This window comes from Eptesicus fuscus, chromosome 3, assembly GCF_027574615.1.
Source record: "Eptesicus fuscus isolate TK198812 chromosome 3, DD_ASM_mEF_20220401, whole genome shotgun sequence".
NCBI lineage: Eukaryota > Metazoa > Chordata > Mammalia > Chiroptera > Vespertilionidae > Eptesicus > Eptesicus fuscus.
In genome coordinates, this window is record NC_072475.1 from 6,391,960 (window position 1) to 6,494,715 (window position 102,756).

At 52.6% G+C, this 102,756-nt stretch overlaps 3 protein-coding genes across 6 annotated transcripts; all 3 read left to right on the plus strand.

Annotated features, from left to right (window-relative positions):
• Window positions 1-269: 269 nt before the first annotated feature.
• On the plus strand, window positions 270-28,057 carry FAM3B (FAM3 metabolism regulating signaling molecule B). Its single transcript, XM_054712835.1, has 8 exons — window positions 270-321; window positions 8,148-8,291; window positions 9,398-9,521; window positions 20,450-20,508; window positions 21,321-21,371; window positions 22,264-22,351; window positions 22,567-22,699; window positions 27,955-28,057. The coding sequence occupies exons 1-8, from the start codon at window positions 270-272 to the stop codon at window positions 28,042-28,044; spliced, it is 741 nt and encodes a 246-aa protein (XP_054568810.1). The 3' UTR covers window positions 28,045-28,057.
• A 6,599-nt stretch (window positions 28,058-34,656) lies between these two features.
• MX2 (MX dynamin like GTPase 2) lies at window positions 34,657-67,955 on the plus strand. 2 transcript variants are annotated; one of them, XM_054713557.1, is made up of 15 exons: window positions 34,657-34,747; window positions 35,263-35,367; window positions 39,154-39,457; window positions 39,932-40,124; window positions 41,408-41,548; window positions 47,157-47,311; window positions 48,956-49,094; window positions 51,746-51,944; window positions 56,990-57,068; window positions 59,176-59,298; window positions 59,563-59,704; window positions 61,509-61,667; window positions 62,079-62,155; window positions 63,472-63,726; window positions 65,694-67,955. In XM_054713557.1, exons 3-15 carry the CDS (start codon window positions 39,197-39,199, stop codon window positions 65,922-65,924), a joined length of 2,154 nt encoding a protein of 717 aa, XP_054569532.1. In that variant the 5' UTR covers window positions 34,657-34,747; window positions 35,263-35,367; window positions 39,154-39,196; the 3' UTR covers window positions 65,925-67,955. The 2 variants fall into 2 exon arrangements, with proteins under 2 accessions (XP_054569532.1, XP_008143916.2); XM_008145694.3 differs by having other exon boundaries at window positions 34,657-35,367.
• Window positions 67,956-75,119: 7,164 nt separating this feature from the next.
• On the plus strand, window positions 75,120-100,030 carry MX1 (MX dynamin like GTPase 1). 3 transcript variants are annotated; one of them, XM_054713559.1, is made up of 15 exons: window positions 75,120-75,184; window positions 76,963-77,042; window positions 77,987-78,097; window positions 82,798-82,990; window positions 84,733-84,873; window positions 85,611-85,765; window positions 86,372-86,510; window positions 87,188-87,386; window positions 89,331-89,409; window positions 91,059-91,181; window positions 91,549-91,690; window positions 93,106-93,264; window positions 95,093-95,169; window positions 96,182-96,433; window positions 99,383-100,030. In XM_054713559.1, exons 3-15 carry the CDS (start codon window positions 78,023-78,025, stop codon window positions 99,611-99,613), a joined length of 1,965 nt encoding a protein of 654 aa, XP_054569534.1. In that variant the 5' UTR covers window positions 75,120-75,184; window positions 76,963-77,042; window positions 77,987-78,022; the 3' UTR covers window positions 99,614-100,030. The 3 variants fall into 3 exon arrangements, with proteins under 3 accessions (XP_054569534.1, XP_054569533.1, XP_054569535.1); XM_054713558.1 differs by having other exon boundaries at window positions 76,963-77,038; XM_054713560.1 differs by lacking the exon at window positions 77,987-78,097 and having other exon boundaries at window positions 76,963-77,038.
• Window positions 100,031-102,756: the final 2,726 nt, after the last annotated feature.

The following is a 102,756-nucleotide window of genomic DNA, read 5'->3' on the forward strand; positions in this document are numbered from 1 at the left end:
AGCAGGAAGGCGGCGATGCACCCCAAGGGACCTGCGGGGTGTGGGGAGTGACAGGAGGGTAGTGATAGACCCCACTGGACACATTGGGGGGCGGGGGGCGAACACCCCACCGCCACAGTGGGGTCTGCGATGAGGGAGAGGCCTGTAAGGCGGCGGCTCCACCCGGGTCCCCCAGGGGCAAAGGGCGCGCAGGTCCCACGCGCCGCCCCGGAACCGCAGGCGGAACCGCAGGCGGCGGTGCGGGGCCGGCCACGCGGGGCCTGGGCGGGATGGCGCGGGCGCGGAGGCTCCTGGCGCGCAGAGACCGCAGGCGGAGGCTGGGTGAGCCGCTGTGCGCGGGGCGGCGGTGGAGGTCTGGGTCGGGTGGGGTCAGGGTCAGGGTCAGGGTCAGAGCTGTATGTGGGGCCGGGCGGGGGCCGTGGGGACGCAGGGCCGCCCCGCAGGCGGAGACCCGGGGCTGGAAGGGCCTGGCCGGCTCCCTGAAGGGTCCCCGGGCTCCCAGGGCCCCCAGACCACACCGTGAGAACTGCCGGCTGTGGTCTAAATTGAATGGTCACCGAGTGCAAAGTCCTGGGCGAAGTTATGAAAGAAATAAAAAATTTAAGTCTGATAATCTTGACCTTTAAAATGAGAACGTAAGTATGTTCGGTTCAGGAGGTGAAACTAAGGAAAGAAATGGAGACGTGAGTGCACAGAAGCTACAAAACAGTAAAAAACAAACAAAAATCCCTCTAGGCCTCAGTGTGTGTGTGTGCGGGTTGACGGACCTACTCAGCTATGACCCGCATCGCCCCCTGCCAGGGCTCTGGAGCCCACCCTCCCGGGGCGGACAGGCTGCTGGAGAGTTTGGGATGACCAGAGGCCTGTGGGCCCAGGGGGAGAGGGTGGCAGAGAGGAGGGGAGGCTTGGGGGGGGGGGACCTTGAAGGAAGGGCAGGATAGAGCTATTGGGGCAGTCCCTCCATGTGAGATGGGACCACAGGTTGTTCCCTCCAATGCCGCTGAAGAATGCTGGGACAGCTGGTAGAATGCGCCGCCCTCAGAGCTCCCAGCCGCCCCCGGCCAGGAATGGCACCTGGCGGGCAGCTTTCCGGTGCCGCACCGGCCAGGCTGAGCTCTAAATGTGCTTCCAGGGCCCGAGGCTTCCGAAGCTCCACACACCTGTTCCGCTCTATCATTTCAATGGATTTATTGATTTCTCTCTCTTTTTTTTATAACATTCTTTAATGAAGTATAATTTATATGCAGCAAAGTGCACAGTTCCTAAATGAAGATTGCTCTGCACTGTTTTGCATAGGGTTCTTGTGTCCTCACTGCCCGGTAGAGACAGACACGGAACTTTTCATCTCACCAGGAAGTCTCCCTTCTCCTTCTCTGAAGAGCTCCCCACCCCCACCCCCGTTCTATCCTCTGTTGCCATAGGTCACTTTTGTTGGTTCTTGAACTTCATCTACATGGACACTAAACATGCTACTAAACAATCCATGGGTCAAAGAAGAAATCAAACAAAAGATCAAAAGTCCCTTGAGACAAATGAAAATACAGCTTTCCAAAATGTATGGAATGCAGCAAAAGCAGTTCTAAGAGGGACGTTCATAGTTCTACATGCCTACCTTCAGAAACAAGAAAACTTCAAGTAAACTACCTAACTTGACACCTAAAGGAACTAGAAATAGAGCAAACCAAACCTAAAATAAGCAGAAGGAAAGAAATAACAAAGATCAGAGTGGAAATAAATGAAACAGAATTAAAAAGCAATAGAAAAGATCAATGAAACTAAGAGCTAGTTCTTTGAAAGAATAAATAAAATTGACAAATCTCTAGCCAGACTCATCACAATAAAAAGAGAGCACAAATAAATTAAATCAGAAAGAGGAAAGATTTCAACCAACAACACAGTAATACACATGATCATTGAAGAATACTATGGATGATTATATGCCAACAAATTGGACAACCTGGAAGAAGTGGATAAATCTCTAGAAACATACAACCTTCTGGGACTGAACCAGGAAGAAACAGAAAATCTGATCAGACTGATTACTAACAAATGAAATTAAGGCAGTAATAAAAAAAAATCTACCAACAGCCCTAGCTGGTTTGGCTCAGTGGACAGAGCATCGATCGGCCTTCAGACTGAAGGGTCCCAGTTTTGACTCCAGTCAAGGGCATGTACCTCAGTTACAAACTCAATCCCTGGCCCTGGTCAGGGCAACCAAATTAATGTGTGTCTCTCCCTCTCCCCATCTCCCCCTCCTCTCCCCCCCCTCTTCCCATCTCCCCCTCCTCTCCCCCCCCCCTCTTCCCCCCTCCCTCTCCCTCTCCCTCTCCCCCTCCTCTCCCCCCCCTCTTCCCCTCTCCCTCTCCCTCTCCTTCTCCCTCTCCCTCTCCCTCTCCCTCTCCCTCTCCCTCTCACTAAAAACCAATGGAGAAATATCCTTGGATGAGGAGTAACAACAACAAAATCTACCAACAAACAAAGCCCTGGACCAGATGGCTTCACAGGTGACTTTTACCAAAAAGTCAAAGCAGAATTAACACCCACCCTTCTCAAACTATGAAGAAAAGGAATGCTTTCTTCAAACACCTGCCTGCCCCCCTGTTCCCCCCCCCCCGGGCTCTGTATGAACAAGAGGACCTGCAGACCTGGCACTGACCGTGGGGCCTGGGGCATTGTCCTGGCCCCCTACTTTCTAATCACCCCCTCCTCACTCAGCCCCCCACCCGCTCCACATACTCATGGAGCTCCGTCTTGGGGTTTAAAAGGCTCACATGCTCACCTTTGCAGCCATTTCCCCCGTGAGACATTAAATCGGGGGCTGGATTAATTAGGGGAACAGAGTCCTCCCTCCAGAACAAACCTGCTCATTCCCTCCGGCCCCCAGGTGCTGGGCAGAGAGCAGGGTCCTCAGAGGCTGCTGGTTGGCTCTACCCAGCGCACCTGCCAGGCACCCGGCACTTCCCTGGTCCGCACCTGCCTGGCCCGGTGTCTGCTTTTGCCCGCCCTCCCCGCCACCTGTCCCAGGGCGTGCTGCCTGGTCCTCCGCCCTGGCCCTGGCCCTGGCGCTGGCTGGCGTGTGGCAAGTCCCCAGTCACCCGGCAGCCGCCTGAGGCCAGGAGGGTAGGAGCAGCACCTGGAAGATGAACCTGAAGGCTGCCGGTGAGTGCCATCCCGCCGCCAGAGGAGGAACGGGCCACTGGCGCGGGAAGAAGGGCCCCTCGCAGTCCCGGGGCCCGGCCCGCCCCGCGGAGCCAGAGGGTGGGGCCGTCCTTCCGCTCTCTGACCTGGGACCGGAATGCGGGAGTGAGTGCCCCAGAGGGAATAGGCTGGGGTTCGGAGCAGGCAGCCCTGAGGCTTTTCCTGGGCTCCCCCTGCCTGGCCCCACTGGCCCCACCGGGATTCCTGGCAGGGGGACCAGTGAGGGTGATGTTTGGGCTGGAAAGTAGGTTTGGGGGAGCGTGGGCAGAGCGGGACCCGAGGAGCTGGGGTGGGGGTCCTTCCGGGGGAGAGCAGGTGCCTGAGGGGTGCCCCCACCCCCGGGCCAGCAGGGGGCTGCCAGCTGGAGGTCAGAGGCACTCACCTTGGGCTCCTCCGCTGAGCCAGGAGTCTTCAGCCACGCGTCCGATGAGGGGACGGCGAGGTGGGTGAGAAGTGGGGTCCGGTGAGCAGGGAGCGCCCACTCTCCCTGGTTCTAACTGCCGGCAGCAGCTCTTTAGAGGCTGGTTTTATTTTTGCATTTATCCAGCTACCTGAGGCGGTGGGATGTTTGGGAAGAAGTAGGAAGAAGAAAGGAAAAAAGCAATTATTCCCGCGGTCATTTTCTCCCTGAAAGCCTGTCTTTCTGACGTGGCCTCTGCCCTCTGCCCGAGCCCGCCTGGGGGCGGTGGGAACCGCCCGCGGGGCCCCTCGCACACGGCCTGTACCTGCTTGTGCTGTTCTCTCTCTATTGCCAAGGAGTCCGGATTCTGCCTGAAGCAGGCAGCATATCTGTGCAGGAGTGGAAAGAATGGAAAGTTCCCTCGGCCTCTGTGAGGCACCCCCTTCCCCAGTCCTGTTTTCTACAAAGCCATGTATTTAAGAACGGTTGTAGGTTGTTGGGTTGTAGGATAAACAGGTGGAGATATGTATCTTTTGGGGGGAAGAAAACACCTCCCTCGGGGCGCTGAATTTCAGTAGTGCGATCTTGGAAGAATTTTTCATTCTCTCTCTGTCACATACTTAGAACATGGTTTTGCTGCTTAGTTAGGGGGAAATGCTGAATATGGTCCATGGCCTTTCCCACCCACAACTTTTTTGCCCCCACCCCACCCCCCCACCCCGCCGCCTCCTGATTCACTCTGAGCTGTGAGGTCCTTGCACAGCAAGCTTTGCTGCAACTCCCGGTGTCGGTGTGTTTGTCTGGGGTGGGGGCGGGGCGGGGGGAGTCACCTGCAGAAACTCAGAGCCCTGTCGCCGCTGAGTTCGTGAGCGAACTTTTGGCAAAGTTCCTGGGAGCAGCGTTTCGGTGGATCCAGTCCAGCGCCAGGTCTGGCCTGGGACACAGCTCACGGGCGGGACCGGCAGGGTCAATGGATGGAGTCCACGCCAGCGCCCTTCACCTGGGACTCACACCCTCCCAGCTCCTCGGGATTAGGGCCAGCGTGTGTGCCTTTGCAGGCGGTGGCCTTGCGCATCTGCGGTTGTTCCCGTGCGGCGTTCCTCAGCCCTTAGGACAGCGGCGACAGCAGAGCCCGGAGCCACAAAGCAGCCGAGTCCCAAGCACGGTCCATCCGCCCCTCAGCCCTCCCGGCCCCTCAAGGACAAGAGGTGTAGGTGGGGCCACCTCCAGGGTGAGGGCATGTGGCTTGTGCTGGCCGCACTGCGGGTGACAGCTTCCTGGCCCCACGTGTGTGCTCGGTTGAAGGAATCCCAGGGGCGGTGGTTTCAGAGGGGCTCTCATCGGGCCCTGGGACTGGAGGGGTGCGGCGGCCTGAGGTCCCCCCACCTGGAGTCGGTTTGAGGATTGCTTTCTTCCCCAGCCTAGTGTCCAGGGCCAGCCTGAGACCCCTGGGAACCTGCAGGTGGATGAGGGTGGGACGCGCACACAGGCATATGCGCACACACGTATGCACACGCAGGCATGCACACAGGCGCACATACTAATCGAGGGTCTCAAGGAGGAAGTTCCCCGACTTCCTGCCTGCGCTCAGGACTGGCCTTTGCTCTGAGGTGGAAGCACGTGGGAGGACACGTCTGATAGCCGGTGATGACTTTATTACCTACGGCAAAGGCTGGATCCTAGTCACGGAATCACCGAAGGTTCCTGGACTTTGTCTACTTCCTCCCCCTGCCCTGTCTCTGCAGCGGCTGGACCACTCCCACCAGGGCAGGCCCACTGGGACCAGAACCCCCCTTCGCCGACTCCCTGGGCTTCCACCTTTCCCAAGACCAAGCCTTACCTGAGCCGGCCCAGGGGCTACTGCTGACCAGTGTCCCGCCTGCTCTGCGATCACCTGCAGGGACTGAGCTCCTGGTGCAACTGTCCGGCCCATGGACAGGCTGGGCCCGGGCAGGCTGGGCCCCGGGCAGGCTGGGCCCCGGGCAGGCTGGGCCCCGGGCAGGCTGGGCCCCGGGCTGGCTGGGCCCCGGGCAGGCTGGGCCCCGGGCAGGCTGGGCCCCGGGCAGGCTGGGCCCCGGGCAGGCTGGGCCACAGGCAGCCTGGTCCATGGCTCTCCAGGTGCCTCTTGTCCTCACCTCCTGGCTCCTACGCCTGCCTCCATTTGGCGTCCTGGGTGCTCCCGTGACTGTGTTAGACTCGTGCCAGGGTTACAGACGGCTCACCACCAGCCAGTGCCCCATCCTCACTGCGGGACCTGCCCTCCCACATGGGGTGGCTCTGGCTCTAGGTCTTGGCTTCCCCCAGCCACCACAGGAAACCAGGCTGTCCCAGCCCTGAGGTCATCCTGGCACCCCTCCCCCAGCCCACAGACACCCACAGCCTTCCTAGGAGCCCCGGGAAGTGTGCAGGGAGGGGAGCTCACCACCTTGCAGGCGGCCAGCCCTGCTTTTAAGTTCCTCTGGTGAGGCCTGCGGGCTTTTTCTTCATTCTTCCTTTGCTCCCTGTCACTTGCATCTACTGTCCTTGTTCAGCCGGTGACAGAGCTGTGTCTTCCTTCCGTGCGGCTGTTCTTTGCACATCCGAGAGGTGGCATCAAGTTCCCTTTCAGCCTCTCCAAGCCAAACAGCAGCTCTTTGCTCGAAGACCTCGTGCGACCTCTGACTGGCCTGTGGCTGGCCAATCGCCTTCTTCAGATATGACACCTGGACGAAGTGGTCCAGCCGTGACTTCCTCAGCGGCTGTTTCCGCTGAACCTAACCGTTGAGGCTGACTCCGGGACTCCAGCAGTCACGTGTGGGCACAGTCCTGGAGGGAAGGGGCCCTTGGAGTGCCACAGCCACAAGGTGCGCGAGTGGCTGCCATGAGGGTGCCCGGGCAGGCCACAGGGCTGCCCCAGAGTGGGGGCTCATGGCAGGTTGGGAGAGCCTGGAAGAGGAGGAGCGGGAGGCGGGTCGATGGGTTGGGATCTGAGCGGAAGAGCGTCCTGAAGCAGAGGACAGAGGCCGACAAAGCTGTGCAGCAGGAGAGGGCCACACACGGCCGCAGCAGGCCGCCGCGCCTGCCACCGAGCCCACAGGATTCCAGGAAGGGACCGCCATCCCCAGGGCTCTCCTGTGCTCTCTGTGGCTGCTTTTTCCAGCGGCGAGATGCCCCGAAGCCCTAGAAACGGCAGTGGCCACACGGTCCAGGGAGTTCGCAGCAGGAGACCCTCCCTGCATAACGTTCTCACAATCTTGGGGGCTGCGTGGTTTGGAAAAGAGAGAAAAGTATTGATGCTGAAATGTGCACTTGGAAAAAGACCGAATCGTCGAGGGGAAGGAGAAGCGTCCAGTTCCACGAGCTTCGCTGCCTGAGCTAGTGAGCCCACGAGCGCCTACAGACTCAATCAAACGCAGCAGCGGGGGACCACCGCCGCGCTCACAGGAAGGGGAGACCCGCAGGCGCAGGAAACGGTGGAGCTGAGGTCCAGGGGCTGAGCTCGGGCAGAGTGACAGACGCAGGTTTGCGTGTCATCGCCGCCTGGAGAGGAGGGAGCCTGGGGTGATGTGCTGGCGGGTTGGAGGCCTGCTTCTGTCAATGGCTGTGAACTTGGAAAAGGGGGGCTGGGACAACTGCTCAGGGTGCTGGGTGGGGAGACACCAGCCCCCTAACAGCAACCGGGTGTCCCACAATTCAGTGCAGCTCTGACACTGACCACCAGCAGTTAGCGCAGCCCCTACCAGCCACCCTCTCTTCAGCCGCCAGCCACGAGCCTGGGGGCCGCCCGCACCTGTGACCTGGGGAGTTCCCACAACTCATCTAGGCTCCGTCATTCGCCGGAACGACTGGCAGAGCTGGCCGGTGGAATGCAGGCGGGACAGTACATGTGGAATGGAGGGCCAGCCCCTGAGAGCTGACGCCTGCCCCGATCCGTCCACTGAGCCGGGCAAGACGGGGCCCACGTCAGGCGGGATGGCTCCCCAGGCCACTTGAGAAATCGATGACGTTAGCCTTTGGGGAAGTTCTTAGACCCAAACCAGCAGTGAACGTAAAAGCATGGCCTTGAGCCAAAACCGGTTTGGCTCAGTGGATAGAGAGTCGGCCTTCGGACTGAAGGGTCCCAGGTTCGATTCCGGTCAAGGGCATGTACCTTGGATGCGGGCACATCCCCAGTGGGGGTGGGGGGGTGCAGGAGGCAGCTGATCGATGTTTCTCTCTCATTGATGTTTCTAGCTCTCTATCCCTCTCCCTTCCTCTCTGTAAAAAATCAATAAAATATGTTTTTTAAAAAATGCATGGCCTTGAAAGCATTCATATCTTGTCCGTGTTGTCTGTTTCTGTCTACCTCAAATGCCTGCCCCCACAAAGCCTACTAAGTCATCACGGCGTGTTGGCTCGTTAAAGCAGCCCTGGGCCCTCGTCTGCCCCCACCTCCCAGGAGCACCCTGCTGACACTCGTGGGGGGCTAGGAGAACGGGGGGCTGGGAGAACGGGGGTCTAGGAGAACGGGGGGCTAGGAGAACGGGCGGCCGCTGTCCTGAGCACCCACACCCTGCATGTCTGTCCGCAGGCACCCTGAGAGCCGTGCTCTTCATCTTCGCCTCCGTGTGCGCCTGGTACTCCGGGTACCTGCTGGCAGAGCTCATCCCAGACGCGCCCCTGTCCAGTGCCATCTACAGCATCCGGAGCATCGGGGAGAGGCCCATCCTCAAAGGTCAGTGCCTGGGTCACAGCCCACTAGTAGCTGCGGCCCGGCTCAGGGGTGCCCGTGGGTTCGGGCCATTGTACGTTGGTGACGATGACGAGGGGGAGGAGGTAACATCTCCTTCCGTTTCTGCTCTTTTCCAACCCCCCGTGAGAGGCTCCAAGGCCACTCACGCTGTGAGGGAGACAAACAGGAAAACTTGACGTGCAGCTGCGTTAAGTGAAAATGTGTTTGGAATACAACTCAAATCGGGAATGAGGTGAAATGACCAAACAGCCATTAGAAATGACATTTGGTGATGGGTGGACACGACTAAGTAATAACCTGTCCTCCTTCTCAAGATTTGTGAATAGATATGCTGGTATACTTTCAACACCCGAGCACATTATTCAGAATCAATTTGCACAAATATAGAGCACTGAGTAATGATAAACTATTTTTATAAAAGCCATTCCTTCTCAGATTGAATTACCTTTTATGGCTAAAAAAACAAAAACACTTTCTAGGACTCGACTGTGACAGGGTTATTTGTATTTGATAAGGTTTTCACAGTGAACTTGACCGGAATCAGTAGGCTGACTGCGTACAGCCTGGGGTGGGGCCCAGCTCCACGAAATTCATGGATTGAACAGAGCACGGGAGACGCCCTCAGAGGGCTCGCTCTCTCGTTTTCCCTATTTCCCCACAAAATCAGAAGTCTGTCCTGGACACAGCTTCCCCCTAGGAGCTGCCTCGGATGCCAGGCGTTTCAGGGGCTCGTTGCCATGGTTTCTATCTCCCTCCATCCCATGCCAAGGATGTCAGCTGGATGGCCAGCCATGGGCTGTGATTCCCAACTCTGAAACTTGTGACGCCTGCAAAAATCCCCTCCCTTTTGTATATTTGTGATTTTAAGACAAAAGCAAATTAAATTGACGTCGTGTGCTTCAGGGAATCTCTGAAGCTCCTATTGGTGGCCACCATTCCTATTGGTGACCCTTCCCCACTCCTGTTTCTGCCCACGACCTTGGCCATGGAGGTGTGATGTCCTGGCGCAGAGCAGCTGTGTTCATGGCCACGCGGTGGGCTCCTCCGGTAAATCCTCGCGCGACCTGTTATGTTCTTGTTCATTACAGCCCCAGCCCCCAAGAGGCAAAAATGCGACCTCAGGGCCCCCTGCCCCCCGAACACCTACGCTTACCGGTTGCTCAGCGGCAGGGGCACGGACAGCTACGCCAAAATCTGCTTTGAGGACGAGCTGTAAGTAGCAGCGTGAGGAAGGACAACATAGCCACCTGGTCCCTTCCCTTCTCTGAGGCTGACCAGGCAGCCGGTCTGCCCCCAGCAGGGAAGGGCACGTCCTTGACCCTGGGCAAAGGCGGGGAGCACCGGGGGAGCTGAGAATGCCAGCTGTGCTCCCCGGGAGGATGTGGATTGAGGCTGTGTCCCCGTGTTGAACTCTCATTTGGCAGCAGGTCAAACAAGCCTTCGTTCATACTCCGTAGCCTTCTTTGAATACGTGTCACGGCCCTTCAAAGTCATGGGAACGGAACGCAGGTTTTCTTCCATTTGGTTATATGATCCTCACAGATTAAAGCAGGTGTGGCCTCCCTTTCCAGCCCACACCTCCCCGTTGCAGGTCTGTGTGACCGCCTTGCCCGCAGAGAGCCTAAGGAAACGCTGGGCTTGGAGCCGTCCTAGCCCCGTGCACTCGCCCCTGGGGCGGGGCGGCCGCCACAAAGAGCACAGGCCAGGCCCAAACTACAGGAATGTGTTCTCTCCTGGTCTGCAGGCTGGAGTCCAAGATGGAGGAGTGGGCAGGGCTGGCTCCTTGTGAGGCCCAGGGCGCCCCTGCTCCAGGCCCCTGCCCTGGGCTGTACGTGGTGGTCTTTTCCCGTGTCTGCATCGTCTCCCTCTGTGTGTGTATCTGGGTCCAAATTCCCCCTTTTGAAAAGGACTCTGTTCGTACTGGTGCACTGATATGGGGCGATCTCTCTTACCCTGCAGGAGGCCAGGCTGCTCTCGAGGCTGGCGCCGCTGGCACCTGGCACCAGGCATCCCTCTCTACCATCATCCTGGGGTGCTCTTTGCCTCCCTCTCTGGAGTTGCAGCCCCTATTTCCAGGATGCAAACCTCACTTTCTCAGTTTCCTCCCTTGTTTTGCTGGAGCACATCCTCTATTAGCATCCTGAGAAAAGGGTAGAAGGAGAGGTAAAATTCTTAAAGATTCTTCGTGTTTAAAATATAGTCATTCCCCCGCACAAGGAAGTGATAGTTTGGCTGAGTATACATTTCTAAATTAGAAATGATCTCTACTTTGAATTTTGAGGTCATTGCCTGGAGCCATAGTTACCCTCCCACCAGCAACCGTGGGAATGCACTTCTCAGGTCTCCAGTGGCAGGGGGTTCATTGACCCACAGGCTGCATTCTGAAATTTATAGTATGTTTGCTTGAGGCCATGCTTTCATGGGCTGCTCTGGTGATTAAGCATTGCAGTTCATTGCCCAGTCAGGGCACATGCCCAGGTTGACGGCTCGGTCCCCAGTGGGTGGTGTGCAGGAGGCAGGCAATCGATGATTCTCTCTCATCATTGTTGTTTCTCTCTCTCTCTCCTCTCCCTTCCTCTCTCTGAAATTAATAAAAACATCCTATATAATAAAAGCCCAGCGACCCAATGGCAAAACGACCAGAACGACCGGTCGACCAGTTGCTATGACGCGGACTGACCACCAGGGGGCAGACGCTCAACGCAGGAGCTGCCCCCTTGTGGTCAGTGCGCTCCCACAGTGGGAATGCCGCTCGGTTGACCAGCATGAGCAGCGCCCACAGCAGCCGATCCTCGCAGGCCACACCCCCCACCAGTGCATGAATCCCGTGCACCAATCCTCTAGTATTTAAATAAAATATAATGTAAAAAGTATTCATGACACTTATTGATGATGCTAGGGCAGACTTTATTCAAGGTGGGCCAACTTTATTCAAGGTGGGCCATGGCACCCACTATAGGGACCTCTGCAGCGGGGTCTTGCAGTGGGAGAGAGAGATTGAACATAGTAAGTGGGAATCATTGCCAAGGAGCAGGGTGAGGTCAGTGGATAGGAATCACTAAGAGGAAAGAAGAATCTGGGATCAAGGGGATTGTGGCTAAACTAATCTAACAGGTTCCTTGCTGAAGGTGGGCTGGGGAGATCAGAAACCAGGGGAGGTGGGGAGTGGAGGATGAGGAACCCAATCAATAGGGAAGATGATCAGAAATCAAAGGCAGGGGGGTTCTAGTTAACCTGACTTAGCAGAATTCTTGCTAAAGCTGGACAATGCAGAGATAAATGCGATAGTCCGAAAGTTAGGCCTCGTTGAAAAAGAGCTCTGGGGAGCCTGGGTAGGGTTTGATGAAGGAGGGAGTCTGCCGGCACTGGGGGTCCCAGGTGGGCCCATTCCTGGGAGACAGGCTCCAGAGGGCCCTGGCTTTGCTGAGCCCTCGGAAGACTGCAGGGCAGCCTGGTCCACCCAAGCTGCTTCCCTCTTTCCTTCACTTCGGGTCGGACTTGCAATGTGGTCTGACCAGCTCTCCCCAGTTCCCTGGCCCCTCCCCATCTCCCCTCAGAGGCCTTTCCCCTAAGGAAGGCTCTTGTGCATTTAGTCCTGTTCTGCTCTCTGCTTCTCAGAGGACTCAGATCAGCCATGACGAGCGTGACTGTTTGCCTGCCGTCTGTCCAAACACAACATGTGGGCAAATACTTTGACGGTTGCCATTGTGTAAGACGTAACTCGGGTTTTGGGTCAGATTTTTACTTTGTTATTGCTCTTTCCATGAGTGAATTGAGGATCTCTTGATGCTACGTCTTTATATTTATTTTTTTATGAACTATCTTTTCATATCTCTTACCCATTTTTATTTCTGCCATTGGCCATTTTTATCCTATTTAATAAAAGAGTAATATGCAAATTAACCATCACTCTGCGACAAAATGGCGGCACCCAGTCCTCTTAGCCCTGAGCCCCCTAGCCGTGTGATCAGAGGCAAAGCGGAGGCGGCTTGGGGCCGGAGTCTCCGGCCGGCAGCGCCCCACCCCCATCTCAGGCCGGCAGGGCAGTGCACCCCCAATGCACGATTTTCAGGCCAGCGAAGGCAGCCTGGGCTGGAGCCACGCACCCCCACCAGGCTATCCCCAGCCAGGCTGAGGTGGCAGCCTGGTCTGGGGTCTCAGCCTGGCCAGGGCCCGAACCCCTTCCAGAGGTGGCAGCCTGGGGTCTCAACCATTGAGTCACACCAGCCAGGCAGATATGGAGGAATCTTAAATGTTTCTTTTTTTATAATATATATTTTATTGATTTTTTACAGAGAGGAAGGGAGAGGGATAGAGATTTAGAAACACCAATGAGAGAGAAACATCGATCAGCTGCCTCCTGCACACTCCCCACTGGATATGTGCTCCCAACCAAGGTACATGCCCTTGATCAGAATTGAATCTCGGACCCTTGATTCTGCAGGCCAATGCTTCATCCACTGAGCCAAACCAGTTAGGACTGTCCAATATGCTAAAGAAAAAACCCTATCTAATAAAGAGGGAATATGCAAGGGAGGACATTTGGGGGTGACCAGGGTGTCAGGGGAGGGCAGTTAGGCATCTATCAGGCTGGCAGGGGAGTGGTTAGGGGGTGATCAGGCTGGCAGGCAGAGTGGTTAGGGCAGTGATGGGCTCGGTGTGTCAAACTTCGCCAAAAACTGAGCATAACTCGGGTAGTGTGTCACTTTGAGGAAAAAACATTATTTCACAAATGTTTCATCCTCAGGAGCAGCAAATGTTTCATCCTTGGCATGCGGCCGCCTCAGCGGCCACGTGTCATCAAAAATGGCTACACGTGTCAGTGCTGACATGCGTGTCATAGGTTCACCATCACTGGGTTAGGGGCAATCAGGAAGGCAGGCAGGCGAGTAATTGGGAACCAGCAGTCCTAGATTGTGAAAGGGATGTCTGACTGCCTGTTTAGGCCCGATCGCATGGATTGAGCCTAACCAGGCAGTTGGACATCCCCCAAGGGGTCCCAGATTGGAGAGGGTGCAGGTTGGGCTGAGAGACACCCCTCCCCCCCATGCACGAATTTCATGCACCGGACCTCTAGTTGATTTATAAGATCCTTTATATATTTAGGTAGCTAGCCCTTTGGTGTTGTAAAAATTTTCTTTAGGTTTTGTCTTTTCATTTATTAAAAGGGCATTTTTAAACATGCCTATACCTTAGTTAATGTATGACCTTTAACAAGACAAAGAAACTGTAGCCATATAGTGAAAGAACAATTTTATTTTATTTTTTAAAATATATTTTATTGATTTTTTACAGAGAGCAAGGGAGAGGGAGAGAGAGTTAGAAACATCAATGAGAGAGAAATATCGATCAGCTGCCTCCTGCACACTCCCCACTGGGGATGTGCCTGCAACCAAGGTACATGCCCTTGACTGGAATCGAACCTGGGACACTTGAGTCCGCAGGCCGACCCTCTATCCACTGAGCCAAACTGGTTAGGGTGAAAGCACAATTTTAAAAAGCAACAAAAACAACAACCCAAGTTCTGCTATCGGTAAGGATTCATACATACAAGAGACTTGTGGTCACTGGGCAAACCTCCGCCCTGAAAACTAGAGAGACAGGCAGATTCATAAGTCACAGCTCACCTGAAGCAGAAACCACAGCTGGAGCCACCAGAGGGTAGAAAAATTATACTCCAAGCATCTTTCCTGTACCCTCCACTTGGTTCTCATTACCCACTGCTCCCATCCCCATTACTTTGCAATTTTTTAAAAATATTTTTTTATTGATTTCAGAGAGGAAGGGAGAGGGAAAGAGAGATAGAAACACCAATGATGAGAGAGGATCATTGATTGGCTGCTTCCTGCACGCCCCACACTGGGGATCAAGCCAGAAACCCAGGCATGTGCCCTGACCTCCAGGTTCATAGGTTGATGCTCAACCACAATGGCCAGGCTACTTTTTTTAGATTTTGATTTATCTTTCTAGTGTTTGATTTTATGTGAAAAATAAACAAACTGTATCTGTATAATTAGTATATCCCCATGTTTGTGTCTTAAATTTGTATATGTATGTGTATATATGTATACATATATACTCATGTGAATTTGTGTGTGTGTGTGTGTGTGTGTGTGTATGTAAAAGGTAGCAAAATCTATACACAGTTTTGCACTTTTTCACTTAACCGTGTAATAGAGATCACCCCATATCAGCCCACAGAGATCATCCTTATTCCTTTTCATGGGCACATAATATCCTACACATGGATGTATCCTAGCTCATTCAATCAGTTCTGCACTGATAGATGCTTTTAGTATTTGAAATCTTTTGGTATCCTGCCTAATAATAGACAAATATGCAAATTGACTGTACCTTCGCTATGCCCACGATTGGCCAGGAGGCGCGGGGGGGTGGGACTCGGGGTGGCTGGGGTGGCTGATTGGGCCGGCGGGACACTGAGCTCGCATCGCTAGCGGCAGCTCGAGCTCAGCGTCTGTGCCATGGCTGTGCTGCGGCACAGAAGGGGCATCTGGGGCAGCGAGCTCACGTCCCACCGCGGACCATCAAAAGCGTGGGAGCTGGGTGCCTGTCCGCTCAGGCACCAGGCCTTTCAGAAGCCTTCGCCGCGCCGGAGGCTTCGGAAAGGCCTGGTGCACCAGCGGACAGGCACCCAGCTCCCCCGTGATCGAAAGCGAAAGCGTGTAGGGGACCCTACACGTGCATGATTCAATCATGCACTGGGCCTCTAGTCTATATAATAAAAGCCTAAGCGACCATTTTGGTGGAACAACCAGAACGACCAGTCACGATGATGCGCACTGACCACCAGGGGGCAGACGCTCAATGTAGGAGCTGCCCCCTGCTGGTCAGTGCACTCCTACAGAGGGAGCGCCGCTCAGCCAGAAGCCGGACTCATGGCTGGTGAGCACAGTGGTGGTGACGGGAGCCTCTCCCGCCTCCACGGCAGTGCTAAGGAGCAGCACGCAGGTGGGCAGTAAGGAGCAACGAAAGGGCATAGGCCTGGCTGCGGGACCCCACCCCCTCCAGTGCACGAATTTCATGCACCAGGCCTCTAATTATAAATAATACTGCAATTAATTACTTTGTGAACATGTTGTTGTGTAACAAATTACGATAAAGTGAATACTTGTGTGATCACCATCCAGGCTAAGAAATGGACTATCACCAGCATACCATGAGCCCTCTGTACCCCTTCCCAAGTGCAGCCCCCTTTTACTTACTGCTCATGGTAACCTCTACTCTGTCTTTTATGGTGACCATTTCCTTGCTTTTCTTTCTTTTTTTTTTTTCCTTGCTTTTCTTGATAGTTTTATAGCCTAAGCATACACTGTAAAATATTATTGTTTCATTTTTAGCTATTTTGAACTTTATATAAATGTAACCATAAACCACAGACTTTTATGTCTTACTTCTTTGCTCAAAATTATATTTGTGAGAATTATCCTTGATGTTGGGTAAAGCTATTATTCATTGATTGGCATTACTGTGTAATATTGCATTGTATGAATATACTACAGTTCATTTATCCATTCTGTTGAATGGCATTTGGGTCATTTCTGGTTTGGAGCTGTTATAAGTAATGGTGCTATGAATAGCCCTGTTCGTGTCTCTTGGTGCACACGTGCATGTATTTTGGTTGGGAATTGGTGGGGGTTTTTTGGGGGGCACAGGGTCCCACAACCACCCTTAGTTTCAGCGATACTCCAGAAGTACTCGTAAGACTCAAGGACAGCTAATATTTATGGATAAGGTTTATTACAGCAGAAGATGCAGAACCAAAGCTGTGTATGGTCTTCTGGTGGTGAATTATCTCAGTTTATGTTCCTCTGAAATATCTTTATTTCATCTTTATTGGTGGTAGATGTTTGCTTATTATTTCCTTACAACCCATTCCAGAAATAATTCCTGGTGTCCTGGCTTCCATTGCTTTTCTTAGTAAGTCAGCTGACAGTTTAATTGTTGATATTGTGAAAGTAACTGCCTTTTCTCCCTCTCTGATTGCCCCTGAGAATTTTTGCTTATCTTTGGTCTTCACCACGTGTACCCTGCTGTGTCTATTGTTGTTGCTTCATCTTACTTGGGTTTATTGAGCTTCTTTAAAACAAAAACCTCTTAGTATTTTTTTAATTGATTTTTAGAGAGAGAGGAAGGGGAGAGGAAAGTAGAGAGAGAAATATCGATGTGAGAGAGAAACGTCTATTGGTTGCCTCTCCTACTTACTCTGACCTGGGATTGAACTTGAAACCTGGGCACATGCTCTGACCAGGAGGTGAACTGGTAAACTTTTGGTGCACAAGATGATGCTCCAACCAACTGAGCCACACTGGCCAGGGCTGAGCTTCTTAAATATATATGTACTAGTAGCCCATTTGCAGGAAGAATCCTACAAGTGGCCGCTGCGGCCTCGTGCGCTGCCGCTGCTGCCGCCATTACGGCCGCCGCGCCTGCACCTGCACACCGCTGCCACCGGCCTGGCTCCGCCCCGCTCTGCTCCGCCCTGCCCTTCCCTCTGGCAGCCACCTTGCTTTCCACTTTTCCTCCCTCTTCCTTCTAAGTTGTCTTCAGTCTTCACTCCTCCCTCCCTCAGCGTATGCAAATTAACCGCCATCTTTGTTGGGTAATTTGCATACTCGCCCTGATTGGCTGGTGGGTGTGGCTTGGGCTGGTGGGCGTGGCTTGGGCATAGCGAAGGTGCGGTCAATTTGCATATTCCTATTTTATTAGGTGGGATTAGTCTTTCATCACATTTAACAAATTCTCTGTCACTGCATTTTCTGCCCCATTTATTCTTTCCTCTCCTAAGACACTTGGTGAAACATTAGACTTTATTATTATAATGAGGAACCCAGTTCCCCGGCCCCTCCCCATGGTATTTTGTATTTTCCATTTTGTATCTCTTTCTGTCATTCATGTGAACAGAGCTGGTTTCCTCTGAACGGCTTTCCGGTTTACTAATTCTTTCTGCTGTTAAGCCCTTCCATTAGCTACTGATTTTAGTTATTATGTTATTTTCGTTTTAAAGCCTCATTTGGGTTCTTTTCATAATCTTCACATCACTTTTTGTAGTTTCCAGTTCTGAAATTTTCAGCTTTATTAATCATCGTCTTGGCCATATTAAGTTTAGTTACTTGAAAGTCTGTTGGATAATCCTGGCATTTGGAGCCCTGTGAGTCTGTCTCTATTATCTACTAGAGGCCCAGTGCACGAAATTCGTGCACGGAGGGGGGTTCAACCTCAGCCCAGCCTGTACCCTCTCCAATATGAGACCCCTTGAGGGATGTCCGACTGCCCGTTTAGGCCCGATCCCAGTGGGATCGGGCCTAAACGGGCAGTCGGACATCCCTCTCACAATCCAGGACTGCTGGCTCCCAACTGCTTGCCTGCCTGCCTTCCTGATTGGCCCTAACCGCTTCTGCCTGCCAGCCTGATCACCCCCTAACCACTCCGCTGCCAGCCTGATTGATGCCTAACAGCTCCCCTGCCAGCCTGTTTGCCCCCAACTTCACTCCTCTGCCGGCCTGGTCACTCCTAACTGCCCTCTCCTGGAGGGTTGATCACCTCCAACTGCCCTTTCTTGCAGGCCTGGTCCCTCTCAACTGCCCTCCCTTGCAGGGCTGATCCCTCACAACTGCCCTCCCTTGCAGGTCGGGTGCCTCCCAACTGCCCTCTCCTGCTGGCCATCTTGTGGTGGCCATCTTGTGTCCACATGGGGGCAGGATCTTTGACCACATGGGGGCAGCTATATTGTGTGTTGCAGTGATGATCAATCTGCATAGTACTCTTTTATTAGATAGGATAGAGGCCTGGTACAGGGGTGGGGGCCAGCTGGTTTGCCCTGAAGGGTGTCCCGGATCAGGTGGGGTTTCCCTTGGGCCATGGGGTGGCCTGATCGAGGGGCCTGTGGTGGTTTGCAGGCGGGCCACGCCCCCTGGTAACCCAAGCGGAGCCCCTGGTATCTGGAATTTATTTTCCTTCTACAATTGAAACTTTGTAGCCTGGAGCGGAGCCAAGCCAAGCCTGGGGCTCCCTCCGAGGCTGCAGCCATTGTGTTGGGGTTATAATTGAAACTTTGTTGCCTTAAGCAGGTGAGCCCGGCCAGGGTGTGTGGAAAGCTTTGCTTCCCCTGTTGCCGGCGGCAACCCTGGCCTGCTCTCTCAAGCTCCATTCTGCCGCCATTTGTTTGAATTTGTTTACCTTCTATAATTGAAACTTTGTAGCTTGAGTGGAGGCTTAGGCCTGGAAATGGCAGGCGGAAAGCTTGGCCTCCTCTGTTACCTAGGAAACCTTGCTCTCTGTGGCTGTAGCCATCTTGGTTTGGGTTAATTTGCATACTCGCTCTGATTGGATGGTGGGCGTGGCTTGTGGGCGTGGCTTGTGGGTGTGTCGGAGGTATGGTCAATTTGCATATTTGTCTATTATTAGATTAGATTGTGTTCTGCTGGTTCCACCGGCTCTTGTTTCTGACGGCCGCCCTCCTCCTGTGCCAGGTCCTATTTGAGAGTGTGCCAGGCAGAGCGTTGGAGGGTGCTTTTTAACTGAGGCAGCAGATGATGATATCTTCTTCTAAGAATTTTTGTTTACTTCTGTCCGGGACTGGAAGCATTAGCGGAATAGAATAACGTGAATAAGTGTTAAGGATTGAGATGTTTTGGGCCACCTAGTGGTCTGCAGTTATACACGTTCTGATTTATTCCTGGTTCACGCTCACTGTCAGGACTGAACCCTTTTTCACTCCAACCCAAATAAGAAAGGCGGGGGGGGTGGTTAATATGGCCTTTCCTTTGATGGGCCCTGGTTCCCAGCCTTTGTCCCCAAGCTTCACGTGGTTATCACAAGTGCTCCTCGCCTACTTAGGCACTTTTTCCGGAATCGGCAAATGCTCCTGGGGTGTAAGTAGCTTTACAGGCCGGGCTCGGCACCTTGGAATTCAGTCTCCCAAATCTTGGCCAGAGAAATTTTTATTATATAATATATTCAAGCAGGTCTTTTTTTAAGCCCCCCCCCCCCATTTTTTTGTTTTGTTTTGTTTTGTTTTTCTTAATGGGAGAGTAGTTCAGATGTCCTAACTTTCTATTATCATAAATGGAAGTTTCTTTTTGAGTCTTTTCCAATTCTTACAGAATATTCTCTGAAACTGTCTAAGAGCTACTCCTCCCAAAAGGACTTAGCCTAGAAGGCTTCCGCGGGAGTTTAGCTAAACACGTCAAAGGCAGAATCTTCCAAACATGGAAAAGGATGGCAGCTTCCACATTGCTGTAGGAAACGAATATACCATTTATTCTAAAACTTGACAGAGGATGTGCGCATACCTGCATGAAATCCCAAAGATCTACCATCTCCAGGAAAGCAGAGATTCCCAGCCAGCCTGGCTCAGTGGTTGAGTGTCACCCTATGAACCAGGAAGTCACGGTTCCATTCCTGGTCAGGGCACATGCCCATGTTGCGGGCACGATCCCCAGTGTGGGGTGTGCAGGAGACAGCCGATCCATGATTCTCTCTCATCACTGATGTTCCTATCTCTCTTTCCTTCTCCCTTCCTCTCTGAAATCAATACAAATATATTTTTTAAATAAATAGGTAAAAGCAAACGTTAAGTGAAGCAATATAGGGGCTTATTGAAGGAGGTTACTGGGGGTCAGATACAAGGACCACAAGAGTCGAGGAGACTCTCCGTCATCACACTAAGGGGGGAGGATATGTATAAATTGATACCAGACTTGGGTTAGAGCCATCTCTTATGGCCCACCCCTTCTACTTCATGTGGATAAAGCAGAACAATGACTGCTCATGAGGTGGTTGAGGACTCAGTGGGGGAGGGGGGGGAGAATTTGTAAAGAGCCTGTGCTAAACAAATCTGAAATTGTCCTCTCCTTGGCCATTTGTCTAAATTATAAGATTCCGTGCAGCTCCCAGGCTCCCTGAGGGACTGAGCCTATAGGAACTTGGGGAGTGTGGAGGAGGGTGGGGGTGACTGTCAGTGCATGTCAGCGAGGAGGGAGCGGTAGGTGACAATGGGAGTGGCAGCGCCTGCCAGGAGAAGACCTTGCAGAGGATGGGGTTGGGGAAGTGGGGGGAGGGGGGGCTCCCCTGGCTTGGTAAGAAAGGAGTCCTTTGACTAATGTTTATTTACATTTCAGGCTCATAGGAAAAAAGATTGGAAATGTTGGGAGAGGAATCAATATTGCCATTGTCGATTGTAAGTTGTTAAATATTTTCTTTGAAACTTTTCTAAAGGCTCTGTGATGGGATTTTTCCCCCAGATACCTTGGGTTCTCGATGGTTTCTGCACTCAGTCTAGTCTAGGTTAACATTTGAATGCATTTTTAAAGTTACGTATTTAACTATTTTTACAACGCCTCACTTTCCAGATTATTTGTAGTTCCAAAGAAAACACAATGAAACCAAATACAGATTTTTCAAACAAAACGAGGAGGACTGGCAGAGGCGGGGTGAGGCCCGAGGAGCAGACCTGGGCCTCCCTTTTGCTCTCAGATTCCCGGTGGCCCAGCAGAAGGTGACACAGCCGCCGGTTCCTGAGGGACAAGGGCCTCAGGGAAGCCAATCCTGGCCTCCCCTAGGGCCTGGGAAAGACAGTCGCCACTGGGGACCCCGACGATAGCAGGTGTGGGGTGTCCCTGGAAGCCAGCTGAGCACATGGCCCAGTGACAGTGGGGCTGCAGGAACCCAAGACAGAACGTGCCCAGCGTGATGGTGGGAGGGGAGCCTGCAGCTCGCAGCGGAAAGCCCTGAGGCGGCAACGCTGGGGTCTCTGTGGGAAGAGGAAGGTGCGACAGGAGAGTGTAGGATGGAATCTCCTGGGAACCAGCCTGGAAGGAAGCCCCAGGGCAGCGGAGGAGCCCCGTCTCTGACCCAGGCCAGGCAGCAGCCGCTCTTTGGGCTCCAGGAAAGAGATGGGGAAGGAACAGGCCACGCCGAGAACCCTGGTGCCCCGGATGCACCCTGAGTCCCCACGAGCTTCCTGTGAAAAGCTGTTCCTTTTCTCTTCAGATGTGACCGGGAAAGCGATAGCAGCGCGGTATTTTGATATGTACGAAGGAGGTAAGAAAACTCTTTTCCTGTTCAAATTTAAACGAGTTCTAAACATAAATCAAGATTTTACCAGTAAGAAACACAAGCAAAATGCCCAACATTCTTAGTTGTCTCCGAAGAAAACTGCCAGACCTTCATGCTGAGGATTCTAGAACAGTCGTCCCTCCATAAGTGCTCTTACTTAGTCTCTGGGTTCATATAATTCAGTGTGAAGGCATTCTCTAGAAAATTCCTTTCCTCTGGTCACACTTGTCCTGAATCTTCTCCCTCCCTTCCCTCATTGGATAACGGGAAAAGACATTTTCAAACCAAATCCATGTAAAGGAACGCAATCAGCATCCAGCCTGAATATCATCAGGATTTCTGTCCTGGGCCTGGTGCCCACTGGGCCTGCCATGCTCCTTCCCCGGGCCCGCGACCCCCACCTCCTTCAGCGTCTCTCCACCTGGGCACTGGGTCCTGGACATGGTGCCTGTCAGCATATGCCAGCCCTGAGGGCTGTGAACAGGTCTCTGTCAGATGACGGAGAGTCATGAGACATGCCGGTGCCTCTCGTGGGAGTTGTGCATGTTTACTCGGCAGCTAACTTACGCACAACCACCAGCACCGAGCCCCGGGGGTCAAGAGTAGGGTCAGAGGTCCGCCTTCCTTTTATCCTGAAAGACGCAGGCAGCCCCCTTAGCAAAGACTTCCCCAGGCAAGGCCAGGCCTGCATCCCTGTCTCTGTCCTGCCATCCCGCCTGAGCCGCTCCGATCTGGGATGCTCACGCACGGTCCAGAGAGGAGCTCCAGGAACCAGGATGCGCAGTGGCTACGGACGCCGAGGGCAGGGAGGGGCAGCACGTAGGGCAAGAGCCTCAGCTAACGGCGCTCCTAAAACTGGTTTGCGTTGACCCGACAGATAACTCCGGACCCATGACCCAGTTCATTCAGGGCGCACCTGCGAAGTCCCTGCTCTTCATGGTGACCCACGATGACGGCAGCACCCAGTGAGCACGCGTGGCATTGCCCAGCCGTGACTAGAAACCTGACACACGCAGCCAGCACGAGTGCCCTGTCCTCCTGCTTACCCGCCTCCCCGCCCCAATCCCCCGCCCCGGCCCAGGAGATGAGTGGCTTTGGAGACCTCTGTGCTGGGACAAACACAGTGGGACACACAGGAGTCCCCACGGGAGACATTCAGTCGCTCTCCTCTGTCCCCTAGGCTGCAGGAGGACGCCAAGGAGACCATAGAAGCTCTTGGAAGCAAAGAAATCAGGAACATGCGGTTCAGGTCCACCTGGGTCTTTCTTACAGCGAAGGGCTTTGAACTTCCTGCAGGACTTCAGAGAGAGAAGGTGAGTGTCTGTCATTGTTTTTTTAAAGTACAGTTAGTTATATACGATATTACATTAGTTTCAGGTGTATAATACAGGGATGTAGCATTTATACACCGAACAGTGTGCTCACCACACCAAGTCTAGTGGCCATCTGTCACCATGCCAACGTACCACAGGGTGAGTGGTTTTGACATGTCCCTTCCCACGGGGGGTCAGGATAGCAGGATCTGTGATTTGAAAGGTTGCCAGTCGGTTACAACTCCCGGTCTCTAACTACATCCCTGCGTAGAGTGCGTGGGCCAGGGCCATGCGGGGGTGGGCACCTGGGCTGAGCGCTCGTCTCCCCGCTCCGGGTTCCTCGTTCCTCCATCTGGGAAAATCCCACCTTCCGCTCAGTAGGTGCTGGGTGTGTCATGGGTGAAACCGTCCATGCTGAGAACGGAACCCTTTCCCCTTAGATCAGCATTAGATCGGCATTGAAGTTTCAATTCTTAAAGCTCTTTAAAAGTAGGAAATTCTCACGCTAGCCAGTTTGGCTCAGTGGACAGAACGTTGGCCTGCAGACCAAAGAGTCTCGGGTTCAATACCAGTCAAGGGCACGGACCTTGGTTGCAGGCTCCTCCCCTGGTCAGGGCAGGTGCAGGAGACAACCAATGGATGTGTTTCTCTCACATCGATGTTTCGCTCTGTCTTTCCCTCTCTCCCACTCTCCCTAAAAACCAATGGAAAAATATCCTCCAGTGCGGATTAACAGAACAAAAAAGTAGGAAATTCCCAGTGGGCTGTTGAGACTGATTTTGCATCATGCTGGGGCCAACACAGGCCTCTCTCTGCTTTGCCGCCGTGTGGGGAAAGGGACAGTGCTTACTGCTAATGGGGCTCAGAGACCACCGCGCATGTGCGCCGAAGCATTTAAAGCAGTTGGGCACCAGCTCTAGCTGGTTTGGCTCACTGGATAGAGTGTCTGCCCTTGGACTGAATGGTCCTGGGTTCGATTCGAGTACCTCGGTTTCAGGCTCGATCCCCAGCCTGGTTGGGGCTTATGCTGGAGGCAACCAATTGATGTGTCTCTGTCACATCATTGTTTCTCTCTCTCTCCCGCTCCTTTTCACTTTCTAAAAATCAATGGATTAACAAAATAAAATAAATAAAATAAAATAAAATAAAATAAAATAAAATAAAATAAGGGCAGGCACCAAACACTGGATAAATGTAGCTTTCGTTGTAACTTGTTCATGATTGACTTGAAGTCCTGTTATTTATCGAAGAAAAGTAAACAGCAAACGGATGGCATTCTCATGCATGAACTCCACGGCCTGTGAAAATCGCAGCTGAGGCCTGGGGACATGTCATGGGATTTATGAGCTGACGCCTCTGGGGACGATGGCACAGCCTCTTTCAGACGGTGCTGCTCTCCGGAACCGGGGCCAAGACACCGGGGCTTCAGAAACGGGGAGCTGGCTGCCTGCCAAGGGGGGAGACCTCCGAGAGAGGCAGAGATTTGCGTGTCCACAGGTTGCTTCTGACATCAGGCAAGGACACCTGGCCCCAGGCCCCTGCTTGCTCTGTCTGCATGGTGACGGGTCTGGGAAGGAAGACAGAAGCAGGTGGACCCAGCTGGCGTGGCTCCGTGGTTGAGCATTGACCTATGAACCAGGAGGTCAGGGTTCAATTCCAGGTCAGAGCACATGCCCGGGTTGCGGGCTCCATCCCCAATAGGGGGCGTGCAGGAGGCAGCCGATTAATGATGCTTCTCTCCGTCTCTTCCTCTCCCTCTTCCTTCCTCTCTGAAATCAATGAAAATATTTTTAGAAAAAACAGAAGCAGATGGGCCGCGGGGCCCCTCCGCTACTGGCAGGACCGCCGAGGTGGGGGAGAAGGGGGTTGGATGGGTGTGACCTCAGGGCAGCCACACAAACAGGTGACTCGTGACAGACGCCCAGGAGGAGCCCTAGAGCCCCCCTGACGCCCTGCAGTCGCCCTCCGAAGCTCAGAATCCCTGGGGATTTTAGCAGGCACCTAAAGGGCATGTTTTCTCCTGTAACTCCCTGTCCCTCCTCACCCGGGCAGCCAGTCCTCCAGAACACGTCAGGAGCGTCTACCCGGGGCCCCTGCCCAGACCACGCATTGCTAGTGATCGGGTCCCGACACCCAGTGTGCTTGAGGCTCACCGGCTTGTCCTAACGAGTGAGCATTGCCTGGGCTCTGTGTGGTGGCTCTCCCCGGGCCCCACTGCCTGGACCTGCAGCGGGTGAGGGGAGCCAGGTGCGGCTGGGGGAGGGGCTTGGTGTCCAGGTTTGGGGTCAGGTTTGCGGGGGGCCACAGGTGATGCCGAACAAGCTGCTTCGCCTCTCTGGGCTTGCGTTTTCTGATCTGTGTAACGAAATGAAAGCTGGGAGATCCCTCAGCTGTGATGTGGGCATGGGCTCCACTTGCCCTTGGCCTTCCTCAGGCTGCCTCTGTGGAGCGATACAGGGCCACCTTCTCCTCCACCCCTGGCGTGATCAGTACCGACCTGGCATCTTACGGACCTCCAGGCTTTATCTACCAGCTGTGTGGTCTTAGGCAAGTTACTTAACCTCTCTGTGCCTCAGGACCATTCCCTGTGGGGAAGGGGTAAGGACAGCCCCTATCATATGAGAGTCAATGAGGATGAAGTGAGAGCAACATGTGGGGCTCAGCAAGGAACTGAACAGAGGGCCCAGTACCTCAGAGCAATCGGGCCTTTCCAAGTTTCCCGGCACCTTCCAACTGGCCCGCCCCACCTGCCCTTCCCCACCTAAGCCTCCTTACACAACACCGGTGCCCAGGCCTCCTGAACTGGAACCCCAGAGGTGGGGCCTGGCAGGGGGATTCTGATGTACAAGGAGGGTGGACCCATTGCACTGATTTTCCTGAGAAAATGGAGGCCCTGTTTCCTGGACACATTCACATTCCCCCTTCAGAGCCCAGCCGACTTAGAAGTTGACAAGTGGATCCTGAAATTCACATGGAAATTCAGGAGATCCAGATAGCCAGAACAATCCTGAGAAAGAAGAACTACGCTGAGGACTCACACTGCCCAATGTCAGAACTCACTACAAAGCCGCAGGAATCAAGGCGGCATGGTGCTGGCACACAGCACACAGACGGACCCAGGGAATAGAACCCGGCGTCCGGAAATGAAACCTCACTGTTTTGGTCAATGATTTTCGACAAGGGTGCCGACACCACTGCACGGGGAATGATGATGAGACAACTGGACACTCCCATGCAAAAAAAAAAAAATGAATCTGGAGTCCTACCTCACACCATATGTGGAAATTAGGTCAAAATGGGTCAAATGACTAAATGTAGGAACTAGAGCCATTAAACTTGTAGAAGAAAACGTAGCCATAAATCTTTATGACCTTGAATTAGGCAATAGTTTCTTAGCTACAACACCAAAAGCATGAATAACAACAACAACAAAATAAATTGCATTTCATTAAAACTTTGGTGCATCAACAGACACCACACACACACACAAAAAGTGAAAAGGACGAAAAAAATTGCAAATAAAGGACCTATACCCACAATGTAAAAAGAACTCTTATGGCTCAATAATAAAAAGACAAATAACCCAATTTTAAAGTGGGCAGAGATCTGAATGAACTTATCTTCATGGGCCAATAAACACACAAGAAGATGCTTGCATTCGGCCACCAGGAAAATGCAAACGAAAGCCTCAATGAGATACCACCTCACCCTCACTAAGAGGGCTGCGTTTTTTTAAAACAAAATCATAAAAAGTGTTAACAAGGATGTGGAGAATTTAGAACCTTCAGACACTCTAGAAAAGAAACCTAATAATACGGCTGCTTTGGGAAATATTCTGGCTGTTCCTCAGAAAATTAAGCATATAGTTACCATGTGACCTAACAATCCCACTCCTAGATATACTGTATACCCAAGAGGGTGAAAACATGTTCACACAAAAGCTTGTACATGAATGTGCATAGCAGCCTTATTCGTAAAAAACAAAAAAGTAGAAACAACCCACGTGTCTTATTAATATATAAAAATACATTTTTTTAAATGGGGTATAGCCATACCTGGAATATTATTCAGCCGTGTAAAGAAATGAAGTACTGATGCATGCTACAACATGGATGGATCTTGAAAACATGCTAAGCAAAGAAAACCAAACACAAAAGACCACATCCTGCTCATTTCATTAATATGAAATTTCTGGAATACACAAAACCCATAGAGACAGAAAGTAGACTAGTGAGCGCCTAGGGCTGTGGGGGACGGGAAATGACTGCATATGGGTCCTTTTTCAAATGAGGAAAATACTCCAAAATTGCCTACAATGGTTGCATATCTGTGAATATACTAAAAACCATTCATGCGAACACTTGGGGTGTATTTTATAGTATGTAAATTATATGTCAAAGATGTTAAGTAAAAAAAAAGATAGATAATTAGAATTCCAACATTTAGAATACATATTCTTCCTTTTAAGCATTAAGTTAAGGCACTCCATTATCTGCGGAAGAATCCTATATAATAAAAGCATAGTATGCAAATTGTCTCCTTGACCAGGAGTTGTCCTGGAGTTAGACCAGGGGGCAAGGCCAGCAGGGGGAAGGGAGGGAGGCCCCAGCTGGCAGCCGGCAGCCAGCAGCCTCTAGGGACCTACCAATGCATGAATTCTGTGCACTAGGCCTCGAGGAGAAGACATAAAGGACTAACACCGCATCAACAGGAACACACATGTGCTGAGCTAGGAATTCTGTAGTAACATATAGTCCTATCCCCCCAAAATGAAAACTAAATGTTAGAGCTATGCTGTTCAATACAGCAGCTGCGAACCAAATTTGCATTTCACTTATTACATTTATTACATTTATTAAATTTGCATCACATTTATTAAAATTAAATAGAACTTAAAATTCGGTTCCTCACTCACCCTGGGCACATATCAAGTACTTGATAGCCAAGCATGGCTAGTGGAGACTCTATTGGACAGTGTTGATCACAGAACATTTACATCACTGCAGAAAGTTCTGGAGCTTCATTAACACCTGGGTCACATTGTATTGGGAAGCACGTTGAGAGAAAAATCAAGTACCCAGATGTTATAGTAATAGTGATAAGAATAACACCAGAGTGGGTTGGGGCAAAATCCACTCTAGGAAGTGACTAATCCTAGAATGGACTTTTTCAGTTATAGGACTTTGCTCATAGAGGACACATTAAATACTTGTGGATTAGCAACTAAACACAATTCTTTTCTTTCGTCTGCACAGATCAACCACTCTGATGATGCAAAGGACAGTGGCTCGGGCTGGCCTGCAGAAGTACAGATAGAAGGCTGTGTACCGAAGGAGTCAAGCTAACCTTGTGCAGACTTAATAAATGTGTGTGTGTTTTTTATAGACAAATGAATCAGGGAATGGCCCATGAATCTTATCCAACAGTCAATATTTGATTTTATGGGTTTTGTTGTCAACCAACCAATATTTGCTAGTTGCATGAAATCTTGGCACACAGTATTTTCATGCCAATATTTATACAGTGCAAATATTAATGAGCAGGAAGACTGAGATGAATGGAAGTTGTTTAATGAAGGGGTTTAACGTGGAACGGACAGCGCTGGGGGAAGTGACCCCTGCTTGTGAGTGTGTGGAGTTATTTTATGCTCAGATCTAAGCTTGACCCTGTAGTCAGCTCTGCAGAGAGAAGGCCTTGGTCCCATGACCATCGAGCACACCCTCTTATGGGACAGTCATCTCTTCGGGGAAGGAGCGATGGTCCGAGGGCCTGGCAAAGCTGCCCTGGTCAGCGCGGGTTGAGCCCTTGAACTCTTCCTGTGGGTCCATGAGCTTACCATTTCATTATTAAACCTGGGCGCCTCCTACCTTCGGCCACTGGGGGTGCAGGGACACAGCCTTGGCCCTCCTGCGGGGGTGTCACTGCCAGAGCTGCGAGGGCATGGAGGGTCTGGTCTCAGGAGGACAACTGTCCACGCTGGGCCTTCCAGAAGGCGCATCGAGAGCCACATATCCGAGATACGCACGCTCTGAGAAGCGAGTCCGATGACGCATCTGATTTGGGATTCAGACAATCGGGTCATGGCCAAGCGCCCATTCTAACCGTCTTTCCAAGCCTGGCTGCCCGCAAAGCGAGGGGACTTGGGTGCCAGGCTAATGTCGCTTCTCTGAGCCTCTAGTTTCTCATGTGTAAGATGGAAGAATTAGGGTAGAAGAATGAGTCCAAGCATTTTTATCAGCAGAAATCCTTTTAAAAACATGGCAGCACATGGCACCCTGGATTTCAGCATCCTGGCCATATCAAACCACCCCATCTCAATGGCTTACAACGGCACTGATTTCCCCCTCGAGTAGCTACACCTGGGTCACGGGGCAGCTGCGGCTGGGCCCTGAGCACTCCGCCAGGCCAGAGGCGGGTCCTGTCGGGCACAGAAGCCAGAGTGCAGAACGCACATGCCCAGAGCTCTTGCCAGGGCTCCGTGCGAGCCCCACCTCCTCACACCTGGTGCCCAGGCCCAGCCCAGGGCGTGCCCACAGTGTGGCAGTGGGTGCGGTAAATATCTGATGCAGGAATACAATGACTGTGGGGCGTTTTACTTTCCTTAGCATTCATTGGATGCTGAATTTACTCCCAGGTCATAATTTTTGTTTCTTCGACTTCTCCTGGGGCATCTTTTTCTGCTCTGCAACCTCCTCTGCTAGACCAGGAACCACCTGCTCTTTCTCAGTGGGATCCTCTCGGGGGGGCAGGGAGAGCTCGTGTGGGTTCATCCGCCCATGAGCTCTGGAAGGTGGGAGCTTTGTTCACCTGGATGTGCTCAATGACATCTAAACCCGCAGGTCCAGCATTGCTCTCCGCATTGTTAAGCTCGTGCAGCAAACTTTCAGCTCCCTTTCTGCGCCACCGACACTGTCCCGCCCCCCTGTTTGGCCTGGGCACACCCACCAGCTCCTCCATTGTCACGACAGAATGGCACCCATTGCTTCTGAAAAGTGACATCCTTCAGAGACTTGGTGGCTCGGATATGCATACCCTGATGGCCTGGCCAGCTTCACCGGGGTTCTCACAATGAACGTGAAGATTTGAACCTCTGGATCTGCAGGGGTTTGTGGGGTTTTCTGGGTCAAGCGAAGAGTGAACCATTTGTAGAGGTCTCCTCTGGCCATTCGGGAAGAGCAGGAATACAAGGCCGAGGAAGAGGCTGCTGGCTGCCTGGCCTGGGCAGTGGGCCCTCAGGAGCTGGGGCCCCTCCCCGCAGAGCAGTCTGCAGACCAACACCTGAGACCTTGGCTCAGGCTCCAGGTGAATTACATTTTGTCGCCCCAAAATTCTAACCCCCAGCACCTCCAAATGTGACCTTATTCAGAAATAAGGTCATTGCATTGGAAAGAGTGAGAGTAGGGTGGCCCCTGGGCCAATATAATTAGTGTCCTCCTTGTTAAAGGGGAAATTCGGACACACATACAGGGACAAGGCCACGTGAAGATGAAGGCAGAGATGGGGTGATGCTTCGACAGCCAGGGAACCCAAAGATGGCCAGCAGCCAGCAGGCGCTGGGGGAGGGTGGACCGGAGTCTCCCTGGAGCCTTCAGAGGGAGCTCGGCCCTGCGCACGCCTGCGTCTTAGACCTCCGGCCTTAAAAAGCGAGAGGATAAATGTCCACTGGCTGTCTCCGCCGCTCAGCTTCTGGGGCTTTTACAGCAGCCAGGACACTAGATCGTTTTCTTTATGTTGTAATCTCTTAAGTGCACAAAGGATTCCTGTATTTAAAATAAAAAAGGGGGGGGGGTTGGGGGTGGGTGCGGCTGGATCTTTTTATTTTCTCCGGCTGAAATGACCACACTTTCACGGCAGTGTTGTCTTCATTCAGTGGTCGGCAAACTCATCAGTCCACAGAGCCAAATATCAACAGTACAACGATTGAAATTTCTTTTGAGAGCCCAATGTTTTAAACCTAAACTTCTTCTAATGCCACTTCTTCAAAATAGACTCGCCCAGGCCGTGGTATTTTGTGGAAGAGCCACACTCAAGGGGCCAAAGAGCTGCATGTGGCTCTCGAGCCGCAGTTTGCCGACTTAATTCACTGTGAAGCTGCCGTGGGAAGAATTAGGGTAGAAGAAAGGGTGCTGAATGTTTGCGGCACTCCCAGCCAGATTCCTGCCTGGGCTGGGCCCTCCTGTGACACCCGGCCCCATCCTGCGACTCCGCCTCCACTGCCACTGCCCCTCTCCCTGGTGCGACCCCTAGAACCTTGGCCCCTATGTGGGCACGGGACTCAGTTGCCCTGCCCTGTTTCCCACCTACCTGGGCGCTGGACGCTGAGACTGTCATTCCTGGGCCCGGCACTGGGGGGAGCTCTGCATGAGGCCACCTGCTGCTCAGGGGAAGCCTGGAACACAGCCTTCTTTTCCAGGTTTGCGCCTTCTACCTAAATGTTCCTTGTATCCCGTTAAACACACGTGATCAGGAGGATGGCCTCCACAACATGACGGGGTTTGAGAGTTCTCGGCTGCGTTGCTGGCGTGTGGTTCAGACGCTGTTCCCGCTACTTCTTATATTCTTTTTTTTTAAATATATTATATTGATTTTTCACAGAGAGGAAGGGAAAGGGATCGAGAGTTAGAAACATCGATGAGAGAGAAACATCGATCAGCTGCCTCCTGCACACCTCCCACTGGGGATGTGCCCGCAGCCAAGGCACGTGCCCTTGACCAGAATCGAACCCGGGACCCTTCAGTCCACAGACAGACGCTCTATCCACTGAACCAAACCGGTTTCGGCTCCCGCTACTTCATTCAGCAGGTGGCCTCTGACATTCCTGAACACTGCCATGTGACATCTGCATCACCCCTGCTGGGGCCTCTGCCTTCAGAGCCTGGGGATCACTGATGGGGTGAGGGTGTTCCCCCAGCTCCGCTCTGGGCCTGCCCCTTACTGGCAAGCCCTTTGGGCAGGAGTCAGGGTGGGAAGCAATCTCCTTTCTGGGCTCCCGGACCCCTGAGCGACCCACTGGATGGACAGCCTGAAGCCCTGGGAGGCTGGAGCTGCACAGAGCAGGAGTGGGGGCTGGGCGGAGGGGACAGGAAGCAACAGCGACCTTCAGGGCAGTGAAACTACTCCAGATGATGCTGTGACGGTAGCCACATGTTTTTACTTTTAAAAAAAATAGATGTTGACTAATTTTTAGAGAGAGAGAAAGGGGGAGGGATAGAGAGATAGAGCAATGATGAGAAACACCGATCGGCTGCCTCCCGCACGCCCCGTCCTGGGAATTGAGCCTGCCACCCCGGCATGTGCCCTGACGGGGAATCGAACCGGTGATGTCTTGCCACATGGGTCGACACTCAACCACTGAGTCACACCAGCCAGGCAGTGGCCACATGTTTTTGCAAACTGGGGGGACTCTGGGCAATGGTGATGAGTCACTGAGGGCCGTGGAATGTGGCAAGCGCCCTGCCCCGGGGCTGCTGACAGGGAGGCTGTGGTGTGGGAGGGCAGGGGCTGTGCAGGGAAATCTCAGTGCCTTCTGCTCAGTTTTGCAGTGAACCGAAACTGAGCTGAAAAATAAAGTCTGTTATCAGAGGAAACGTGCTGCCAGGAGAACGAGACTTAGATGGGCGGCAAGCCCAGAGTCCCCCACCCCAGGGCAGGCAGAGCTGGTGAGGTCCTCCCTCTCCCCCCCCCCCCCCCCCCCAGAGGGCTGCAGACCCCCTCCCCGTGCGGGTTCGAGGGAGAGCACGGGGCGGGGCTGGGAGCACCTGCCTCCACAGAGGGAGGGGCCAGGGCCTGGGAAGACAGTCATCTCCCGACCCCTCTCCGTGCTTTTGTCACCAAGATTCCTGGACGTTGGACACCACAACATTGACAGCAGAGCTTGTTCTTGACCGAGGAAAGGGTGCCACCAGCTGAGACACCCCCACCCCTGAGTGGGCCCTTGTCTCACTGCAGCCAAAGGCATGGGCACTGCCAGCCCCAAGCCAGTCTCCGGGGGGCACCATTCAGGAGGGCCGACAAGACCTTGCCAGCCTGTGATGGCCACGGTGACCCCCAGTGGAGCAGGTGGGCACAGAGGGCGAGGGGTCAGTGAGCGTGGACCCCGACGTGCCCTCTCTGCTACTGAGCCCCTCTCTGCCACTGAGCCCGGCTGGAGCAAACACCCACCGCTGAGATCTCTCGCCCGCCCACAGGACTCGGGGTCCCCTCCGCCTCGTTCATCGTTTGCCGGGTCGCCTTGGTGCGCTGAGAGCGCAGACTGGGAAGGAGGGGCCCTTTGAGGGGCTGCGCTGTGGCTCAGGTGGCCGGGGCTTGTGACCACATGGGGCAGACCGCCCTGCACGCCGATGCTGCGTGTGGTGTGGTGTTCCTTCCCGGGCTTGTCACCCGCATCAGCAAGGCCCCCGCGTGCCGTGTGAGTGTGCAGGGACTTGTCCCTCCTGCAGAGGCCGCCGGGCGAGGGAAGTGCCTGGGGGGGACGACTGTTTGGGGGGGCAGGGAGGGTCCCCAGGTGTGCTTGTGAAGCTGGCATCACTCTGTCCAGCTTCCCAGGCGCCCTCTGTTAGAAAAAGAAACAACAGGCCCCAGGGGGTCACTAGCGCTCAGCCCACGGCACCAAACGGAGCCTTCGCACCCAATCTGACCGCAGTTCTGGGGTGTCCTGGGCAGCAGTGAGGGCATCTGCCTGAGACCCCTGCAGCCCCCCAAAGACAGACGCGGCGATCCCCACGCCCTTCTCCCTCCCCTTCTGTCTGCAGAGCCGTCCATCCTGTGCAGCCGCCGGGAGCTCCTTTCTGCCCGCGAGGTGGCTGCCGCCCATGCACGAACCCTTAGGTGAAGCCCACTTGACGTTCCCGTTCCCTCAGTTGGGTTTGGGGTTTGGACACTGTCTTTCCTGGAGCCGTCCTGTCTGCCCCTGGACTCTGGTCCCTCCCGGGGAGGCCAGGACAGCACTGGATCCTGCAGGCCAGACCGCGACGACTCCCCGTGGCTCCTGAGCCAGGGCTTTGGCCGTTTGTAAGCCCCTGAGTGCCTTCTCTCAAGAAGTAAGTGCGTGAGCAAAGAGGTGCTGGATATGACCTTTTCTTAATTCACAAAGTTTCCGAAAGAATGATGGGAGTGGACACGGACGGAGGCGCCTGCTTCCTCCCGCCTGCGCCAAGGGCTCTAGTGGGGGGGAGCCCGGGTCTCCCCACGCCCCGCACTCCCCCACCCCCCACAGAAGGGAGAGCCCAGGTCTCCCCACCCCCCGCACCCCCCACTCCCCACAGAGGGGACAGCCCGGGTCTCCCCACTCCCCGCACCCCCCCACCCCCCACAGAAGGGAGAGCCCAGGTCTCCCCACCCCCCACAGAGGGGAGAGCCCAGGTCTCCCCACCCCCCGCACTCCCCACCCCCACAGAGGGGAGAGCCCGGGTCTCCCCACCCCCCGCACCCCCCACTCCCCACAGAGGGGACAGCCCGGGTCTCCCCACTCCCCGCACCCCCCCACTCCCCACAGAAGGGAGAGCCCAGGTCTCCCCACCCCCCACAGAGGGGAGAGCCCGGGTCTCCCCACTCCCCGTACCCCCACCCCCCACAGAAGGGAGAGCCCAGGTCTCCCCACCCCCCGCACTCCCCACCCCCCACAGAGGGGAGAGCCCGGGTCTCCCCACTCCCCGTACAGAGGGGACAGCCCGGGTCTCCCCACTCCCCTCACCCCCCCCCCCCCCACAGAGGGGAGAGTCCAGGTCTCCCCACTCCCTGCACAGAGGGAAGCGTTTGGGACGAGGGGGCGGGACCCCCTGACTTTTGGCCGATGAAGTAACTGGAGACGAGCCGGCTGGCAGGCTCCGGGCAGATTTAGGGTTAGGGTTGGGGTTGGAGTTCCTGGCCTGGAGCCCGGGTCAGGCCTGGGCCCCGCCCTTTCCCGGTCCAACCGCAGGAGCCCGAACTCTCGAACTCTCTCGGGAACCGTCCCTAAAGGGGAAGCCAGCGAGGCGCGCGGGGCTGTGCTGCCGATCTGCGCACTTCCCTGTGAGGGTTCGGAGCCCTTACCCCCACCACCCGGAGAAGGTGGCCGAGGGGGGCCTCTGTCTGGTGGGCTCAGGCATGACGCCAGCAGGACGGCTCAGAGCTGTCAGAGCATATACTTGAGTGAACGTCCCGTCCCGCGAGGTCCCGAATGGAGCCCACATCCAGGGGCTTTTAAATTCACTAGAAGAAACCAGTCAAACGCAGTTCCTCGGCGGCCTGGCCGCAAGCAGGTGCTCCGTGACCTCCGAACAGGGGATTTCCACCTTCGCGGAAAGTGTCTTGGACGTCCCAGCTCTAGGTCCCGGGGGCAGCCTCCTCCGAAAACTTGTTAGCAATGCAGATGATGGACCCTGCCCTGGAGCCCAGCATCCGGCTGGTGGGGGGCAGGGGGGCGGGGGGCTGGGACCGGGCCCTCTCAGTTCACCGGCTCCCCGCTTCCGGGGGGATTCATCAGAGGCCCCCCCCACCCCTCCCGGAACCCATCCACTCTTCAGTTTCGTTTCTGTGGCCGTCAGCGTCATTTCTGAGGTTTCGTTTCTCTGGCTGTTGTGAAGGAAAAGCTCGGGGGAGGAGTGGCTCACCCACCAAATAAAAGGAAGCGTTGGAAGAGAGAGGGCTGATCTGAGGAGTCTCCGTCCTGCCGTCGTGAAGGCTCACAGGTGAGGGCCGCCGCGGGAGGGCTGCCTTAGCTTGTGGAAGGATTTCCTGGAAACCGGGCTGGTGCCCCAGGCAGGAGGCAAACAGATAAGCTTCTGAGGCTGCCCTGTGTCGCTCACTGAGACCCGTGTTGACATGTTGACGCTGGGAAGGAGTGGCTGCTGGGGGAGCCCCTGGGGGCCGCCCTTCCAGAATCTGGCTCAAGGCGCTGTGGCCAGGAAGGGGTGGCTTTGGGGTGGGGCTTTGTGCAGTTGTGCGGGCGATCCTGTGATTTATGATAAGAAAGAATCACCAGGCTGCCCGCTTCATCCCCACAGTTAAGGATCCCGGACTGAGGACTTGAACGTTGCTAAGAGAAGATCTTACAAGTCCTCTTTTTTCACAAGAAAAAAGCAGAGGTTGTGACCGTGTATGGGATGGAGGTTAGCTGGACTTACTGGTACTGTGGTCACCTGTCGGAAGCCGCCCTTGTCTTCACTAGCAGAGAGGTGTGGACGAGGGACCCGGAAGGCTGGGGACCTTGAGCTCGGACAGGTCAGAGCTCTGCCCCCACTGTCTAGTCGAGACAATGGGAGCTGAAGCAACTTCCACCTTTTAGTCTTACGTAAATCCTTGCCGATGGGCTATCTTCGAGCTGTTACTGGAAATTGCCTGCCAAAGGGCTATAGGTGGATCCCAAACCTGAATAAAAGGGTCCGCAAGGCCAGAGCAAAGCAGAGTCCTTCCTCTTGAGCTGCCCTCCGGCCTGGCCCCCAAGATTCCCAAATTAATATTTTCTAGTCTCTTTCATTTGCCTGCGGCCTCCTCCAGAACCCGAACCCTGAACCACGCGGGACGTGGGGGGGATCACATTCACAACTGGCAGCCCAGCGTGGGGGGGGGGGGGCACACTACAGTGACCATTTCACAATAGATACAAATATTGGGGGGGTAGGGGGGGAAGAAATACAGTCTATGTTTTGGTCTTTGTTTCTGTTCCTGATGAGGTTCTGTCTGGGCTGCACCGGGCTGGTCGCCTGGGAACAAGCCCTGTGACTGGGCAGTTGGAACTTTTAGCTCCACCCCCAACCTCCAGGCCAGGGAGCTCATTCACCGATGGTGGATGGTCGATGATTGCACCAATCGCGCCTCTGCGTCGAAGCCTCCGTAAAACCCCCAAAGGACAGGGTTCGGGGTTCGGAGAGCTCCCTGGTTGGTGAACTTGTGGAAGTCTGGGGAGGGCAGCGAATCTGGAGAGGACGTGGCAGGCCGGTGCCTCCCCCACGCCGGGCCCGGTGTGGCTTTCCGTGCGCTGTTCCTGAGTTACATCCTTCTATGATAAGCCAGTGATCTGTAAGTACCGTGTTTCTCTGGGTTCTGTGAGCCCCTGTAGCAAGTTGTTCAGAACCAAGGATGGGGTCCTCGGACCTCTGATCCAGAGCCAGTTGGTCAGAAACACTGGTGACAACCTGGCCCTGCCCTTGGCGTCAGAAGTGGATTGGGGGGAGGGAGGGATGGGCAGGAACAGTCTCGTGGGATCCAGTGCTGTCTCCAGGCAGAGAGCATTAATGCCATGGGGGGGTAGGGTGCAAGGAGGGGGGACACACGTGGGTGTTGGTGTCAGATCGGAGCCCCGTGGCCTGGTCTCCGGGTTCAGGCGCTCTCCGCTGTGGTAGCTGGAGGCACAGCCACCTCAGAGATGGGCTGGAAAACTCGCTGTCCTGAGGAACGAGGCACTGATTTCTGTGTCCAATGATTACGCCTTCGGGTTTTTACTTAGAGACACTGATGCCAGGTCTCCCCAGCAAACAGTGGCATTTGCGGGGAGCAGGTTAGGTCTAAACCCTGGAAGGTTAGTGTCCTGGGACTCCTGTGCCATGGCTCAGCGGCTTACACAATGGAAACCTGCTGTCTGTCTCCCAGCTCTGCAGGCTGGACGTGGGAGACCGAGGTGCGGGTGGGCTGCCTCCTGCGACGCCCTAGAGTCCTCCCTGTCTCTTCCAGCGGCCGGCCTTTGCCAAGTCCTGGGCGCTATTTAGGGAACTTTCTCCAGGTGCGGGCCACTCGGTCACCCATGACACCCGATTTGGGCAGATCTTATGGGAGCATGGCCGTTAGCTGCTCCCTGCCCTTCCCAGAGGAGCACGGGTCAGGCCAGTGGTCGGCAAACTCCTTAGTCAGCAGAGCCAAATACCAACAGTACAACGATGGAAATTTCTTTGGAGAGCCAAATTCTTTAAACTTAAACTTCTTCTAACGCCACTTCTTCAAAATAGACTCGCCCAGGCCGTGGTATTTTGAGGAAGAGCCACACTCAAGGGGCCAAAGAGCCGCATGTGGCTCGAGAGCCGCAGTTTGCCGACCACGGAGTTAGGCAGTCACATCTTCCTTCCTCTCCCTGGAAACGAGGATGACAACTCAGCAGCCGGGTTTTGTTGTTATTCTGCCGGGAGGGGAAACGAATCCCTATTGGTAGGAAAGGAGACACACTGTTCCCACAGGCCTGCCCGAGAGGTCGAGGTCGAGGTCGAGGTCGTACAGCTTCCACAGGGACGCCCCGCCCCGTCAGGGGAGGGAATGTTGTTAATTCAGGGCAGTTCTCTCTGCTTAGCAGCGAACTGGGTGGGGGCCCTCAGCCGACCTGGGCCGGGCATGTCTGGAGGCCAGACAGGCCTGGGAGTGCATGCGGGGTGCCGGGATTCAGGCCTCTCAGACCCACCAAGACTCCTCAGGGACCAGTGAGGCCTGTGGGAAGCTCAAAACACAAAATAGTAAAAAAAAAATAAAAATAATAAATAAATAAAAAATCCAAAGGCAGAGGCCCGGGAGGAGGGCGGTGTTCCAGACGGCATTTCTGACCGCATCCCAGTAGCCTGACTTGTCTGACCTCCCTGCGCATCTCATATGAAACCCGGGCCGGTGTGACTGAGGGAGCGGAGCGAGCACCTGTCTGGGCCCTCGAGGAGCATAAGGAGCGCTAAGCATGCCCGGCTGCTGGGACTCCGCCTGACCCCTCCTGGAGGCAGTACACAGGCCCCCCGCCTGCAGCCCAGGGCAGCGGCCTGAGCAGGGGCACCCTCGGCCTCACAGGGAGCCAGCCCTGCCACACCTCCATCTTGGTCTCCAGCCTCCAGACCGGGTGGGAACACACCCTGTTGTTGGGCCCGGTCTGTGCTCTTTGTGGCGGCGGCCCCGACGGACGGTGCGCGAGGCTGGGGCAGCACCAAGTGCAGGACACTCAGGCTCTCTCTCGTGGGCTGGGGGAAGGGCTCTTGTCGAGAGTGGGCGGGGGTCTGAGTCCTGACATAACCAGTTCAGGCCCTTCCTGCCTTCCGTTTCTTGACGTGGGACATGCAGAAAAGCAGCCACCACAAGGAGTGTCTTGTCTCGGAGCGGCCCTCCGGCACCAGCTGTTCTGGCAGGGCTGCCTGGACCTGACCGCAGGCCGCAGCACCCCTCCCGGCTCCCCTGGGTCTGACCGGGCCTGGGTGACCATCAGTGGCGGGAGGGCAGGTGCTGGCTCCCAGGGGCCTGGGGGATGCTGCCTCCCATCTCCCCACACCTAACGGTCCCCTGTTTGCTCCTGAGCCACAGGTGTCTCCACGTGGCAGGGGACATTCACTCTTCCAGGATAACGTGGAGCCCCCTGCCTCTCATCCCCAAGCCCTGGGGGCCCATGGAAACCCCACTCTCTATGTGGGGATCCTGGTCTCCCCGAGTCTGTGTGTAGAGGGAAGCGGGGGGGCTGTGCTGGGGCTGGCGAGGTGCAGCCTGGGCAACTTGGGGCCACCCTGTCTGTGTCTCTGCAGAGCTCGCCAAGAAGCACCTGCCGGCTCCTCTGGCCATCAGCTGATGCCGAAAAGCCACAAGTCTGGGCAGCAGCCGAGGCACAACCTGCCCCCCTCCCCGCCCTCTCCAAAGGCAGAAATGAGTTTCTTCCCACAGCAGCCATCGCCATTCGGCGCCCCAGCGGGACAAATGAGGTTTCCCCCCAACTTTATGGGTTCTCCCCAACTGGGAGAGAAGAACCCAGCCTTCCTCACCAAGAACTTCAACTTGATGACATTGAACCCTCAGGTGCCGGGAGAAACCAGGGGCCCTCAGACGACAAAGGTGAGTGGGAGGGAGAACGTTCTGGAAGGGCGCGTTCTAGCCACTAGCGGAGGAAGGACGGGGCTGTAGGGGAGACCTCCACCACCACGTCACAGCTGTGTCCCCAGCTCTGCAGACACAGCCCGCGAACACTAGGGACGTTCCAGTCTCTGGGGCCGCGGGGACCTTCCTCGGCGTGCATCGGGGCTTCTGTTCCATGCTGTTCCATGTCTTGGGATCCCCTTCCGGGAGCTTTTCCTCCCGCTCCTCCTGCTACCGTCACGATTGCGGACCCTCCCCCAGGGCCCAGGGCCCAGGGCCCAGCTCCCCTCCTGCCCTGCCTGGGCACCTTCTCTCTGCTCCGTCAGGCCCCTCCAGCCTCAGCTAAATACCCCCGCTTCTGCAGAAGCAAAGCCTCCGTAGGAACAGAACCCAGGGGCCTCCTGATGGCCAAATTCGAGGCCAGGGGTGTGAACTCTGCTCTGCCCCTCCCAGGGGCTGGAGAACAACCTGTACAGCCAGTACGAGGAGAAGGTGCGCCCCTGCATCGACCTCATCGACTCCCTGCGGGCCCTGGGCGTGGAGCAGGACCTGGCCCTGCCCGCCATCGCCGTCATCGGGGACCAGAGCTCGGGCAAGAGCTCCGTGCTGGAGGCGCTGTCGGGCGTCGCCCTTCCCAGAGGCAGCGGTAAGCGCAGAGGGGCCACAAAGCATCTCTGGGTACCAGTGGTGTCAGGCCACTGGGAGGGCAGCGCCTGCAGGCCCTGGATGGCTTAGGTCTGGAGTGCACAGCCTGGGCGGGGGAGGGGGGGCGGACAGGGACCACACCAGCTGCCCCTAGGTCTCCAAGTCCACGGTCACGTGGCGATGGCTGTCGCTGGCCCTGTCAGTCCAGGTCCCGGGCCCTGCTGTTTCTCCCTTGCGGTCCAGGGAATGTAGAGCATTTCTTCTTAGATCAGGTTGAATTTGTACGTTTCGGGCGACATGCGAAGTCCTTTTGAGGAATTTACTCAATGTTTGCAGAAGCGATTAGCCAGGATCATGTGTGTTCCTTGAAAAAACATAAAAAGAAGCTGTTGTACAATTTAGTAAAATAATTGCAAATGGGGAAAGCAGGAGAGACAGTATCCTCAAAGTGGGTAGATGGAGGCCCCTCCTGGCCTCTCCCTGGCTCCTGGCTCCCACCAGCACTGCCATCGCCAGACCCCAGCAGACCCAGGGGCTAGGAGGCACCAATGTCACCCCACTGGGGCTGCCCGCCCCCCACCCCCGGCACAGCCCCCAATAGTAGTCTGCACGCCAGGCGCCTGGGGGTCAGGGGGTCCTCTGAGGTCCCCATTAGCCAGCACCTGATGCCTGAGAGTAAGAGTCTGGGACACACGCCGCTGCCCTGGGCTCAGCGTTCTGGGGAGAGGGGTGCCAGTGTGGGAGCCTGCATGCCAGTGGCAGGCATGTGGCCCAGGGCAACCCCAGGCGGGTGAGGAGATGGCCCTCCCTCAGGAGACAGGCTCACTCACCACCTGCAGACACTCTGGCCTCAGCCCGCAGGTTCAGGGCAGTCCAGCCTTTGGCTCCAGCTGCGTCGGGGGGTCCGCCCTCGCCACCAGGGACCTCGAAAACCAGCCCTGGATGCCCCTTGGACCCTCCTTCGGGGTGTCCAGCTCCCCCCAGGCTCTCGCTGCCTTCTCCCGCATCCCGGGAGGATTGGGTGCCCCTCTCGGGTGGATCGCTGCTTCCATCTCTCCCTGCCCTGAGCTGCCACCTGGACGCACGCGGTCCAGAGGCCAGTGCCAGGGTCCGAGGTGATTTTAGGGCCGGGTGGTGAGTGGGGGCCTGGATCGGGCCCTACACAGGGACAGACACTTCAGGCGAGGCCTCTGGGGACACGGGCAGCTCCTGAGCGGTGAGAGGGAAGGGCGCCTGGGACACAGCTTCTAAAGGAAACCGGGGTGTTGGGAACCTCTCTCTCAGGAATCGTAACCAGATGTCCGCTGGTGCTAAAGCTGAAGAAGCAGCTGGCAGGAGACGCCCAGTGGACGGGGAAGATCAGCTACCGGAGCACCGAGCTCCAGCTGCAGGACCCCTCCCAGGTGGAGAGGGAAATACATAAAGGTGAGGCGGTGGGGAGGGGGTGGGGGTGGGGGCTATGGTTGCTGCTGGGGCTGCTCCCCTCACTGTCCCGCCTCCTCCAGCTCCTCCTGGGCCTTAGGGCTTCTTAAGCTCCTCAAGGCAGCGCCCTCCCCTCCTCCCAGGGAGCACCCTCTCCTCCTCCCAGGGAACGCCCTCTCCTCCTCCCAGGGAGCGCCCTCTCCTCCTCCCAGGGAACGCCCTCTCCTCCTCCCTGGGAACGCCCTCTCCTCCTCCCAGGGAGCACCCTCTCCTCCTCCCAGGGAGCACCCTCTCCTCCTCCCAGGGAGCACCCTCTCCTCCTCCCAGGGAGCATTCTCTCCTCCATCCAGGGAACGCCCTCTCCTCCTTTCAGGTAGCACCCTCTCCTTCTCCATCCAGGGAGCACCCTCTCCTCCTCCCAGGGAGCACCCTCTCCTTCTCCATCCAGGGAGCACCCTCCCCTCCTCCCAGGGAGCACCCTCTCCTCCTCCCAGGGAGCATTCTCTCCTCCATCCAGGGAGCGCCCTCTCCTCCATCCAGGGAGCGCCCTCTCCTCCTCCCAGGGAGCACCCTCTCCTCCTCCCAGGGAGCGCCCTCTCCTCCTCCCAGGGGACGCCCTCTCCTCCTCCCAGGGGACGCCCTCTCCTCCTCCCAGGGAGCGCCCTCTCCTCCTCCCAGGGAGCGCCCTCTCCTCCTCCCAGGGAGCACCCTCCCCTCCTCCCAGGCAGCACCCTCTCCTCCTCCCAGGGAGCGCCCTCTCCTCCTCCCAGGGAGCGCCCTCTCCTCCTCCCAGGGAGCGCCCTCTCCTCCTCCCAGGGAGCATCCTCTCCTCCCAGGGAGCGCCCTCTCCTCCTCCCAGGGAGCGCCCTCTCCTCCTCCCAGGGAGCGCCCTCCCCTCCTCCCAGGGAGCACCCTCTCCTCCTCCCAGGGAGCGCCCTCTCCTCCTCCCAGGGAGCATCCTCTCCTCCCAGGGAGCACCCTCTCCTCCTCCCAGGCAGCACCCTCTCCTCCTCCCAGGGAGCGCCCTCTCCTCCTCCCAGGGGACGCCCTCTCCTCCTCCCAGGGAGCACCCTCTCCTCCTCCCAGGGAGCGCCCTCTCCTCCTCTCAGGCAGCACCCTCTCCTCCTCCCAGGGAGCACCCTCCCCTCCTCCCAGGGAGCGCCCTCCCCTTCTCCCAGGGAGCACCCTCCCCTCCTCCCAGGGAGCACCCTCTCTTCTTCCCATGCACTTCCTCCTATTGGTGCCCCTGCCTCTCATACTGTCCCTTCCACCTACTTCCTATTCTTTCTTTGCTTCTCAGTTAACTCCCCCACCCTGGAAAGTGTCCCCACAGGACCCCACCCTACCCCCCAGCTGTCCTGGTCACCCGTGTCTTAGGTCGCTGCTCTAAACTAACCCCAGCAGCCACTTGGTGGCCACGTCTCCATGCAGCTTCCCCAACACAGATCCCAGCCACCCGTCATTTCTGGAGGCACAGCCATCACCGGGCCTTTGAACACAGTTTACCAAAGCCCGCGATTGCTGTTAGGTAACGACGGAGCGATAAAAAGGCTCCTGAGCCCACTCCACACCCTGAGAGGGCCCCTGGCAGTCACTGCCGCCCACGACACCAGCCCTGCCGTCCCCCCGGTGGCTTCTCCCCTGCCTGCTCTCACTCCAGTGTCAGCCGGGCAGAAACAGGGACCTGATGGTAATAAGAATCTCTGCAGGGACCACCTCAGTCCCAGGAGGACAGGCTCTGTGTATTAGCAAACGAAGAACTCGGCATTCCAGGGGGAGGCCCTCACAGGACATTCTGGGCTCACCTCCCGAGAACCCCGCACCTGAGGTTCACCGGAGGCATCCTTTCCACATGGAGAGGTCCGGGCCCCAATTCTGGTGCTCGCCCCCAATACAGAAGCTGCTCGAGACCCTCCATTGGCAGGTTTCCTAGCTTGAAATTACACCAGCTCTGGACTGCCTGGTGCCCTCGCGTCCCGCAGTGCTCGCTGACACTGTCCTGAGCTCCGTGGGTGCGCACACACACAGAGAGGTGCTTGGTGCACGCTGGGGAACGGTGCTGGGTGAGGGCGTGTGAGAAGCAAGCTCTCGAGGCCGAGGCATCTGCAGAAGAGCCTCTGGACCGCCGTCTGCTGCTGGTGGGATGTAAGTTGGTGCGGCCACTGTGAAGACTGGCAATATCTGCCCAGGCTGGAGGCGTGCACCCTGGACTCTCGCCCCGGGCACCCCCCAGCCAGACGGGCCCCGAGCGCCAGGTTCTAGGATGTCCGTGGCAGCTCACTGGGGACGCCCAGATCCCTCAGCAGTGGGCCTGACCCAAGCGCGGGGTCCCTCAGCTACAGGCACCGATATGGGTGACTCTCACCAACGTAATGTTGAGTGAAAGCAGCTGGACGTGAGGGAGCACTTAGGATTCCATTTACGGGGCCACGTGAAACTCTTGTTCTTGTATCGAAAATGCCGTATTATCAGCAAATCCAGTTGCTCAACCACATATGAAGTTCGAACGTGGGCAAAAGGAGGGAATGCAGGTTGTGGCCAGGAGAGTGGTCACTCTTGGTGGGGGCTAAGGACTGGCCGGAGCAGGAGGGCCTTCGGAGGGCTGCCAGGTTCTGTCCTCCACCCGGGTGTTGGTTACGCCTGTGTGTTCTCCGGGTGTTGGTCACGCCTGTGTGTTCTCCGGGTGTTGGTCACGCCTGTTCAGCCGGGATACCCATCAAGCCGCACACTTAGATAAGGAGTGATTTTCTGTACAGATGTTACACTGGATTACATCCTCCATGAAAGGATGACTAAAGCAGGAAGTGTTTCCGAAGGCGTAGCCCTGGTTTTTCACACGCTCCTGGTTCTATCCCTAAGCCTTAGGGCCAAAGGGATCAGGCAATTAACTGGAGCTGTGGCTTCCCTGCTTCCCTGTTGCTCAGATCAGGGCCGTCCCCGATGCAGGTGAAATGTGTGATTGCCCACAGATTTCATTGCCGAGCTGCCCCAGAAAGGGGCCGGCGTTTCTCTCCTCATCTCCACCCCTGGAGAACCCCCTCAGTGCCCCTGGGGCGGCACTGTCCTAGCCCCTTGGCGGTCACAACCGCCCAGCCTTCCCAGGGGGCCTTTACCTAAAACTTTGGAGTCCATCCAAAATGGACCTTCTCCCCGGGCCCAAGGCTGTTGCCAGGCAGAATGGGTCACATAAGAATCGCCTGGTCCGGTGAGTTTCCTGTTGCCAGTGTGGACGCAGTGACCGCCAGGCGAGGCTGCTGGAGGGAGAAGGGTCTCCCAGGACTCACTCTCTGTCCCAGGGGGGATGCAAAGGCACATTCTGAGGGGGGAAGGAAGGTGGAGGGTGGAGGACACAGGTACCCTCCAGGAGAAGGTGAGGGACTGTAGCATCCCCTTAGGCCTTCATGCTTCCCCTGAGCTGGTGACCAATGACCTCTGTGTCCTTGGCACAGGAATTCTACGTGCCTGCCCCTCACCTAGACCACCCTGGCTTTGACTCATTTCAAGAAGCTTACAGGTCTGCTAATATCCTGGCTTCTCAGCGTGGTTCCTGGTCTGCAGCAGCGCCGCCACCTGGGGCTATTGGGAACTGCAGAATCTCAGGCCACAGCCCAGACCTGCTGAGTCAGAATCTGGGTGCTAACCGGACCCCTGACGGGTCACGTGCACTTACATTTTGAGAAACCCTGAGCAGAGCAGGACCAGCTACGTGTTTAAAGGGATCAGTGTAAAATAATCATAAATTACTGTGTATTATGCATGCATAGTTTGGGGTATATGTTAAGTATATAATAAGTTGTATATAGTTCTCAAAAAGAGATCTTTTAAGTGTTCTATAGAGATTATATAGGAAATAATCCATTTTCAGATAGGATATAAGAAATTATTTTTTCTCCCTTCTACTTCCCAGGAATAGTTCCTTCTTTTCCTCATCCCTTACCACAACACCTCTTACCCCCAAGGGCCAGCACCATAGGGTAGCTGCGAAGTAGTCTATGACCAAAGATAAACAACACGTACGTTATTGATGTGCCGCATTTGCTCACATGATCTTGTTTAGCCAGGGGCCCTGCCCCCGGGGGCTTCTCTGCGGTCCCTGCAGTGGAGCCTGGGTGGCTAGCAGTTGAGGATCCCCCTTCTCGGGGGTCTGCTTAGCTCCAGACTGACCACAGGCCTTCAGGTTAGCCCTGGTTTCCAACGGACAGAAGGAGGCAGAGGGGCTTTGTGTTAGGTGTCCTGGATTGGCATGTGTCAACCCTGCCATGAACACACCTAGCAGTGGAATTTCATTGTGGTATTTTGTCACATGTTTATGTGTTAGTGTGTATGTGTTAGTGTGTGCATTTACACGTGTTAGTGTATGTTTGTGTATATGTATGTGTGTGTTAAAGAGTCAGATAGATATAAAGAGACAGAAGACACTGTAATATTGCCCTGGAACACACACACTTATATTTGTATTAGAGGCCTGGTGCACAAAAATCGTGCGGGGGGGAGGGGCCTCAGCCCAGCCTGCATCCTCTCCAATTCAGGATCCCTCTCACAATCCGGGACCACTGGCTCCTAACCACTCACCTGCCTGATTGCCTGATCACCCCTAACTGCTCTCCCCTGCTGGCCTGATCACTCCTAACCACCTCTGCCTCGGCCCCCGCCACCGTGGCTTTGTCCGGAAGGACGTCTGGAAGGATGTCCGGAAGACATCTGGTCTAATTAGCATATTACCCTTTTATTAGTATAGATTTGTGTGTGTGTGTGTATATATATGTATTTTCTGGTTATGGAAGTAATACATACCTCTAATTAATTCTCTATTACCACATAACAAATTACTCCAAAATTTAGCAGATTAAAACACAAACAGATATTCTCTCACACAGTGTGTGAGGGTCAGGAATTGGACACATCAATGGGTAGTTCTGACTCAGGGTTTTCAGTGAGGCTGAAGCCAGATGTTGGCTAGGGCTGAATTATATCTGAAGACTCGACTGGGGTTGGTGAACTCTCCCTCACATGGCCATTAACAGGAGGCCACACTTTCTTGCTGGCTGCTGGCAAAGGTGCCAGGTCCCACCCTGTTGTGGACCCCTCCATTGCTGCTCTCCATGGTGGCCTTATGATGGGGCCGCTAGCCTTCCCCAGAGTGAACCATCCAAGAGAAAGTAGGAGCAAATCATGATGCCTTTAATGACCTCGTCGCACTGTCGCTTCGACCTTATCTATTCTCAAGATATAAGTCCCTCTGTGTGCCCCACTCAAGGCTCCATCTTTCGGTGAGAGGGATGTTGAAGGATTTGTGGATATAACCATCACCACACCCAGTGAATACCCAATGAAAAATATTTAAAAACATAAAGAGAACAGAACCCATCCACAATTCCAATGGGAATAAATCGGATGTTTTCCTCTAGGATTTCTGGGAGTGTATGTACATGCTACCCCTGAATACTGGTACACGGACGGCCACCTCCTTGGCCTCAGATCACTGCAGGATTCTGTGACTCTCTGAAGCTCCTATACTCTGAATACCAACCGTCGCCTTCAAGAACAACTGCTTTCCCTCAGGTGGGTCGTTAATTTGAACTCTGGGTTTCTCTTTTCTTGATCTCCATAGCCCAGAACATCATCGCCGGGAATGGAGTTGGCATCAGCCACGAGCTCATCAGTCTGGAGATCACCTCCCCGGAGGTTCCGGATCTGACCCTCATTGATCTTCCCGGCATCGCCAGGGTGGCCGTGGGAAATCAGCCCCAGGACATCGGACTACAGGTGAGCCTTTCTGGAACTTGGGAATGGGCCAAGCTGAAGTTGGGGAGACTTTGAGGCCTCTGCCGGTCACCCCAAGGGCTGTGGTGTGCCTCCCCAGCCCTCACTCTGAGTGACTGGGGAGGAGACTGAAATAAGACCTCCTGGGCATGGGGCTTACACTGAGGATCTGACTAGAGCCTGGCAGGTCATAGAAACAAGAGAAATTGAATTGGTGGGACTGGGGGTGCATGGGACAGCTCCCATCCTGCCTAAAATAAAGAATGTGGGCCCAGTGTTACCAGCTGTCTTGAGATAGTCAACAAAAGCCAGAAATTTGGATTTTCACATGAAATCTGCCAATTTTAGCAACAATTAAAAAGAATAACTCTATGTAAACTAATCAGAATATGGTCTGTGATCTCTGGTCAGGAACTAGAAGGCAGTGCAATGGGAGGGATGACAGCCAAGGACATCAATGACCAGTACAAACCAAGAGCCGCTGAGCCTGTTGCTTCTTTCCCAAAGACCATCCCACTTAAGGCTGCCTGAGCACACAGTCTTACTGGGATGCTTGAGGCACGCTTGATCTTTGGGCAAGGCCTGTACCCAAGCCAGCTCTGTCAAGCTTTGCTAACCCAGCTCACATGGAACCCGAGGAGATAGGATGGTCTCAGGTGCAAGGGTAGGGTTCAGGGTATGGGGGGATAGAGTTTGTGAGGGGGAGAAGATGAGACCTTTCTATCCTAGGAACTAGGGTCACTTGCCTGCCCTTTTCCCCTTTTATGGGGGATACTGCCAGTGTGGGGAACCCAACCATAGCCAAACTCGGGGTGTGGCAGGCATCTCCTAAGGGGGGTCTCTGCTAGCTCTGCTGCTCTGGAAAAAATCTTGGGGAGTGAAATGTTGGTTTCTTCCTCAACATCCAAATCACCGTGCTCTGTCTCCAGGAGCAGTGTAATTTGCTCATTTTCCTTACTGAGTTAGTGACTAATTCCACACTTCTCACCCGCCAGGAGGGTGCTGGTTCATCCATCCAATGGGTGGACTTTCCTAGTACCTCTGAGCTTCTGGGGAAGGTACAACACATAAAAAATCATGCTGATCTATATATATAAAAGCCAAGTGACCAGAATGACGGAACAACCAGAACGACCTGTCACTATGATGTGCACTGCGGTGGCCAACTGGCCCGATTGCCTCCCCCCCAAACCCTATCCAGGGTGGGGCCAGCCAGACAACTGCCTGTGTCCCCCTCCCCATTGCTGGCCCGGCCCTGATTGGCCCCCTTTGGGATGAGCTGGCCAGACCCCACCCGTGCACGAATTCGTACACCAGGCCTCTGGTTGAGTGATGATAATCTCAGAAGGCTTCCAGGAGAGATCTGGAGAGGAAGGAGAGGTTTCCTCCGGCCATAAGAATTGAGTCTTCAGGAGAGAAGCTACACCAGTGATGGGCTCTGAGAAATAAGTAGAACATCAACAGAAACTCTGTAAGGGCCGGTGGGGTGGGCATTCCAAAGGAAGGGGACAGGGCAAGCGAGGGCTCGGAAGTGTGAAAACTGGGTCACACGCTGGGACGACTGGTTTTTACAATGATGGGGGAGTCTCACTGTGCTGCTGAGTCATCAGAGACCTGCTCTTCCTTTGTGTGATCCTGTGGCATCAGATCAAGGCCCTCATCAAGAAGTACATTCAGAGGCAGCAGACCATCAACTTGGTGGTGGTCCCCTGTAACGTGGACATCGCCACCACAGAGGCGCTGAGCATGGCTCACGAGGTGGACCCCGAAGGAGACAGGACCATAGGTAAGAAGGGACAATCAGGCTTCCAGGAGATGGGAAGGGAGGGGAGAACCTCACACACGTGGAAGGCCCTGGAGTTAGGTCCACTGTGAGAGACGCCCACATCCTGCGCTAGATCCAAGCGCTGCTCCAGCCCAAGCTCCATGGGCTCAGGGTCCATCCCTGCTGGTCATCTTACTCACAGTCAGGGTTAGATGAGCCGCCAGGATGCGCTTCTTCTCCCTCCTCATCGCTCCATTGCCTTCAGGAGCCATTCGGGATGGGGACAAGACCTGCTTTATCCGCTCTCCCCACGGTGGCCCAGAAAGGAGAAAGTGACCGGCCCATCAGTTCTGCCATAACACAGGGAAGGTCTGGGACCCCTGGGTACAGGGAAGAGACCGTCACAGACCCCAGCGAACACACTTCCAGGCTCATGTTGGAGCGTAAGCATCTGCAGGATTTCAATTCAAGCAGAACGCTTTGTGGGAAACTGTGTTACCTTCAATGTCCTTTTCAAAATGTGACCCTCCGCGGCATAGAGGGACTTGGTTTAGGAGCACGACTGCATGGTTTGGGTGCTCATTTCCTGGCTCCATACCCTTGGGCAGTGCATTTAACCGCTCCTCGCCTCACTTCCTCCTCTGTACATGGTGCTAACGGTCACAACCTCCTGCGAGGACTGTTGGGGGGGTTACATGAAGAGTTACTGGGTGCCCAGTTTCTCCCTGGGTTCCCCGCTCCTTCACTGGCCAGCTGCAGGTCACATTCCTAGTCACCGTGGCTGGTTGCCTCTTCAGCTCTCTGACCTCTAAACATGGGAAACCAGAACTTGGTTCTGAGCTCTCCCTCTATCAGCACACTCTCTTGACGTGACCTTATCTGTCCGTGTTTTTGAATTCGTTCTACATGCCAATGACTCCCAAATCTATATCTGTAACGTTTACCTTCCCCTAGACTTGATGTCTCCACTTGGATGTCCATTAAATTGTCTCCGAGGTACTGTGGCCAAAGCACTAATCTTGATACTATTCTCCCACACCGCAATTCTCCTCCTCCCCAAGGCTTCCCCACCTCTTCACGGCCCCACATCCACCTGCCCAGGTCTAAAGCCACATCGAAGAGTCACTCTTGATTCCTCCTCCTCCTTGCTTCTGTGTCTAATTCATCTGAAGTCCCGGCAACCCTGCTTCCAGAACTAGTACCAAGTCTGTCTGCCCCTCTCCATCCCCACAGTCACTACCTAGACCCAGCCTCCATCGTCGCCGGCCTGGGCTACGCAGACATGCTCTGGTCTCCTGGCATTCATCTTGCCCACAACAATCCACCCTCCCCTGGCCTTAGACCTGCAAATCAGGCCATGCCCCTCCTCTGCTTTTACTCTCCAATGCTTCGGTCTCACATGTTCAAACCCAGACCACTTTGCCGGGACCACAATGCCATCTGGGACCTGGCTTCTGCATGCCTCTGGGACCACGGCTCCCATCACTCCCCACCTTGTCCGCTACTGTCCAGTGCAGCTCAGCCATCCAGCTCCCTCTCCACCCACAGGGCTGGCTCCTTCCTCTCATTCCGGCCACAGCCCAAACGTTGCCTGCTCTGAGGCCCTCGTTGTCCAGCCAGCCTAAACGTGTACAGCCACCCAGCCTGTAGTCATTTCTTTGCCTTTCTTTTCATTCCCGGCATGGCATCTATCAATATTAGATTTTTTTGTTTATTTCTTATATATTGCTAGGATCGTTTGTCTGGATTTTCCCCACTAGAAGGTGGAGGGATAGTCGTGAAATCAGGAACTAGGCAGTCTTACTCATTCCTCAATACCTGCAGCAGTGTGCTTAATAAGCATTTGTTAATTTAACGTGTATGTGGAATGCATTCAGGAATAAACACACTTCAAAAGAGAAAAAAAAAAATGAAAGCATCTAAAAATTGCTGAGAGTGCCCTTCTCTGTGGCCCGACAGTTGGGTCATTAAATGATGCTTCTGAGCTGATTCTGCGGCTGGAGGCATGTGTTTCAAACTGAGGCGCCGTAGAAGGCCCTGTCTCCCCTGCCGGGGGGCATTCTAATGGCAAGCTTCCGTTTTCATGATCTTACTCCCTTTTCTCAGAATAGAGGACAGTGACCCAGGCTTCCCTGAAGGAGTGCTGGTTCCGGGAAAGGGCATTCCCGGCTGCTATCTCCCCTCCCTAGGGGAGGCCCTCTCCCTCACCCATGGAAGGTGCAGACGCAGATTCAGACATGCCTTGGCTGTTAGTCCCCCGAAGGTCTGCTCACACAAACCTTGTAGTGAGTCTAAGGATGCGCTCTGAAAGAACACCTTCTGGTAATGGAACAGACAGAGAAATGAAGCTGCTTAAGCGCCAGGGAAGCTTCTTAGGAACGTGGTGATGGAGCCGCTCACCGGTGACAGCGCTGCGGCCCAGTGCTGGCAACAGCAGGCACCCAGCGAACATGTGTTAAGCCAATGGCGCAAGGCAGTTGGTGAACTGAGGGAGTGGGGGGAGCAAATCTGAGGGGGAACGCTGAAATGAAGGAATGACTGGCAGGCATTGGGCAAGCAAGGCTGCAGAAGGCTCTGTTGGTCCTGGCCAAGAAAGGATCCCATAGCCCCGCAGGGGTCAAGTGTATTTGAGAAGAAAACGGACTTCCATGCCCTTCTTTATCATCTTGCAGGGATCCTGACCAAACCGGACCTGGTGGACAAGGGCGCCGAGAAAAATGTGGTGAGCGTGGCGCAGAACCTCACGTACCACCTCAAGAAGGGCTACATGATAGTCAAGTGCCGGGGCCAGCAGGAGATCACCAACAAGCTGAGCCTGGCGGAGGCCACCAAGAAAGAAATGATGTTCTTCCAGACGCATCCGTATTTCAGGTGAGTGCCTGCAGGACCCTGGAGCTGGACTCCGTGGGAGCCGCTCCCGCCCTCGCCCCCACCAGGACGGGCCAGCATGATAACCAAATTGCATGTAAAATTATACAGTGTAGCGGAACCTAAACTTGACTTTATTTTCAGTGTTAAATTCGTTGGCTTATTGAGACAAATCATTTTGTCGCGGGCTCTGATGATGGTGCTGATTAAAGATTGTAATTCGGTGTTCCACGGGGCATAGGGCGCTTGGGTTTTCCAAAGCTTGGCCTTCTTATGTGCATCCCATCAAATCTTAGGAGGTGCACATCGCAAGTGAGGGTCTTCCCACTTCTACAGACAAGGATGATGAGGTCAAAGCAATAGTGAAGGAAACAGGACCGGAAACAGATCTCCGAGCCTCCAGAAACCCATGCTGACCATCGTAAATGCTGCACCTTAAAACTTGCTTTGGGGCTCCCTCCGCTGTGTTAGAGCCTGCAAAGGAGTTGGGTTTTGTGAGGTCTGATCACATAATTGAATGGACACCCCCTCCCCTGGGAATGGACCTTTAGGCCACTGCACAATGGACATTCTCTTTCGCTTTAAGACCACATCCCACGTGCTAAGACCACATCCCACGTGCTAAGACCACATCCCACGTGCTAAGACCACATCCACATGCTAAGACCACATTCCACGTGCTAAGACCATTATCTCTCCCCTCCGGACCTTCCCAGGATGCAGACCGCTCAGAGACTTCTCGGCCCAGAAAAAGCCTGCCACAGTCCTTTAAACCTCTGACTCCCCATCCCCGGGGGCTGGCGCCATTTTGGGGCTCAGCCCACCTGGTTTTCCAGGTGACCTAATGAATTCATAATTCTGCACCTCTTTTGGCCTCGTGCCTTCCTCCTGCGGCGACCCTAACAGTTTTATTAAATATACATGACCCCGCAGGACGCTGGGGCTTCTCCCGCTGGACTGGGCCCTTAGCCCTCCCATGCTGTGCAGGATCTTGATGGTCCCGAGCAGGTGGGAGCCACACAGCGAGCCCCAGCGCCACGCCTGCTCCAAGGAGAGATGGGGGCGCAGACCAGGTTGCTACTCGCCACGTGCCCTTGGGCAGCGGCTCCGCCTTTCTCCGCAGCTCAGGGAGCGCCACACAACTGCCCCACAGGAGTGTGTTCCGGGTAAATGATAGGACCCACGTCAAAGTCCCGGTTCCTTCTTTCTTCCCCTCTGCGCCACCTTGGAGGGGAGAAACAGACCGTTTTTGTTGTTGCTGTTGTTTGTTTTTTTTTTGTTGTTGTTTTTAAATAGATTTTTATTGATTTCAGGGAGTAAGGGAGAGAGAGAGAGAAAAATATCAGTGATGAGAGAGAATCATTGATCAGCTGCCTCCTGCACACCCCACCTTGGGGATTGAACCCCCAACCCAGGCATGTGCCCTGACTGGGAATCGAACCTTAAACTCCCGGTTTATAGGCTGAGGCTCAACCACTGAGCCACGCCAGAAACAGACCGTTTTCAATAGCGTTGGGGGCCTGCAAGGCGAGGGAACTGCTCTCTGGGTGGGGAGAAGATTCTGTGATGATCCCGCGCCCGGTTCTCAGTCCTGAGCAGCAAAGCCTCCTGGTTGTGTCCTGCTCCAAGGTTTCTGAGTCTGGGGTGGCGCAAGTTTCCAGTTGAGGCTGATAGTGCTGGGCCAGGGGCCACACTTGGCAAACCACTGCTCACGGGTTTGGGGAACAAACTGCGGGCCCCAGGTTGTTCTACGGTCTCTGGAACTCACTCACCTGCATCCCAGAAATTGGATGTCCATTATCAGCTCCCCAGTTCCCCATCCCCTAACCCTGGCGCCCACCATCCCACTCTCGGGTGGTGTGAGTTTTGGCTGTTTTTGATTTCTTACGTAGGTGGAATCAGGCAGTGTGTGTCCTTCTGTGACTGGCTTCTGTCATCTTAGCATTATGTCCTCGAGGTTCATTCTTGTGGTCACATGTGACAGAATATCCTCCTTTTTAAAGGCTGGCTCAGATCCCATCGCATTGTTAAAGCAAACACGAACGGGGGCCAGACTTGGAAGTCCCCTGAGCAGACATCAGCAGATCAGTCACCCAGGCAATGCCTAACTCCGCTCATTTCACAAGACAAGCCGGTGCCCACACGCGTGCTCTTCTTGCTTCTGAAAATCATAAACGAAACTTAAGCTGTTCCCCCAACTTGACACGAGGCAACCTCTAACCAATTTCCTTAGCTTTAGGGAAACTCTAGTCTGAGAGCCGATCACCACGCGGAACGAGCTGCCCCTGCTTCCCCACTCCGCGCTGCTTTGAGACGCGTCCCTGAGCCTCACTCCGTGTCTGGGTCTGAGCGCTCCTGGGTGGCAAGCTGCCTCTTTGCTGTGTGCACTGTACGCTTTCACCGGTTACTGCTCGGCGAGCCGCCGGTTGTGCTTCTGTTTTCTTTCTGAACGTCTGGCAGCATGTACATAGCGCATTTTCTTCACCCACTCGTCTGCCATGGACGTATCGGTTATTCCCACATCCTGGCTATTGTGACTGGTGCTGCTGTGAACAGAGAAAGGCTACCATCCCTTTGAGATGTTGATTTTAATGCTTTTGGATAAATGTGTATAAGTGGGAGTGCTGGATCATATGGTGGTTCTATTTTTAATTTATTTTTAAAAAATATATATTTTATTGACTTTTACAGAGAGGAAGGGAGAGGGATAGAGAGTTAGAAACACCAATGAGAGAGAAACATCCATCAGCTGCCTCCTGCACACCCCCTATTGGGGATGTGCCCGCAACCAAGGTACATGCCCTTGACCGGAATCGAACCTGGGACTCTTCAGTCCGCAGGCCGACGCTCTATCCACTGAGCCAAACCGGTTAGGTCTATTTTTAATTTCTTGAGAAGCTTCTATACTGCTTTTCCTAGTGGCTGCACCATTTTGCATTCACACCAACATTGTACAAGGCTTTCAGTTGCTCCACATCCTGGCCATCACCTGCCTTGGTTTTTTTTATTGATATATATATATATAATGCATCCTAACAGATTGAGGTCCCATTGTGGTTTTGACTTGCATTTTCCTGATGATTAGTGATGTTGAGCATCTTTTCCATATACCTGTTGACCATTTACGTGTCTTCTTGGAAGAAATCGCTATCCAACTCTAGCCCATTTTTCACTTGGATTACTAGGTTTGTGTGTGTGTGGGGGGGTGCTATTGATTATAGGAGTTACTTACATTTTTTAAAAATTAACCCCTTATCAGATATATTGTTTGCAAAGATTTTCTCCCATTTTGTAGGTTCTCTGTTGATTGTTTCTTTGCTCTGTGGAAGGTTTTCAGTTTGATGTAGTCCCACTTTTAGTCTATTTTTGCTTTTCTTCTCAGTGCTTTTGGTGAAATCATTTTCCCCTATGGTTTGTTTTTTTTTTTTCTTTTTTTAAAATTATTTTTATTGATTTCAGAGAAGAAGAGAGAGGAAGAGAGAGAGATAGAAACATCAATAATGAGAGAGACTCATAGATCAGCTGCCTCCTGCATGCCACCCACTGGGGAATCAAGCCCACAACCCAGGCATGTGCCCTGACCGGGAATCGAACTGTGACCTCCTGGTTCATAGATGGATGCTTAACCACTGAGCCACACCGGCTGGGCTCCCCTGTGTTTTTTGTGGGGTTTTGTTCTAGGAGCTTTACATTTCATGTTTTATGTTTAAGCCTTCAGTACATTTTCAGTTGACTTTTGTGTACGGTATGAGATAAGGATCCAATTTCATTTTTCTGCATGCAGACATATAGATTTCCCGATATCCTCTGTTGAAGGGATTATCCTTTCTACATTGTGCATCTTGGCACCGTTATTAAAACTGAGTTGACCGTATATGCACGGATTTGTTTCTGGGTGCTCTATTCCGTACATGTCTGTCTTTGTGCTAGCACTTTTAATAACAAACTGTAGCTTTGTAATATGTTTTGAAATCAGGAAATGTGGTGCCTCCCACTTTTTATTTTTAATATATTTGTATTGATTTCAGAGAAGAAGGGGGCGGGCAAGAGAGATAGAAACATCAATGATGAGAGGAAATCATTGATCGACTGCCTCCTGCACGCCCCCTATTGGAGATCGAGCTTACAACCCGGGCATGTGCCCTTGACCAGAACGGAACCTGGGACCCTTCATTCCGCAGGCCAGCTAGGGCTGGTCCCTCCCACTTTATTCTTAGTCCTCAAGATTGATTTGGCTACTCAGGGATGAATATTTGTTACCAAAAATAAAGTACGAGTTTGGACAAGTCACTACACTGCTACGAAGTTAGGTTGTTTTTGTTTTCCTGTGGACAAAAAGATCCCTTACTTCAGTGGTCGGCAAACTGCGGCTCGCGAGCCACATGCGGCTCTTTGGCCCCTTGAGTTGTTAGCAAAGGCCGGCTTAGGAGTACCCTAATTAAGTTAATAACACTGTACCTACCTATATAGTTTAAGTTTAAAAAATGTGGCTCGCCAAAGAAATTCCAGTCGTTGTACTGCTGATACTTGGCTCTGTTGACTAATTAGTTTGCCGACCACTGCCTTACTTCATCCGTTTGTTGGGATGATAAAAAGAGAAGGCAAGCCAAAACCGGTTTGGCTCAGTGGATAGAGCGTCGGTCTGCGGAGTGGAAGGTCCCAGGTTCGATTCCGGTCAAGGGCATGTACATTGGTTGCGGGCACATCTCCTGGTGGGGGATGTGCAGGAGGCAGCTGGTCGATGTCTCTCTCTCATTGATGTTTCTGGCTCTCTATCCCTCTCCCTTCCTCTCTGTGAAAAATCAGTAAAATATATTTAAAAAAAAAAAGAGAGAGAGAAGGCAAATGTCACCTTCCTAGCACCGTGCTTGCCTCGGTTAGGCTCGTCCCGTAATTAGCAATTGTCTTTCCCTCTTGCTCCCAGGCTTCTCTGACACCATGCGGCCCCCCGGGGGCTGAGTGCGCTCACTCACCCACTGCCAAAGCCCAGGACTGGGCAAAGGACCGCCCGGGTCCTTCCCGAACTCACATGCACCGTCTTGTTTCAGAGTCCTCCTGGAGGAAGGCAAGGCCACGGTGCCCCGTCTGGCAGAGAGACTCACCACCGAGCTCATCTGGCACATCAACGTGAGTCATGGGTTGGCTGCAAGTTATAAAAACTGCAGCCTGCGTAAATCACTCTCTGTCACGCAAGGGCTCAAACACTGCATTGAACTCTCCAAATACGCAAACAAGCCCATTCTGAAAACCAAATAAACCAAATGGCCCCTGGCCAGAGGCTCCCAGGCGAGCAACTGAAACAGGGGAGGAGCAGGGCATGATCTGGAGACAAAAAGGGGAACCGGTCAGCGTGGGGGAAGCAGAAAGGACCCGCGGTACCAGCTCAGCGTGGTAAAAAGCAATGAACGCCAAGGTAGCAGATTTCTCTCTTTTCAGTGGTCCCTAACACTTCACAGGACATAAAACATTGTCCCAGCCTCACACTTGTAAGGAATACGTGTTTGGTTTCCATGGATTCTCAAAAATGGGCAACTGCAGACAAACTTCATGATGTTGTTTAAAGATGGTACAAGCGTGGCTTAGTGCTTCTTGAGACCTAGTAATGGAGCTTGCCTGAACCTTTGTACATGAGGCTGGACCACAGGGCAGGACTGAAGGTTAACCTCAGAGCAGAGATAACCCCCGGGCCTGGGTTTCGTCCATGCTAAACTGCTCAACCGTGAGTCAGACCAAGACAAGGAATGCTTTTGAGCCAGAAAACACACACTCAAAACATATTTGGTGGGCCCTGGCTGGGTGGCTCAGTTTGTTTGGCGAGTCATCCCATACACCAAAAGGTTTCGGGTTCGATCCCCGATCAGAGCGTGTACGGGAAGCAACCGATCAATGTTTCTCACATCAGTGTTTCTTTCTCTCTCTCTTCCCCTTTCCCCTCTCTAAAAAATCAACTAAGAAAAAAAAGACATATTTGGTGAGAAGGAGGCAGTGGGCCTGAAATGGTAGTGCACACAAGAATCCCCTTGAAATTTGGTTAAAGCTCACATCCCTGGGCCCCAGACCCAGAGTTTCTGAGTTAGCAGGTCTAGGTTGGGGCCCCGAATTTGCACTTGTAAGTCCCCAGGTGATCTAGGGAACGCACTTTGAGAAAGACTGATTCTGATGGAATCCCCTCAGTTTGCAGAAGGAGGCACCAAAGATCTAACCCTGTCTAATTGACAAAACAAACAGATGTTTCTGCAAAGAGATGTTGCATTTTGATAACATTTTTGATAACACATCTCTCAACATTTAAATTTTTACGTTAAAACTTAAATTTGTAGTACTTTAAATTAATTTTTAATGTATATCAAGATTCAATTATGGTAATTATAACTTGAAATATACATATATATGTTTTGTTTTAAAGAGCCCACGAGACCTTATTAACTTCTTGGTGTCCCCCACCTTTATCGCCATTTTGTGTAGCCTTGACAAGCTGCCTCTAAGTCCCAATGAACGCCTCCTGCCGGGCTGGCTGCAGCGACCTCTGGCACCGAAGCAGGACTGGGAGCGCTGCTCGCTCAGGTGTCTTTACCTGCAGGGTCCACCTGCGTGCGCTTTGGAGGTGGTGAGCAGGGTGCAAACTGGAACTCTGCCACTTACTAGCTCAGCAATGACGTCCAGCTGTTGGCCTCTCTGAGCCTCAGGCTCCTGTCTTGGAAAAAGGCAATGAAGCCGGTGCTTTCCTGCACCGAGAGGCGTCACTGAGACACAGTGCGTGGGCCAAAGGCAGCCCTCCGGGTGCGCCCTAGGGCCTCTGTTCTCCTCACCTGCATCGTGATTGGTTAGGACTGTACCCAGCCTGACGCCAACCCCCACGACATAGCTTCTACCAAAGTGCCCCTTCGCAGTCTATGACCTTCAGATGCTCACCAAGGCGAAAGCTGACACTGTGTTCAGGTGTCATTGATCTGGAGATACAAGACTCTTACCTAAACCAAACAAAACCAAAACCGGTCCCTCCCCGTGTTCCTCGCTGTAGAACAGAACCACGGATTCTGCAGGCCTTGGGCTGCGCCCTGGCTGCCTGCAGAGCCTCCTCGGGCTCCTCCATGGGCCTTCACCTCAACGCCTCACACAGCGACAGAAACCTCCCCGCCCTTGACTTCCCAGCGGGATTCTGCCCCTGTGCCCAAGAGACGTGTCAGCTCGCTTCAAACTGTGGCGTTTCACTGTTTGCTATTATTTTGTTCAGAAATCACTCCCGCTGTTAGAAAATCAGATCCGGGAGAGCCACCTGAGCGCCACGGAGGAGCTGCGCCAGTGCGGGGAGCACATCCCCAACACCGACGCCGACAAAATGTTCTTTCTGGTCGAGGTGAGGACTCGTGGGGCTCCACGTGACACTCGGGCACAGAATCTGGCCTCTCCCTGCGGCGGCCACACCCTCCCAGGTGGCCCAGCGCATCTCCGGGGGCCTCTGTGCTTCCCTGCCTGGGTCCTGCGGGTCCCTGTCCTCCCTCCAGTGTCACCTGGGAGAGGAGGGGTGGGTGGGTGATGTACTGCCAGCCCCCACGCCACCCTGTGCCCCGGCCCGGCTCCTCAACCACAGCACAGTTGAATGACGTTACTTCTTTTTCAGAAAATTAAAGTGTTTAATCGGAACATTGAAAGGTTAGTAGATGGAGAAGAAGTCGTGAAGGAAAAAGAGACCCGCCTATACAACAAACTCAGGGAGGAGTTTAAACAATGGGTCCTCGTACTTGCAGCCAATTCCCAAAAGGGTAAGTCTTGGGACAGGGCTGCCCCAACAGCAGTGTCTTAGTTACCAAGGCCAGGCTACTCCCAGCACAGAAAGTGTGGGGAGCTGACTGCCCACCCCAGAGACCCTGGCCTGCGGCATGCAGGCCTGCATGACTGAGCGGGAGCCTGCCCTCACCCACTCTGCAGAAAGCAGCTCTGCATCCCGGACTTTCTTCTCTCTCGCATCTTTGTTGTGAGGCTAGACAATCCCACTTCCCCCATTTCTCCCTTCCAGTAACCCCTCAGCCAAAACCAGAGGTGAAGGCTTTGATAAGAGTCTCCTGGATCTGTCTGGCATGCTTCCAACTTCCATTCTGCTCCAGCCAGGATGGAAGTAGGCTGTATGCGTGTGTGTGTGTGTGTGTGTGTGTGTGTGTGTGTGTGTGTGTGTGTGTATTGCATCTTTGTCCATTTTGGCACTTGATAAAAACAGCACTGTTGCCTAGCCGGCGTGACTCAGTGGTTGAGTGTTGACCTATGAACCAGGAGGTCATGGTTCAATTCCTGGTCAAGGCACATGCCTGGGTTTCGGGCTCAATCTCCAGTGGGTGGCATGCAAGAGGCAGCCATCAATGATTCTCTCTCATCATTGATGTTACTATCTCCCTCTCCCTTCTTCTCTGAAAGCAATAAAAACATATTTTTTTAAATGTCTGCCTCTTTAAAAACAGAACAAAACAAAACAAAACAAAACAGCAGTAACAAAAAACAGCACTACTCATTTCCACGGTAGAATTCCTCCAACCCTAGTTTAGCTGAATTTTTGAGAGACTTGTAAGTGAAACAACATGTAACTTTTTATTTTCATTGAACTCATCCTCATCCTTTCTATCAACTATACACACTCAACTTCTCTCTCGGGGTGATGACTCTCAGTTGAAATACATTTTTTTAGAGTCAGATTTTGTTCCTGAAGAGTCACTGTCAGACCTTGTATTTTTTTCACTATGAAAAGGACTCCATTTATGCCGGGGTTCTTTTTCCAGCATTACGAAGGGTTCAGCTATGTGGAGAAAGGAGCTGCACATCGATTCAAGAAGAAGTCCAAGGACGAAAGATAATTTTGAAAGGCACTGGGGGGTCAGAGGAGCTTCAGCTAAAGAAGCTAAAGACTCTCTCCTTGTCTAGGACCCTTGTTTTTTATTAACACAATTTGTTCTAAGGCAAGGTGGAGATAATACACTTCAAAGGGTAGGATTTACAGAAGCATTGTCAGGTTGGGGAATAGCCTACAGCTGTTCAGGTGTTTGGCCAACAGGAGGCAATAACATGCAGATTAAGATGCCCTGAGCTGCCTGGCAGCAAACAATCCTATTGGGGGAGATGCTTTTTAGCCGTTCCCACAGGTAATGTGGCTCAGCCGTTGTTGAGCCCCCCAAGCTTCATCAACCTTTTGATGAAACTCTTGTAATTATGACATGCTGGAATTGGTTCCTGGCACATTTAGAAGCATTGCCTTAGGGTACATCCAGTTGGTGAGCAAGACTTTTAAAATGCCTTTATCTTTAAAATGTCTGTGGTTTGCTGAGACCGGTTTGGCTCAGTGGATAGAGCGTCGGCCTGCGGACTGAAGGGTCCCAGGTTCGATTCCGGTCAAGGGCATGTACCTTGGTTGCGGGCACATCCCCAGTTGGGGTTGTGCAGGAGGCAGCTGATCGATGTTTCTCTGTCATCGATGTTTCTGACTCTCTCTCTCTCTCTCTTCCTCTCTGTAAAAAGTCAATAAAATATATTTAAAAAAAAATAAAATAAAATAAAATGTCTGTGGTTTGTTTTACATTGCAGTTAAAAATATTATTCATGAAGAAGTCTCAAAATATGAAAACCAGTATCGGGGCAAAGAACTTCTTGGGTTTGTCAACTACAAGACGTTCGAGACCATCGTGCAGCAGTACATCCAGCAGCTGGTGGGGCCCGCCCTGAGCATGCTCCAGAAGGCCGTGGGTGAGGAGCTCTCCCAGTACCGCCCAGGGTCTCCATGCCTTGAGGGAGAGACTGGGATGGAATGACCAACCACAGCCTTCAGATCTCCTTTGCCCATTTGGGGGAGAAGGGCGCCAGTGCATGTGGCTTCACCTAGTCAGACCTACCCTCCACGCAGCTGTGTGAGGAAGAGCCGGATGCTCACCCGGGGAGGATCACACACGCCAGGAAGGACAGGAAATTGAGGGCACCTGCTCAGGGTGGGTGGTGACCATGGATCTTGTGTCTCCCCAGGAGTGTGTAGCATCCCTTCCTTCTCTCACGGTCTGTAGATCTGGATAGGGGCCCCTGCCATGATTTCTCCGCCCTGTGCCATTAAGCCATTTGATTCCTGCTTGCATTTCACTGATGTTTGGTTTTTCCTTTGGTCAGAAACCGTCCGGCAAACGTTCATTGACGCAGCCAAAATACATTTTGGCGAATTTTCCAACCTTAATCAAACAGCCCGGGTAAGTACCCCCAGTTTGCCTGCTGGGCACCTGTGCACATTTATTAGGGTCTAGCCTTCGAAAGAAGGCGCATGTGTACTGCCATTTAGACATGCGAGGCTGGGGATAGCATTGTATGCGTCCTGGGCAGGCGACGCGAGCAGCAGCGCTGTTTTGCTTCTGCCCGGGTTTTGGGGGGCTTTTCCTGGGAGACGTGAAACCCAGCACTGACCTTGTTCTGTGTCCCCTGCGACCTGGCAGGACGTAACCGAATGTGTGACTGTCCCTAGTGACTGGCGGTTACGTTGGGCCTTTTTCCTACATGAAGGACAGCATTGTCTACGCGTCCTTGTCCAACATTTTTATTAGTTTGACTTAAAAATATTGCCACTGCTGTGTGGTGCCAGGGTTCTTGTCCCAGCATTACGAAGGGTTCAGCAATCTGGAGAAAGGCTGTGCGTAGATTAAGTAAGAGTCCAGAGATGAGAGCTAATTTTGAAAGGCATTGGGGGCCAGAGGAGCTTCAGCTAAAGGAGCTAAAGGTTCTCCTTGTCTCAGAACCCTTGCTTTTTATTCATACAGTTTGTGCTAAGGCGAGGTGGAGAAAATATACTTCAAAGGGTAGGGTTTACAGAAGCATTGTCAGGTTGGGGAATAGCCTACAGCTGTTCAGGTGTTTGGCCAACCGGAGGCAATAACTTGTAGATTGAGATGCCCTAGCTGTCTGGCAGCAAACAGTCATCCTATTCAGGTTTGGGGGAAGTGCCCTCTAGCCACTCCAACAGGTAATTACAGATGTGACTCAGCCCTTGTTGAGCCCCCAAGTTTCATCAACATTTTGATAAAACTCTTGTAATTATGATATGCTGGAATTGGCTTCTGACAGTGTGGGTTTCCACTTAGCAACTTAACCACCCTGCCTGAATGCCAGTCGCCATACATGGAAGAGAGCGGCTCTAGATAAAACTCTTTCCGGCCTCGGCTGTGGCCAGAAGCTCATTCCTCACCATTTAAAGCCTCAGGCCTCCTTTGCCCTTAAATTATTTTTTAAATATGTTTTTATTGATTCAGAGAGAGGAAGGGAGAGGGAGAGAGTGATAGAAACATCAAAGATGAGAGAGAATCATTGATCGGCTGCCTCCCGCACGCTCCCTACTAGGGATCGAGCTCTCAACCTGGGCGACAGGGAATCGAACCATGAGCTCCTGGTTCTGGGGTCGACTGAGACACCTTAAATTTGTTTTTAATTCTGTGTTCAACATCACAGAACTTCCTGAGCTGTTTAAACAATGAGGGGGCACCAAAACAGCAGTGACGTGCTTCTCTTTCTTACACAGAACAAGATTGAAGACATAAAAGCAAAGCAAGCAGAAACAGCAGCAAATATGATCCACCTGCAGTTCAGGATGGAGCAGCTGGTTTATTGTCAAGACCAGATTTACAGTGAGATTCTGCAAAAAATTCGGGAACAGACTTTTAACACGGACGGAAGCGTTTCACAGGCTCCTCCCCTGAGACTGTCTTCTTCAAATACTTCGTCTTCTGTTTCCTCCATCACTGAGATCGGGATGCACCTGAACGCCTACTTCCTGGTGAGTGTGGGTGCACGTGGCCCGTGCTGGGGCGTGCTGACTGAGAGGTGCTTACCTGGGCGAAGCAGGGAGGGTCCCTTTCTGCTCTGCAAAACAACTCATCTATTCTCTATCATCTAACAGGAACCCTGTCAGACACTTCTAGTGAATTTGCCCCCAATCAGGTTCTTCATGTGGCAGAGCATGTACTCAAAAGTAACTCCAGCCGAAACCGGTTTGGCTCAGTGGATAGAGCGTCGGCCTGCGGACCAAAGGGTCCCGGGTTCGATTCCGGTCAAGGGCATGTTCCTTGGGTGCGGGCACATCCCCAGTAGGGGGTGTGCAGGAAGCAGCTGATCGATGTTTCTCTCTCATCGATGTTTCTGACTCTCTGTCTCTCTCTCTTCCTCTCTGTAAAAAAATCAATAAAATATATTAAAAAAAAAAAAAAAAAGGTAACTCCAACCCCAAAGTGCTTTATATTCTATGCTCCACATGAAATACAAAGTTACGGCTCTCAGAGTGCAGCAAAATGCGACTCACCTTGCTGGTCATGTTTGGCTCTCCTTGATGTTTAGAAGGCGTTTCAGCTCCTGGCGTGCTTGACACTCACCAGCTGCACAAAACGGGAATGAAATTCCTTTCCCGAGATTATGTGGCCTCATCAGCTTCATGGTTTCTAACCCGCCCCCCCAAGCCCCACTCGTGGACTAAAGCAGCAATTTTCAACTGGCGTGCCACAAAAATATTTTAACATGCATTTTTTTCTTTATTTCAGAGAGAGAAAGGGAGAGGGAGAGATAGAAACATCAGTGAGGCCCTAGCTAGTTTGGCTCAGTGGATAGAGCATCAGCCTGCGGACAGAAGCGTCCTGGGTTGGATTCCAGTCAAGGGCACCCCCAGGTGTCCAGGTTCAATCCCCAGTGGAGGGGGCGGGGATGCAGGAGGCAGCTGATCAATGATTCTCTCTCATCATTGATGTTTCTATCTCTCTCTCCCTCTCCCTTCCTCTCTGAAATCAATATATATATATATATATATATATATATATATATATATATATATATAAAAATCAGTGATGAGAGAGAATCATTGACCGGTGCCTCCTGCACTGGGGATTGAGCCCGCGACTCGGGCGTGTACCCTGACCAGGAATCAAACAGCAACTCCTGGTTCATAGGTCAATGCTCAACCACTGAGCCATGCTGGCCGTACGTGGCACAAGAATTTTTAAAACAGGCAGTACCTGACTAGTTAGAAGCACTGACCTCTTTCCCTTAGATTGTCAACTTCAAAAAAAAAAAAATGACAACAGCCAACACAACAATAGCTGTCCTGTGTGAATGAATCCAAATTATACCTATTTTTTTTGTCAGATCAGCAGAAAACATAATGCATGTTTTGGTGTGCCACAGAATTTTAGTAATTAGTTTATGTGTGTCACGAGAGGAGAAAGGTTGAAATCACCGGACTAAAGTATTAGGGCACACAGAATGGAAGGTAGCTTTTCAACTGCAAAGAAGCCCAACTACTGAAGCCTTTTCATAATCAGAATAAAAAGCTGAGTTACCCAGATGTGGAGTCTAGCTGCCAGGCAAGCTGGACATGCCCATGGAGAGAGGGCGCAAGGGGAGGACTGAAGCAGGTCCTGATCCGACCCCAGACGGGCCAGGAGGAGGTCTCTGCCGAGAGGTGGAGTGGGGCCGGGGGAGGGGCTCCTGGGGAGGCGGGGATGCGCACCAGGGGCTTGGGGTTTGCTGGCCTCCCCGATGGGTTCTTAGTGCCCAGGGAATGCCTAGGTAGGAAAACTGGGCATCCCAGACAGACGATCCTCGTGGTTTGATACTGAACACTGGAGTGAGGTGGACGGGACCACCAGGACTTAGCAAGGCGACCATACGTGCATCCAGAACCCCAAGGCTTCTCTCGGCAACCACAGGCCTTGGGGCCAGACCCCTCCAGCTGACCCTTCTTATCCCCTCTTCCAGGAGACCAGCAAGCGGCTCGCCAACCAGATCCCATTCATAATTCAGTATTTCATGCTCCAAGAGAATGGCGATTACTTGCAGAAAGCCATGATGCAGATACTACAGGAAAAGGACCAGTATTCCTGGCTGCTTCAGGAGCAGAACGAGACCGCCCTCAAGAGGAAATTCCTCAAGGAGAAGATCTACCGGCTCACCCAGGCGCGGCGCGCTCTCTATAAATTCTCCTCTTAAAGGGGCAGATAGGTGGAAGGGCGACAGTACTTGGGAGTTTTATCTTAGGTGGGTTCGTTGTAAGGGGATGTGGTGCAGGGAGTGGCTTCTGGTTCGGGCCAGCCTTTCCCGTTGCTGTCTGTCCGTCTTCGCCGAACTGCCCCAGAGTTAGATCTCAAGCCTACACTTGCTTAGAGCTGTCACCTGCACCTGCATGAACAGATGTCTCTCCAGTCCTTGACCCCATTGCCTCCAGTTACAGCTTTCTTAACTACTGCTGTCACTCCTTGTTCATTTGTCTCTCCCCACCCATCAGATTAGGAGACCCCCGGAGAGGAAAAGTAAGTATTATAGTCTTCTTCCGTATTTCCAGAATTCTCCGTGGCACCTGGCACATAGTAGCCGCTCAATAAATGCTATCTCAGTGAACAAATGAATGATGGAGATTACCTGAGGCCATGGCTGGAATCAGACTTTGCTTATTGGGGATGGTGTCCCTTAGCTGGTCACTTTCAGATGAATTGGGTCATGCCACCTGCTGTGATCACATTTCCCAGCTCCCCTGGGAGAGAAGGACCTGAACAATACTATTATTAATTATGGTAGAGGCCCAGTGCACGAAATTCGTGCACTGGGTGGGGGGGGTGTCCCCACCTGCTTGCTGCTTCTTACCACTCGGCTCACTGCTCCTTAGCGCTGCCTCTGAGGCGGCTCCTGCCACCACAACTGCGCTCACCAGTCATGAGCCTGGCTTCTGGCTGAGCGGCGCTTCCCCTGTGGGAGATCACTGACCACCTGGGGGAAGCTCTGCATTGAGCATCTGCCCCCTGGTGGTCAGTGCACATCACAGTGACAGGTCATTTTGCCGTTCATTAGATTTGCATATTAGCTTTTTATTATATAGGATTGTTTCCCTAGTTACAACAAGCTCCTGTTGCTATGTGTTATTTTTTTACTTTTTTAATTGAATTTATTGGGATTACATCTTTTATATATTAAATCTTAAAGGGAAATTTAGTAATTAAAAAACTTTAAAGAAAAATTATAGAGCTTCACACCAGTGGTCATCTCTAGATTGGAGGAGTGTAGCTAATTTTATTTTCTTCTTCGAGTTAAGCGATCCCCACCTCACAGGAATTTTAGGGGAGTTAACTGAAACCATTTCTACAAACTACCTGTCCCAGGAGCTTGTGTTAAGAAATGCCAGCAATTCTTCCCTCCAGCAAAGACCTCTCTTTTTCTTTTTTTCTATGTTCATAGAGCAGCCCTCACTACTGAAGCTCTTCCGCCTGCTCTTATGTTTAGTTCTCTGATACTTTTTGAGCCAATTGTTGTAGATAACAGTCCAATTTCATTCTTGTGCATGTGGATGTTTAGTTTTCCCAGCCCCAGTGGTTGAAAAAAACTGTCCTTCCCTCCTTGGCATGGCACCCTTGTCAAAAATAATCTGACCATATGTACGAAGGCTTATTTCTGGGCTCTGTGTTCTATTCCATTGGTCTATATGTCTGTCTGTATGCCAGTACACAGTTGTCATAACTGTAGCTTTGTGGTACGTTTTGAAATTAGGAAATGTGAATTTTTCAGCTTTGTTCATCGTTTTCAGCATTGTTTTGGCTATTTGTAGTCCCTTAGGATTCCATGTGAATTTTAGGATGGGTTATTTTTTATCTCTGCAAAAAAATGTCATTGATATTTTATAGGCATTGCATTAAATCCGCAGGTCACTTTGGATAGTATTTGCATATTAACAATATTAAGTCTTCCATTCCATAAACACAGAATGTCTTTCCACTCATTTATATCTATTTCAATTTCTTTAAGCAGTGTTTTGTAGTTTTCATTGTACAAGTCTTTCACTTCCTTGGTTAAGGTAGTTCCTAAGTTTTTTATTCCTTTTGATGGTATTGTAAATATAACTGTTTTCTTAATTTTTCTTTCTAATTATTCATTATTAGTCTACAAAAATGCAACTGATTTTTATGTGCCCAATTTGTGCCTTTTTACTTTGTTAGATTCATTTATTAGTTATAACAGTTTTTTGTTTTTTTTGTTTTTGTTTTGTGGAATCTTTATGGCTTTCTACCTATAACTTCATATCATCTGAATTTTATCTTTTTACCTTGCCTAAAAGCTCAGGCTAGAACGTTCAACATTATGTGGAATGAAAGTGCCAAAAGTGGGGATCTTTGTCTTGTAAAGCTATTCTGGTTATAAAGAACTTTTGTCATATTGAAGCTAAAGATAAAGAGAATTTAAAAGACAAAACATTAGTTTAGGTATTCTTTGCATTTTTAAAAAATTTGGCTTCTCCCCCTTATTGTATGAGTTAGTCAGTACAGAGAGTCAGTGGCAGAGCTGAAGAGAAGAATCAAATCTCCTCAAATTATAAATACAGTTGTGAAAATAATCTGAGAAAAATAAAGTCTGGTACTTAATATTTGTTCCATAAATTGTATATTCAATCTTTCCCTACATGTTCAATATGTTTCACACATATGTATACACACTCTCACACACACACACACACACACACACACAAGCTAACTGCTACAAAGCCACTTTAAGATCTCTGTGGCTTGCCTGGTCAGCATGACTCAGTGGTTGAGCATCAACCTATGAACTAGGAGGTCACAGTTCAATTCTGGGTCAGGGCACATGCCAGGGTTGGGGGCTCAACCCCCAGTAGGGGGTGTGCAGGAGGCTGCCAATAAATGATTCTCTCTTATCATCTCATCGTTGTGTTGTTTTTCTCCCTCTCATTTCCTAAAAAAAAAAAAAAAAAAAAAATCTCCACAGCATAACACAGTGTTCCCCACTCACATCATGCAGTATATGGTGGGTTGGCAGGGTCCTGAGCCACTCAGGCCCTCAGGCACCAGCCTCCCTCCATCTAGTGGCCCCACCATTGTGGGGGCCTTGGAGCCTCCACCAGACCCTCTGTATCAGGCACGAGAGTGGAGGATTGCAAGGGAGGTTTCTAGGAGCCAGGCCTGAGAGCTGGGTACATTACTTCCACATTCTATGGGCAGAACTGGGGCCTGTGGCCACACCTAACTGCAAGGCAGGCTGGGAAATGTGGTCCAGCTAGCCAGACGGGAGAAAGAGGGGACGGGGTTTGCACATTGCCACACCTGTCCCTCTAACACAGATGTGTTTCCTGCTCTTCCTTCTTATCCCAGGCTTGCTCGCTCACACACTCCCCTCCCCACACACAGCTGATTCCTCCTCCAGTGTTACTGTGGAACTGGGGTTTTGTACCCAACAAGTCTGGAAATAAAGGAAGACCACCGGATGTGAACAAGCAACGTTATTTATTCACAGCTGACTAGCAAGGAGTCAGCTCCCATCACGTGTGCCCTGTGTGATTGGCTAGGGTGCATATTGACCTTTCTCTGGTTGGTCCTAAGTTGAAAGTGGGGACAAAAATTAGAGAAGCTATCAGTTACGAATCAAGCCCGGTATTCTTTGGGCCAGTTGTTATGGGGTCATCATTTGGCTTCTGAACTGGTTACTAGAGATAGCAGTCTGACTTCCTGCATGTCTGACTTACAGCAGTTGGCTGCCTGGGCTGGTGACTGCAGATAACGGGCTGGTTTCCTGGGCAGGTGGCTGCAGGCTCGGAGTTCTGTTTTTATATGTGGTTTGGCCATTGTCCGTGTGTACTATATATTCAGGCTCTCACCGCTGACCTTTACCCTGTGGGACCTTCCTCTCACCTCTGCCCTGGGCACGGCAGACCTGGTCTTGCAAGTATATCTGCTTGGATCAATGTCTGGCAGTCTGCCTCTGCACATGATCCATGCCCCTCCCCCCTTCATTAGGCTACCCTGAGATTCCTCACAGGGCTGGAAGTTGTTATTTTGGGGTAAGCGTTTGGGGGGAAGGTGTGTGTTCTCTAATCAATGGTGTAGCGATACAACCGCAGAGTATCCATGAAAAGATAGCAACAGATGGGGTAAACAAGTTTGAATCTCCTATCGTGTCCTGTGGGAAACCACGGCTTGCCAATACTGCCATGAGCGTGCACCAAGGAACGCTGGAGGCGGATGGACCTTGAGCGTTAGCAGGGCTGACGCTAAGCACCCATTGTTCATGTTGAGATAGCGGTGGCTCGAAGCAATTTCCTGACCTGATAGCCTCCAAGTAAATGTTTACTGGACTTTACTGATCTTTACTGCCCTTTGAGACTGTCTGTCTGCTCCCTGTTTGCTGTGCTTTCCTGAGGGCAGGATGTGTATCTAACACTGAATAAAAAGCGGACTAGGCCCTCATGAAAGTGTGCCTCTTCAGAAAAGAGGCTCCACCTGGCCCCCCAATGCCTTCTAAATTCACATTTCTTGTACTAGAGGCCCGGTGCACAAATTCGTGCACCAGTGGTATATCCCTTGGCCTGGCCTGCAGGATTGGGCTGAAACTGGCTCTCCGACATCCTCCGAGGGGTTCCAGATTGTGAGAGGGCACAGGCCAGGCTGAGGGACCCCACTGGTGCACTATCGGGGCGAGGAAGAGACCTGGGAGGTTGGCCAGCTAGGGAGGGACCGAGGGAGGGCTCCAGGGCATGTCTGGCCCATCTCGCTCAGTCCTGATCAGCCAGACCCCAGCAGCAAGCTAACCTACTGGTCCAAGCGTCTGCCCCCTGGTGGTCAATGTATGTCATAGTGAGCAGTTGAGTGACCTAAGCATATCATTAGAATATTACACTTCGGTTGAACGGCCAACCAGACGACTGGACACTTAGCATATTAGGCTTTTATTATATAGGATCGCATTTTCATTTGTGCATCGGCCCCTCCTTCAGATCCTGAACCTCGCTGCGAAGGCTGTGGCAGTGTCCCTATCCCTTGAAACCCTAAAATGCCCCTTTTGTCATGCATGGTGGCAGGGTGTGCTGGTTACCTATTGTTACATAACAAATTACCCCCCGGGAATTTCTTATCTGACGGCAGGTTGGGGGCGTAACTTACAGCCAAGTCCTTTTCCCTGGAACCTGTGAATGTCACCTTATATGGAGAGCCAGTCTTTGCAGATCTGATCAAGTTAAAAATTCTAACATGGGGAGATGATCCTGGATTATCCAGATGGGTCGGGTCCTACATGGAATCACATGTTCTCATAAGAGAGAGGCAGAGGGAATTCTAACTACAGAGGAGAAGTCAGCATAAAGATGGAACAGAGAGGGAGATTTGAAGACACTAAGCTGCTGGCTGTGAGGAAGAAAAAAGAGGCCACGAGCCACGAAATGCAGGAAAAGCAGATCCAGACGCTGGAAAAGGCAAGGAAAGGCACTGTGGCCGAGCGCCAGAGCGGGTGCAGCCCTGTCACCACCAGGTCTTGGCCCCGTGAAACCCATCTCGGACTTCCGGCCTCCAGAACCTCAAGAGAATAAATTGCAGCTGTTTTAAGCCACCGAGTTTGCGGTCATTTGTTACAGCTCATGCCTCCTCGGCCTCCATGCTCACTCATCCGGCTGTTGACAGGCCTCAGGCCGTCATGGCTGGGGGCAGACATCAGATCCCTATCATCAGGCCACGGACTGGGACGTGGCCACAACCCTGCAGCCCAAATGAAAGGTCTACAGAATTATCGGGATGGCATTTTGTAAATGAATTTTATTTCATTTTTCTTAAAGCTGCCCAAGTGATTGTGTGACTGGCAGGTGCGGCAATGGCTCTTCAACGCAAAAGAAGTGGGCTCCTGGGACGGTACAGGGCCCGCAGCAGACGCGGTAGACATCTTTTTGGGGAGCAATGAGTGATGGCTGGCAGGGAACAGGAGAACAGGCCCGCAGGAAAGTGTGAAAAGGGCTGTGAAGATCCATAAACAGAAACCCCTGGGTATCACCAGGTGAATGCCAGGGGAGCCGCTGGCCCTCTCTCCTCGCTGCCAAGCCGCGTCTGCAATTAGACCAGATGCATAGCAGCAGCCTTGCAGGCGCCAGCCTTCTCGCGCTTGAATTGCAAACGAAAACACCCGAGGATCCCCTTAAAATGAGGACTGATTCTATGGTGGGGGACGGGGGGCGGGGCGCGGGGGGGTGCAGATCCTGAAGCCAATACTGCTGGTTCGAGAAGCTCTGGTCTAGGTCGCAAACAGAGGAGAAAACGAAACGGGGCAAATGACAACTGACCCAGGACAGAGGGGGCTGTGGGCGGGGCGCGCTGCTCTGACGGTAGCCCGAGGCCTCCGACGTGGGCGCGTTATTCCGGCGCTGAAGGGCTGCCCCGCAGACCCGCATCGCCCTCTCCGCACCGCACCACCGGCAGAACCGCGTCCCGGCTCCTCCGGAAGTCTGAGCCAGGGCGTGAGCAGACCACTCCCCGGCCCCGCCCCCTCCCCGGCCCCGCCCCCTCCTCCAGGCCCCGCCCCTTCCCGGCACCAACCCCTCTGCCTCCTCCCCAGCACCAGGTTTTAGGAATCCTAGGAAGAGAGGGGAAACTGAAACTGGAATCCAAGAAGAGGGAAAACTGAAACAGAATCTGAGATCATCGGGATACGCCAGACGGTGGAGGAGGGGCCGGCAGGAGACTAGGAAGGAATCGGAGAGGCTTAGGAAAACTCCCTTCTGCGGGACCGGAGGCAGCCCTCCCATTCATTCATTCATTCATTCATTCTAGAACATTTATTGAATCCCTATGCCAGGAACTACACTGGATTCCAAGTGCCACCGCCTGGTGGCAGAATGGACGTCCACAGAGTCACCGAGGCCAAGGCTGTGTGATGGGGCCTTGCTTCCTGGGCTGGGGATGGGGAGGGAGCCGGGGGCTCCGTGGAGAAGGGTGGAGAGGGGCTGCGTTCTGCACAGGAGCCAGTGTGCAGGGCGAGGAGCAGACCTGGCCACAGCAGAGCAGGGCCGAGAGCCGGAGCCACGTCACCCCAGGCCCCCTCAGGCCCGCTGTCCCACAGCAGTGCTGCTTCACACCGAGCTGTGACCACGGGGAGCCGCTCCACCGCTGTTCTGCTCGCACGGAATCAAGTTTCCTCCTTCACCACACCCCGAACTGGGAACTTCCTGGTGGCATTGAATTGGCACCAACATTCATTGGCCGACACCTATTCCTGTATTATTGCAGAATCACACCCGGCACGCCCCCTGCGCTCTTGAGGCTGCCATGGAATGGGCATGTCAGAAACAATGAGGTGCCTGGAGGCACAGACTTTAGGAGGCATTTGCACCTACGAGAGTGAGTGGCTTCTTACATTTGGTGCCTCGGGCACCTCACTCACCTTCTCCCAGCCCTCACTCTGGGCTGGCTGTGGCTCCCTCTGAACTCATTCCCTGCCGGGAGGCCGTGGGGAGAGCCTCCTGCAGTTTGAAGACACAGTGTCATTCCTCAGAGTGAAGCCCTCAGTCCACGCCTGCCTTGGTCCCGCTTAACCTTGCATTTCAGCAGCACTGTCACCCCCTCAGGAGCCCCAGGGCCTCCTGCTCCAGCCACCCCCCCCCAAATGCTGTCACTCTTCTTTGTCACTAGGTGTGAAGGGGACCAATGCGTTGCCACTCTGGTGCTGCCTTTTGGGATGTTGCTTGTAAGCTGGTCATTAAAAAAACAAAAAGCTCAGAAAGAACCTTTGACCTTCCCCCTTCCTCCCTAACAGATTCAGCTGGAAGGCCACCTCCCGGAAGGGAATCTTAGGACGTTCTGTTCACCGGTGTCTGATGTGCATTAGCTAGGCACCTTGTGCCCCGTGGTTTCTGGGGTTCCCGGCAAGAATCTGCCTTGCCATGCGTGTCCTGCTCTCCCGCAACCACCCGTAAACCCCCCATTTTCACTTCTGAAATCGAAGACGCTATTCCACCCCTTTTGTCCTTTTCCCAAAATGCCATATATTACCCAATTTTGCCTGGCTGCCTAGCATTTTCCTGCTTATGTGAATTCAGCATGCCCATGTATTAGAATTCAATTTTTCTCTTGTTAATCCGTCTTAGCCAGACTAGAACATAAAAGGTGGGAGGGAATGTATTGCTTTTTTCAGCCCCCCCCCCCCCCCCAGGTGAGTGGTCCAACAAAGGCTTCTGGTTAACTACTGGGAGAGCATGTGTCCCCCCAACAAGCCACCCTGGGTGGCACTGCCCAGACCGAGCAATGACCTCTAAGGAGCAAGGCAGACCTCAGGCTGCACTGTGGGGCCTCTCCCAGACTCTCTAGGGTGGCCATATTGAATCTGGTTCCATCCAGGCTTTTCCTGACCCCAAGACTTGGACTTTGTGCCTTTGAGTGAGGTGGGGGCAACCCTTACTAATCACAGGAGTATTTGGGTGTGTGTGTGTGGGGGGTTGGGGTGGGGGTGGGGGAGGGCGGTCTTGTTGTCCAGGACTCTGAGCTCAGCTAAGGAGAATGGAGGTAGAGGATGCCCTTTGCAGAGAATGTTGCTCCTTACTCCCAGAGGATGGCGTGGGGGCAGGGGGGGGCAGTCTTGGCTTGACCTCAGTCTCCACTTTCCACCCATTTCTGCCCCAGAGAAACCAGACGTGCCAGGGAGGCTTGAGGTGGACCCGGAGAAGTGGGGGAGGGGGAAGCTGATGTGGGTCTGCAGGGGTGGGGGAGATGGGGAAGCTGGCATTGCCCTAAAAATGCTTAAGAAGCCCTGCTGATGCTGAAGGACCCCCGAGACCCTCCAGCAGGAAGACCCCAATTATTGCCAGTGCCTCTGTTCAGAGACCAGGCCTTAAGGGACCCTCTAGGTTCAAGGCTAGTTCAGCTGTGCAGGACTCGGGGCTTTGTTTGTTTGTTTGTTTGGGACTCAGGCTTTTAGGGCAGCAGTTCTCAAACAGCGCCCCAGAAACACCTGAGTGCCTGATGCAACTCAGGATGTGCCCTGGCCCGCGCTGCTCCTTGGCTGAGCATCCTCCCGCGCACCCAAAGGTCGCCGGTTGGATTCCCGGTCAGGGCGCAAACCCAAGTTGAGGGTTCCATCCCCAGTCGGGGTGCGTGCGTGCGGGAGGCAAACCATCCTTGTTTCTCTCTCCTCCTCCTCCCTTCCCCTCTCAAAAAAAATTAAAAATCAATACAAACTTTCTGGGCCCAGCCGGCGTTTACGCACTCGGAGAGCCTGGGAGGCTGCAGCGGGGCGCAGGGGAGGCGCATCGGTTTCGTTTCTGGGCTCTCCGGCTCGCCGGCCCTTCCCGGCCCGGAGTTTCGTTTCTCCAGGACAACGGGAGGGGAGGCGGAGAGGAGGGCGGGGAGGCGGAGAGGGCGGGGAGCGAGAGGCGGAGCACGGGCTGCATAAAGCGGAGGAGCCGCTCGGCAGGACGCACACACGTCGCGGCGAGGAGGCAGGTGAGTGTCGCGCTCCGGGGTCGGTGGCCCTCCGGCCAGCCGGGCTCGGAGCGGGGCGTGCGGGCGGCGGGCGGCCCCGGCGCCCCGGGGTGGGGCACTGGGGCGGCGGGCGGCGGGCGGCCGGCGCCCCGGGGTGTGGCACTGCGGGGCTGGAAAGAACGAGAAGAGTCGTCATGGCAATGACGTTGTCCGCTGGGCCCAGAGCACCCTTGGTTCTCCTTCAGGCTGCTGGGGCTCCTGGGAGACCGATCCGAAACAGCCCCGCCAGCCGGCGGCTTTTCTGCAGAAACTTTGCACAACAGAGTTTCTATTTCTTGCCCTGGCGTGTTTGCGCTGTGTGGCCATGGCTGGCAGTGAGACACTCCTCGCCCAGCCCGCGGGGCTCAGTGGTGGCGCGTGGACCTAGGAACCAGGAGGCCACGGGTTCGATGCCCGGTCAGAGCACACGCCCGCCCGGGTTGCATTGTGTGGCTTGCAGGAGGCAGCCAATCAATGATCCTTTCTCAGCATTGCTGTTTCTACCTCTCTTTCCTCTCTTCTCTGAAATAAAAACAGGTGGAGAGAGAGAGGAGAGAGAGACAGACAGACGCCTTGAGGGGAGGGACTGTGCTGCCTTTGATGCATGGGTGCAGAATTCATTGAGCCCCTCTCCCGGGCCGGCCCTATCCGCTGTGAGCCGGCGATGCTGAGAAGAAGACACAAAAGTCACAGTGTGGGTGAGAAACAGGAGGCCACTGGGCAGGTCTCTGGAGTTCAGGGCTGTGGGTCCTCAGCGGGGAAACAGCCCCTGGGGAAGAGAAACCAAGGAAACACCACAAAGCCGGGGAAAGGGAATTGCGTGGGAGGCAGGAAGTAACTCTGACCCGCCATGGCTGGGGCTCTTTCACTGATTGGGAATTTTTAAAAAATATATATATGTTTTTATTGATTTCAGAGAGAAAGGGAGAGGGAGAGAGAAACATCAGTGATGAGAGAGAATCACTGATAGGCTGCCTCCTGCGCGCTCCCTGTAGGGATTGAGCCTGCAACCCAGGCATGTGCCCTTGACTGGAATTGAACCCGGGACCCTTCAGTCCGCAGGCTGATACTCTAGCCACTGAGCCAAACCAGCTGGGGCGAATTTTTTTTTTAATTGTAACACCTTCAGGCATCTCTAACGCTACAAATAAATGTAGTTGTGGTTCCTGAAGTGAACAATTGTCCATAGAGGACCTTAGCACCCAGACAAGACATACATAGCCAGAAAGAATCATGACAAGAAACAAACAAACAACCATGAAGGGAATGTATTTATAAATACAATTCCTGAGACCCTCCTGAGCACAAAGTCTCTCCAAAGGCATGGGGTTAGGGGGTACACTTACAGATTGCAAAAGCCTAAAATTGATCACCTTTCCCCCAGTTTTCCATAAAAGGAATGCATCCCAGTCTCCCTTTTGTGTGTGTGTTTTTTAACCTTCCCTTTCAACTGTACCAATATTGAGAAAGACTGCATAGCTCTTGGGAGATCAGACAAAAAGCACAGAGAGTATCAGAAAAAGATTTTGATTCAGGCAGTAGATTTACAGCAAGGTTCTGTGCCTTATCTGTCTGTCTCAGAATTAAAACATTCAGGATTTACAAGAAAGGTTCCGGGAACCATGAATTGGCCTCAAGTGGGTCCCTCTGTCCCCTCCCCTGTGTTTGCACCATGGGCAGCTATGCGAAAGGACCTAGATGAGTTCTCTCACTTATTTGCCAGGGTTTTGTCTAATTTGAATGTTTCCCATGATTTGAAGGCCGTGTACAACAGCTTTGCATTTCTGTCTAACTCGTCAACTTTACATCGTCAAGGAAAAGGAAGTTACATTGGGCGTAAGTAGGTGCTTTATATTTTTTATAACATTTATTTTAAATCAAAGGAGAATATTTTATTTACTTTTATCCAAGGCTATTGGATATGTAAAATTTAATGTTTGGAGACTTGTGGTCTCAGAACATTTTTCAAATGAATTTCAAATATATGCATATAAATTTCCTGTGTGCAGGCAAGTATAAATAAAGTGGTCAATTAAATACTTTCAGAAATAAAATGAATAACATTGAGATACACTTCTGTGGAAGAAATGGGATGAAAATATGAAATCAAGGATCGAGAATAAATGACTTGGAGTTATATTTTTTTAAACGATAGGTTTGGGTATCAAATTACCATAGATTCCTTCAGCTGCATTAGAGTGAGTTCTATTTTTTTTTTTTTAGAACGAGTTCTACAATAATTTTATTTTTAAATGTAAACTTAAAAAATACATCATAAATTTCATTCTCTGCCACTATCTAAATTTATGGTGAGAAAAAAAATTTTTAATATGTTTTTATTAAATTTTAGAGAGAGGAGTAAAGGAGAGGGAGAGAGAGAACCATCAATGCTGAGAATCATTGAGCGGCTGCCTCCTGCACACGCCCCCTGTTGGGGATTGAGCCAGAACCCTGGGATGTGCCCTGACTGGGAATCAAACCTATGACCTCTGGTGCATAGGTCAACACTCAACCAGTGAGCCACACCAGCCGGGCATGGTGAAAACAATGTTTGATGTTCAACCTAAAATGATGACAGGAAATATCTGGTTTAAAACCATCTTTTGGGGTCTGGAAGCACATTCTGTAGACCCCTGAGCTGGGGTGCAGCCTTGGTCACGGGACATTTGCTTCCGGGGCCCCTCCTGTCGTTCCTTTCTCCGTCAGTAGAGAGGTGGGCTTGGCTCCACGAGGGAGTGCACCCAGCCCCTGACTTGCGTCCGTCCTGCTCTGCTTGGCTTTCAGCTGAACCGATAGCGGGAGAAGACCGTTCGTTCTGACATGGAAACGGCAACTCCCGACTCCACCTCCGCGTCCGGCCAGCCCTTACCCAATGGAGATGCTGTTGGGCCAGAGGTAAATCCGGAGGCAGTCAGTCGCTGCCTGAGAATCACTCTCCGCGTGGGTGTGAGCCGTGTCCGGTTCAGGGCTGCCCGTGCGTGGCGATGCCGCTGTGGCCGGAGAGGCTCGCTCCCTCACGTCTCTCGGAGCAGAGCAGGGATGCGGATCCTGCGGCCTGAGCCCTTCTTGCCACTGAATGTCGACTTTCTGCCGTAGCTGATGCTGGTTAGGGTGCCCTTTGGGCCTGGGCCCTGGGCGTGGGAAGCCTGTGTTACCAGTTGCTCCTGTCCTCATTCAGTCTCAAGCTGCAACCCTCTGAGGTGTCCTCATGACGTTCCCTCACAGGGCAGCCATGTGGGGTCTGTTTTCCCCAGAATCAAGACATGTTTTTGTTGGGAACCAAATGTAGCTTCTGGAATCAGTCGGCCTACGTTTGATCCCAACACCGACACTTCCAGCTGCATGATCTTGGGGTGACTCCTCCCTCTGTGTGCCTGCTTTTCCATCTTTAAAGGGCGTAAACATAGTCTTTACTTCAGGTGGCTGTTGAGAGGAGGGAATGTAGGGAGTTTGGGCACTTAGAAAAAAGCTCCTTTTCTTGCTAGTACATGTTTTCAAGCCACGGATCAGCTCCTTTCAAGCTGACTCCATTTTCATGACCAATGTTATCAGTATCTTAAACAATATTAAAAACCATGCTGAAGGACATAGGAAAATAGAAAGATCCACCCATCTTTCCACCCTAATACAGGCAGTCCTCGGGTTACGTCGGACTCCACCTACGTTGCTTCGTGGTTACGTCGCCATCTCCCATTTGTTTATTTTTTAAAAAGTTCCGTCATTTCTATGTATGTACATATGTGCTTTATGTTTTTTATTATTTATTTACCACAAGTAAAGGTCAGAAATTTTTATCTTTTAAATTTTTAATTTAAAAATTTTTTAATTTCTTAAAATTTTTTTTTTTACTGTTTCACTTCAGTACTGCTGTGTATGTGCTCCATGTGAGTGACACTTATGTAGGTGGGTTCCGACTTAGGGTTGCACCGTAGGAACGGACCTCCAATGTAACCCGAGGACCTACTGTGTCACTGTCCCTGGCCTGGCTGTCACTGGCAGTGTGTGGAGCAGTAAGAATTCGCACAGCTCACACCCACATGCTTGGAAGTAGCCTGACCGCTTCCAGGCAAGCTGAACAGTGTGCCTTATGATCTGGCAATTCTACTTCTAGGCATAGATCTTGGTACTCAAAGTGTGGTCCCCAAATCAGTGATATCCACATCGCCTGGGATGCTACTATGCAGATGACATTTGAAATGCAAATGATCACGCCCCCACACACTCTCCCCCCCCCCCCCGCTGGACCTAGAGAACTAAAACTCCAGCAGGGAGCCTTTAACAAGCCCTCCAGATGATTCTACTTCAGGTTTAAGTTTGAAAACCGCTATGCAAATGCTTGCCCATTCCCCCTGGGAGCTGTGCTTCTGACAGCATTGTTTATAAATAGCAAAACCCAGAACCAACACACGTGCCCATGTGTGATTGTGGTATGCATGTGCAGCAGAGTTCTGTATAGCGGGGAAAATGAATGAACTAGGTTTCCAGGCATCCAGATAGCTGAGTCTAAAAAACAGTGGTGAGCCAAAGAATCAAGTCATAGAAGAAATGTAGTGTGATCTCATTTATGAAAAGTTCCCAAACCAGCAACAATAAGCAATGTATTGTTCAGGGAAAGATGGTTAGGTGGTACAACTATGAAGAGCAAATATGTGGTTATCACAAGCCTCAGGGTAGAAGGACCTTCTGAGTGAGTGGTGAAGGGGCATTAGGAGGCAGGTGATTGGGGAGGGGTGTATGGAGTGTCTTAAGTACTGAGAATATGTGTTTTTTTTTTTTTTTTTTTTTAAATATATTTTATTGATTTTTTTTACAGAGAGGAAGAGAGAGGGATAGAGTTAGAAACATCGATGAGAGAGAAACATCAATCAGCTGCCTCCTGCACACCCCCCACTGGGGATGTGCCCGCAACCAAGGCACATGCCCCTGACCGGAATCGAACCTGGGACCTTTGAGTCCGCAGACCGACGCTCTATCCACTGAGCCAAACCGGTTTCGGCAGAATATGTGTTTTCTTAACCCAGCTGGTTGGCATATGTGCATTTGCTAATTATTCATCTTTTATACACTCTTGTGAAGGGATGATTAAAAAAGAAGAAAACCAAAAAGAAGCTATAAGGGGGTTGGATGCTGAGGCTACTCATGGATACAGGGGCTTTCCCTGTGGCAGTGTGTTCTACTTTCTTAAATGTTGTTATGGAGAAAAAATTGCACTAGATACTTAAAAAAATAGCAAAGAAGATTTTGTTCTAGACTATTGTAATGGAGGAGAGAGATGGAGCTCAGTGTGGAATATAAGGACAGCTGGAGTTTACAGCCAGCAGGCAGGGTGAGTGAGAGGAGGGAGAAATGCTGGGAAGAACTGGGTTAAGATTGAGGGGTAGGGGAGGGACTTGATTAGCTATCAAAGGTGAGGGATTCTGGATGAACTGGCTTAGCAGCAGGCTGAGGAGAGGGCTCAGCAGAGCCCCACTCAAGGTTAGTTGAGGGAGTCCTTGCCAGTGTGTACCCCCTTTTCTACTGAATTTTGTCAGTATTCCCATATATGAAGTTTTGAACTTATGCATATTCTGTAAGGCAGTGGTTTGTAACCCGAGGCGGTTTTGCCTCTTGGAACATGTTGCAGAGTCTGGAGACATTTTGGAGGCCCTAATCGGTTTGACTCTGTAGATAGAGCGTCGGCCTGCAGACTAAAGGGTCCCAGGTTCAATTCCGGTCAAGGGAATGTACCTTGGTTGCAAGCTCAATCTCCAGTAGGGGTTGTGCAGGAGGCAGCTGATCGATGTTTCCTCTCTCGTTGATGTTTCTAACTCTCTATCCCTCTCCCTTCCTCTCTGTAAAAATCAACCTTATATAATAAAAGCCTAATATGCTAAGTGTCCAGTTGTCTGGTTGTCCATTTAACCAATCAAAGCATAATATGCTAATGATATGCTAAGGCCATTCAGCCACTTGCTATGATGTGCATTGACCACCAGGGGGGAGACAGTTGATTGGTAGGTTAGCTTGCTGCTGGGGTCTGGCCAATCGGGACTGAGTAAAATGGGCTGGACATGCCCTGGAGCACTCCCATGGTCCCTCCCCAGGTGGCCAACCTCCTGCATCCCTCCCCAGCCCCCATTGTGCACCAGTGGGGTCCCTCAGCCAGGCCTGTGCCCTCTCACAGTCCGGGAACCCCATGATTGATCACCCCAAAGAGGTAGGTCCTACCCACCTAGCCAGGGTTCCACGATGGATGGCCCCCACAGAGGGAGGCCCCGCCCACCCATCACAGCCCGCTGGTCGGTGGCCTGGGCCTCCCTCTGCAAGGCAATCACCGGGCAATGGCTGGGCCCCCAACCAGTCGCATCACACCCGCCTTGGCTGATGGCGCCAGTGGGTGTCATAGCGTGGTTGTCCGGAAGGTTGTCCAGATGGTCATTCTGCTATTTGGTCATTCGGTTGATTTGCATATTATGCTTTCATTATTATAGATTACATTGTTTGGGTTACTGAAGCTTTATAACAATTATTGAAATATAGTAATGTTAGCCCTCCAATTTTGTTCTTCATTTTCAAAGTCATTTTGGCTGTTCTATGAGTATTTAGACCATTTATATTTGTTGTGATTGTTAATATGAATAACTGGTTTAGAGAAGATCATTTTGCTATTTATTTTCTATTTACCCTATCTGTTCTTCATTTCTTCTTTTTCTGCCTTCTTTTTAAGTTCATCAAGTATTTTTTATGATTCTATTTTACCTTCTTTGTTGGCTTATTTCATAGAACTGCCTGAGTGTCTCTATTAAACATTATTAACTTACCAAGTCTACCTTCAAGGAATGTTATACTGTTTCATGTCTAATATAAGAACCTGACGATAGAATGTTCTCATGTCTCCCCTCCTGGCCTTCGTGCTATTTTTGTCATGAATTTTAGCTTTACCTATATCATAAGCCCCACAATACATTGTTATTTTTGTTCAAATAGTCAAATACCTTTTAAATGTATTTAAGTAATTAAAAAAGTATAGTAGTTACCACTTCTAGTGTAGATTCCTTTGTGTAGATGAAGATTCCCATCAGTGCCATTTTCCTTCTGCTGGAAGGAATTTAACATTTCCTGTGGGCAGGTCTGCTTGTGACGAATTTGTTCCCCTGTGGTATGTCTGAGTCTTTAGTTCACTTTCATTTTTAAAAGGTATATTCAGTATTTTAAAAGTGCCACTCCCCTGTCTTCTCACTTGCATGATTTCTGACGAGAAGTCTGCAGAAATCTCACCTGTGTTCCTCTATACGTCACATGTCACTCTCTGACTGCTTTACCCATTTTCTAATTATCGCTGTGTTTGAGCCATTGGACTAGATTGATGTAGTTCACAATAGTTTCTTGTGCTTGAGGTTCATTGAGTTCCTTGGACCTTTGGGTTAATAGTTTTCATCAACTTTGGGAAAATGTTAATCTATCATTTCTTCATTTTTTTTTTTTTTTTCCTGTTCCTCTCCCACTCTCTTTTGGTAACTCGAATAAGCTGTATATTAGGCAAGTTGAAGTTGTCCATCTTTGATGGAGCGTGACCTGCAAGCCATGACAGAATTCTCTGATTCTGCTTTTGCTAGATGCTGGAGACGAGCTTGTGCAGCCAGTACGAGGAGAAGGTGCGCCCCTGCATCGACCTCATCGACTCCCTGCGGGCCCTGGGCGTGGAGCAGGACCTGGCCCTGCCCGCCATCGCCGTCATCGGGGACCAGAGCTCGGGCAAGAGCTCCGTGCTGGAGGCGCTGTCTGGTGTCTCCCTCCCCAGAGGCAGCGGTAAGAACTTGCCCTCTCTATCAGTCGGCCGCAGCTGCCATAACAAGCTACCATAGGCTGAGTGGCTTAAACTATAGAAATTTGTTTCTCACAGTTCTGGAGGCTAGAAGTTTAAGATCAAGGTGTCGACAGGCTTGGTTTCTCCCAAGGCCTCTCTCGTGCAAGTGACCATCTTCTCGTTGAATCCTCACAGGGTCTTTTCTCTGTGTGTGCACATGTGTGGTGTCTCTTCCTCTTTTTAGAAGGATGCCAGTCATATTGGTTAGTGACCCACCCCTATGACCTTATTTAACCTTAATCACCTCTTTAAAGGAGGGTCCTGTCTTCGAATGCAGTCACTTTGGAGGTTGGGGTTTCAACATGTAAATCTTGAGGGGGGCACCAGTCAGTCCATAATACCCACTTACTGCACCATTCTGTGTGGTTTATACATAACCTGCACTGAGGGGAAGGTCTTGAGTAAGTGCATATGGGTCTCCAGCCCAGAATTCTGTGCATGTGGGTGTCTTTCCTGAGCCCCTTCCCTAGAGCTGACCCTCCATCTGAGAGGCAAAGATTGGTTCTCTGGTCAGTGGTGCTTTTGAGCTATAAGACCAAGGATATCAGCGAGGGTGCATGGACACAGACAGACCTGAAATGGGTCTTGACCTGCTCTGGATGTGGAAGATGGATAGATGAGCTTTGGAAGGAGTTTACAGTAAGGTGGCCTGGTAGGAGCAGGATGCCTTTCTGACCAGAGTGGTGTGTATCCTATCTAATAAAAGAGTAATATGCAAATTGACCATCACTCCAACACACAAGTTGGCTGCCCCCATGTAAACACAAGATGGCCGCCACAAGATGGCCTGCAGGGGAAGGCAGTTGTGGGCGATCAGGCCAGCAGGGGAGGGCAGTTAGGGGTGACTAGGCCAGTAGAGGAGGTTAGTTGGGGGTGACCAGGTCGGCAGAGGAGGGCAGTTGGGGGAGACCAGGCCTGCAAAGGAGGACAGTAGTGGGGGACCCAGGCCAGCAGGGGAGGGCAGTTAGGATGACTAGGCCAGCAGAGGAGGGCAGCTGGGAGGGACCAAGCCTGCAGGGGAGAACAGTTAGGGGCAACCAGCCTGGCAGGGGAGGGCAGTTTGTGTGTGTGTGGGGGGGGGGGACCAGGCCGGCAGGGGAGCAGTTAGGTGTCGATCAAGCTGGCAGGGGAGTAGTTAGGGCTGATTAGGCTGGCAGGCAGAAGCGGTTAGGGGCAATCAGGCAGGCAGGCAGGCGAGCTGTTGGGAGCCAGCAGTCCTGGATTGTGAGCGGGATGTCCGACTGCCCATTTAGGCCCGATCCCACCAGACATCCCTCAAGGGGTCCCAGATTGGAGAGGGTGCAGGCTGGGCTGATGGACACTCCTCCCCGCCCATACACGAATTTCGTGCACTGGGCCTCTAGTATTGGGATAATGGAGGATGTTTGCATAAGTTCATTGTTTTCCACCTGAGTTGGGGACAAAACACTGGGATGAAGCAAGATACTTAAAATAGTGGCTTTCAAGCATTAGGGAGCCCAAAACCACCTCAGATGTATATTCTAAGTGCATATTTCTGAGGCTACCACAGATGTCATGCATCAAGAGTATCAAGAGGGTGAGACCAGACCGTTAGCAGTGTGAACAGTCTCCAAGATTGAAACTTTGAGAGCCACTGATCTAAGGCCACCATATAGGACTTTTAAGAGCAGAGTATGGAACTGATATGCACCTCGCCTCCTAGGTATTGTTACAAGATGCCCCCTGGTGCTGAAACTGAGAAAACTTAGGCATGATGATGATGAGTGGAAAGGCAAAGTCACTTACCGGGACATGGAGATCAATCTTTCAGCCGCTTCTGAGGTAGAACAGGAAATCAGGAAAGGTACGTACCCTGTATTCATTCATCCTCACCTGTTTGGATGTCAGGTCAAACCATGTGAAGTGCGTGGGGTTTGCCTGTCAATGTTCCCACTGTCTCCTTTCGGGGCCCGCCTGGCACCCTTGGGAACCATCCATCCCTCTCTCTCCCTCCTGCTAATCAGGCCCCAGCTCTCTCATATTTTATCTTCTTTTCCCTCATTAAGATCAGTGCTTTTGAACAGAGTCTGACCTCAGTAATGTATTGCTTAGTGTATAAGTTAAGTATCTGAGGATGATGTGAATTTTAAAATATAAAGCTTGTCTCCAAATATTGAGTCTTTTTAATTCAAGGGCTTCCCCACTCCACAGACCTGATGGAAGAGGAATCTGGGTGGGCCTTTTCCTCCAGGAGCAGAACAGATGTGTTTACAGAATCCTTGTTTAGACTGATTTATGGAAGGTCTCAATAAATTAAATCACAGAGACCATTTGACCAATTTGAAACATCCAAAGGGAGAAATCAGACTTGAGCTTGATAAAGACTAAGGAGTAACACAGTTAGTTGCTGCTAACTGTGATTGATATGAATAGATAACCTTTCCTTATTGATTTTAATTTCTTCCATGCCACATACTTAAGTTTCAGTTATTTTGGGAAGGTACAAAAGTGACTGGTAGGTGTTGCCTTCAGAGGATTTGCTGTAATGGGTAACTTTCATCCTAAGTACTATTGGGTTTTTCTTTTTTTCTTCTTCTCTAGCCCAGAATGTCATTGCTGGGGAAGGTGTGGGAATCAGTCATGAGCTAATTAGTCTGGAGGTCAGCTCCCCTCACGTGCCTGATCTGACCCTGATAGACCTTCCTGGCATCACCAGGGTGGCTGTGGGCAATCAGCCAGCTGACATCGGACGTCAGGTGAAACTTCAGGCTCCATCTTGGTCTTGGTCTTGTGGGGGAGGGAGGCTGCATTAGAGCAATAGTGAATCCAGGGCTGAGGTTGAGGGGTGGATATTAGGAGGGATGAGTAGGGAATTTAGAGAGCATGATGGCTGCAGTTTCCTCCATCAAGTCAGGTCGAGGCTTCTCTGGAGAGAGTGAGGCAAACAGGCAAAATTGGAAATAGGTTTTCTATGTTTTGTGTTTTTTACAGTGATGCATTTTTAGGTATAGTCACATTTTGTGGCATATCTAAACTGGCATGTATTAGAGAAGAATCTTACGTGGGTAGAGAGAGCACTAGAAACAACATAATGGTATTTCCCTATCAATGACTCTCACCCTGTGGATTAATGATTTAGGTAAGACTCGAGCAATTCTTGTAGCCTCTTGTTTTTTGTGACCATCAGATTTGAGGTTTTAGGAGATGGTCAATGAGTGGAAACCTTGACCCCAGAGCTCTTTCTGCCACAGAGAACTTAGTTTCTCATAACTCTGGCTCGGGAAGAACTACTAGGCTTGGGTTGAGGGGAAGGGGACTCCAAGGACCTATCTCAGCTCTCACATCCTCTCATTTTCTTACAGATTACAACACTCATCAAGAAGTACATCCTGAGGCAGCAGACCATCATGTTGGTGGTGGTGCCCAGTAACGTGGACATCGCCACCACAGAGGCGCTGAGCATGGCTCAGGAGGTGGACCCCGAAGGAGACAGGACCATAGGTAAGAAGAGGGACGAACCTACAAATGGTAGGTGGTGTGATAGTGGGAAAGCATCCCTTGAATCCAAATGGGTGTTTGTTGGCACCCATGCAGGGTGGGGAGGGGGGCTGCACCCAGCAGATGAGACTGCTAAGGGTGTCAGGTTTGGTGCCCACTGAGTCCCGATGGCGTGGGCCACGTGGAATCTTGTTGGCCACAAGCTGGCTCCTAACCCTTGTCCGCCTGCTTACAAAAGGCATGGTGAGTTCCGGGAGTGGGGCAAAACCTGAAAACAGTTAGGTCTGTTAACAATGAATTTGAGGGTGGGAAGAAAGGAAGGACATGTGACACATGCCACAACATGGATGATATTTTGCCAGGTGAAATAAGCCAAATAACACCTATATTGGGTCCCTAGAGGAGTCAAATTCATAGAGATACAAAGCAGAATGGAGGGTGCCAGGGGCTGGGAGCGGGGAATGGGGAGTGAGTGTTTCATGGGGACAAGAGTGTCAGATGGGGAAGATGGAAAGTTCCGTGCATTGCACCTGGGCTCTGCAAGCCCTATTGTCTGTCCTCAAGCAAGGTTGGGAGGAAGCGGGTGGCCAGGAGACTCTCCTCCCCCAGGCGGTGAGCTGACCACTCCTCGCTCCAACGGAGCTGTGAGTGTCCCCTAATGGAAAGCCTCCGGTCCACAGGGATCCTGACAAAGCCCGACCTGGTGGACAGAGGCACCGAAGACAGAGTCGTTGACGTGGTGCGAAACCTCGTCTACCACCTGAAGAAGGGCTACATGATCGTCAAGTGCCGGGGCCAACAGGACATCCAGTACCAGATGAGCCTGTCCAAGGCTCTGCAGAGAGAGAGGGCCTTCTTCGAGGACCATCCGTATTTCAGGTACGCCCGGCTCTGCTTTCCCAAGGTCAAACCCTGACCATGGACCTCTGTCCTCCCTGGGGAAAATGCCACTTCCAGAAGTGGGTATTGGGGTGTATGTGTGAGTGTTTGATCCTTGAGAGTGACTGTGGGATTTCCCTGGAAGACAGATGGAGGAACTCACATGCATGGCAAAAAAAATAAATAAATAATAACTTGTAAAAAATCAAATTAAGGAGTGAACTTGCTACAGTAATTTAAATAGAATGGTGCTGGAGCCAGAATAAAAGCATAAATACAACAAATAGGAAAAAAAGTAGAAAATCCAGAAATAGACCCAGGTACGTGTATGATAAATGATAAATGTGGCATTTCAAATCCATGGGCCATGTCATTTTGATGATTCATCAGTGGCACTGAAAAAAATCATTTAATGTTTGGGTGGAAAAGTTAAACTTCGTGCCCTGAACATTCACATTATACCAAAATAAAGACCAGTTGAAGCTTATTGATGGAGAGCTTAGAATCCCATGATAGAGATCTTTCTAACTCTAAGGCCAAAGACCAATTTTTTTAAAAAAGGGAAAGACTGATAAATTGGTCAGATTTAAAATACTGAGAAGATGCAGAGTTGACAGGAAAGGAGGAGCCCGGCTCTGTCCCCGTGGCAGGGAGCCTTCCGGCACAACCTCTGCAGGGCGCTTTGGTACCAGGCCCAAAAGATGTCAATGAAAAGGTGCTTATAGGGTGTTGAGGCCCTTGTGTGCACACCTGTGTGTGCAGGCGGAGCCCCACGCACATTGTTAATATCATTACAATCAATTCTCCCGGAAGCCCGTGGAGAGGTCTTGTTCAGAACTGACAGGTGTGTAAACAGATATTCACACACCTCTGAGCACAGCAGCACTCGTCACAAAAGCCGAAAGATGAAACAACTCAACTATCTATCGATGGATGAATGGATAAACAAAATGTGATCTATTCATACGATGGAATATTAGCCTTAAGAAAGAAGGACATTCTGACACCTGCTACAACATGGATGAACCTTGAGAACATTATACTAAGTGAAATAAGCTGGTCATAGAAAGACAGTACTGTATGATTTACGTAAGGTCTTGAGAGTGATCGTAGTCATAGCAACAGTGTGTAGGATGGTGGGAGCCAGGGCCCGGAGCAGGGGGATGGGGAGTTAGTGTTCAATGGGCACAGAGTTTCAGTTTGAGGAGATGGAACATTCAGGAGCTGGATGGTGGAGATGGTTGCACAACAGCGTCAGTGTGCTTAATACCCCTGAACTGCGTACTTAACAGTGGTTAAAACGGTAAATTTTATGAGATGTGTATTTTACGACAATTAGCCAAATTGACAGGTGTGGAAAGAGAACTTAAGTTTGTGTGTAATCTCACTAATAGGTATGCCACCTTATGCTTTCCTGCCTTTCAACCTGAAAAGCTTTGTGCCGTGTCAGAACCCTGTAATAACTCACCCTGGGAACTCCGAGTTGGACGGAGTGGGAAGAGGGCTTGGCTTCCTTCGCCCAAGCAGCCGTGGTTTCAGTCCTCATCTCGGGGAAGTGGTGTCCCCTGGTTCCATGTTCGCCCTCACACCTATGTAAATACAGGTCAATATATTTTTATGAAGTCCTCCACCGATACGCACTATATTTACATGTGTGGTACACACAGAAGTGTGTGTGTGTGATGAAAACATATCTGAAGGCGACTATATTTTTGTAAAGACACATTTCATTCATCAACTGGCAGGGGTCCTTCTATACTACTTTGGAATGATCTGAATTTACTAAAATGCAGGCATCCTTCTGAACATTGGCGGGGCACCTACCCACAGCCAGGCACTCCCTCCAGTTGGAAGTGACTGGGTTTGCCGTGACTCCCGCAGGCAGCCGCACAAAGCCTTTTGTGGCTACGCTAAGATGGGCGTGTGTGCCGTCTTCTCTTGCAGGGATCTCCTGGAGGAGGGAAAGGCCACCATCCCCTGCCTGGCAGAAAGACTGACCAATGAGCTCATTGCACACATCAGTGTAAGCACAGGGAGGGCTGTCTGTTCTCTGGGTAAAATCCTACAAACAGCCAGCTGAACCGTTGCATGGCGACGCCGAACCGTCAGCGAGCACATGGCACTCCTGGGCGTCTGTGAAGACGCAGGCCCAGGCCCAGCGGGTGTGGAGTGTGGCAAAGCCCCGGTGTCTAGAGAGGGCCCGGGTCATGCATGGTGCTTGTCAGAGGACCACACAGTGAGTGGGATGCTGACAAGACTGTGTCCACTTGGCCAAATTAAAAACCAAGACCTTCCTAGCACTGTTCTGACTTTTCCTTTCTCACCGTCTACCACTGTCAGCATGTCTTGGTAATTGTAATGACCGTATTTCGTTTCTTACCGTATTTTCCGGCGTATAAGACGACCGGGCATATAAGACGACCCCTGACTTTTGAGAAGATTTTCCTGGGCTAAGAAGTCGTCTTATACGCCGGAAAATATGGTACATTTCTCTGCTTCTTTTCCAATCTGTCCGCACAGTCTCTTGCTCTTTCCCATTTTTGATCCTTTTAAAAGATGCCTTTGCATGTATTTCTGTTGTGCCTTGAACTCGATGGTTCCAGCATCAGAAGCCGGGTGTGCTGGCTTCCGCGGGCCGTCCCCACAGGGACTTGGGCCGGAATTTTTACTGGGAGCCTGTGTTTCTTGGAACTTGGTCTGTGGGGATTTGCAGAAGCCTGGGTTCCATGGGGCTCTTCGGGGAGAGGCAGCGTTTTCTGCTAGCTTGAACCATGTTAGCTTAGCTGGAGGTTTGGGGACCCCTCAGCAAGTGTGAAGTTGGGGAGCAAACCTGTCTGAGGGCTGGCTGTGGGTACAGACTCTCCATGGAGATTTTCTCTTCCCCTCCGCTCGGCACAGAGTCCAGGCATGGTATGCAGTCCCCCAGGAACGGGCTGGCGGGCAGGCTGTGCCTCCTGCTATGATGAGGGCATCGTGTCGGGTCCCAGGTTGATGTAGAAAAAAGGTGCTCGTCCTTTAGATTTCTGCCTGGAGCAAGCCCCCGGGGATTTCTCCTTCGCCTCAGCATCAAGGCAGACGAGTTCGCGCTTTCTCTCCCACAAATGCCCTTGAGGCCAAATCGAGCCTCCCTGCTGCTCCCCTCGCATCCGTGGGCGCCCACTGTCACTGGCTTTGGCTCCTGGGTGTCTGAACACCTGCCAGCTCACTGATACGTTTCAAGGCTGCTTGTGGCGTGTTAGCCAGCGTCTTTAGACGCTCGCCGGGGAAGGCTGAGCCGGCACGTGCGCTCCACCACGTGATTGTTATTAGAGCCACAAGTGCCTGGTCACTTTCCGTCTTGAACAACAGCATGGAAGTTGCTAAATCTCAGATGGTTGTAACTGCACTTTTCCCGAACCCACTAGACAAGTCGCTTTCCCAGGGCCCAGGAGCCAGCCAAGGGGTCGCCTGTCGTGGCCGAGGCTGTTTGCACGCGAGCGGGAGGGCGGGCAGGCCCGGGGTAGGGTGGATGGGGGAAGCAGTGCCCTCTCTCCAGGCAGGAGAGTCCTTCTGGAGGAAGCCAGGAAGACAGATGCACTGCTCGGCTGCCTCGCACCTCGCAGAGGGAGGCCTGGGCCCTTCTTTCCATTCGGTTCACATTCCTGTATTCCCATGACTTTCTATTCTCCCCAGAAATCTCTGCCCCTGTTAGAAAGTCAAATAAAGGAGAACCAGCAGAGTATTACAGAGCAGTTGCAGAAGTATGGCATGGACATCCCGGAAGAAGAAACGGAGAAAATGTTCTTTCTGATTGACGTGAGTAGCGCCGTGGCATCGCGCTGAAGAATCACACCCTGAACATATGAAAGGGGCTGCGTGCCTTACACGCTTCTTTCTTTTCTGTCCACTGAGCACCAGAAAGGGGCCGGGGTTGAGGGAGGGTGGGGCAGGGAGGGTGGGGTGTGGAGGGTGGAGGGTCACATTGCTCCTTGATTCTTCATCATGGGACTCACCCAAGACCCTGAAGGCCTTAAGGGAAGAGTCGGGGGGGGGGGGTCTGGTGCCCATTCCCCAGAGTGGCCCGTAGGCAGCAAGAATGCCTTGCCCCCTCAGCACGCATACGATCTCCAGATCCCTCGACGCTTGCATCCGAAATAGCTCCACTTGTGTTTCCTCTTCACAGAAAATTAATACATTTAATCAGGACATCCACGCTTTAGTAGACGGGGAGGAATCTGTGGGGGGCAACGACAGTCGGCTGTTCACCAAAATCCGGATGGAGTTCTGCAAGTGGAGCCTCGAGATCGAAAAGAATTTCCAGAGAGGTGAGTCAGGCCCCACCACACACACAGCTTCATTCCCTCTCTAAACGCCCGCCCTCCACACAGCCGCGCTCTGAGGCGTTCGTGGCTAGGGCTTCGACATGTTAATGTGGGGGAGACGGAATTCAGACTGGAACACCACACGATGGAATATTACTCTGCCATCACAAGGCAGGGAGTGCTGGCACGGGCTACCGCGTGGCTGAAGCTTGAAGGCTCATGCTCAGGGAAAGAAGTGAGACACAAAAAGCCACATGTCGTGTGGTTCACAGGAAATGTCCACAGTAGGCAGATCCACAGAGACCAGAGGTAGATCTGCGGTTTCCAGGGGCTGAGGAAGGAGGGTGGGAGCGACCCCTGATGGGCACCGGGTTCCTGGGGGCGATGGGAATGCTTGAGGGTTAGGTAGTAGTGATGGCTACACAGCTTTGTGAATATACCCCAAACCGCCAACTCGTACACTCTAATAGGGTGAATTTTACAATACACGGATTGTATCTCCATTTAAAGAATTTCTATGAGAAAGTATCTCCTGACCAAGAAAGGGAACCCGGGCTAGTTAGTTCTCCCCAAAGAGGAGCCGGAGTCCTGCTGAATTTCCCCCAGTGGGGTGTTTTCCTTCACAGTGAGTATGTTGAGAATAAAAAGAATTCCAGCCTGGCCAGCATGGCTCAGTGGTGGAGCGTCAACTTGTGAACCAGGAAGTCATGGTTCAATTCCCAGTCAGGGCACGTGCCCAGGTTGCGGGCTCGGTCCCCAGTGTGGGCATAGAGGAGGCAGCTGATCAATGATTCTCTCTCATCATTGATGTTTCTATCTCACTCCCTCTCCCTTCCTCTCTGAAATCAATAAAAAAAATATATATATATTTTAAAAAGAATTCCAAACATAAGAAGAAAAAGCCAAGTGATTTTTATATAGTAAACATATCACACTAATAGGATCCTATGTGCTGGACATTGTATGATCCCACTTGATCTGCACAGTCCTCCTACTCATGCGACAACACATGAAGAAGGGATGCCTAGGGAATTCCAGGTGGTGTTCACGGACAATCCCACTTTCTTAAGGACCTGCAAGTCATAATGTTCTCTTAGGATGCAATTGCTTTGGTAAAAATCCAGTTGGGTGGACAAACTTTCATACTCAAGTACCTTTTAAAGAATACCAGTAGGTCTGCGGTCACTGCTCGCTGGCATTGTGCCCTGGCTCGCTCCCTGACCTCTCTAGATGACCCAGAGTGAGTACATTAAGGGCTGTTTCCTTATTGCAATGCCTGATAGTTTTTCGATTTGTAAATCAGATGTGATTTTGTTTTCGTGTCACTGCTTTCAGAGAGTCCAGGATGGCGCTGTGTTTAGAAAAGCCTGCGACGTTATTTTTGTAAAATAACTCAGAGCTCTTCCTTCCCACGGTAGGTTATGAAGATATTTTTAGACAGATCAAGAAATTTGAAAATCAGTATCGCGGCAGAGAGCTGCCAGGGTTCGTGAATTACAGGACGTTCGAGACGATCATCAAGAAGCAGGTGAAGACGCTGGAGGAGCCGGCGGTGGAAATGCTGCACAAGATCACCGGTGAGTCCTCCCGGGTTTGCCTTCAGGCCGGCGCCAGGCCGCAGGGCTCTCCCCCGGGTGTCCCCGCACCAGCCACCGGTCACCTAGAAATAAAGGCCAAAGTAGGGCAGCGCAGTTCTTTGAGATCAATAAGAAGAGCTGCTCGGGAAACACGGATCCAGGCAGAAGCCCAAGTGGTGTTCCACTGAGGAGGCCAAGGCCAGGGCGTTGATGAGAAAGGGACAGTTAGGGGGTGACCAGGCTGGCAGGGGACCAGTTAGGGGGCGATCAGGCTGGCAGGGGTGGGCAATCAGGCTGGCAGGTAGGTGAGCGGTTAGGAGCCAGCAGTCCTGGATTGCGAGAGGGATGTCCGTCTGCCAGTTTAGGCCCTATTCTGCAGGGATCAGGCCTAAACTGGCAGTCGGACATCCCCCGAGGGGTCCCGGATTGGAAAGGGTGCAGGCCGGGCTGAGGGGGGGACCCGTCCCCCACCCCCGTACACAAATTTCATGCACCGGGCCTCTAGTCTATACTAATAAAAGGGTAATATGCTAATTAGACTGGATGTCTTCAGGACATTATTCCAGACGTTCTTCCTGAGGAAGCTGGGAGCCGGGGTGAAGCCAGCCGTGGTGCCGGGTGCCTGCAGGCGGCTGGGGCGAAGCCAGCTGGGGTCCCGAGTGCCAGAGGGAAGCTGGTGCTGGCAGCCGGGCCAAGGGCGGCATACTCTTGTACGAATTTTTGTGCGTTGGGCCTCTAGTGTATATATAAACTTCTGTTTTAGAAAGATAAGATGTGGAGTCAGTAAAAGATTTTCATGCATAAAGATGCTGTTAGGATAAATCCTGTGAGGAAGTCAAATGGAAATACAGGTTTCAGAAATGAAAATAATGTACATTTTCTGATTAAGGGCTTATTTGTGTATTTCTTTTCAAATAGATAATGTGGACATTTAGATCTCATTGATGTATTTAAAAGAATGATTTGAGGTTTGACTATTAAATGTTGATATATATATATATATATATATATATATATATTATATTTATATATACTAGAGGCCTGGTGCACGACATTCGTGCACTGGGTTGGGGGGGGGGGCGCCCAGCCCGGCCTGCACCCTCTCGCAGTGCATCAGAGGTGGGAGAGGCTCCTGCACCACCGCTGCGCTTGCCAGCTATGAGCCGGGCTTCTGGCTGAGTGGTGCTCACCCTGTGGGAGCACATTGACCACCAGGGGGCAGTTCCTGCATTGAGTGTCTGTCCCCTGGTGCTCAGTGAACATCATAGCAACCGGTTATTCCACTGTTTGGTCAATTTGCATATTAGCCTTTTATTATATAGGATACACACACACACACACACACACACACACACACATATATATATAGATCATATTCTTTGCAACTATTTAAACTTAGGATGAAAACTTCAAATGTTAAATAAGTATGCTGGGGGACATTAGGTTTAAAATTCTTCTAGGACCCAGCCAGTGGTTGAGTATCGACCTATGAACCAGGAGGTCATGGGTTTGATTTCCCGTTAGGGCACAAGCCCCTGTGTTGGGCTCAGTCCCCAGTAGGATGCATGCAGGAGGCAGCCAATCAATGATTCTCTCTCATCATTGATGTTTCTATCTCTCCCTTCCTCTCTGAAATCAATAAAAAATATATTTAAAACTCTTTTAGGGAGCTCTTGAGCCAAAAGAAGAGAAAAGAAAGAGAGGGAGGTCGGGGAGGAGGGAGGGATGGAGGGCACTTTTGTTCTTGTCATTTTATCCTCTTATTTTTTGCAATCTATTACGATGAATGATCCCACCAATACTGGGCTTTTTGTTTTTCTTTCATCAGATATGGTCCGGCTTGCCTTCACAGATGTTTCCAAGAAAAATTACGAGGAGTTTTTCAACCTTTTCAGAACCTGCAAGGTAAAACCAAACATTCGTTTAAAAAGAAAATAATTAACCCTGATGCTAGAAAATAGATTTCCTGGATTTAAGACCGTTGCAACTTTACTGTTCTGTTTGGAGAATCAAATTATGCAGTTTATTAGTGAATCATACTAATTATATGACCAGTGAAGTCTGGTTAAAAGCAATAAAAGAGAGAGAAAGAGATAGACAGGTAGGGGGGAGAGAGACCTCTGGTGTCTCTTTTTGCAAAGGCACTACTTCCACTAAAGGCACTAATCAGTCCCATTCTGCGGACTCCACTCTCCTGACCTCGGCCTCCCGAAGGCCCTCCCTCCAAAACCAGCACATTGGAATTAGAATTTCAGTATATGAATTTGGGGGAACACAGATATTCAGCCCCAGGCACGCAGCACACGGGAAGGCCGGCTCTGCTGTGCAGGAGCTGGAGGTCTCAGCGGCCGCTTAGCCTGCCTGGCCTGCAGCTCCTTCCCCACAGCGCACAGCCGACAGCAGCCTCCTCACCTCCCAAGGTTGTAGTGAACCGTGAGGCCACACCTGGCAGGGCGTGTCCCACTTCCTGGCGCTCAGGGAGGTGGGGGTCCAGGTGCTTTCTGTGGGAAGATGTCCCAGCTCCCAGGTAGCCAGTTTCTCTAAGTCCCAGGAGAGAGGATTTGACTGACTTCAGTTCATCCCTCTGATCCCGGGGGCTCTCTGATGGGTAGACACTCACCACATGGAGAGGCCAGGAAAAGAGAAACCAAAGAGGCTGAGTCCTCAGGCTCTGGGGACGTGGGGTCTGGCCACGTGTGCGGTTCAGGCTTTTCAGGAATTCTGAGCCTCTGTGGAGGGTGGGAACCCCATCTTGGGTAAGCCAAGGTGGGGCGCAGAAGGCTGCCCCGAAGCAGCGTGCTGTTTTAATTCCAGTTGGAGAACCTGCTAGCTGGGGGCTTTGTGTATAACCCAGTTTCCTATGACCCAGGGGTTGATTTCTGGAGGGAAATCGTGTTGTGTTTCTCTTGCGCATTAGTCCAAAATTGAAGACATTAAGTCAGAACAAGAAAAAGAAGCGGAGAAGTGCATCCGACTGCACTTCCAGATGGAGCAGATTGTCTACTGCCAAGACCAAGCGTACCGGGCTTCGCTGCAGAAGATCCGAGAGAAGGAATCGGAAGAGAAGAAGGGTTGTTCGCGCCAGCAGAAGGAGCAGAATTTCTATCAGGAGGATCCTTTGACTTGTTCCCTCACTGAAATCCTCCAACACCTGATGGCCTACCGCCTGGTGAGTCTGCGCGTGTCTCCCAAAGATGCTTTTTGTCTCATTTCCTGACTTCCTGTCTCGGTAAGGTACCCACCAGCCAGCTCCATCCTTCAGCCCTTCGTTCGCCTCCATAGAAGCAGCTCAGCCTCCGATGAGAAGAGGCTGTGACTTAGAGCCACCCACACCCGGTGTTGGCTAGCTGTGTGGCCCTGGCCAAGTTCCTTAACCCCTCTGAGCCTCAGCTTTCTTTTTTTTTTTTTTAACCTTTTTAAAAAATATATACTTTATTGATTTCTCACAGAGAGGAAGGGAGAGGGATAGAGAGTTAGAAACATCGATGAGAGAGACACATCGATCAGCTGACTCCTGCACACCCCCCACTGGGGATGTGCCCACAACCAAGGTACATGCCCTTGACCGGAATCGAACCTGGGACCCTTCAGTCCGCAGGCTGACGCTCTGTCCACTGAGCCGAACCGGTTTTGCCTGAGCCTCAGCTTCCTTCTCTGTACAATGGCACCTCCTCGTAGGTTTCCCGTGATTATTCCAGGGGCTGAGGGGGTGTAACTCCCTTAGCGCAGCCGTGGGATACAGTGGCGGCTCCACAAACAGAAGCTGCTCACGGAGTCGCGTGCTCTGATGGCTTCTCTGTGTCACATGACACGAAGGGGGACCTGATTCATCCTGGGAAGGCTGCGCACTGCAGCTGAGCCACCTTAGAACTGCTGGGACGTGCAAACCTGGACACCTAAAGCCCATCATCACCCCTCGCTTTCCCAGGTGTCTCCATCCGTCACGGTTCCTGTGCTGGAGGCCCTGCTTCTCAAACTTGACCTCCCGGGGTCTTGTTGAAATGCAGGGTGGATCGCAGGTCTGAGCTGGGCCCAGATTCCGCATTTCTAACGCGCTCCCAGGCGAAGGCCGCGCCCCCAGCATCCGGGCTCTAACCCCCTGGGTGGAACTCCGTGTCCGCAAACATTGGGAGGTGCACACATGTGAGCGAAGCCAGTGAAGGGCAAGACAGAAGGACGCCTGTGCGCCTTGGCTTCTCCTGCAGCGAAACTTACCCTCTGTCTGCTCACCGGCCCCACAGAACCTGCTAGAGTAGGCCGTGCGCGCACACGCACAAAATCCAAAAATGAGAGACGTGGAGAGTGGGCCTCCCACCCACCCCGCCCGGAGCCATGCCATCCCCTCCCCAGCAGCAGCAGACGCAGTCCTCCAGGTCCTCGATGTCCTCCAAGGGACAGCGTACACGTGTGTGTGCGCATGTGTGTGTGTCTGTGCAATGTATGTATACATGCAAATTGTTTTTGCACCAAGGTTAGCAGAGCGTGCTGCTTGGCATCTTGCTCCCTTTCCTCTACCTTGGAGATGGTCCCATTCCCGCTCATGTGGTGCTGCCTTATTCTTTGTCATGGCAGCGGAGTCTCCCGTTTTATGGACGTGTGCTGTCGCAGAGATTTCTGGGGTACCAGTCAGGGTGGTACCAGGGAAACAGAACCAATAGGATAGATGTAGGTAAAGAAATGTATTTCTAGCCCTGGCTGGGTTGGCTCAGTGGATAGAGCATCAGCCTGTGGACCAAAGGGTCCCGGATTCAATTCCGGTCAAGGGCATGCACCTTGGTTGCAGGCTCCTCCCCAGCTCGGGCCCTGGTCAGGGCTCCTGCAGGAGGCAACCAGTCGATGTGTTTCTCTCGCATCGATATTTCTGTCTGTCTTTCCTTCTCTCTCCCATTCTCTCTAAAAATCAATGGAAAAATACCCTCAGGTGAGGATTAACAAAAACAAACAGACAACAAATTAAAAAAATAAAGCGTTTCTAGGAGCTGTCCGATGGGTTGTGGGGGCTGGCAGGGCAAGTCCAGGGTTCGTGGGAAGGCCATCAGGCGAGGCGGGCTGGAGGTTCTTGGGCAGGAGTCACTGCTGTGTACAGGCAGTTTCTTCCTCCCAAGGCCTTCAGCGGATTGGACAGGCCCACCCACATGATCAAGGGTAACCTCCTTTCTTAAAGCCAGCCGATGGTAGATGTTAACCACATCGACAGAACGCCTCGATTCGTGTTTGACTGAATACCTGGGAACTATTGCCTGGCCACGCTGACGCATGAACGTGACCATCAGACCTGGGGCAGGCCTAGCACTCGCTTTGGATTGATCAGTATTAGCGGCAGGAAGCTGCTTCGGGGTCCAACATCAGACCTCAGTGCCGGCGGCCCCCCGCATCCCGCCTGCGTGCCTCCGGCCAGCCTGTCCTTTTCTTCTTGCCTCCATCTCTGTGTGGGGACAGGCCGCCTTCCTGGCTCCCGCCCCCTCTAGAACACGTAGCGTGTGTACCATCTCCACGTCACTGACCCTCTAGACTCCTTCCACGCCTGGCATCTTTCCAAACGGTCACCTCCTAACCATCCCGGGAGGCCGGTGCTGGCGTTTTATAGAGACGGAACCAGAGAGGTCACAGCCCTTGCTCAGTGTGAGTCTCTCTGAGCTGCCGGAGCGATCGCCTGTCTTGGGAAAGAGAAACTTATCGCTCACGGGCGGATGGGGATGGGGGTGGGGAGCAGGGTTGGAACTACCTGCCAACCTGCCTAGAACTGGGCCCTCCTGTGGCTGTTGGAATCCCAGCCTCTGTTCTGCTACAGATCTTCCTGTCGACTTCAAAGAAACAGCATCAAGTCTTCGGGGCCGAGTTGTAAATAGTGTGAACGTGTCCCCCATTTCCCTTCCTGGAGCACCTCTGACCGTCTCCCGTCAGAAGGGACCCTTTCATCCTCAGGATTAGCCAGCTGACCCCTGACCCCGGCCGCGCCCTCTGCTCCGCAGGGACATGTGTGGCCCCTCGCTGCCCATGGCACAGAGGTTTGAGACCTGCGGGGTCCGGTCCCGCCGGGTGCTCACGTGGCGAAAGTCACGAGGGGGGGACTTGCCTTCAGTGTCCCCTCAACCCCTGTGTGACCCGTCCCTTGCAGGAGGCCAGCAACCGCCTGTCCAGCCACATTCCTCTGATCATCCAGTTCTTCATCCTCCAGTCGAACGGGCAGCAGCTGCAGAAGGCCATGCTCCAGCTGCTGCAGGACAAGGAGAAGTACGACTGGCTCCTCAAGGAGCGCAACGACACGAGCGACAAGCGCAAGTTCCTGAAGGAGCGGCTGGCGCGGCTGACCAAGGCCCGGCGCCGGCTGGCCCAGTTCCCGGGCTAAGGGCTCTGTCCCCTCTGTCCCCGCGCCTCGCCTCCCGCCTCCCGGGTCCTCGGGGTTAGTCACCCGTGCTCATCCCCGTAGAGGGGAGGGACCAGGAGGAAGCTGCGGTGAACGATGTGGTTTCCAGATGTGGTTTCCAGCCTGAGACTTGAGACCCTCCCTCGCGAAGGATGTGGTTTGGGTTGGGCGGCTGGCACCGCCTTCCTGGTTAAGAACATGCTCTTCCCATCACATCGTCCCGCTTCCCCGCTCTCTCCCCGTCTTCCTCAGGGACCCGCGCCCCTGAGCACCGTAGCAGGGCTGGTGCCTGGTCTCTCCCATGACCGCTCACGCGCCCGATGCTTTAGGACCCTGAGTGCCCGATGCATGAAGCTGTAGAAGTCATACTTCATCTGTTTGTAATAAACTTTTCTAACAGACGTTTCGCTGACACTCCTCATTTGGGGGGAGAGCCTGGAAATGACAAGTGGGAACCCGGGGGGGCTGGGCCAGGTGTAGGAATGAGGAAGTTGAGTAAAAGCTCGTGGTCTGGTTATTTATAAGAGGCTGAGGGGAAATGGCGGGGAAGTGAAACAGGGTAGAGCTAGCAGCCTTAGCTGTTGATGATGTGCCCTGGTCAAGTGTCCCGACTGTTAAATCCCTGGGCACCCGCTTGGAGTTCAGGATAAAGGCCGAGTCGGGAGGTGGCCCAGCAGGCGGGGGTGCTGGCTGGCCGTGGTCGGGGGAGCAGAGGCGGGACTGCTGACCACGGATCGCCCAGAGCAGCCCCACTCCTGCTGCCTGGTCTCGCCGGGGGGTGGGGGGGCGGGGAGGAGCGGGGACACTCGCAGACACCCAGCCCCGGCAGCTCAGGGCAGGACACTGAGCCACGGGCTGGAGCTGGAGGCAGGCAGGTTCCACAAGGACCGCACCGTGTCCTCGGAAGTGAGCTGAAGCCTCGCAGGCCTCGAGGAGGGGAGGCCAGGGGACAGGCAGAGCGACGAGGTGTGAGCCAGCTGCCAGAGAGGAGGACTCGAGCGGATGCCCTTCAGGGAGACCCACTCGGCACGAGCGGCATGAGCGGCAGGATCACCTTCTACCAACGTGTCCAGGGAGGAGGGGCTTCCGGCCCAGCTGGGCAACCGCTGGTCAGGGCCGGAGAGGGGGCTGGTTACGCTGTCCCCTCCCGTCACTCCGGACACGCCTAGCTCCTCAGTGCTGTGGGACAATTTGGGAATTTATGCACAAGAGGGAAAGCCAAGACGATGGGCAGGCAGCACCTTGGTGCCTCGCTCAGGGCCAAACACCTGCAGGCTGATGCAGGATGGAGCGCTCCCAGGAGCCAGCGTGACTCATATTTAAAGAGAACGCTATACCAGTACGCACAGACTTTTCTAAGAACGAGGGTAAGCGGGCAAGGCACACATTCCCAGTCCAGTGCTAGGCACGTGTCCCTTTAGGTCCTAAAGTTTAGGAGACTTAGGCCAGCTTCTCACCTTGGAGCTGGGGAGCTGGCGCCTCCTGGTGGCCAGCCCGAGTAACTGCTCCAGTACCAGGTGTTCTTGCCACTGAGCAAAGACACCTGGGGACCAGGGGCACAGGTGGCAGCGTTACCCAGGGTTCTTTGCTGTAATTTCCCTGGTAGTCCCGGAGAGGGCGGAGGAAGAAAGCTGATAGTGTGTGCTCCAGATGGGGAGTCTACCCAGCGGGATGGGGAGCAGGGTAAACCTGAGGAGGACCCACAGTCTCTTGCCCTTTGGCCAAAAAGAGCAGGTGTCCAGGGATCTCAACAGGGGAGGAGTGCACTGTCCCTCCCCGGTGGTCAGGACACGGGAAGAAGTAGCTGGAGTCCATGCAGGGGGTCCTTCAGAGAGCAGTAGGGCTCAGGCAAGGGGCTGAGCCGCCCCGGAGGTCCCCAGCCCTGCCCCACACCCCTGAGGGACATCCCCAGATTTCCGCTGCCCATGCTGTAGCGCCGGCCTGGAGGCCCATCAGCCGTGCAGGATGTACTCAACTAGCAATGATGCCCACTCGTGGGCCCTCCAGGCACGTCGGGGCTCGGCTGTCCCGTGGGATGGGGCCGAGTTTGGAGCCGAGCAAGATGAAGGGCTGGAGAGAATGGAACTGACCAAAAGCCTTGCGCTGACTGGACGCGCGGTCTGGCCGGCCGCAGGGGCTCGGTGAAGCTGTGGGAGGGAGGGCGGCGTGGGAGGCACTGGCGCTTGTCCAGAGGACTTCCTGGGTGTGTGGTTGTCCTCTAAGATGCCAGGCGGGGCATCTGCCTTCATCGCTACCCTTCCCAAGCAAGGCCAAGAAAAGGCTCGGAAACGGGGGCAGGACCAGGGGACCGCAAAACAGAGCGCTGGGATCCGACCAGACCAGACCGGAGCGTGAAGCGGGACTGGCCCTGTGACAACGCCGCGGGAGGGCATCCACGCAGGGCACTCACCTGCGGACCCAGCGGCAAGAGGCAGCAAAACGATTGGCACAAATCATGCCCTTTCATTAACGCTTACGCTTTCCCAAGTATGTTGGGTCATTTTATATTAAGCAAATTAACTTCTTTGCTTTTTTTCCCATTGATTTTTTTTTTTTTTAAGAGAGAGTGGAAGACTGGGAGAGGGGTGAGGGCATGTGCCGAGGGGTCGGGGAGGCTGGGGGAAGGTCAATTGGGAAAAAAAAAAAGAGACATATGTACTACTACTTGTAACACTTTAAACAATAAAAAAAGAATAATAGCACAAATGCAAAAAAAAAAAAAAGAGAGAGAGGGAGAGAGAGGGAGAGACAGAGAGAGAAACATCGATGTGAGAGAGACACATTGATTGGATGTCTCCCACATGCGCCCCGACCAGGGCCGGGGGTGGAGCCTGTAACTGAGGTACATGGCCTTGACCGGAATCAAACCTGGGACCGATGCTCTGACCACTGAGCAAACTGGCCAGGGATTAACTTCTCTTTATAGAAGTATGAACACAAGCCTATCTGTATGTCCCTAGTCTCAGCACTCCGGCTACATCTTGAAGTGGAGTGAGCCTCATCCCAAGGAAAACCTTTCACGAGGTGAATCCAAAATGAAAACCGTAACGGAAAGGGCTGGCGCTGCCCACGGGGACCCTTTTGGGCGTAGACCCAGTCATCAGACCGACCCCTCCTTTGTGAAT

Excerpts from the sequence above, each read along its gene's own strand:
- MX1 (XM_054713559.1), top strand. The coding sequence starts at position 78,023 with ATGGAAACGGCAACTCCCGACTCCACCTCCGCGTCCGGCCAGCCCTTA. Across the intron at positions 78,098-82,797 it reads GAGATGCTGTTGGGCCAGAG|ATGCTGGAGACGAGCTTGTG; the intron begins GTAAATCCGGAG and ends TGCTTTTGCTAG. Across the intron at positions 87,387-89,330 it reads GAGGACCATCCGTATTTCAG|GGATCTCCTGGAGGAGGGAA; the intron begins GTACGCCCGGCT and ends CTTCTCTTGCAG.
- MX2 (XM_008145694.3), top strand. The coding sequence starts at position 39,197 with ATGCCGAAAAGCCACAAGTCTGGGCAGCAGCCGAGGCACAACCTGCCC. Across the intron at positions 61,668-62,078 it reads CATGCTCCAGAAGGCCGTGG|AAACCGTCCGGCAAACGTTC; the intron begins GTGAGGAGCTCT and ends TCCTTTGGTCAG. Across the intron at positions 63,727-65,693 it reads ACCTGAACGCCTACTTCCTG|GAGACCAGCAAGCGGCTCGC; the intron begins GTGAGTGTGGGT and ends CCCCTCTTCCAG.
- FAM3B (XM_054712835.1), top strand. The coding sequence starts at position 270 with ATGGCGCGGGCGCGGAGGCTCCTGGCGCGCAGAGACCGCAGGCGGAGG. Across the intron at positions 9,522-20,449 it reads ATCTGCTTTGAGGACGAGCT|GCTCATAGGAAAAAAGATTG; the intron begins GTAAGTAGCAGC and ends TTTACATTTCAG. Across the intron at positions 22,352-22,566 it reads CACGATGACGGCAGCACCCA|GCTGCAGGAGGACGCCAAGG; the intron begins GTGAGCACGCGT and ends TCTGTCCCCTAG.